At 41.7% G+C, this 137,946-nt stretch overlaps 2 protein-coding genes and 1 non-coding gene across 4 annotated transcripts in view; all 3 read left to right on the forward strand.

Moving 5' to 3' along the window:
- The first annotated feature begins 3,570 nt into the window (after positions 1-3,570).
- LOC118942466 (U5 spliceosomal RNA) lies at positions 3,571-3,686 on the forward strand. Its single transcript, XR_005038403.2, has one exon. It is a non-coding gene; the product is annotated as a U5 spliceosomal RNA (small nuclear RNA).
- A 25,649-nt stretch (positions 3,687-29,335) lies between these two features.
- On the forward strand, positions 29,336-121,178 carry LOC110499434 (syntaxin-binding protein 4). Of its 2 annotated transcripts, XM_036956294.2 has the most exons (21): positions 29,336-29,404; positions 29,768-29,863; positions 30,805-30,874; positions 32,001-32,075; positions 38,596-38,687; positions 44,692-44,851; positions 48,660-48,792; positions 50,736-50,842; positions 51,204-51,507; positions 55,093-55,165; positions 59,993-60,090; positions 60,549-60,645; positions 65,156-65,280; positions 65,783-65,872; positions 66,001-66,066; positions 78,729-78,914; positions 87,781-87,897; positions 88,418-88,467; positions 90,521-90,660; positions 117,226-117,283; positions 118,328-121,178. In XM_036956294.2, the coding sequence occupies exons 1-21, from the start codon at positions 29,338-29,340 to the stop codon at positions 118,473-118,475; spliced, it is 2,352 nt and encodes a 783-aa protein (XP_036812189.2). In that variant the 5' UTR covers positions 29,336-29,337; the 3' UTR covers positions 118,476-121,178. The 2 variants fall into 2 exon arrangements, with proteins under 2 accessions (XP_036812189.2, XP_090069221.1); XM_090213095.1 differs by lacking the exons at positions 29,336-29,404; positions 29,768-29,863 and having other exon boundaries at positions 29,906-30,874.
- Positions 121,179-130,621: 9,443 nt separating this feature from the next.
- LOC110499435 (transcription factor HLF) overlaps positions 130,622-137,946 on the forward strand; it is a 12,763-nt gene continuing 5,438 nt past the window's right edge. Inside the window, exons 1-3 of the mRNA XM_090213096.1 lie at positions 130,622-131,121; positions 132,749-133,096; positions 136,011-136,222. Coding sequence (XP_090069222.1) covers positions 130,983-131,121; positions 132,749-133,096; positions 136,011-136,222 — 699 coding nt within the window. The 5' untranslated portion in view covers positions 130,622-130,982. The remainder of the gene's footprint in view (positions 131,122-132,748; positions 133,097-136,010; positions 136,223-137,946) is intronic.

A 137,946-nucleotide genomic window follows, 5' to 3' on the forward strand; every position in this document is an offset into this window, starting at 1 on the left:
ACATTGACTCAGTACCGTAACACCGTGTATAGAGCCTCCACATTGACTCGGTACCGGTACCCCCTGTATATAGCCTCCACATTGACTCAGTACAGTTACCCCCTGTATATATCCTCCACATAGACTCAGTACCGGTACCCCCTGTATATAGCCTCCACATTGACTCAGTACCGGTACCCCCTGTATATAGCCTCCACATTGACTCTGTACCGGTACCTCCCCTGTATATAGCCTCCACATTGACTCTGTACCAGGACCCCCTGTATATAGCCTCCACATTGACTCTGTACCAGTACCCCCTGTATATAGCCTCCACATTGACTCTGTACCAGGACCCCCTGTATATAGCCTCCACATTGACTCTGTACCAGTACCCCCTGTATATAGCCTCCACATTGACTCTGTACCGGTACCTCCCCTGTATATATCCTCCACATAGACTCAGTACCGGTACCCCCTGTATATAGCCTCCACATTGACTCAGTACCGGTACCCCCTGTATATAGCCTCCACATAGACTCAGTACCGGTACCCCCTGTATATAGCCTCCACATTGACTCTGTACCGGTACCCCCTGTATATAGCCTCCACATTGACTCTGTACCGGTACCCCCTGTATATAGCCTCCACATTGACTCTGTACCGGTACCTCCCCTGTATATATCCTCCACATAGACTCAGTACCGGTACCCCCTGTATATAGCCTCCACATTGACTCAGTACCGGTACCCCCTGTATATAGCCTCCACATAGACTCAGTACCGGTACCCCCTGTATATAGCCTCCACATTGACTCAGTACCGGTACCCCCTGTATATAGCCTCCACATTGACTCTGTACCGGTACCTCCCCTGTATATATCCTCCACATAGACTCAGTACCGGTACCCCCTGTATATAGCCTCCACATTGACTCAGTACCGGTACCCCCTGTATATAGCCTCCACATAGACTCAGTACCGGTACCCCCTGTATATAGCCTCCACATTGACTCAGTACCGGTACCCCCTGTATATAGCCTCCACATTGACTCTGTACCGGTACCTCCCCTGTATATAGCCTCCACATCGACTCTGTACCAGGACCCCCTGTATATAGCCTCCACATTGACTCTGTACCGGTACCCCCTGTATATAGCCTCCACATTGACTCTGTACCAGGACCCCCTGTATATAGCCTCCACATTGACTCTGTACCAGTACCCCCTGTATATAGCCTCCACATTGACTCTGTACCAGTACCCCCTGTATATAGCCTCCACATTGACTCTGTACCGGTACCCCCTGTATATAGCCTCCACATTGACTCTGTACCAGGACCCCCTGTATATACAAAACAACTTTAGTGTATTTAGTAAATATTTGATTAACTCTATTTATTTGACTGCATTGTTGGTTAAGGGTTTGTAAGTAAGCATTTCACGGCAACTTCTACACCCGTTGTATTCGGCACATGTGACAAATAACATTTGATTTGATATGTGTGTGTCTCTATCTGGGTTCAAGCTTCAGTCCAGTCAGATACTGCTCCTATCTCGCATTGCCTGGGGGTGAAAACATGAAATGTGTTAACTTTAATGTTTCTGAACTAGCTAAACCTTGGCTTCATGTTGATATCTGATTGGTTCAGGGATAGATTTGGCCAAACTGACAGCACCACTGCAGCAGTGTAACTAAATAGTGCCGGTTCACTGCACTACAATAAGCTGTCACTATTGTAAAGGCACAGATACAACGGGACTTAATTATAAAGCATTGTTGGTAAAGGAAGCAAGACATTTCGCTAGCTAGCAAGACATCAGCATCGAGCTGAGAGAAAAATACCTTTAAGGCTACTGTATACAATACAGCCAGTTTGATAGAGCATTGTCAACCGCCTTGGATAGATTAGACGACAGGGAGGCTACTAGAACAGGTCTTGGTGAGAATGTCCACTGTCAAGATGGATCCTCAATGTATATTGTCTAATGAAATAAACACATTTTGCCATAAACATTACATAGGCTAAACTTACATTTTGGTGGGAGTTTATAACTAAAGAAATGTACTTTTCCAAACAACTACGGGAAAAGGGCATCTTAAAAGAACAGCCATATTTTTATTTTACCTTTATTTAACTAGGCAAGTAAATTAAGAACAAATTCTTATTTTCAATGACGGCCTAGGAACAGTGGGTTAACTGCCTGTTCAGGGGCAGAACGACAGATTTGTACCTTGTCAGCTGGGAGATTATGAACTTGCAACCTTTCGGTTACTAGTCCAACGCTCTAACCACTAGGCTACCATAATTTATGCATACATTTAAACAGGTAAATTCTTAATGAACAGTACTATCACAATCTTGAAAATTTCGAAAACAAATAATCAAAGGCGCGCAATCACCTATGCGTCATGCCAGCGGTGGTGAGTAACAGGTTTTGCGATAAGAAACCAACGAAATACAAAAGGTAAACGTTTCTAAATAAATGATAGCCTAATAGTAACCAGACTCTGGTGTTTGTTATAACAACATTTCTTAAAAATACATTGTTAACTCGCTTTAGTGATATTATAGGTAGCAATTTGTTTGTTGGGAGAAACCGAGGAAATTTGTTCATGTAGATCGTCATCGCCATACAGCAATCGGTCTTGCCTTGGAATGTTTAGGTAATTTGGGTAGACTTCTCAGTAGGGCTAGTGGACTTCATACTATACTTCGCTGTGTGTTTTTCAGGGCAATAGGCTATCTGTAGTAGAGTAATCCACTAGTCAAACACCTGTTTTTTATTTATTTATTTTTATTACACCTTTATTTAACCAGGTAGGCTAGTTGAGAACAAGTTCTTATTTGGCCAAGATAAAGCGTAGCAATTCGACACAACAACACAGAGTTACACATGGAATAAACAAAACATACAGTCAATAATACAGTAGAACAAAATAAAACATTTATACAGTGAGTGCAAATGAGGTAAGTTAAGGAAATAAATAGGCCGTGTTAAGACACGTTGTTAGACCATTTTACACAAACGTTCATCATGGAGTTATGTTTGGTCTTCTATCTGTATACATTGTTGCAGTGTGATTACACGCAATTGTAAAGCACAACGGTTACATGCTGACACCCCTTCCTGCTTCTCACGGCTGGTTTGTGGAGATGTTGCTTGCAGGGTCTCAACTGCGCATGCTCCATGTAGAAGGGTTGTAATTTCGTCCTGTCAAAATGTACTAATTGAACATCGTTTCCGAGTTTGATAGTAGACTTTTGATTGTAGTTCAACTGTTACGCCAACGTAGTTATCCCTAATTGCTCAAATTACACAGCCGTTGCAAATGAGATTAACAAATGAAGGGGACAAACCAGGAAATGATTTGTGTAATGCCCAGCGTGCATTTCGGTTCGTGAAGAAATAATGAAGTTGCAAAGTATGACACTTACCAAACGTCTCTCTTCGTTTGCATTGGTGGACTGTAATACCTCTGTGTTCTATCGGCAGTATAGAGCTTTGTTTAAAAAAAAATATATATATTAACCATGACCCTGAATAGTAAGGCCGAGAACAGGCTGTGAATGTTTTTAATGAGTCGTCAGTACACTCTGGTTTCTCTTCAGATCGCATAAATCTTTCGCCTTTTACTAAAGATTTCCGTGGAGAGGAACATTATGAGTATCAACTAATTTTTTGATGCCCGTCTTCACGGCTGGGCTTCCTACACGTGTTAATAATAATATAACATTTTGAATGTTGTAGGTCTCATGTTGACCTGTATTTTTATAGTTTTGATCTCTCCTTTATTTAACCAGGTAGGCAAATTGAGAACAAGTTATCATTTACAACTGCGACCTGGCCAAGATAAAGCTGTGCAACACGTGGAATAAACAAACATACGATCAATAATAAAATAGAAAAAGTATATTTACAGTGTGTGCAAGTGAGGTAGTGGTGAAATAATTACAATATAGCAATTAAACACTCGAGTGATAGATGTGCAGAAGATGAATGTGCAAGTAGAGATACTGGTGTGCAATGTTGTTGGATGGGCTATGTACAGGTGCAGTGGTGATCTGTGAGCTGCTCTGACAGCTAGTGCTTAAAGCTAGTGAGGGAGATATTTTTTTATTTTATTTTTATTTAACCTTTATTTATTTAACCAGGTAAGCTAGTTGAGAACAAGTTCTCATTTACAACTGCGACCTGGCCAAGATAAAGCAAAGCAGTGTGAACAGACAACACAGAGTTACACATGGAATAAACAATTAACAAGTCAATAACACAGTAGAAAAAAATAGTCTATATACATTGTGTGAAAAAGGCATGAGGAGGTAGGCGAATAATTACAATTTAGCAGGTTAACACTGGAGTGATGAATGATCAGATGGTCATGTACAGGTAGAGATATTGGTGTGCAAAAGAGCAGAAAATTAAATAAATAAAAACAGTATGGTGATGAGGTAGGTAAAATTGGGTGGGCTATTTACCGATAGACTATGTACAGCTGCAGCGATCGGTTAGCTGCTCAGATAGCAGATGTTTGAAGTTGGTGAGGGAGATGAAAGTCTCCAACTTCAGTGATTTTTGCAATTCGTTCCAGTCACAGGCAGCAGAGAACTGGAACGAAAGGCGGCCAAATTAGGTGTTGGCTTTAGGGATGATCAGTGAGATACACCTGCTGGAGCGCGTGCTACGGGTGGGTGTTGCCATCGTGACCAGTGAACTGAGATAAGGCGGAGCTTTACCTAGCATGGACTTGTAGATGACCTGGAGCCAGTGGGTCTGGCGACAGATATGGAGTGAGGGCCAGCCAACGAGAGCATACAGGTCGCAGTGGTGGGTAGTATATGGGGCTTTGGTGACAAAACGGATGGCGCTGTGATAGACTGCATCCAATTTGCTGAGTAGAGTTTTGGAGGCTATTTTGTAAATGACATCACCGAAGTCAAGGATCGGTAGGATGGTCAGTTTTACGAGGGTATGTTTATTTGGGGAACTTTAAATTGGAGCATCGGAGAAAAATGCAGCGCTCACAGTCAGAGTTCTGGTATCTTCTCAGTTAAAAGCAGGGGCAACTTCATGCAATGTGGTTTGAAAAAGTGTGATGGGTGGTGAATTATATCTAATTGTGATTTACTGTATTTTACAGTATCCAATACTAATATACAGGCAACTGGCAGCTTGTAAAGTTACTGTAAAACAACAGTATAGTGCATTACTGTAATCTTATTCCAGTAATTGTAACCATTGACTGGATTAAATTAAGGGAGATCGGGTGTGTATTTTACTTTAATTGCATGGGATTGGTGCAATCAGGTTGGCTGCTAGCTAATGGGTTTGCAGATTACAGCATATCAATTGAATGCCAGTTTGGAAGCCTTCATTAAGGCCTAGAAGGGCAGGTGCTATAAAAACCAATTGCATACTCCAAGCCTCCTCACGTCATTCTAAAAACCCATTGGAGGAGAAAGTCAGAGGGGAGGGAAAGAGAATGCAATTGAGATTCTCCCAATGACCACAGCGCAAAACAGACCGAAGGACATGGCAAATACTCAGCAAGGTGTACGACTTGTTGCCACTCCAATCTGTCCACTATACACATTTAATTGATGGGGTACTACTACCACATATCAGTTGAATTTGTACAGCACTCTAACTAACGGGTGGCACAAATGTAGCCTCTTACAAGGCACGCCTCAAAATATGTTAATGAGCCATTAACATCATCATTACCATGCCACCACTAGTAGTCAAAATGTTTTTGCCACTCAAAAAATATGGTACGGTACTGTATTCTGTGGAGTGGAATTACACCATTCTATATACAGCAATTATTTCCCTGCCCACAACATTTCCCCACAATGCACCATAATGTACTGTGTGCTGCAGTATAATGCTTCACAGTGTTTTACTGTCGTACAGATTGACCATATCAATCAGTTTTCCTTTACAGTGTAATATTATGTGTAATAACGTGCTAAACGTGTATGGTTTTAACGATAAACATGACCGGTGTGCACTTTTAGAGGACCTGCAGTCCCACATGCTAGGGAGGGATCCTCTAGTGGTGGGTGGGGATTTTAATTGTGTTTTAAGCAGAGCAGACAGGAGAGGGGCAGGAGGGGATTTTAAGGTAGACAGGTCAAGTGTTTTATTGCAAGGGCTGTGCAGGGATTTTAAACTGACTGACTGTTTTAAAACCCTGCATCCAAGAGAGGAGGGCTTCACCTGGACCAGTGGTGATGGCACCAGAGTCTCTCGCATTGATTATCTGTTTACCCGGGACTGTCCCCCAACTGATGCTAGAATAACCCCTGCTTTCTTCTCAGACCACGTAATGCTGACGTGCACCCTTTCACTATCTTCGGGTGTGACTGTGGGAAGAGGGCCCTGGAAACTGAACTGCTCCCTTCTAGAAGATGATAGAGTAGTTAGTCAGTACAGAGAGCAGTTCAGCCAGTGGCAGACGCTACAGGACTTCTTTGACACGCGAGCACAGTGGTGGGAAATGGTGAAGGGAAGGACAAGGACCTTCTTTAGAGAGATAGGAAAGGAAAAAAGCAGAGAAAAAGATAGACGCATGGTGGGACTGCAAAAGCGACTGGAAAGGTATTTTAACCTATGCCAACAGGGCCTTGATTTTAACCAAGAAATTAAAGAAGTAAAGAAGGAAATGGCACTTTTAGCAGAACAGAGAAGCAAGGGGGTTATTTTAAGAAGCAAGGAAAGGGAATTAGAAGAAGGGGAGAAGTGCACTAGGTACTTTTTTAAGAAAATAGTTAGTAAGGGTAGGATTATGACAGGATTGAGAAACAAGGACGGGGTTTTAAAAACAGATACAGAGGGAATAAAGGAAGTGGTCGAGGACTTTTATGGGGAACTGTTTGGGGTAAAAGATGTGTGCGAGGGAACAATGGGGGACCTTTTAACATACATCGACAAGACCTTACCCAATACAGACGACCTGAAAAAAGACCTGACGAGGACAGAAATCGACCAAGGACTGAAACGTTTTAAGAGGGGTAAATCACCGGGGGAGGACGGCCTCCCCTTGGAGTTTTATCTGACCTTTTGGGATGTTTTAGCCGACGAACTTCTGACTGTTTTTACTGACTTCGAACACCTCGACAGACTACCCGACAGTTTTAGAGTGGGGATCGTGACTCTTTTACACAAGAAAAACGACAGGACGGACCTGAAAAACTGGAGACCGATTACCCTTTTAAACTTTTATTGTAAACTTTTTACCAAGGTTTTAACACTCAGAATGTCTTCTGTTTTAGGGGAGGTGATCCACCCGGACCAAACCTGTGCCGTGCCCGGAAGGAAGATCACGGACAGCCTGATACTGATCCGAGATGCCATCTGTTATGCGAGAGACAGAAACATGCGGCTTGTAGTCCTAAATTTAGATTTTGAAAAAGCCTTTGATCGGGTCTCGCACCAGTACCTCTTTAAGGTACTGCAAAAAATGTGTTTCCCGGACAGGTTCTTAGCTTGGGTGGGACTGCTGTACGGGGACATCACCAGCAAAATCCTTGTAAATGGGCATCTGTCAAAAGCAGTGGGAGTACACTGCGGCGTCCGTCAGGGCTGTCCGTTATCTCCCCTTCTGTTCGTGGCCTGTATTGAACCACTGGCACAGGTCTTGAGAAGGGACCAAGGGATCAGTGGGGTGGGTATCCCGGGGAGTGGGGGGATGACCGCCAAGTGCGTCTTTTACATGGACGACGTCAACATTTTATGTACCGACCTTTTATCCGTCGACAGGACTCTGGAAAGGACTGACTGGTACGGACGAGCCTCTGGGGCGAGACTGAACAGAGACAAGACAGAGGCCCAATTCTTCGGACCGTGGGCAGACCCAGACTTGACCAGACTACCTCTGACAGTTAAACTGACGGACATAAGGGTACTGGGGGTAAAGTTTGACCGGGGGGGAGGAGGGAGCGGTAACTGGAGCGGAATCCTGGGGACGGTAAGACAGAGACTGGGTTTTTGGGGACTACGACAGCTGACTTTTGAGGGCAAGGTTTTAATCATTAAAGCTGTGATTTTACCTGTGCTTTTATTAATCAGTTCTGTTTTTATCCCCCCTCGAAGGAGCATTTTAGACCTGGAGCGGATGCTTTTTTACTTTCTGTGGGGAGGCAAGTGGGAGAGGCTGAGGAGGGAGGTGGTCAAGAGGCCCAGGTCCAAGGGGGGGAAAGGCTTGCCTGACCTCTACTTGTTCCTGGGCAGCCGCTATACAGCGTTACATCTGACTCTTGCCACCTCCCCGGTCAACAACAAGACCCAGGCCCTCGCACGGTTCTGGCTGGGATCTTACCTCAGGACTCTGAGGCTGATCCCAGTCGACCTGCGAGCCCCAGTCTCTTTCCTGCTACCCCCGCACTACATCCAGCTCCAGAAGTTTTTAAGACATTTTAAACTGGAAAAAGAAACAGTCACGGTCTTAACAAAACACCGCTCTCTTTTCTCTCTTGTGCAGGATCGGGAACCAGTGTGTCCAGTGCGCGGGCTCGCTATAGGTGAGCCCACAACGGTTTGGCGCAACGTGGCCCATCCTGCTCTCCTGAATCGGCATCGGGACCTGTCCTGGATGGTCGCCCACGAGATCCTCCCGGTCAGGGCCGTTATGCACTCACGGGGCATGGCGAGGACATCCGCGTGCCCCCGACCAGGCTGCGGCCAAGAAGAGTCGGTGAGGCACATGCTCTGGGAGTGCAGAGCCGCCAGGGACCTGTGGAAGGAAGCAGGCCCCCTGATCACCTCGTGTCTGCCAGCAGGGGAGGACCTAACACCTCAGCTCGTGCTGTATGGGGTGGGCCGAAGGCCCTTTCCATCGGAGGCCTTCACCAAGCTCTGGCCCACCCTCACGTGCCTGAAGGAAGCACTGTGGTCCTCCCGTAACCTGCTGGTAGCGAAAAACGTAGAGACCACCCCCCAGGCAGTGGCCATGGTAGCCACGGAAGCCCTGGGGTGGTACGGAAGGAAGGGGGCCTTGACCCCAGGCGAAGGGTCCCCCACAACACCCTAGGTCCCGGCGGCCACGGCCTGACAGCGCTGCGGCGCCTAGGGCGATGCGCCTAGGGGAGGGATCTCCTCTGGGCCCCGAAGGACGGGACGATGATCCATTCAGAAGAGCAGGATGAGGTGAGCTTGATAAAGGACTCACCCCGCTCCTGTACAAGGGACTGAAGACAGCCTTTTAACAAAGTAACTTTTTAACATGTTTTTCATGTCTTAAAAATGTTTTACTTTTGTTAGATCATTAGTACACATTTTAAATGGCTTTTACAGATTTGATGTTTTTACAAGGAAAGTACTTTTATCCATGGTTGTTTTCATTGGTTTTAACAACATGTACTTTTTAACAAATTTAAATGTAACTTTCAAATGCTGTGTTTTATGCTTTGTTGCCGTTTTTATGTGTATCAATGATGTAAAAAATGTATGAGCTGTTTTTAAAGGAAATGTGTCAATAAAACTTTTCCAAAAGAAAAAAATTATGTGTAATACATTGATACAAATCGTGTAAATGTTGTACGCACCTCGTTTGGTTGGTTCACTTCGGACCTTGATGTCTCTCAAACCTATCACTCGGAATTGAAAAAGTTGCCTGTTGCCAATCCCACAGTGCGGTGCGGTTACAGTAGTGTACTGTTAAACCTAAGTTTCTTTAGAATTTCCAGTATAATTTACTGTTTATGCCTAAAAATCACCCAGAGAGTGTTGTCATTTATGGCAATTTACTGTAAATAATTAATAAGGTACTTTACTGTTAGTTTGATTGTATAATCCTGTCAAAACAACAAGATAGTTTTACAGTGCATGTGGCACTGGTAGTAGGCTACATTCTTTAGAAGCAGTAGGAGACAGTGTGTTCTGTGATTAGGCTGAAGTTGGTTATGTAGTTAGCTGTGTGTGTGTGTGTGTGTGTGTGTGTGTGTGTGTGTGTATGTGTGTGTGTGTGTGTGTGTGTGTGTGTGTGTAACCAGTGTGTATTCTACCGGTATGTATAGGTTGTGCATGTGTGTAGCAGTAGTTCACAAGTGAGCAGAGGGAAGTGTGTGGGTCTGGTGAGAGAGATAAGATAATACACTGCGTATCTGTCACCCTGTCTGTATCAGAGCTTAGATCCACCTCTTATTGAGGTTTATTATACATGCAAATAGGCCCTGTTCTACCTTCTCATCAACACGATCAGTTATATGGTTCAGGTGAATTCATCTGAGGAATTTGTTGGGTGTGTTTTTGTACTGTTGTGTCTCTGTTTTTGTGTAGTTTTTAGTCATTAGTATTTGTGAATAATTATGAATGATGAATGACTACCCACCAGGTGGCGACAGTACTTCATTGAGACGTGGGAAGTGTGAAACTGCTGTTGAACTGGGATGTTGTTGAATCACTGGGAGAATCTCCATTGCATTTCCTTGATTCCTCGTATCCTCTCTTCTCGCCTCCTTTTCATAACCCATTTCATAAGAAAGTCAGAGGTCCTTCTCCTCTGACCTTCTCATCCAATGGTTTTTAAGAAGGAGACAAGGAAGTGCATGCGAGGAATCGGGGAGTTGCTCATCAGGTAATTCCCACCTCCTCCCAGACATCCCCAATTCCACCTCTTTTCCTCCATCGATTTAGGCCTGGCTTGCAGTCGGCGTTCCAATTTATCCCCAAAGTGTTCGATGGAGTTGAAGTCAGGGCTCTGTGCAGGCCAGTCAAGTTCTTCCACACCGATCCCGATAAACCATTTCTGTATGGACCTCGCTTTGTCCACGTGCGGCATTGCCATGCTGAAACAGGAAAGAGCTTCCCCAAACTGTTGCCACAAAGTTGGAAGCACAGAATCGTCTAGAATGTCATTGTATGCTGTAGCGTTAAGATTTCCCTTCACTGGATCTATGGGGCCTAGCTCGAACCATGAAAAATAGCCCCAGACCGTTATTTATCCTCCACCAAACTTTACAGTTGGCACTATGCATTGGGGCAGGTAGTGTTTTCCTGGCATCCGCTAAACCCAGATTAGTCCGTCGGACTGCCAGATGGTGAAGCGTAATTCATCACGCACCCTGTGACTTCAGTTGCGCGCAGTCACCAATAGCGGCAAGTGTTACACCACCCCAGCCAACGCTTGGCATTGAGCGTGGTGATTTTAGGCCTGTGTGCGGCTGCTCAAATGGAAACCCATTTCATGAAGCTCCCGACGAACAGTTCTTGTGCTGACATTGCTTCCCAAGGCAATTTGGATCTCGGCAGAAATTTGACGAACTGGTACCTACTGTGTACTAAATTTGGTGCATTTCCCCCTGAGCATACCATTGTTTCCTGTATGAACCATGTGTGCTAGTTAGCTAGCACACAATGTCGCCCTACTGTGTACCGAAGAAAAGACACTGTCTACCGGTCGTCCCTGCCTCTCGCTAGCACAGCAGATGGGAGGTTAGGGCGACATCGTGTGCTAGCTAGCTTAATAGTTAGTGACACTCTGTGCTAACTAGCTTGATAGTTAGCGACACTGTGTGCTAGCGGTGTTGCCCCCACCTCCCGTCTGCTGTGTAACCTACTGAAGCAAACCAAAAAGAGGAGCAAAATGAAAACTAGGGAAAGATAAAGGATTGTTTAAAAAAAATCAAATATGGAGAGCCAACTAAAGGTGTTAACACTCCACATCTCTCAAGCCAAGTGGTGCACTGGGCACGCTGCTCTTAAAAATCTATGCCAGGACATGGACATTGATTCTAGTGTAGTCCATGTGGGTTTCAATGGCATTATGAAGGGCAGCTCTGAACAGTTGAAACTGGATTTCAAAGAGCTGATTGACTCTCTGCTAGACACTAATAAAATAGTCATCATATCTGGCCCTGTGCCCTCTCTGAATCGCGGCATTGAACGCTTTAGCAGGATTCTTTCTCTTCAAAACTGGCTACGTGATTATTGCAGCTCAAATGGGTGTAGCTTTTGTTGACAATTTCAAAACCTTTTGGAAACACGACTCGTTTTATAAAGAGGATGGGACCCACCCAGATCACTTGGGTTTCTGGATCCTTTCACAGTATTATAAGGCTGTGTTGCGACAATGACTTGTCAATGACCCAAGCCCAGCTCAGTTAATCTCTACCATTGTGTCGCTGAGTCATGATAATGCTAGAGCAAATGGTTATTGGTAGACACAATGTAAGTACCCTAATATATGTCCCTCGAACTGCCCTGAATGCCTCTGCTGATCATACAGCTGTTGTAGGCAGAAATCATGTGTCTGAACTAGGGTTGCACATTTTGGGGAATATTCAGAGGTGGAAACTTTCCGATGTAATTAACAGGAATATATGGGAATTAACAGGAATATATGGGAATTAACACGAATATATGGGATTTTAATGGGAATATATGGGAATTAACAGGAATATATGGGAATTAACAGGAATATATGGGAATTAACAGGAATATATGGGAATTAATGGGAATATATGGGAATTAATGGGAATATATGGGAATTAACAGGAATATATGGGAATTAACAGGAATATATGGGAATGAACAGGAATATATGGGAATTAACGGGAATATATGGGAATTAATGGGAATATATGGGAATTAATATGAATGCCATTTAAATGTAGATGTTTTTTTGCATTGGATATACAGTATATCAGAAAAGTGAGTACACCCCTCACATTTTTGTAAATATTTGAGCATATCTTTTCATGTGACAACACTGAAGAAATGACACTTTGATACAATGTAAAGTAGTGAGTGTACAGCTTGTATAACAGTGTACATTTGCTGTCCCCTCAAAATAACTCAACACACAGACATTAATGTGTAAACCACTGGCAACAAAAGTGAGTACACCCCTAAGTGAAAATGTCCAAATTGGGCCAAATTAGCCATTTTCCCTCCTCGGTGTCATGTGACTTGTTCGTGTTACAAGGTCTCAGGGGTGAATGGGGAGCAGGTGTGTTAAATTTGGTGTCATCTCACACTCCCTCATACTGACTGGTCACTGGAAGTTCAACACGGCACCTCATGGCAAAGAACTCTCTGAGGATCTGAAAAAATAAATTGTTGCTCTACATAAAGATGTCCTGGGCTATAAGAAGATTGCCAAGACCCTGAAACTGAGCTGGTGGCCAAGACCATACAGCAGTTTAACTGGACAGGTTCCACTCAGAACAGGCCTCGCCATGGACGACCAAAGAAGTTGAGTGCACGTGCTCAGCGTCATATCCAGAGGTTGTCTTTGGGAAAGAGACGTTTGAGTGCTGCCAGCATTGCTGCAGAGGTTGAAGGGGTGGGGGGTCAGTCTGTCGGTGCTCAGACCATACGCCGTACACTGCATCAAATTGGTCTGCATGGCTGTCGTCCCAGAAGGAAGACTCTTCTAAAGATGATGCACAAGAAAGGCCGCAAACAGTTTGCTGAAGACAAGCAGGCTAAGGACATGGATTACTGGAACCATGTCATGTGGTCTGATGAGACCAAGATAAACTTATTTGGTTCAGATGGTGTCAAGCATGTGTGGCAGCAACCAGGTGAGGAGTACAATGACAAGTGTGTCTTGCCTACAGTCAAGCATGGTGGTGGGAGTGTCATGGTCTGGGGCTGCATGAGTGCTGCCGGCACTGGGGAGCTACAGTTCATTGAGGGAACCATGAGATATACATGGAACCACCTCCTCCATGTATATCTCACTAGGTCAGGATATTAAACCTCCTCCATGTATATCTCATTAGGTCAGGATATTAAACCTCCTCCATGTATATCTCATTAGGTCAGGATATTAAACCTCCTCCATGTACAGTGGGGCAAAAAAGTATTTAGTCAGCCACTAATTGTTTAAGTTCTCTCACTTAAAAAGATGAGAGAGGCCTGTAATTTTCATCATAGGTACACTTCAACTATGACAGACAAAATGAGAAAAGAAATCCAGAAAATCACATTGTAGGAATTTGAATGAATTTATTTGCAAATTATGGTGGAAAATAAGTATTTGGTCAATAACAAAAGTTTATCTCAATACTTTGTTATATACCCTTTGTTGGCAATGACAGAGGTCAAACGTTTTCTGTAAGTCTTCACAAGGTTTTCACACACTGTTGCTGGTATTTTGGCCCATTCCTCCATGCAGATCTCCTCTAGAGCAGTGATGTTTTGGGGCTGTTGCTGGGCAACACGGACTTTCAACTCCCTCCAAAGATTTTCTATGGGGTTGAGATCTGGAGACTGGCTAGGCCACTACAGGACCTTGAAATGCTTCTTACGAAGCCACTCCTTCGTTGCCCGGGCGGTGTGTTTGGGATCATTGTCATGCTGAAAGACCCAGCCACGTTTCATCTTCAATGCCCTTGCTGATGGAAGGAGGTTTTCACTCAAAATCTCACGATACATGGCCCCATTCATTCTTTCCTTTACACGGATCAGTCGTCCTGGTCCCTTTACAGAAAAACAGCCCCAAAGCATGATGTTTCCACCCCCATGCTTCACAGTAGGTATGGTGTTCTTTGGATGTAACTCAGCATTCTTTGTCCTCCAAACACAACGAGTTGAGTTTTTACCAAAAAGTTATATTTTGGTTTCATCTGACCATATGACATTCTCCCAATCTTCTTCTGGATCATCCAAATGCTCTCTAGCAAACTTCAGACGGGCCTGGACATGTACTGGCTTAAGCAGGGGGACACGTCTGGCACTGCAGGATTTGAGTCCCTGGCAGCGTAGTGTGTTACTGATGGTAGGCTTTACTTTGGTCCCAGCTCTCTGCAGGTCATTCACTACGTCCCCCCGTGTGGTTCTGGGATTTTTTCTCACCGTTATTGTGATAATTTTGACCCCACGGGGTGAGATCTTGCGTGGAGCCCCAGATCGAGGGAGATTATCAGTGGTCTTGTATGTCTTCCATTTCCTACTATTTGCTCCCACAGTTGATTTCTTCAAACCAATCTGCTTACCTATTCAGTCTTCCCAGCCTGGTGCAGGTCTACAATTTTGTTTCTGGTGTCCTTTGACAGCTCTTTGGTCTTGGCCATAGTGGAGTTTGGAGTGTGACTGTTTGAGGTTGTGGACAGGTGTCTTTTATACTGATAACAAGTTCAAACAGGTGCCATTAATACAGGTAACGAGTGGAGGACAGAGGAGCCTCTTAAAGAAGAAGTTACAGGTCTGTGAGAGCCAGAAATCTTGCTTGTTTGTAGGTGACCAAATACTTATTTTCCACCATAATTTGCAAATAAATTCATTAAAAATCCTACAATGTGATTTTTCTGGATTCTTTTTCCTCATTTTTTCTGTCATAGTTGAAGTGTACCTATGATGAAAATTACAGGCCTCTCATCTTTTTAAGTTTGAGAACTTGCACAATTGGTGGCTGACTAAATACTTTTTTGACCCACTGTATATCTCACTAGATCAGGATATTAAACCTCCTCCATGTATATCTCACTAGGTCAGGATATTAAACCTCCTCCATGTATATCTCACTAGGTCAGGATATTGATGCCAACATGTATCCACTACTTCTAATATATCCATGACATTTGTGATTTCCTTAAGTGCACAAGGGTGATTTTCCTTTATGGTCCATTGAGGTATTTAAAACGATATTATAAACTTCCACCATAATAATAGAGTCTTGTATTGCTTGTAGGTTTGATACATTTTCTAAGAAGCATGTATCAGCCTTATTTGGACCGTATAGATTGAGTCATATCTGTTTAAGGTCCAATAACACATTTAAAATCATTCATCTACCTTGTGGATCTGTTTGCACATTTGGATTAAAATTATTGTTAATTAATATCATCACCTCTTTTGAGTTTCTTTGCCCATGGGAGAAGTATATTTTGCCTCCCCCAATCCTTTTTTTCCACACAACTTTATCTAAAATTGTTGAATGAGTTTCCTGTAAACAATAGATATTCTATTCCTTGTCTTTTAGCCAGGTAAATACTGATTTGTCTTTTCTTATCTGCAAAGCCATTACAATTGTAGCTTTTACAATCACCATTTACCATAATGTGATACAAGTTTAAATTCTATTTATCATAATATATGTTTGTAACCTTAGCATTAAAAAGTGCCATAGCAATTGAATGTCCATGCAAGATTGCCCATATGCAGGAATGCCCCGAATTGAGGGCTGCAGTTGGACACGACCACCAACAGTATCATGTACGCGCAGAAAAATAGATAATGTTGCAGGAAGCATAGAGAATGGAAATAATGGATAAATGAATGCATTGTGTAAGAATAAATTGATTATTGAATGTTATCGATGGACACAGTTTTATAGAACCAAAACATACACAGCCTGCCTCTGCTCTCAACACCCGAGAACGAATCGTTCGGGTGGCTGCAGCAGTTCGCGAAGGATAGCCTACTAGGCAAATAGCCCTCGCGGCAGTCAAGCAGTTGGATTCCGCAAAGAGTCGTTCACAATCTTGTCCGGTTGCGGCCCACAACTAGACTTCGTTTCAAATATATTAATTAATAATCCTATTTGTACGCCTACTAGCAATCACAATTGCACATTGTTTGAGGCACAGTTTTATACGTTTCAGTCATATTTGACAGCTCCAATATGCCCCTATGGTGAAGAAATGGCTTTGTAGACTCATGATTCTTTTTAGTTCATTGTTCGCCGAGACAACAGTCAGATTAATATAATAGTTCATAACAACGTTTACATGAGTTGCAATAACGATTTCCCTAATAATCTTGTTTATATGGACACATCTGAAATCAGGTTACTGATGGCATACTGATAAATGTATGCTCATTGATTTATTCTCTGCCTTGCAATATACTACTTTCAGTCCCCCTATCTCTTTACTTATTTACACAACTAATTGGATGAAGTGTGTGTTTGTGTGAGAGAGAGTGTGTGCGTGTGTAGTTGGCTAGGCTGCTGACAGATCCGGTTATAGAAGGTAGAAGAGATACTCACTCACTCACTCAGAGGCGTAGATGACACGAGAACAGATTTTTTTTCCCAGACCGTTGCAGTGTAAACGGTGTAGAATATTTGGACATGTACAAAGTGTCTACAGGTGGAGGAATCTGAGAGGTTGAAGTTGTGGGAAAGGAGGTCATGGTGAATGTTATGAAGAAGCTGTGACGTGTTCCAACTGTGTTGGAAAGCATGAAGCTACATATTTGGAGTGCTCTGACCAGGGCGGAAGAGAATGTGGTTGCCAAAGTCAGGGCCGTCCAGAGCATTTCTTATGTAGTGGCTGTCAAAAGGGTAGAGGGAATGAAAGGTACTCTTGAGGACTCTATGGTGTTGGAAGATGGACATTATTGTGGATGTGGCAGAGGGGTTCCTGGGACTAAAAGATTTCTCAAGGAAGGAATTGTAATTATCGCCATAGCCCTCATATATTAAATCTGTATTGCCTTTGCTTGTAGAAATATTCAGAGAAAATGTGTGGGAAGTTGACTGTTGACCTGAGGTGTATTCATTAGTCGGATTCTGTTACAAAACATTTAGCAATGGAAACAATTTACTCCAAACTGAAAGTTTTGCAATGAAAACCAGAGTTTCTATTTGACAAATTCAGGTAGGTCCCTCCCATACAGAATGATAGAGGCCACTAGAGGCCACCAGTTTAGCATGGGCAGCAGTGCCATTGAGGGCTTCCACCATTTTAATGTATTCATTCATTCAACTTCATGTCCAACCAAGTCATCAGGAGGGATCAGCAAATCGTGAAGAAGAAGACTTTAAAATAGAGATGGTGTCAATGGCGCTATCCATGATGATCATAGACGCTATAATGGCACAAATTAAAACAGATGTGTCCTCTATCTATCTCTATGGTCCCACCCTGTTTTGTTAAGTTTACTCCAGGAACCCAACAGAAGCAAACAGAGCAAACCATTTTATTTTGCAAAACATTTTGCAATTAACAAGACATTTTGCAACAGACAAAACATTTTGCAACAGACAAAACATTTTGCAATGGAATCTGACTAATGAATAAACCCCAGACTTAAAATAAACTAGTAAACTATAACAGGGTGGTGCCTCCATGAATTCCGGTAATCACGTGAAGGCTAGTGCCGGCCCTGGGGTTAGGGTAAGGGTTGGGGTTGGGGTTAGGGTTGGGGTTAGGGTTGGGGTTAGGGTTGGGGTTAGGGTTGGGGTTAGGGTTGGGGTTAGGGTAAGGGTTAGGGTAAGGGTTGGGGTTAGGGTTGGGGTAAGGGTTAGGGTTGGGGTTGGGGTAAGGGTTAGGGTAGGGGTTGGGGTTGGGGTTGGGGTAAGGGTAAGGGTTGGGGTAAGGGTTAAGGGTTAGGGTTGGGGTTAGGGTAAGGGTTGGGGTTAGGGTTGGGGTAAGGGTAAGGGTTGGGGTTGGGGTAAGGGTTGGGGTTAGGGTTAGGGTTGGGGTAAGGGTTGGGGTTAGGGTTGGGGTAAGGGTAAGGGTTGGGGTTGGGGTAAGGGTTAAGCACAGGAGGTTGCACCTTTAATTGGGGAAAACGGGGGTATCCAAATAAAGTGCTGCCCATCTTTCTCTTCCTAATAGCTGTAATTGCATGGATGTGTACTTTTACCTATTTGTTTTTCTGTTCTCCCTCTCAGTCCCTCTGTCTCGTCCTGATTGCTGATTGGAAAGAGGTACGTCGTCAGTTTGAGGGTGTGACTGTGGGTATGTTTCTTAGATTGTGTGGTGTGTGTCTCCCTGACTCCAGGCGACAGTGGAAAGAGAGGTGAGGCGCAGGCAGTGCGTGATGGACGTGTATCAGGAGGGATTAGTGGTAAAGATAGGCAGGCGTGTTCTCTCTCTGACGAGGCGGATTTCAATCTCTCTCTCCCAACTGTTTAAACTGCTAGTGTCTCATCTCTCTCCAAACAACTGACTGCTCTCATCTCCCATGGCTCCGTAATATTTGTGTGTGTGTGTCTGTGTGGGGGGGTGTTTTTATCTCCCTGTCTGTGTGTGTTTGAGAAAGCGAATCAGTCTCTCTTTCTGTGCGATGGCACTACTGCCTAAGGAGGCAGAACGATTCGATGGGCTATCTCTGCTATACTGGTATGTCCCTCTTTTAATTTGTTTTCCTTCTATTTGCTTAATCACCCTCTTCACTCTTAATCTAGTTTCTCTTTTTAAGTCATTTTCTTAAATTGAAGGGTGAAAATATGTACAGTAAATTACATTTTGTTGCATCTAAAATTATACTTCCTTTCACCTCTGAGCCTTACAGTAGAAGGAGGTGCGTGCGTGTGTGTGTGTGTGTGTGTGTTTGTGTGTGTGTGTGTGTGTGTGTGTGTTGCTCAGAGACTTGTGCAGGGGAAACAACAAGGAAGCCTTAATGTGTCTGTTTACTTGACTGTTCTTTGCAGTGCTGTAATGTACGAGTTTAGCCGCACTACATATGTAGAGTTGGAGATGGAAGTGTATCCTATAGACGGAGGTTTATAAATGGCCTATAGCAGCTGGAGCCCTGTGACCGCTCCTGGCCAGTCCTGTCACAGCAGGAGGACGAAGGGAAGACAGATTAGCCCGTATTAAGTGATCAGTTACATGTTTGTTCTAACCGTCAATACTCTGCAAGTAACTCACTACATTCTTATAAATAAAGGACGAAATAGGGTTGTTGAAAGCAATGCCATAGGGGAACTATTTTAGTGTCCGAAGAACCATACAAAAATCCTCCAGGACTGGAATTGAATAGCCCTGCTGTAGGGTTTAAAGCTTATTTGCATATTTCCCAGGGTGCGTTTGGAGTGAATTCTAGAGTTACCAGTACCACCCATGACTGTGGTTGTTGCATTCTTTAATTTTCAGTCCTTTTGCCTTTACCAAGTGAGATCCTAAGTGAATATGTTGTAATTAAAATGTAATTAAAAAAAAATACAATGCATATTTCACAATGCCTTCTTTTGAGGGCCTAGTTGTACCCTAATACAGTGGCCTGAAACTCATACACTGGAAAACAAAAAAATCCTGTTGTTCTTATGGTAGCTTATGGCAGTAAATTCTATGAATTACTCACTCAAAAAAAATGTATAGTATGTTACTGTAAATTCAGAATAAACTTTGATTTAACAGTAAATTACTGTTATTTTTACAATTTATGTTAACATACTGTACTTAATTTATATATATATTTTTTTACAGTAACTCACAGGTGCTAATAAATTACCGTAAAAACTATATAATCCTATGCTATGAAAGGTACACATCTGCAGGCTTCAATACATACAACAAGCTTTTAGAATTCTGAAGAACTGTAGATGCCACTCAAGAACCCCACAGTTAACTCAAAAGGTTATTTATCGGGCAAGGAACATTAAGAGCTGAGGAAGAACCATTTAAGAACCTTTTTTTTTTTTTTTGTGTACAATGACTCACTCACTACAATGTCCATTGTAGTGTTTATTGATTGTTAAGGGTTAAACAGTGTGTATGTGACACTGTAGGCTATATAAAACAAATATGGGTGAATGCAATATAGTCATTTTGTAGGCTACAGGAACAACAGCTGTTTAGTGATCTTACTATGAGCCTTCGGAGTCTGTCTTGGCCATTTGTCTCTTGGTTAGTGTAATCTCCTGGGCTAAATTTAGAAATGTGGGCTTTTGTTGTGAACGGGGATGGGGAAGAGTAGAAGACGGAGGAAACGAGGACAATATGGGAGGGGAAATGAGGGAGGAGACACAGAAATGACAGGAGATGGAAGGGAAGAAGGAGAGGAGATAAGGAGGGAAGACAGGAGAGGAAAGGAAAGGAAAGGAGGTGGTAATGATTAAACGAGAGGAGTGAATAGGAAGGGAAAGAAGAGGCAGAGAGAGGAACCTTAGGAAACCAGGTCAGCTCTTCCTAAAGCTGTAGTGTTAACCTCTTGTTGAACCCTTTTACTCTGCTACTTCCAGGGTCATGAGCAGGGCAGAGACGGGCTATAGAAAAGACCTCTTCCCTCTATTCCTTCATGAACGGAAACCAGAGGTGGCATGCCTATTACGGTGTTAGGGACGGAGTCCCACTTGTAATTGGTCAAAATAATAATATGTGATGGGTAAAAAAAATAAAAAAGTGAATATATTTTTATTTAAAGAAAAATATAGATTATATAGAAATTATTGGATTATGTTTTAAATGCTAATGAAAGTGCAGTAAATGTGTACATTTTCCTGTTTGAAAAATATATTGTTCAAAACAATCTGTTCAGTTACTTTGCCCCTCAGTGACTGTCAACAGCAGCTCCGGCCTCCGTGAACATTGCTTGGATTGTTTTACCAGGTATTTTCTATCAGGGCGAACTGCAGCATAAATCATAACAGCACAAAGTAAATGGACCTCCTTGAGGCGCTCAAATGTGCATGTCTACCTTTGATAAATAATTAGCTCTTATTCAGAGGGCTTTGGTTAAATGCGGAAGACACATTTCAATGGAATGCATTCAGTTGTACAACTGACTAGGTATCCCCCTTTCCATGCCAATTTCAACTCTTTCTAAACTAATATCTGATTAACTCAGAAATATGAAGTTATTTCAGAATGAAAGTTACCTGGCTAGAAGATCATGCTTTGTGACAATGTGTTAGCTAGCTATCCCCAGTTAGATCATGCTTTGTGACAATATGTTAGCTAGCTATCCCCAGTTAGATCATGCTTTGTGACAATATGTTAGCTAGCTATCCCCAGTTAGATCATGCTTTCACTTATTGCATCTGCATGCTTGTTGCGTTCTCCCTGGTTTCCACTAGTTACCACAGCCATAGTGTTATACAGATTTTAAGAAGAATAAATTGTAGAAATAGGAGGGGTTTATGACTCTGTAGCTGTGGTAACTAGTGATGACCATTCTCTCTGGTGCACTCGTTTTGTTCATGAGCTGGCTGCTCGTTCTAGCACAATCTAATCTGTTCCAAACAATGGCAGCATGTACAGCAGTAGTCATTCGGTTTTTTGACACGCAAGATGGAAATAGGTATAGTTATGCTGTTGTTCAAATTCACAGATCGCTTTATACATCTTCTCAAATAAACTACCTGAAGTTCGAAAACTTGTCATCATATTTCTGTCATGCTGCTTTGTTGACAACACCAACCACCTGGTGCTCTGGGTATTCAGCCAATCAGTTGCTGCCGCTGACGGAAACTCAGGAAACCAGGTCAGCTCTTCCTAAATCTGGAGTGTTAACCTCTAGCTGAACCCTTTTCCTCTGCTACTTCCAGGGTCATGAGCAGGGCAGAGACGAACATGCCGACACTCCATCAACTTCTGAGTACTTATACATCATTTTCCCATTGACATCAATGAAAGATTTATGCACATGCTTTAGTTAAGCAGGGATCTGTTGTAAAAGCATTCCACAACTCTAAATCGGTCCATAAACTGACAAGGTCTTGGATGATGAAAGCTATAGGATAGCAAATGTGGGTAGGTCTGCTATGACAAGGCATTTATTATCTAGCAGTTTGTAACAGGCAAAAGTGACGCTACATTAGCCGTTACAGGTTAGGTACTGTTTGGCGTAGCACAGAGAATTTTCAACCAACCTTAACTTGGTGATACTTCCTCAATTCTCGACTTGCAAGACAACCGATGTCTTCTAAACGTCCATGTCTAGTTGTCTAATGCTCCGTTATGAAATGAAATACGTTTTTTGCTTAATGAAGTAATCCGACAATGTGTACGACGCCATCTTGTCTATTTCTTCTCTCGTTGATTGAGACATCATCATGACATGCAGCACTTTGAGCATGACACCCACCTGTCTCAATAATGAGGGAAGATTTTAAATAGACAAGATGGCGTCGTACAAATGGTCGGATTACTTCATGGAGCAAAAAATTAATTACATTTAATAATGGCGCGTTTTCTAAATTCAAACAAACCCCCTGAAACTAGACATGAACTTTGAGGAAGTATCACCAAGTTAAGGTTGGTCAAAAATTCTCTGTGCTACGCCAAACAGTACCTATCAGACAACTGGAACTGGAGTAATGGTCTGACCAGGTGATATTTTTTTACAATTTTTTTTTATAGACCAGTTCATGTTTTGAATAGTCAGCACATGTAGCAGATGTCATATGGCCCTTTGGTGTGTATATCGTGGCTTCCCCCTCTCTCTCTCTCACTCTCTTTCTCCCACCAAGTTTTAAGACTTAACAACAAGTCATAAATTCCTGGCAGAGACTCTCTTCCCCCTGGTCAAGAAGAAAGAGAGAGGAAAGAAACCTATGGAACAAAGAGCTTCTCTTTGTTCAACTCTGTCGTGATGTATTGATTAATGTGCTGCTCGTCGATTGATTAACGGTTTATAATTACGTGATTAAATGAATAAGGCAATTATTAACCTGTGGCACCATGGGAAAGTTTTTAGCTTTATTGAGTTTCTATTTCCCAAATTAACTCAAAAGAATATCAGAATATCGATTTTATAACAGTCGCTAATTAGTCCATTCTCAGTCTCATTCTGAACGTCGCATAATCCAGGAATCTGCTCAAACCCGAGTCTCGCCAAATAAATCCCCCCCACACCAATTGAGTTGATTATTTATTTGCAAACAAGCTACAAATGCTAATATAAGATACACAAACACACAGTCTAGGCTATGGATTAGAATTTAGTATGATAAAACAGACCACTAGGGGGCCAATACAATTTGACACGTGTTACACAAAATGGGGAGAAAAATACACATGGGTGCATTTGTCAGCTATGCTTATTTGAACCCTAACCTTGCCCCGAACTGCTGCTCTTATGGGTCAGAATATAATGATGTAATTACGTGTTGAAATTGTCCAATGGGGTGTCTCTGCGTGGACCGGATTCCGACTTCTCTAATGACTGTCCATCTTCAACCTGGTGTCACTCTGTTCTCCTCACGATGTCAGTGTCCTTTCTCTTAGTGGTCTGTTTCCTCGTCCTCGCTCTGAAAAGGGGTCTTCTGAGGAGGGCTAATCAGCCGTGTGGAAGGTTCCAGCGTGGGAAGGAAAACAGTGTAGACCCACAATTCCTTGGAGAGTGGTGACCAGGTGGTCCTGCTTGAATTCACACCCTTTAGATACAGCTACTGGTCCGTAGCATAGGTTGTTAAAAGGTTCCTTTGTCTTCTTCAACCTCGTGTTGCGTTTTGGGTTTGCTGACCACTCAGACCTTGGCTGCAGCTCAGGGTCACTTAGTCTGATATGTTAATTCTTAACTCACAGGTTTTATACCCTCGGGTCAGGAATGGGCATTTTCGCCTTTAGGGCAGTTCTCTGGGCGTACCAAGTTATGAGGATTTTACTCAGATCCAATTTAGACAAATAACTTCACATTTCATCTTTAGAAAAACATTCTCTTTGATCTGGACATTTTCCACACAACGTACAATATGCAAACATTAGGCACATACTAGGAAAACTCTTAAAGTTACAATGTATTTGTTATAACATCGTCCTTTAACTTTTAATATCACAACAAAAATAACATTACTTTTATATTTAACTAGGCAAGTCAGTTAAGGACAAATTCTTAATTACAATGATGGCCTAGGAACAGTGCAACTGCCTTGTTCAGGTGCAGAATGACAGATTTTTACCTTGTCAGCTCAGGGATTCGATCTAGCAACCTTTCGGTTACTGTCCCAACGCTCTAACCACTAAGCTACCTGCCACCCCATTCATTTTCATATTCCATCTTTTGCCATTTCCACCATTGTGGCTGACGAAACCTATTGTCCCAAAGTCCATTTATTGCTTGTTAATGTTCTGAGGCCGGTTCACCATAGTGAGAGAACAAAGGAATTTTGCCCCCATCTCCATACCTCTCGATCTCTTCCCCTCTGGTGGGTGTGAGAGATCTTTCCGTAGGATTGTGGTCCACGGTAACCTAACCAAAGCAGGCCAAACATGACAACTCCTAATCCCCCATATTGGAGGATTAAACAATATTTATATTTTTGAGAATGTGGGAATGGTCCGTGGGTATTTAAGGTACAATCCTGTCGAAGGTGTTTTATTTTGTGACATCAGGAAGGACAGTAGCACAGAATAACGGTAGCTTTGGATGTGTACATTTCTCAGTTATTAGTTTTCTATTTGAATGTTGTGTAAGATATATGGTTGAATATGAAACTATTTGTGAGAAGATGTAATGTCATGTTGTCCTTCTATAGGAGATACTTGTTTAGTTATAAAGTGTTAACTAGTCAATGGTCACACCCTTGTGAGCCCAGACATCACATTAGGCATTATAGAACCACCCCTTCTTCCACAGAGTATAAAACCCACTTCCTTCAAAATGTATATTAAGTCAGAGAATGTCTCACGTTGGAATGGCTACAATTCTATAGGCCGCGGAGACCATACAGCTGTAGTTGTGACTACACGGCTGGAAATTGTTAAACTCTGAGACTATCGATCACTAAAGAATAAGAGCAAACCTTAGATGTATAATTACTAAGCTGCAGCTGGAAATTACGTAAATCTAGTACAAGAATAGCGAGAACTGTGGAAGCATCTATTCTATGCAATGACCATCTGTAGACCTGACGTATCCATTACAACAGACACTATCCAGAGCCGCGGAGAAAGCTACAACCACAAAGGACATTGTGACTTCTGGGAAAGTTAACCAAAGACTCTCTGATGATCTGACTCTCCAGCAGACGGACCGGCGATTCCAACAGAGAAGACAACAACGACATACAGGCATAAATATATACATTGCAATTATTCTCGAATGAGCGGCCGTTCATGTGTAAATTATTAGCATTTCAATTAATATAATTATCAACTGTGTGTAGTGAATCCATTTTGTCTTTCCCACTCTTTCTCAGTCCCCACCCCTTTCCTTTGTCTACCAAGCCTTCATATCGGTATCGTCAGCTAGGAACTTTTTCTTTGCATCATGTAGTAACCCAAATGTCTACTGTTTGTTCATGTAATTCTGTGTGATTATTTAGTTACTTAGTAAATAAATAATTAAGCCAATTTATATATCGCCGATTCATGATTTAGGCTAGGATTCGTACAGATATCCAAGTGTTTGCGACATTCAGTAATGAACTGATGAATTAATAATAATAATTCATTAATGAGCGACTGTTTTGATTAGATATGAAAATATCTGAAGAGTTATATTTGGGAGTTTGACACTATATACAGTGCCTTGCGAAAGTATTCGGCCCCCTTGAACTTTGCGACCTTTCGCCACATTTCAGGCTTCAAACATAAAGATATAAAACTGTATTTTTTTGTGAAGAATCAACAACAAGTGGGACACAATCATGAAGTGGAACGACATTTATTGGATATTTCAAACTTTTTTAACAAATAAAAAACTGAAAAATTGGGCGTGCAAAATTATTCAGCCCCCTTAAGTTAATACTTTGTAGCGCCACCTTTTGCTGCGATTACAGCTGTAAGTCGCTTTGGGTATGTCTATCAGTTTTGCACATTGAGAGACTGAAATTTTTTCCCATTCCTCCTTGCAAAACAGCTCGAGCTCAGTGAGGTTGGATGGAGAGCATTTGTTAACAGCAGTTTTCAGTTCTTTCCACAGATTCTCGATTGGATTCAGGTCTGGACTTTGACTTGGCCATTCTAACACCTGGATATGTTTATTTTTGAACCATTCCATTGTAGATTTTGCTTTATGTTTTGGATCATTGGACAGAGTCTCCCACCTCAGCTGTAGATCTCTGCAGTTCATCCAGAGTGATCATGGGCCTCTTGGCTGCATCTCTGATCAGTCTTCTCCTTGTATGAGCTGAAAGTTTAGAGGGACGGCCAGGTCTTGGTAGATTTGCAGTGGTCTGATACTCCTTCCATTTCAATATTATCGCTTGCACAGTGCTCCTTGGGGTGTTTAAAGCTTGGGAAATCTCTTTGTATCCAAATCCGGCTTTAAACTTCTTCACAACAGTATCTCGGACCTGCCTGGTGTGTTCCTTGTTCTTCATGATGCTCTCTGCGCTTTTAACGGACCTCTGAGACTATCACAGTGCAGGTGCATTTATACGGAGACTTGATTACACACAGGTGGATTGTATTTATCATCATTAGTCATTTAGGTCAACATTGGATCATTCAGAGATCCTCACTGAACTTCTGGAGAGAGTTTGCTGCACTGAAAGTAAAGGGGCTGAATAATTTTGCACGCCCAATTTTTCAGTTTTTGATTTGTTAAAAAAGTTTGAAATATCCAATAAATGTTGTTCCACTTCATGATTGTGTCCCACTTGTTGTTGATTCTTCACAAAACAATACAGTTTTATATCTTTATGTTTGAAGCCTGAAATGTGGCAAAAGGTCGCAAAGTTCAAGGGGGCCGAATACTTTCGCAATGCACTGTAAATTACATTTTTACGTGGTGCCCCAACTTCCTAGTTATTTAAAGTTACATGATTAGTTTAATCGCATAATTCAATTGCACATAGAGCATTGATTCAATAAAATACAGTCTTCACATTTAATGAAAGTCCAGACACAATACAGATATACAAGAGATATTTGATGAACACAACAACCTATAAGTTCGTGGATCTTGATTCTGGTACAGTACCTGTGGTGTAAAAAAAAGTGGTTTCTTTTCATGACCAATGTCATCCAAGTAAAGCACAAATTAGTGAAAGGTCTGGCCGCCAAATATACGGAACAGGTGCTGGGTACATAGCACAAGCTGAAGGGCAATAGGTTAAACGCAGAGGTCAAGCAGCTGTTGGAAAAAGAAAGCCCCAATGAATGCTCATCTGATAGGAAGTCTTCTGAAAGCTTTCAAGTCAAGACAATAGTTGGAACCGCAGTACATGGAGAACGTAAACAGCATGTAGCCACACTGTCTGGACCACAGATGTACTGTTGTATTGACTGTCAAATATAATGCTCCCGTAGTTTATTGTGCCAGAGCATGTATCAGTGTTTGGGTATCAGTGTTTGGGTATAAGTACTGTGTATTTTTATACACAGCACTTGCAAGTTATTGGATGTGCGTACACTACATTTGAAATGAATTGTATTGACTGTAGTCATCCAATGCCCTAGTTTGAACCCAACGCTATGTCCTCTGTTTCTTCCTGTATCTGTCTGTTTGTCCAGAGGATTACCTCCCAGCCCTGTCCTGTCCTCCCAGGTCTGCAGATTGGCAGCAGTGTTTTCCAATACCTAATGCACCTGTTTAGACTGTAATTACTTTTTTTCATAATTGAAAAGATCTAAAAGCTCTTTGCTGCTGTAAACCATTTACTCCCATCGGTGACGCAGCATGCAACACACACACACACGACACACACACACACACACACACACACACACACACACACACACACACACACACACACACACACACACACACACTACACACACACACACACCACACACACTACACACACACACACCCACACACACACCACACACCCACACACACCCACACACACACCACACACACACACCACACAAATACACACACACACACCACACACCACACACACACACACACACACACACACACACAATTAAGGCCAAGAGTTTCTCCTGATCACATGATGTGGCCTGGAAAACCTTTTGACCGTCCTCATACAATGTTCACGTCCAGCATAATGGCATTAATTCTCAACAACAAATCTTCTTTTCAGATTGGGTAAGTCCTTGGTTATTACTGTCATATGAAGCATTTTAATGCTGTGAATGGCTCATAGGGAGATTGGTCTGGACAGCCTGAGCTGATGTGATGCTGCCAGTCAAAGTCCCTGTGAAGAGATGAGACGGTGTGTTTTTGTTTTTCCCCTGATGCTGAAACCCTGTCAGTTTGTGTCTGGCGGCTGCTTCTGACCCCACATATACTCAGAACGCACCGACACAAACTCTCCACACACACCTGCAGCCGCTCTGGAATACCACACTCGCCTCACACACTCGCCTCACACACTCGCCAGACACTTTGGTGGCTCCGTAGACCACACACTCCCTACACACACACTCGCCTCACACACTCGCCTCACACTTGCCAGACACTTTGGTGGCTCCGTAGACCACACACTCGCCTCACACACTTGCCAGACACTTTGGTGGCTCCGTAGACCACACGCCCTACACTCACTCGCGGCGGCTCCTGACACATTTCAACTCGTCTGTAAAGCCAGTCCACAGCTGGTTATGGAACATATTGGTGTGGCTCTGGGAACCTATTCTAACGAAATCCTTTGGACAATGATTCAATTACATCTTGAGACCGGAGATGAAAGCTCATCCGATGAACCATGTGGCTGTGAGAGGTCTCTTTCTATCTTCCTTTATCTCTTCCATTCTCTTCCTCTATCCGTCATGAGCCTTCTTTCCTTTCCATCCACGAGGGTTTAAAATAATATTTATTAGTTAAATGGGTAAACGTTGGGGTGACGTGACCGAGAAGGTATTTGTGTGTTCCAGGACCGTCATGGGGCCTCACGGCATCAACCGGGCCATTGAGAGACTGGAGTTCTGCGACTGCAAGAAAGGACTGGGTCAGTATACATCTTGACCTCTAATGTAATATGCATTATGAATGGATGTAGCTATAGTCTATATATGTTTTAATCAGCTATAACTGGGGCCCAGAGGTTTCCCTGGTCAGATTATGTAGTCAAGGAAAAACTCTTGGCCCTAGTAACGAATGATTATTATAGCAAGTCGAAGGGCGACATTTCCCTCCGCAAAAAGAGCTGTGCAGTGAGCTAACGCACCGCAACATCCTAAATAGTGGCAGCTCCGATACTGCACCTCTCAATTGCTCTAAAATGTGTTTTCTGCTTAATAGATTTCCCCTATAACCTTTATCTACTGGGGTTCATATAAGGTGTTGCTTTTGTCTCTTGTTCCTCATCCAGGGGTGAAGATCATCGGTGGCTACAGAGAGCAGACACGTGAGGAGTTTGGGATCTTCATCAAGCGGGTGTTACCGGGAGGGCTGGCTGCTCAGGATGGTACGTTACTTTCTGATTGTTGTTGTTTTTGGCTAATTTAGTATGTTGATAAATAACCTCTATTACAGATGATGATGGCAAAATGCTCTCTTTTTCTTCTCTTTATTTTCCTCTCTCGCTCTCTTTCCCTCTTTCGCTCTCTTTCCCTCGCTCTCGCTCTCTGTCTCTTTCACTCTCTCTCTCTCGCTGTCTCTTTCTCTCATTCTCTCTCTCGCTGTCACTTTCTCTCATTCTCTCTCTCGCTGTCTCTTTCATTCTCTCATTCTCTCGCTCGCACTCTCTCTTTTATTCTCTCTTGCTCTCTTTCCCTCTCTCTCGCTGTCTCTCTGTCTCTTTAACTCTCTCTCTCTCTCGCTGTCTCTTTCTCTCTCTCTCTCTCTCGCTCTCTCTCGCTTTTTCTCTCTCGCTCGCTTTCTCTTTCTCTCTCTCTCTCTCTCGCCGTCTCTTTCACTCTTTCTCTCTCTCTCTCTCGCTCTCTCTCGCTTTCTCTTTCTCGCTCTCGCTCTCTCTCGCTTTCTCTTTCTCTCTCTCTCGCCGTCTCTTTCACTCTCTCTCTCTCGCTGTCTCTTTCACTCTTTCATTCTCTCTCGTTCTCTCTCTCTCTCTCTCTCTCCGTCTCTTTCACTCTCTCTCACTCTCTCTCGCTTTCTCTTTCCCTCTCTCTCTCTCGCCGTCTCTTTCACTCTCTCTCTCTCGCCGTCTCTTTCACTCTCTCTCTCTCGCCGTCTTTCACTCTCTCTTGCTCGCCGTCTCTTTCACTCTCTCGCTGTCTCTTTCACTCTCTCTCTCTCGCTGTCTCTCTCTCGCCGTCTCTCTCTCTCTCTCTCGCCGTCTTTCACTCTCTCTCTTTCATTCTCTCTCGTTCTCTCTCTCTCTCTTTCACTGTCTCTCGTTCTCTCTCTCGTTATCTCTCTCTGTCTCTGTGTATTTGTGTGTTCCAGGGAGGCTTAGAACGGGCGACCTCATTTTGGAAGTCAATAATATGAGTTTAGGAGGAGTAACCAACGAGAGGTAGGTCATTGGTGCACAGTGGTAGACTAGGACATAATTAGGTCATGTGAGTTTAGTTGTTTGTTAATCATTCGTTAGCCATGTGAATGATGCTATGCAAAGTATGTTACATTGGTGTTTGTGTTTCAACTCAGGAGTAATACTTGAATGCCACACATTGAATTAAAAAACAAACAGTTTTCTACATAGAGGTGACTAGAGGTCGACCTCTAGAGGTGACGATGACTGAAGGTGTTATGCCAGTTCCATCACCATTTTCTGTGTATCTCAAATGGCACCCTATCCCCTATGGGCCCTGGTCAAAAGTAGTGCACCCTATCCCCTATGGGCCCTGGTCTAAAGTAGTGCACCCTATTCGCTATGAGCCCTGGTCATAAGTAGTGCACCCTATCCCCTATGGGCCCTGGTCTAAAGTAGTGCACCCTATCCCCTATGGGCCCTGGTCTAAAGTAGTGCACCCTATTCGCTATGGGCCCTGGTCTAAAGTAGTGCACCCTATTCGCTATGGGCCCTGGTCATAAGTAGTGCACCCTATTCCCTATGGGCCCTGGTCTAAAGTAGTGCACCCTATTCGCTATGGGCCCTGGTCTAAAGTAGTGCACCCTATTCGCTATGGGCCCTGGTCATAAGTAGTGCACCCTATCCCCTATGGGCCCTGGTCTAAAGTAGTGCACCCTATTCCTTATGGGCCCTGGTCATAAGTACTGCACCCTATTCCCTATGGGCCCTGTTCATAAGTAGTGCACCCTATTCCTTATGGGCCCTGGTCTAAAGTAGTGCACCCTATCCCCTATGGGCCCTGGTCTAAAGTAGTGCACCCTATTCGCTATGGGCCCTGGTCTAAAGTAGTGCACCCTATCCCCTATGGGCCCTGGTCTAAAGTAGTGCACCCTATTCCCTATGGGCCCTGGTCATAAGTAGTGCACCCTATTCCCTATGGGCCCTGGTCTAAAGTAGTGCACCCTATTCCCTATGGGCCCTGGACATAAGTAGTGCACCCTATTCCCTATGGGCCCTGGTCAAAAGTAGTGCACTATAAAGGGAATAGGGTGCCATTTGTGACATATAATTTCCTGAACCCGGGTGTAGTGTTAAAACTGCTCTCCTCTCTCCTGTGGTCCTATAGGGCGGTGGATATCCTCCGGTCAGCGTCAGCCTCCAATCACATGTCTCTGATGGTTGCCAGGGACGATGAAAGCAGGTAGCCAAGCCTGACTTTATTTAAAAGGAAATTCCACCACTTTTCAGAGACTCTCATCTCCAGCACAATACCAGAGTCTACATATGTGATAACAAACAGCGCTTTATAGAAAATAGAAAAAAAATGTAAAGTAAAACAAATTCTGCCCGATGACGATACTTTAAAAACAGTGATTTTCAAACACTGATGTTTGCGGTGTTGTGGGGAGAGAGAAGATACATTTTCTCTGGCTAGAAACTCATTGCCGGTTTTGAAAATCACTGTTTTTCTTTTTACCTTTTAATCCTAACCTGTCAGGTCACATTTTTTAGGACCTTTCTTCTTCTCTTTTTAACCACAGATCATAGAAAATCATTTTGTAGGACCTTTCTTCTTCTCTTCTTAACCACAGATCATAGAAAATCATTTTTTAGGACCTTTCTTCTCTTTTTAACCACAGATCATAGAAAATCATTTTGTAGGACCTTTCTTCTTCTCTTTTTAACCACAGATCATAGAAAATCATTTTGTAGGACCTTTCTTCTTCTCTTTTTAACCACAGATCATAGAAAATCATTTTGTAGGACCTTTCTTCTTCTCTTTTTAACCACAGATCATAGAAAATCATTTTTTAGGACCTTTCTTCTTCTCTTTTTAACCACAGATCATATAAAATAATTTTGTAGGACCTTTCTTCTTCTCTTTTTAACCACAGATCATAGAAAATCATTTTGTAGGACCTTTCTTCTTCTCTTTTTAACCACAGATCATAGAAAATCATTTTGTAGGACCTTTCTTCTTCTCTTTTTAACCACAGATCATAGAAAATCATTTTTTAGGACCTTTCTTCTTCTCTTTTTAACCACAGATCATAGAAAATCATTTTGTAGGACCTTTCTTCTTCTCTTTTTAACCACAGATCATATAAAATAATTTTGTATGACCTTTCTTCTTCTCTTTTTAACCACAGATCATAGAAAATCATTTTGTAGGACCTTTCTTCTTCTCTTTTTAACCACAGATCATAGAAAATCATTTTGTAGGACCTTTCTTCTTCTCTTTTTAACCACAGATCATAGAAAATCCTTTTTTAGGACCTTTCTTCTTCTCTTTTTAACCACAGATCATAGAAAATCATTTTGTAGGACCTTTCTTCTTCTCTTTTTAACCACAGATCATAGAAAATCATTTTGTAGGACCTTTCTTCTTCTCTTTTTAACCACAGATCATAGAAAATCATTTTGTAGGACCTTTCTTCTTCTCTTTTTAACCACAGATCATAGAAAATCATTTTGTAGGACCTTTCTTCTTCTCTTTTTAACCACAGATCATAGAAAATCATTTTGTAGGACCTTTCTTCTTCTCTTTTTAACCACAGATCATAGAAAATCATTTTGTAGGACCTTTCTTCTTCTCTTTTTAACCACAGATCATAGAAAATCATTTTTTAGGACCTTTCTTCTTCTCTTTTTAACCACAGATCATAGAAAATCATTTTGTAGGACCTTTCTTCTTCTCTTTTTAACCACAGATCATATAAAATAATTTTGTATGACCTTTCTTCTTCTCTTTTTAACCACAGATCATAGAAAATCATTTTGTAGGACCTTTCTTCTTCTCTTTTTAACCACAGATCATAGAAAATCATTTTGTAGGACCTTTCTTCTTCTCTTTTTAACCACAGATCATAGAAAATCCTTTTTTAGGACCTTTCTTCTTCTCTTTTTAACCACAGATCATAGAAAATCATTTTGTAGGACCTTTCTTCTTCTCTTTTTAACCACAGATCATAGAAAATCATTTTGTAGGACCTTTCTTCTTCTCTTTTTAACCACAGATCATAGAAAATCATTTTGTAGGACCTTTCTTCTTCTCTTTTTAACCACAGATCATAGAAAATCATTTTGTAGGACCTTTCTTCTTCTCTTTTTAACCACAGATCATAGAAAATCATTTTGTAGGACCTTTCTTCTTCTCTTTTTAACCACAGATCATAGAAAATCATTTTTTAGGACCTTTCTTCTTCTCTTTTTAACCACAGATCATAGAAAATCATTTTGTAGGACCTTTCTTCTTCTCTTTTTAACCACAGATCATATAAAATAATTTTGTATGACCTTTCTTCTTCTCTTTTTAACCACAGATCATAGAAAATCATTTTGTAGGACCTTTCTTCTTCTCTTTTTAACCACAGATCATAGAAAATCATTTTGTAGGACCTTTCTTCTTCTCTTTTTAACCACAGATCATAGAAAATCCTTTTTTAGGACCTTTCTTCTTCTCTTTTTAACCACAGATCATAGAAAATCATTTTGTAGGACCTTTCTTCTTCTCTTTTTAACCACAGATCATAGAAAATCATTTTGTAGGACCTTTCTTCTTCTCTTTTTAACCACAGATCATAGAAAATCATTTTGTAGGACCTTTCTTCTTCTCTTTTTAACCACAGATCATAGAAAATCATTTTGTAGGACCTTTCTTCTTCTCTTTTTAACCACAGATCATAGAAAATCATTTTGTAGGACCTTTCTTCTTCTCTTTTTAACCACAGATCATAGAAAATCCTTTTTTAGGACCTTTCTTCTTCTCTTTTTAACCACAGATCATAGAAAATCATTTTTTAGGACCTTTCTTCTTCTCTTCTTAACCACAGATCATAGAAAATAGGCTGTTTTCACATAATATAGACCCTGTTATGGTGCTGCAGATAATGACTAGGAAGTTGAAAAGTGGAGGAATTGCCCTTTTACGTGTATTTTATGTATTTCATCAGAAGTTTTGCCATTCTCGGTGTTGTTTGATTTGGTATATGATTATTATATATTATATACTGTATAGTACCAGTCAAATGTTTGCACACACCCACTCATTCCAGGGTTTTTCTTTATTTTTTATTATTTTCTACATTGTAGAATAATAGTGAAGACCTCTTCAAAGTAGCCACCCTTTGCCTTGATGACAGCTCTGCACACTCTTGGCGTTCTCCCACATTTTTGACAGGAACTGTACATATTGTATTTATTTATTTCCAAAACGATACTTGGGAGTCAAATATTGCAATATGAAACGGTATCGATTTATTCCCCCGTCACTATTAGACAAAGGCTACGAACGTTTGTGTGCAGCCTACGTGTGGTAGTGTGCACTACGTCAGAGCACTACGTTGTTGTCACTGAACAAGGGTACATACTGTTAGGAGCTGAGGGGTTAAAGAATCCTTGATTTGCTTTTGATAAATACAACTGATTACTACAGTAAGAACATGAAGGACTTTGGGTTGTGTTCACTCAGAAATGGAAGCGGTGTCCGAAATGGACCCCATTCTAATAATGTAATACAATAATAATGTATTATATATCATGTATATCAGGAGCCCTGGTCGAAAGTAGTGCACTATATAGGGAATAGGGTCCTGGTCGAAAGTAGTGCACTATATAGGGAATAGGGTCCTGGTCTAAAGTAGTGCACTATATAGGGAATAGGGTGCCAGAAACAGAGAGCCTTGGGGAAGCTTTAGGGAAGATAGGTTGAGTGTTGTGTAACAGTGTTTGAGGCCTGGCTGGTTCAAATGTGCAGATTTCAGAAAACTGCTTATTAGAGGACAGAGAAAGAACACTGTTTCCTTCTGACCTCAGTCAGCACAGGAAGCCGTCTGTCATGGTAGAAACATGAAGTAACACAACCCCAGTTAACCCCTGTGTGTGGATGGCGTAAAAAAACATTTTGGATTACGTTCAACACATTTTCCAGCGAACTTCAAAGTATTCACTGAGTGTACAAAATACTAGGAACATCTGCTCTCTCTGACAGCCTGACCAGGTGAATCCAAATGAAAGCTATGATCCATTATTGATGTTACCTGTTAAATGAACTTTAATTAGTGTAAATGAAGGAGAGGAGACAAGTTAAAGAAGGATTTTTAAGCCTTGAGACAATTGAGACATGAATTGTGTATGTGTGCCATTCAGATGGTGAATGGGAAAGATAACATGTTTAAATGCCTTTGAACGGGGTATAGTAGTAGGTGCCAGGAGCACCGGTTTGAGTGTGACCTGGCACAAGATGGGGAGAAGACCGTGTCCTTGATAAAACGCTGCTCACTTTCTTCACATAACAATCAACTCAACAAGTCCTACAGGCCCTAGTTTTATCACACCTGGATTACTGCCCAGTCAAATGGTCAAGTGCCACAAAGAAGGACAAATTACAGTGGCCCTGAACAGGGAAACACAGCTGGCCCTTAAATGTACACAGAGAGCTAACATCAATGACATTCATGTCAATCTCTCCTGGCTCAAAAAAGAGAGGAGATTGACTGCATCACTACTGGTCTTTGTGAGAGTTATTGACATGTTGACAGCACCAAGCTGTCTGTTCAAACAACGAGCACACAGATCAGACACCCATACATACCCCACAATACATGCCACCAGGGGTCTCTTCACAGTCCCCAAGTCCAGAGCAGACACTGGGAAACACACAGTACTGCATAGAGCCATGACTACATGGAACTCTCTTCCACATCAAGTAACTCAAGTGAACAGTAAAATCTGTAAAAAGAAAAAGTAGGATAAATCACCTCACGGCATAACATGGACTATGAAGAGACACACTACACACACACACACACACACACACACACACACACACACACACACACACACACACACACACACACACACACACACAGTAATATTGTAGTATTGTACATTTTATATTGTAAATGTTATTTATATTGTACATATTAGAGTAATAATGTCTAATGTGATGTATTGATGTGTTATGTTATTGTGTTAATTATGTTAATCCTAATGGGGATCCTAATAAATACTAAATCAAGACTTGATCTGAAAGCAGCGCTGCTCTGAACTAGAGAGAGACGTTTCAGCTTGAAGCCTTCTTCGGTGTGTAGGTACACATCTTTTTAATTCAAACCACATTCTCAGGGAACACAAGTGAGCAACCGATGAGCAACAGCTACTTCTAATCAGGGTATACACTCATCTGCCAATCAGGGAGGGCTTCATTTGAAAACTGGGTACATTTAAACACTTCCCAAATATCCTCTGGGACTCTAGTCCTCCCAACTGCTGAGGAAAGGCGTCTGTCCTGTGTCCTCTCTCTCCTGTCACGTCTCACCCCCGTCTTGTACACCGGGCCTGACGTAAAGTGACCTGGCACTCTGCTGGCCCCTGTGCTTTTCACTGTTTGTCAGCCACGTCACACACTACTGGCTCAACGGATGGACAGCCAGACGGACAGCCAGACGGATACAGGCTGACATATTAAGAAGACTGTCTGTCCGTCCATCTGTCTTTCATCAGCTGTTTGTTCTGGTTGTGTTTCAGAGTATTTTGTGCCCAATAGAAATTAATGGTAAATAAAATGTAGTGTGTAATTCATGTGGATGCTACCATGATTACGGATAATCCTGAATGAATCGTGGATAATGATTAGTGAGAAAGTTATAAATGCACAAATATCAGGTCCTCAAGACATGCTAACCTCTCACCATTACAATAACTGGGGAAGTTAGCATTTTATATCATACCCCCAAGACATGCTAACCTCTCACCAATACAATAACTGGGGAAGTTAGCATTTTATATCATACCACCAAGACATGCTAACCTCTCACCAATACAATAATAGAGGAGGTTAGCATTTTTGGGGAATATGATATTTGTGCGTCTAACTTTCTCACTCATCATTATTCACAATTTTTTTAGGGTTATCCGTAGACATGGTAGCATCCAGCATCCTAATGTAGAAATATATTTAGAAATATATTCTATTCTTATTCCCAATAAAAATGACTCAAAAATGACACATTACATTATTTACCATTCATTTCTATTGGGCACAAAATCATCTGAAACGCAACCAAAACAAACAGCAAAGGCATTTAACCAATTTGTAGAGTCACAAGCTTGATGTGTTATGAATATGGGACCAAATACCTAACTTTTTACTACTTTAATATGCAAGGGAATTTGTCCCAATACTTTTGCTCCTCTACAGTGCTGTCAATTCTAAACCCTTCACCCGACATGCATGAAAATACCCTCAAATTAAAGCTGTCAGTCTGCACGTTAACCTCATCGTCATTATATTATTTCAAATCCAAAATGCTGGAGTAGAGAACTAAAATCACAAAAAAACATAATTGTCCCAATACTTTTGGAGCCCACTGTACAGTATAACCCTAACCCTATAAATGTCAGACTGATTCCCAGACCAGACAGTTGGGGCCAAGAGGTCAATCCTTTTTTCTAAGACATACTTAGGACTTTTTACCTGAACACATAACACAGTAGACTCTTTACCTCGAGATTAAACCGGATTAGCACCCTGATCTAGCTCAAATAATCCTAATCTCAACTACTAACAAAGAAGACACTTTTAATGGGTCTGCTCCTGTCAGATGTCACTTGGAATCAATGTCTGTGTGTGACCATGGGAGGGAGACAGAGCTCTACTGTACTGTTTCTCTGAGGAAGTTGACTCTGTCTGTCTGTCTGTCTGTCTGTCTGTCCTCTAGGCGGGAGTTCATTGAGTTGATGAATAAGTATGGCTCCCACAGCAGTTTTAAAGGAAGCTCAGGGAGGGTCTCCCCTACACAGCTCTCTACAGGTGAGTTTCTGTACCTAGGACCTTTTGAGTCCCAAATGGCATCCTATTCCCTATTTAGTGCACTACGTTTGACATGGGCCCTATATAGGGAATAGGGTACAATTTGTAACTCACCCACTTGACGTAGGACCTGGTTATCCCCCCTTCCCCTCCTCAACTGCATGTAGCTAACACTATAGTCTATTAACCATTGTCTTCCTAATTTCCCTTTCACACCCTTCCTAATTCTCATCCATATTCGCTAGCACACCCCTCCTAATTCTCCTCCATATTCCCTATTACACCCTTCCTAATTCTCATCCAAATTCCTTTTCACACCCCTCCTAATTCTCATCCATATTCCTTTTCACACCCTTCCTAATTCTCATCCATATTCCTTTTCACACCCCTCCTAATTCTCATCCATATTCCCTTTCACACCCCTCCTAATTCGCATCCATATTCCCTTTCACACCTCTTCTAATTCACATCCATATTCCCTTTCACACCTCTTCTAATTCACATCCATATTCCCTTTCACACCTCTTCTAATTCACATCCATATTCCCTTTCACACCTCTTCTAATTCACATCCATATTCCCTTTCTCACATTCAAATTCAAGCTGCTTTATTGGCATGAAAAACATTGCGTCAATATTGCCAATATACATTGTAATAAAATAATGTATATAATAATAAGAATAATAATAAAAATTGCTAGTAAATAATGATAGAGGAAGGAACTCTCGACCCGCTCCACTACAGCCCCGTCGATGGGGCGTTCGGCCCTCCTTTCCCTGTAGCCCACGATCAGCTCGATTGTCTTGCTCACATTGTTGTCCTGGCACCACACTGCCAGGTCTATGACCTCCTCCTTATAGGCTGTCTCATAGTTGTCGGTGATCAAGCCTACCACTGTTGTCGTCAGCAAACTTAATGATGGCGTTGGAGTCGTGCTTGGCCACGCAGTCGTGGGTGAACAGGGAGTACAGGAGGGAACTATGCATGCACCACCGAGGGGCCCCTGTGTTGAGGATTAGCCTGGCAGATGTTACCTACCCTTACCAGCTGGGGGCGGCCCATCAGGAAGTCCAGGATCCAGTTGCAGAGGGAGGTGTTTACTCCCAGAGTCCTTATCTTAGTGATGAGCTTTGTGGGCACTGTTGAACGCTGAGCTGTAGTCAATGAACAGTATTCTCACATAGGTGTTCCTTTTGTCCAGGTGGGAAAGGGCAGTGTGGAGTGCAATTGAGATTGCGTCATCTGTGGATCTGTTGGGGCAATATGCGAATCGGAGTGGGTCTAGGGATTCCGGGATGATGGTGTTAATGTGAGCCATGACCAGCCTTTCAATGCACTTCATGGCTACCGACGTGAGTTCCACGGGGCTGTAGTGTTTTAGGCAGGTTGCCTTCGCTTTCTTGGGCACAGTGACTATGGTGGTCTGCTTGAAACATGTAGGTATTACAGACTCAATAAGGGAGAGTTTGAAAATGTCAGTGAAGACACTAGTTCTGAGTACACATCCTGGTAATCCGTCTGGCCCCGCGGCCTTATGAGTGTTGACCCGTTTAAAAGTCTTGTTTTCCTGTTTAAAATACATCATGCACCAGCTGTCATTGACAAATAGATACATACCCCCACCCCTTGTCTCACCAGACGTAGCTGCTCTGTCCTGCCGATGCACGGAAAACCCAGCCAACTGTGTATTACACGTGTCGTCGTTCAGCCACGACTCGGTGAAACATAAGATATTCAAGTTTTTTTTATGTCCCGTTGGTAGGATAGTCTCTAACGGAGAGCAAAAAAAACAAATATTTTTAAATAGCACAGCCCGTAAACCGCCAGCCATCCCCTCCGGTGTCAATAACACTAATACTACAACGATCCCTACTACTACCATTACCACTTGAAGCATTTCTACCTGTAATATCTCTACCTACTAAAACTATAATGAAGTTATAACTGTCATCCTCAACATTACATGAGCACTGCAACTACCATAATCATTACTTATACTACCACCATCACCACCATCATTAAACTACAACTGTTACCATCACCCATATTATTGGAATAATATTCAATGATATTAATAGTAATAACAATAATACTAATAATAAGTAAGTTACTGCTTATTATCATTCATTGTCAGGCTATGGCAGGCAAATAAATATTTTATCTACAAAAGGAGCCATTGCTCTTTCACCCATAAGTCTTTTTTTGTTTTTCCTCTGGGTTTAATAACATAAAACTTGGAATAAATGTAGTTATTTCTGCAAACAATTCATCTGTTGTTGAGTAATATTTCTCACAGTAAAGGAGAAAGTGTGATCTCTATCTCTACCTCCCTTGTTGTGAAGTGACCACCTACACGCTCCTCTTTGGGTAGCCATGTCTTTATGTCTGCTGGTTTCTATTGCCAATCGGTGGTCACTCAGCCTGTACTTGGTAAGGATATGTCTCCGCTTCGTATCTCTGACAGAGTAGAGATGATCAGCCAATTCATATTCTCTGTTTAGGGCCAGATAGCAATTTAGTCGGCTTTTGGATTTTGTTTAGTTTTTTCCAATGTTGTAAATAGGAGTCCTTTGATTGGGTCACAATTTTATTTATTTGAATGATTTCTTTTGAAGCAGTGCTGGTGTCTGCTTGGTTGGTTAGGTCCAACACCAGCTGACTGAGAGGCCTCGTTTCTGGACTCAGCTCTTGGGTTTGAAGTGCTTTTAAAATGGAGAATTCATTTCAAGTATAGCCACAATTAGGGTTGCACATTCAGTGGTGGAAACTTTCCGTGGGAATTAATGGGAATATATGGGAATTAATGGGAATATATGGGAATTAATGGGAATATATGCAAATGAATATTAATACCATTTGAATGTAGATGTTTTTTGCATTGGATGTATTTACCATATCATATGAGACAGAAACATAAACCTTGTACCTTATCATAAGTTATAATTAACATATAACATAATTGCAAATTATTAAATCCTTCCAATAGAAATAAAAAGCAATTTAGTTACAAATTTAACTTTAATTCAATGAGTTGACTCTTCACATGGGATGATTTCACTGAACAACAAAAGGGAATATTGAATGATCCCCCAATGATCCATCACATCTCCCAAAAATGTTTTCAACATGCATCTGTAAAATGATAGTCAGGAAACTAAAGCTTTGGTTGTCTTCCTCTCAGGCTTCCATGTCTTCTCCCTGGACCTCCTCAATGTCCACCTCTTGAACGTCAGACTCTGAGGCCTCATCTTCACTGTCATGTTCCAACCTTGTTGAAGATGGCTCGTTGTCAGACTCAAAAAGCCTCAAATTTGCCTGGATCGCCACCCATTTTTCAACCCTTGTATTGGTCAGCCTGTTGCGTGCTTTGGTGTGTGTGTTCCCAAACAAGGACCAGTTGCGCTCTGAGGCGGCCGATGTTGGAGGGATTTGGAGGATGATGGAAGCAACAGGGGAAATAGCCTCAGATGCACGAAGTCCCTTCCACCAGGTGGCTGATGAGATATGTTGGCACAACTGCCATATTGCGTCTCCATCCCAAAGCCCATGCTTGGAAGTGTACTTCGCCAGACTGCCAATAACCTTAACCTCATCCAGGCCAAGGTGGCGAGACACAGTAGTGATTACACCATAGGCCTTGTTGATCTCTGCACCAGACACAGACAGGATGCTCTTGCCAGCATACTTGGGGTCCTACATGTATGCGTGTATGGGCTTCAGGTAGAAGTCTTCACGCTTATTGATGTATTTCAGCACTGCAGTTTCTTCTGCTTGGAGCGACAGTGAAGTGGGCAGGGCAGTATGGATTTCTTCTCTTACATATTCAAGCAGAGTCTGAACATCAGACAGGATGGCATTGTCTCCCTCAATCCGTGCAATGGCTACTGCTATATGTTTCAGGAGTTTCAGGCTGCTTACCACTCTCTTCCAGAATACATCATCCAGGAGGATCCTCTTGATGGGGCTGTCCATATCGGCAGACTGTGATATGGCCATTTCTTGGAGAGGCTCCTTCCCCTCCAGGAGACTGTCAAACATGAAGACAATACCACCCCAACTGGTGTTGCTGGGCAGCTTCAATGTGGTGCTCTTATTCTTCTCACTTTGCTTGGTGAGGTAGATTGCTGCTATTGCTTGATGACCCTTCCCGTACCTAACCATTTCCTTGGCTCTCTTGTGGAGTGTATCCATTGTTTTCAGTGCCATGATGTCCTTGAGGAGCAGATTCAATGCATGAGCAGCACAGCCAATGGGTGTGATGTGAGGGTAGGACTCCTCCACTTTAGACCAAGCAGCCTTCATGTTCGCAGCATTGTCTGTCACCAGTATAAATACCTTCTGTGGTCCAAGGTCATTGACTGCCTTCAGCTCATCTGCAATGTAGAGACCAGTGTGTATGTTGTCCCTTGTGGCTGTGCTCTTGTAGAATATTGGTTGAGGGGTGGAGATGATGTAGTGAATTATTCCTTGCCCACGAAGGTTCGACCACCCATCAGAGATGATTGCAATACAATCTGCTTTCTCTATGATTTGCTTGAACTTCACTTGAACTATGCATCCAGCAAATGAATAGATAAAGCATGTGTGGTTGGAGGGGTGTATGCTGGGTGAAGAATATTCAGAAATCTTTTCCAATACACATTGCCTGTGAGCATCAGAGGTGAACCAGTTGCATACACAGCTCGAGCAAGACATTCATCAGCATTTCTCTGACTACGTTCCTCCATTGAGTCAAAAATACTTCTGATCCCAGGAGGACCATGAGCTGTTGCTATTGATGAGGTGTCTGATTCATCATTTTCACCTTGAATAGAATTAGAGGGACTTATGTCAGAGGTTGCTTGTTGTGAGCGCCGAGGGAACTTTATGCACTTGGCCTGATGATTCTGCATCTTTGTTGCATTCTTCACATATGATTTGACACAGTATTTGCAAATGTAAACAGATTTTCCTTCTACATTTGCTGCAGTGAAATATCTCCTGTAAAGATTAGAAAGAAATGAGTAAAAAAAAAAAACGAAATACAATTCCATGTACAGATAAATTGTTAAGCAATGAGATTAAACAACTCCTTTGTAAGACTCATGTCTTAAAATGAAACATGTATGGAAACAGGTGAATTAACACACCTCAATTAGCAAGCTAAAGCAAGCTAAAACCCACACGGTAGCAAAAACTAACGAGCAGAAATTGTTAACAAGTTAGAAATGATTTAAACACACTTTGCTGTAGGCTACTATTTACTAGCTAACAAAAAATAATGTATGTCATATAAAATATATTCACCCCACCAGGTATTGTCGTTCTGCCCCTGAACAAGGCAGTTAACCCACTGTTCCTAGGCCATCATTGAAAATAATAATTTGTTCTTAACTGACTTTCCTAGTTAAATAAAGGTTAAATAAAATAAATATAAATAAATAAAAAATAAATGTAAAATATATTTTTTTAATCAAAACTTACCAGAAAGCTTGTAGTCCTTGGCTCAGACAGTGTAGTAGTGTGGGCTCAATAGCATCTCATTTAGTGTGCAAGATCTTCAGAGTGCACTGCACATGCACTGTGGTTGCAGTTACATTGAATTGGGGATAGTTTAACCAAAATATGCCACAAGACCTAGAATTGCCTTATGTGTATCCCACAAAAATCGATGTAAAATTCCCCAAATTCCCGGGCTTACCTGCCCATGTAACATTTCTGTAAATTTAGCGGAAAGTTACCAACCCTTTGCAACCCTAGACACAATTTTAATTATATATTTTTGTATATTTCATTACCGCTGGGAATCCCTAATTCTGACCTGCATGCATTAGTTGGTGTATTTCTTTGGTCTTGTAAAATTTTACAACATAATTCTGCATGTAGGGCTTCAATTGGATGTCCAGTTTGAAGAGGGGCCCCCAAACCTCACTTCCTATTGGTGGGATTACGCTGTCAATTATTTTGGTCCAAATTCTAATTGGGGTGTTGATTTTAGAATAATAATTATCTCTTTCTCTCCAGGAGGCAAGACAGACACAGCCTCCTCCTCTTCCTCCTCCAGATCTACCAGTCCCACCAGCCAGCTCTTCAGTCCTAAAGAGGGGGTCACAGGACCTCCCTATACCACTGGGCCCCCCTATACGTCAAACCCCAACACAGCCCCTACACAGCCCGTCTTCAAGTAAGTGACATTCTGAAATTGACAGTTGAGGGATTGCCTGTGTGTGTGTGTGTGTGTGTGTGTGTGTGTGTGTGTGTGTGTGTGTGTGTGTGTGTACAGTGGGGCAAAAACGTATTTAGTCAGCCACCAATTGTGCAAGTTCTCCCACTTAAAAAGATGAGAGGCCTGTAATTTTCATCATAGGCACACTTCAACTATGACAGACAAAATGAGAAAAAAAATCCAGAAAATCACATTGTAGGATTTTTTTATGAATTTATTTGCAAATTATGGTGGAAAATAAGTATTTGGTCACCTACAAACAAGCAAGATTTCTGGCTCTCACAGACCTGTAACTTCTTCTTTAAGAGGCTCCTCTGTCCTCCACTCGTTACCTGTATTAATGGCACCTGTTTGAACTTGAACAATGTAAACTTCCGACTTCACCTGTACATGTAGGTATTGTTAAAGTTACTATGTATATATGATAAACAGAAAGTAGCAGCAGAGGGGTTGGTGGGTGGGGGGTGGCAGGACTCAATGCAAATAGTCTGGGTAGCCATTTGATTACCTGTTCAGGAGTCTTATGGCTTGGGGGTAAAATCTGTTTAGAAGCCTTTTGGTCCTAGACTTGGCGCTCCAGTACCGCTAGCCATGCGGTTGCAGAGAGAACAGTCTATGACTTGGGTGGCTGGAGTCTTTGACAACTTTTAGGGCCTTCCTCTGACACCGCCTGGTATAGAGATCCTGGATGGCAAGCAGCTTAGCCCCAGTGATGTACTGGGCCGTAGGCAATACCCCACAATCAAATAAAGAAACTGTATGTAGACACACAATACAACTACATTATGTCATTATGATGCCATTACCTGTCATTATGTCATTATGATGCCATTACCTGTCATTATGATGTCATTACCTGTCATTAAGATCACAATGGCTTATAGAAAACAGATATAAATACTTTTCTTCATTTCAGCAGTTATCATAAACCATTATTAAAAAATAGTTCACCATATAGCCAACTCCTGCACATTTGTTTTGACACACCTACTCATTCTAGGCTTTTTCTATATTTTTATTTTCTTCATTGTAGAATAATAATGAAGACATCAGAACTACTACTAAATAACACATGGAATTATAGTAAATGTAGTAGTAATAGTAAATGTAGTAGTAAATATCTAGTAAATATATTTTTAGATTCTTCAAAGTAGCCAGCCTTTGCCTTAATGACAGCTTTGCACACTCTTGGAATTCTCTCAACCAGCTTCATGAGGTATCCCCCTGGAATTCATTTCAATTAACAGGTGTGCCTTGTTAAAAGTTAATTTGTGGAATTTCTTTCCTTAACGTGTTTGAAGCCAATCAGTTGTGTTGTGACAAAGTAGGAGTCGTATACAGAAGATAGCCCTATTTGGTAGAAGACCAAGTCCATATTATGGCAAGAACAGCTCAAATAAGCAAAGAGAAACGACAGTCCATCATTACTTTAAGACATGAAGGTCAGTCAATACAGAACATTTCAAGAACTTTGAAAGTTGCTTCAAGCGTAGTCGCAAAAAACATCAAGAGTTATGATAAAACTGGCTCATGAGGACCGCCACAGGAAAGGAATACCCAGAGTTACCTCTGCTGCAGAGGATAAGTTCATTAGAGTTAACTGCACCTCCGATTGCAGCCCAAAATAATGCTCCACGGAGTTCAAGTAACAGACACATCTCAACATCAACTGTTCAGAGTGAATCAGGCCTTCATGGTCGAATTGCTGCAAAAAAAACACTACTAAAGGACACCAATAATAAGAAGAGACTTGCTTGGGCCAAGAAACACAAGTAATGGACATTATACCGGTGGAAATCTGTCCTTTGGTCTGACAAGTCCAAATTTTAGATTTTTGGTTCCAACCGCCGTGTACAGTAGATGAATGGATGATCTCCGCATGTGTGGTTCCCACCGTGAAGCATGGAGGAGGAGGTTTGATGATGTGGGGGTGCTTTGCTGGTGACACTGTCCGTGATTTATTTAGAATTCAAGGCACACGTAACCAGCATTCTGCAGCGATACGCCATCCCATTTGGTTTGTGCTTAGTCGGAATATAATTTGTTTTTCAACAGGACAATGACCCAACACACCTCCAGGCTGTGTAATGTCTATTTAACCAAGAAGGAGAGTGATGGATTGCTGCATCAGATGACCTGGCCTCCACAATCACCCAACCTCAACCCAATTGAGATGGTTTGGGATGAGTTGGACCACAGAGTGAAGGAAAAGCAGCCAACAAGTGCTCAGCATATGTGGGAACTCCTTCAAGACTGTTGGAAAAGCATTCTAGGTGAAGCTGTTTGAGAGAATGCCAGGAGTGTGGAGAGCTGTCAACAAGGCAAAGGGTGGCCACTTTGTATTAACCACATATTACACAGTGACCCCAGGTTTGGTAAAGCGTTTGAATCCCCACGACGTGGATAAGACAGTTTTCCTATGAGACCCTCAAATTTACAGGATTGTTTAGTAAGGTCAGATTTGCCTAAGAAAAAAACATTGTTTTTCATGACTATCATTCCTGAAGGCAATATCCCTGCTATGATCAGAGGGAACTCTCTTGTCCATCCCCATTCAGGTGAGATGATAAAGGTTCCAGGTGGAATAACATGTAACACAAGATGTGTTGTATATCCTTATGTGTTCCTGTTTTGTGGGTCAGACCAAACGTGAACTTAAGACGAGGATATGTGAGCATAAGAGCTCCGTTGGCAACCGCAAGGAAAAATCACCTGTTGCCGGGCATTTCAAAAGCCATAGTCATGAACTAAGTGCCTTACGTTGTATAGGCATTGAATTGGTGAAGGCGCCACGTAGCGGAGGAGATGGGGGGGTAAATGACTTCTCCAAAGACAGACATATAGGATAGACGGTTGGGAACTCTTTCCACAGCAGGCCTTAATGAGGAATGTTCTTTTTCTTGTTGTTTGTAGTGTTATCAATAGGCCAAACACTTTGGTAATGACATCACAATGTAATTGTTTTGATTGTCTATGTATCTTTATTAGATGGTCATGTTTCCCCCACAGCCCTCTCTGCTGGGATCTCTTGATTGGGCCAATACTGATTGGGTATTTTTGAATTATGCCCACCTGTGAGGTTGTTGTGACATTGATTGTCATTGCCTTGAATGCTGAAGAAGGGCTAAATTTAAGTTGATTTACTGGAGTGCTGTCCTATTTCTGTTATTTTATTTAGTCATGACCACAGTCGGTGTGTTAGTCTGAACTATTGTCTCTCATCTCTGCCACCTCCCGACAGTGTCTTTCTGATTATTTCTCTCTCTCTCTCTCTCTCTCTCTCTCTCTCTGTCTCTGTCTCTGTCTCTGTCTCTGTCTCAATTTCAATTTCAATTTAAGGGCTTTATTGACATGGGAAACATATGTGAACATTGCCAAAGCAAGTGAAGTAGATAATAAACAAAAGTGAAATTAACAATAAAAATTAACAGTAAACATTACACTTGCATTAAAAACATTTCAAATGTCATATTATGTGCAATTAATTAAAGTACAAAAGGGAAAATAAATAAACATAAATATGGGTTGTATTTACATTGATGTTTGTTCTTCACTGGTTGACCTTTTCTTGTGGCAACAGTTCACAATTCTTGCTGCTGTGATGGCACACTGGTATTTCACCCAGTAGATATGGGAGTTTATCACAATTGGGTTTGTTTAATCTGAGGGAAATAGGTCTCTAACATGCTCACACATTTGTCAGGAGGTTAGGAAGTGCAGCTCAGTTTCCACCTCATTGTGTCTCTCTCTCTCTCTCTCTCCCTAGTGACAGCATCATTCAGTTGATATGCATCTCAAAAGGAACAGGCCTGGGCCTCATCATCAAGGGCGGAGCTAACCGAGCCGAGGGACCAATGGTGTTGATTCAGGAAATAGTGCCCGGAGGAGACTGCCAGAGGGTGACTTGTCACTATGTTTACCTTCTGATACTGGGGGAATCAGGGGTTACACAGGGGTTTTGTGTGAATACATAATAAAGTGTGAGATGTTAGTTAAGGCATAAAATAACTACAACTATGTTTTTTATGTTTTTGAAACAAGTAATTTTTTTCATTTCACTTCACCAATTTGGACTGTTTTGTGTTTGTCCATTACATGAAATCCAAATAAAAATCCATTAAAATTACAGGTTGTAATGCAACAAAATTGGAAAAACGCCAAGGGGGATGAATACTTTTGCAAGGCACTGCATTCTCTACCTGTATTTAACTAATACAATAACTATATCCTAATGCCCTAAATATATTCTCTGTATTTAACCTTTCTGATCTCCCCATCCCGGATCCGGGATCGTGAATACAGACTCAAGCTCATTACCATAACGCAACGTTAACTATTCATGAAAATCGCAAATGAAATGAAATAAATATGCTAGCTCTCAAGCTTAGCCTTTTGTTAACAACACTGTCATCTCAGATTTTCAAAATATGCTTCTCAACCATTGCAAAACAAGCATTTGTGTAACAGTATTGATGGCTAACGTAGCATTTAGCATTAGCATTCAGCTGGCAACATTTACACAAAAAAACAGAAAAGCATTCAAATAAAATCATTTACCTTTGAAGAACTTCAGATGTTTTCAATGAGGAGACTCTCAGATAGCAAATGTTCAGTTTTTCCTGAAAGATTATTTGTTTAGGACAAATCGCTCCGTTTTCTGCGTCACGTTTAGCTATGAAAAAACCCCTGTATCCAGGATTGTGTAAATCTATCAGCAAGCTCATTAGCATAACACAACGTTAACTATTTATGAAAATCGCAAATGAAATGAAATAAATATGCCATCTCTCAAGCTTAGCCTTTTGTAAACAACACTGTCATCTCAGATTTTCAAAATATGCTTCTCAACCATAGGAAAACAATCATTTGTGTAAAAGTAGCTAGCTAGCGTTAGCATTTCGCGTTAGCATTTAGCGTTAGCATTAGCGTTAGCATCCAGCACGCAACATTAACAAAAACATAAAAGCCTTCAAATAAAATCATTTACCTTTGAAGAACTTCTGATGTTTTCAATGAGGATACTCTCAGTTAGATAGCAGATGCTCAGTTTTTCCAAAAAGATTCCTTGTGTATTAGAAATAGCTCCGTTTTATACATCACATTTGGCTACCAAAAAAAATCCGAAAATTCAGTCCTCAAAACGCGAACTTTTTTCCAAATTAACTCCATAATATCGACTGAAAACATGGCAAACGTTGTTTAGAATCAATCATCAAGGTGTTTTTCACATATCTCTTCATTGATACATCGTTCTTGGACACATGCTTTCTCCCCTGAATCAAATGGTAAAGTAGAAGCAGCTGGCAATTGCGCACCGAATTCGACGCAGGACACCAGGCGGACACTTGGAAAATGTAGTCTCTTATGGTCAATCTTCCAATGATATGCCTACAAATACGTCACAATGCTGCTAAGACCTTGGGCGAACGACAGAAAGTGTAGGCTCATTCGTTGCGCAATCACAGCCATATAAGGAGAGAATGGAAAACAGAGCTTCAGAAATTCTGCTAATTCCTGGGTGATGCATCATCTTGGTTTCGCCTGTAGAATGAGTTCTGGGGCACTTACAGACAAACTCTTTGCAGATTCTGAAACTTCAGAGTGTTTTCTTTCCAAAACTGTCAAGAATATGCATAGTCGAGCATCTTTTCGTGACAAAATATCGCGCTTAAAACGGGAACGTTTTTTATCCAAAAATGAAATAGCGCCCCTAGAGCTCTAACAGGTTAATGCCCTAAAGATATTCTCTACCTGTATTTAACTGATATTGACCATATTGTTATCATATTACAATGAAACCATGACCCTTGACCCTTGATGTAGTTTGTGTTTCATATGACAGGACGGTAGACTACAGCCAGGAGACCAGCTGGTATCGATTAATAAGGAGTCGTTAATCGGAGTGACTTATGAGGAGGCTAGAAGTATCCTGACACGCACCAAACTCAGGTGGGGGCGCACCTTCATGACTTCACTTGAATATGTATTGACAGGATAAACCTCCTGAGGTCCACCATCTTGTTTTCAAGGTTCCTGTATAAACAGACAGTAGTAGAAGAGTAAACACATCCATCTTTACTGTAATGTGTCCAGAACAATCTCTGAGGGTATCGTGTCAACTATAACGTATAGTGCATTCAAATGGCAGCCTATTCAATAGTGCACGACCTTTGACTTGATCCCTATGGGCCCATGTCAAAAAATAGTACACTATATAGGGAATTGGGTGCCATTTGGGATGCAATCTATTACCTACATTCAAAGTAGTCCAATCCATTCTCAATTCTCCCTTCTGTCTGTCCTTCTCCAGACCAGACCCTACGGTGGAGATAGCGTTTATGAGACACAGGACTTCCACCAGTTCTGCTTCCTCCAGTAGTGGCCCCCAGGGTCCTTTCACCCCACAGGGCGCAGCCAGTGGAGCCTCCTCAGTGCCCCCCACCAGGAGAGGGACCCTGGCTGTACTGGGGGCCCTGCCTCCCCCTCGGTCACTGCTCCAGCACAGGAGAACCACGCTCCCTGCAGCCCTCCCTGGAGCTCCCCTGGTGGTGCCCAAGATCACCTCCACCCTCAACCCCGCCAGCGAGACCCTGCCTTCTGTCAACCTCAGCCAGGTTTGGGACTTTAACGCAGGGACAAATACACACGCACACATACACACCCCCACAGGGTTTTCTGTGAATATGGTTATTCCTCCTTATGGTATTAATAGTTGGTGTGGTTGTAGGATGTGGTGTTGTGTGTAATGTTCCCTCTAAGCTGCACGCATACGCCACAGTGAGAATTAGGAGATTGAACTTCACTCAACTTTATAGAGCAGTGGTCACCAACCGGTCGATCACGATTAACTTGTCGATCTCCAAGGCTTTCCTAGTCGATCGCCAAACATTTCAGTAAAAAAAAACAATGATAAAGCCTTGTGTTCCTATTGTTATTTGTCTCGGGCTGTTGGCAGTAGGTGCACCCGATTCAGCTGCCGTGCGCGGGATAGACCAACTGTTGCCATTTTGAACTTCTTTTTCATTTGTTTGAAGGTACAAATTTTGTTGTACAAAAAAAGTGCACTATAGGCCTACCGCTGGCCAATCGGATGACTCAGATCACTGTCTGCAGTAACGTAGCAGGCATAAAAGGTAGCTACAGAGTTGATACGGTGAGATTTCAAAACGTTTAAAACTATGACTAGAGAGAGACGGTCAACAAATACAGCAAAGAGCTGGAGTGAGTTCATGTTTAAGTTCTTACTCAGCCCTGTCAACACTTTGTATTCAACACTTTTAGCACCCATAAAATGCAAGTTCTTCCTATTTCCACTCAGAGCCACAAGCACTGCAGCAGTAATGAATGAGTAGGAAAGTGTCTCTATAGGCTCGCGTTATTATTAGCAGCTTGGGTCTTTTTTAATATCCAGGAATATTGAACTTTCTCTGTTCATAGGAGTAACAACATGAATTTGTGCCTGAGGCAGAAATCATGCGGTACGACTCGAGATTCGCCATCAGCTGGAAGTCCCTTTTTGGTCAGCGGAGGAAAGGGAGAGCGGAGGGATGTTGAGAAGTTGACCCTCAGTCTGCTGCTCTCTCCCTACTGAGACTGGCCATCACATGCAGGCACCATCAGCCCAGTAAAATAAATAAAAAGTTAATTATTTAAATGTATGCTCACTCAGCTGTGCCTCACAATACAACAACGGTTCTATTACCAGTGTGATCATATAGCCTACCTCAAATGTAGAAATACTATTGTAAAAATATGGCCCAAACAACAATGCATTGGCAGGGCAATTCAAGCAAAACCAATATGCGGTGATAATGTGTTGGGCCTATAGCTACAGCACAGACCTCATTGCTACAGTAATGTTTTAAATTGGTTATGTTGTAAACTCAGCATAAAAAGAAACATCCTTTTTTCAGGACGCTGTCTTTCAAAAATAATTAATAAAAATCAAAATATCTTCACAGATCTTCATTGTAAAGGGTTTAAACACTGTTTCCAATGCTTCTTCAATGAACCATAAACAATTAATGAACATGCACCTGTGGAACAGTCATTAAGACACTGACAGCTTACAGACCGTAGGCAATTAAGGTCGCAGTTCTGAAAACTTAGGGCACTAAAGAGGCCTTTCTACTGACTCTGAAAAACACCAAACGAAAGATGCCCAGGGTCCCTGCTCATCTGTGTGAATGTGCCTTAGACATGCTGCAAGGATGCATCAGGACTGCAGCTGTGGCCAGGGCAATAAATTGCAATGTCCGTACTGTGAGACGCCTAAGACAGCACTACAGGGAGACAGGACGGACAGCTGATCGCCCTCGCAGTGGCAGACCACGTGTAACAACACCTGCACATGATCGGTACATCCAAATATCACACCTGCGGGACAGGTACAGGATGGCAACAACAACTGCCCGAGTTAAACCAGGAATGCACAATCCCTCCATCAGTGCTCAGACTGTCCGCAATAGGCTGAGAGAGGCTGGACTGAGGGCTAGTAAGCCTGTTGTCAAGCAGGTCCTCACCAGACATCACTGGAAACAACGTTGCCTACGGGCACAAACCCACCGTCGCTGGACCAGACAGGACTGGCAAAAAGTGCTCTTCACTGACAAGTCGCGGTTTTGTCTCACCAGGGGTGATGGTCGGATTCGCGTTTATCAACGAAGGAATGAGTGTTACACCGAGGCCTGTACTCTGGAGTGGGATCGATTTGGAGGTGGAGGATCCGTCATGGTCTGGGGCGGTGTGTCACAGCATCATCAGACTGAGCTTGTTGACATTGCAGGCAATCTCAACGCTGTGCGTTACAGGGAAGACATTCTCCTCCCTCATGTGGTACCCTTCCTGTAGGCTCATCCTGACATGACCCTCCAGCATGACAATGCCACCAGCCCTACTGCTCCTCCTGTGTGTGATTTCTTGCAAGACAGGAATGTCAGTGTTCTGCCATGGCCAGGAAAAAGCCCGGATCTCAATCCCATTGAGCACGTCTGGGACCTGTTGGATCAGAGGGTGAGGGCTAGGGCCATTCCCCCCAGAAATGTCCGGGAACTTGTAGGTGCCTTGGTGGAAGAGTGGGGTAACATCTCAAAGCAAGAACTGGCAAATCTGGTGCAGTCCATGAGGAGGAGATGCACTGCAGTACTTAATGCAGCTGGTGGCCACACCAGATACTGACAGTTACTTTTGATTTTTACCCCCCCCCCCCCCCTTTGTTCAGGGACACATTATTCAATTTCTGTTAGTCACATGTCTGTGGAACTTGTACAGTTTATGTGTCAGTTGTTGAAACTTGTTATGTTCATACAAATATTTACACATGTTAAGTTCGCTGAAAATAAACGCAGTGAGAGGACGTTTATTTTTTTGCTGAGTTTCAAGTCAGGTTGACTCTAAGTGATCTTGACTCAGAAAAGGTTGGTGACTACTGTTCTAGAGTTTTCCCTGTTAACAGTATCAATGTTTCCCTTTACTGTGGCAATTGTGATCGAATCAACGCAATATTAGCCACTTTCAATGCAACATACCGAAACAAAACTAACTATGCAAGAGATTTTGTTGTAGGCAGAAAGCATCGGAGTAGGATTCTATTGCATTGGCACGCATTACTCAGCCCGTACTCTACACAGACCGTTGTGGCATAAACAATCAGAGCTGCAGTAGGCCTATTGTAAATACAAATTGACCATTGCCAAACATGGATCTGTGTCATTTACTTTGAACTGGACTGTGTTTACAGTATGAGCGATCGTGAGTAGATGCACTTGTTTTGAGATCAAAGCGAGAGCTGCATGTAGGCATGTGCACATTTTGTTCATATTCTTTGCTAGTTAGTGAGTTATTAAGTAACCTATAGGCAGACTGTAGCATAATTTGTCTGATTCTCTGTAGTAATGGTATGGGAATAATAATGCATTTTATTTTGTAAAGTGTTTTTTTTTGTATCAAACAAGTCAACAACAATTTCAGTCACCTCGTTGTCTGAAGGACAAGTGGATAAACAGGTTAATGTCCTGCAACTTAAAGCGAGTACAGTCTCAGTGTTCACAGTAAACGGCTTGATGGGAATTACACCGAATTTTCAAAACATTCAAGTTTGCACTCATCAGACCTGAAATTTGCCCAGAGCCTAAAACAATTATAGGGAACATTAGTTGTATGTTGTGGTGGTAATGTGGTGGTGTGGTTGTGTCCTGCAGGTGCGAATGAGGACAGAACAGACGTGTGTCTCCTCCCCTCCTCAGAGTCCCAGCACCGCAGACGCCAAGCCTGGTGAGAAACCTGTCTATTTCTCTATATCTCTGTATCTCTGTCTCGGTTTTTCCTCTCTTTCCCCCTCTCATTTTTTTCTCTCTCTCAGCCTCTCTCTCTCTCTCTCAGCCTCTCTCTCATTCTTCTTCCCCACTCTGTCTCACCTTCACCTTGGCCTCTGGGCTAATATAACTACACTGACATTTCTGAAAACAGCCGGACCAGAAAGTGCTTTAGTGAGTTGTTGTTGATGTACATTTCTGAACATCGTGTCCAATCACTTTAGGACATGTTCCAGTCCTGCCCTCGGATACACCTACAATTAGAATGCATCACAAATGTCACCCCAATTCCTATGTAGTGCACTTCTTTTGATCAGGGCCAATTGGCCTCTGGTTTAAAGTAGTGTACTATATACATGGAATACGGTGCCATTTTGGGACGCATACCTGTAGGTGGAATCTACGTGGAAACAGATCACAGCAGGTCGTAAAGAAGAGATACTAGTTAAACGAGCTTGTGCCTTTTTAGCCCTTATTTCTCTCCAGAGGACAGAGCCATGTCATAAACTCAGTCTGTGAGTACAGGCAAACTGTACCTACATGTACATACTACCTCAACTAACCGGTGCCCCTGCACATTGACTCTGTACCGGTACCCCCCCCCCCCCCCTGTATATAACCTGCACATTGACTCTGTACCGGTACCCCCCTGTATATATTGTTCTTTTTTTACTGCTGATCTTTAATTACTTGTTATTTTTATCTCTTATTCTTATCCGTATTTAAAAAAAAATGCATTGTTGGTTAGGGGCTTGTAAGTAAGCATTTCACTGTAAGGTCTGTTGTATTCCTGGACCGAGTTTGGGAAACCCTGGTCTAGTAGGCCGTAAGGGCCCTGGTCTATAGTAGGCCGTAAGGGCCCTGGTCTATAGTAGGCCGTAAGGGCCCTGGTCAAAAGTAATGCACTATATAGGGAGTATGGAGCCATTTGGGAACCTGAGCTCAGATTAGTATAGAGGAGGCTGTAGTGATGTGGCATGCAGCTTGGAAGGAGGAAATTAGGCAGGTGGGAGATGCTTGGATCTGATGTGATCAAAAACAAGACATTCTGTCCGCCTCCGTCCCAATAACATGTTGTCATCTTCCGGATGGAATCCCTTGTCAGAAAAATGTTCTTCAGAGCGCTTTGGAATGATGATGAATGGTGTTGTCTGGAGGCTGGATGTTCTGTGTTGCTCAACATGCTAATGATCAGTTGACACAGAGGTGTGAATAATTAGCACATAGGCTTCCTTCAAAAGTTGCCCAACATGTTCATGTTCAGGTGGTGCAGCAGTATAATCAGATATGACTTCTGTGCACACGTTTACTACATTTACCTGTTTACTACATTTACCTGTTTACTACATTTACCTGTTTACTACATTTACCTGTTTACTGCATTTACCTGTTTACTACATTTACCTGTTTACTACATTTACCTGTTTACTACATTTACCTGTTTACTGCATTTACCTGTTTACTACATTTACCTGTTTACTACATTTACCTGTTTACTACATTTACCTGTTTACTACATTTACCTGTTTACTACATTTACCTGTTTACTACATTTACCTGTTTACTGCATTTACCTGTTTACTACATTTACCTGTTTACTACATTTACCTGTTTACTACATTTACCTGTTTACTACATTTACCTGTTTACTACATTTACCTGTTTACTACATTTACCTGTTTACTACATTTACCTGTTTACTGCATTTACCTGTTTACTACATTTACCTGTTTACTACATTTACCTGTTTTACCTGTTTACTACATTTACCTGTTTACTACATTTACCTGTTTACTACATTTACCTGTTTACTACGTTTACCTGTTTACTACATTTACCTGTTTACTACATTTACCTGTTTACTGCATTTACCTGTTTACTACATTTACCTGTTTACTACATTTACCTGTTTACTACATTTACCTGTTTACTACATTTACCTGTTTACTACATTTACCTGTTTACTACATTTACCTGTTTACTACATTTACCTGTTTACTACATTTACCTGTTTACTGCATTTACCTGTTTACTACATTTACCTGTTTACTGCATTTACCTGTTTACTACATTTACCTGTTTACTACATTTACCTGTTTACTACATTTACCTGTTTACTACATTTACCTGTTTACTGCATTTACCTGTTTACTACATTTACCTGTTTACTACATTTACCTGTTTACTACATTTACCTGTTTACTACATTTACCTGTTTAGTACATTTACCTGTTTACTGCATTTACCTGTTTACTACATTTACCTGTTTACTACATTTACCTGTTTACTACATTTACCTGTTTACTACATTTACCTGTTTACTACATTTACCTGTTTACTACATTTACCTGTTTACTGCATTTACCTGTTTACTACATTTACCTGTTTACTACATTTACCTGTTTACTACACTTACCTGTTTACTACATTTACCTGTTTACTACATTTACCTGTTTACTACATTTACCTGTTTACTACATTTACCTGTTTACTACATTTACCTGTTTTACCTGTTTACTACATTTACCTGTTTACTACATTTACCTGTTTACTACATTTACCTGTTTACTACATTTACCTGTTTACTACATTTACCTGTTTACTACATTTACCTGTTTACTACATTTACCTGTTTACTACATTTACCTGTTTACTACATTTACCTGTTTACTACATTTACCTGTTTACTACATTTACCTGTTTACTACATTTACCTGTTTTACCTGTTTACTACATTTACCTGTTTACTACATTTACCTGTTTACTGCATTTACCTGTTTACTACATTTACCTGTTTACTGCATTTACCTGTTTACTACATTTACCTGTTTACTACATTTACCTGTTTACTACATTTACCTGTTTACTACATTTACCTGTTTACTACATTTACCTGTTTTACCTGTTTACTACATTTACCTGTTTACTACATTTACCTGTTTACTACATTTACCTGTTTACTACATTTACCTGTTTACTACATTTACCTGTTTACTACATTTACCTGTTTTACCTGTTTACTGCATTTACCTGTTTACTACATTTACCTGTTTACTACATTTACCTGTTTACTACATTTACCTGTTTACTACATTTACCCGTTTACTGCATTTACCTGTTTACTACATTTACCTGTTTACTACATTTACCTGTTTACTACATTTACCTGTTTACTGCATTTACCTGTTTACTACATTTACCTGTTTACTACATTTACCTGTTTACTACATTTACCTGTTTACTACATTTACCTGTTTACTACATTTACCTGTTTACTACATTTACCTGTTTACTACATTTACCTGTTTACTGCATTTACCTGTTTACTACATTTACCTGTTTACTACATTTACCTGTTTACTACATTTACCTGTTTACTACATTTACCTGTTTACTGCATTTACCTGTTTACTGCATTTACCTGTTTACTACATTTACTTCTACACGTTTACTGCGTTTGTGAGCAAAACCTAAAACTGTTTTGCATATGTTAACTATCCTGCCTTAGCTACACTAAGTACCTGAACTACTAATTCGCCACTTTCAAAATTTCTATTTGTAATAACAATAATAGGCCATTTAGCAAACGCTTTCATCCAGAGTTACAGTCATGCTTGCATCCATTTTACATACGGGTGGTTCCAGGAATTTAACCCACTATACTTGTACTGCAAGCACCATGCTCTACCTACAGAGCTACCGAGGACTGCCTCTGTCTGTCAGAGGACTGTATCTGTCTGTCAGAGGACTGTATCTGTCTGTCAGAGGACTGTATCTGTCTGTCAGAGGACTGTATCTGTCTGTCAGAGGACTGCATCTGTCTGTCAGAGGACTGCCTCTGTCTGTCAGAGGACTGTATCTGTATCTGTCTGTCAGAGGACTGCCTCTGTCTACCCTCTTGTCGTGAACTTGTTGGATTTTTGAACAGATGGATTTTTTTGTGTGTGGAAGGCTGCAGTGAAGCCAAGCCGTCCATCACAATCATTTCCCTCCACCGTTCCTTCCTGTTTTTTTTTCATCTCTAATTATCTCTCTCTCCAGAACCTGTCTGTTTACAGCTCACCTGTTCTCACTCTGACCAGTCCTGTCTTAAATGACAAAGGGCTGTATTTAGATGTGCTTGTGTAACAGACTTGTGCATAAAGTGGGATTGTTCCCATAAAGTGGGAATGTTCCCATAAAGTGGGAATGTTCCCATAAAGTGGGATTGTTCCCATAAAGTGGGTTTGTTCCCATAAAGTGGGAATGTTCCCATAAAGTGGGATTGTTCCCATAAAGTGGGAATGTTCCCATAAAGTGGGAATGTTCCCATAAAGTGGGATTGTTCCCATAAAGTGGGATTGTTCCCAAATAATATGTGTAACATACCTTCAATTCTGATTTGTCTCAGAATTTGACAAATCTCTCTTTCTTTCTTGCTCTGCAAATCTCTCTCTCTCTCTGCCTCTGCCTCTCTCTCTGCCTCTCCCTCTCTCTTTGCCTCTCCCTCTCTCTTTGCCTCTCTCTCTCTTTGCCTCTCTCTTTGCCTCTGCCTCTCTCTTTGCCTCTGCCTCTCTGCATCTGCCTCTCTCTTTGCCTCTCCCTCTCGCTCCCTCTGCCTCTGCCCCCTCTCTCTCTTGCTCACTCTCTCTTTCTCTCTCTCCTCCTCCATTTTATAAGCTTTCCTTTTTCCACATGTATATGCAATAAATGTAATACATTTGTCATAAACAACAACAACAACGTTATGCGTTATTATACCCAGTTACTGGTTCACTTGGTTACCTGTCCGTCTCCCTCTACCCAGAATCCCCCACTGTATGGCAGCCAGTCAGCAGTCTCGTACCACAAAGGAAGTGCTCCCTCAGCTCCATCTGTCGCCTCAAACTGGAGAGGCTGGAGCAGGTCAGTGTGGGCGTGTGGATGTGGAAGAATGTGTGTTTATCAGTGTTTAATGTATTTGTCTAAGAATTAGTGTATGTGTATGGGAATGTTTATAATTGTGTGTGTATGTACTGTACGGATGTGGTTTGACATTAGGGTCATTGCAGTGTATTGATTGTGTTGACGTTGCCTCATCCCTGCAGAGACACTGCTCAATAAGCTATTACTGCTGCTGGCCTGTCATGTGCTCTGGCCTGATTACACTGCACCGTACAGCCAACGTGTGTGTTCAGTGTGTTCACTGTGCGCTGTCCGAGCTGCTCCAATCATTCTCCCACGACATCATGGCAATATTGATAGGCAGTATTCACATCCAGCATGCTTAGTCACGCTAGGTGTGTATGTGGTTTACTAGTCTGTGTGTGTGGTCATATTTAAGGGTATGGTGTGTGTGTGTGTAACTCTGTGTGTGTTGCCAGGCTCTGGATGCATTGGGACTGAATCCTACAGAGGCACAGAGACAGACGTTGAGGGCCAGACTACAAACAGACCCTGCTGGGACAGTGGCCTACGCAGGTAAGACTACACTTCCCCATAACCTTACCTGACCCTGACGCTAACTCTAACCCTGCTCTGACAGTGGCCTACGCAGGTAAGACTACACTTCCCCATAACCTTACCCTAACTCTAACCCTGCTCTGACAGTGGCCTACGCTGGTAAGACTACACTTCCCCATAACCTTACCTGACCCTTTTGACTTTGCAGCCCGCCCATCTAGTGGAAACCGCTTAGTTCTGCCTCCAGGGCAAGACAATGTACGTTTAACCCTGATGGCTGATACTTATCCCAAACACATTCACAGGACATCCTTGAAATGTCTTTACAAATATTTTATTAATTTATCTGATTTAAAGGCCTTAACATTCAGTTTTCAAAGGTATTTTAGAATACGACAGACATGGCTACAATGTTTCTGCTATGTTGTGCCTCTGTCACCATGGCAAAAAAAAAAGAAGACAATTTGATAGACAACAAAACTATCTAGAGATGGGACGAGAAACGGAAATGACCGAAACCAAAATTGCCCTCTTACCAAAACAATTTTACTTATGTTGGTGATTAGGCTTCACAGATTTTTTAGTTCTAAAACCATTATTTGGTCAACAGTAATGTGCATTAGGCTGCTTCCTGCAATGAAAGTATCTGCTCTGTCCCTGTTTCAGTGCTGGCTCTCATTCCCTCTCTCCCCTTTGCACACGGAGTGAAGGGAGTGATTCATTCTCATGAGCACAAGCATAGTGACAGTTGAGCATCATTTTGAGATACATTCTGATAAGCACAAGCATAGTGACAGTTGAGCATCATCTTGAGATACATCTTGATAAGCACAAGCATAGTGACGGTTGAGCATCATTTTGAGATACATTCTGATAAGCACAAGCATAGTGACAGTTGAGCATCATTTTGAGATACATTCTGATAAGCACAAGCATAGTGACAGTTGAGCATCATTTTGAGATACATTCTGATAAGCACAAGCATAGTGACAGTTGAGCATCATTTTGAGATACATTCTGATAAGCACAAGCATAGTGACAGTTGAGCATCATTTTGAGATACATTCTGATAAGCACAAGCATAGTGACAGTTGAGCATCATCTTGAGATACATCTTGATAAGCACAAGCATAGTGACGGTTGAGCATCATTTTGAGATACATTCTGATAAGCACAAGCATAGTGACAGTTGAGCATCATTTTGAGATACATTCTGATAAGCACAAGCATAGTGACAGTTGAGCATCATTTTGAGATACATTCTGATAAGCACAAGCATAGTGACAGTTGAGCATCATTTTGAGATACATTCTGATAAGCACAAGCATAGTGACAGTTGAGCATCATTTTGAGATACATTCTGATAAGCACAAGCATAGTGACAGTTGAGCATCATTTTGAGATACATTCTGATAAGCACAAGCATAGTGACAGTTGAGCATCATTTTGAGATACATTCTGATAAGCACAAGCATAGTGACAGTTGAGCATCATTTTGAGATACATTCTGATAAGCACAAGCATAGTGACAGTTGAGCATCATTTTGAGATACATTCTGATAAGCACAAGCATAGTGACAGTTGAGCATCATTTTGAGATACATTCTGATAAGCACAAGCATAGTGACAGTTGAGCATCATTTTGAGATACATTCTGATAAGCACAAGCATAGTGACAGTTGAGCATCATTTTGAGATACATTCTGATAAGCACAAGCATAGTGACAGTTGAGCATCATTTTGAGATACATTCTGATAAGCACAAGCATAGTGACAGTTGAGCATCATTTTGAGATACATTCTGATAAGCACAAGCATAGTGACAGTTGAGCATCATTTTGAGATACATTCTGATAAGCACAAGCATAGTGACAGTTGAGCATCATCTTGAAATGTAATTCCGGGAAAGAGAGTTTTTAAAACAACTACTGTTGCTGTTGTTAAAAAAAGAGGAGAGTTTCATATTTATGTGAGTATGACAATTATTTCTCAACTATCAATATAGAGGATGTAACACCACTTTAAAAATGGAGGATATAATTGAGATAATACGCTAACAGAACGGAGCCGAGAGCACCATTTGCGGTGAATAGCCTATATCAAGAGCCTATATATTTGTAGGACATTACATTTACTGTTAGATCAATCGCATTTCTATCTAGCGACAATATCATATTTAGAGTGAGTAATCTAGCTAGTGTGTTTTGAGTTCTAACTTTCACAGGTGGTAGGCCTAAATTATGTAGCAAATAGCCTAGGCCTAGGCCAATATGCACAAAAACATGTAGGCAAATTAATCTCTAATGGGCCAAAATTATATCTGATCATTCTGGACCCTATTTTGACATGTTGCACATCAACATATCTATCATGCATTCCCTGAACATGTTAGATGATAGCTAACTTCTTTCAGTGGTCGGTGCCCTTTAAGATGAGGGAGAATGATTTATTTTACGTATGGCTCGTGAGCCATTACATTCATATGACATTCACCCAGCTCAAGTTTTCCCTGCACCCATCATGAGGTCTCTACAACCTAGCCTATGAATGAACGCTAACATAGAATAGAGTAAAAAAAATATATATATACTGTATTAACATCCAATGAGATCAAAGCATTGACTTTAGTGATCTCGTTCTCTCTAACCAATCTTTCTTTCCGTCTACTTTCTAAAAACTCTATTCTATTCACTGCACAACACGGTGTACAGTCAGAAAGCAGTTTAGCAGTTACACTTACACTTTTTTGTTTGTGTTTTCTCCCCAATTTCGTGGTATCCAATTGTTTAGTAGCTACTATCTTGTCTCATCGCTACAACTCCCGTACGGGCTCGGGAGAGACGAAGGTTGAAAGTCATGCGTCCTCCGATACACAACCCAACCAAGCTGCACTGCTTCTTAACACAGCGCGCATCCAACCCGGAAGCCAGCCGCACCAATGTGTCAGAGGAAACACCGTTCACCTGGCAACCTTGGTTAGCACACACTGCTCCACCACAGGAGTCGCTGGTACGCAATGATACAAGGATTTCCCTACCGGCCAACCCCTCCCTAACCTGGACGACACTAGGCCAATTGTGCTTCGCCCCACGGAACTCCCGGTCGCGGCCGGTTACGACAGAGCCTGGGCGCGAACCCAGAGTCTCTGGTGGCACAGCTGGCGCTGCAGTACAGCTGCGCCACCCGGGAGGCCCTTTAGCTGTATTTTTCGTAGCTGTCTACATACCACCACAGACCGATGCTGGCACTAAACTGCACTCAATGAGCTGTATACCGCCAAAAGCAAACAGGAAAACATTCATCCTTGTGGCCCGGGGACATTAATGCAGGGAAACTTAGAAATGAAAGAGAACTGATTTATCAGCATGTTAAATGTGCAACCAGAGGGAAAAAATTCTAGACCACCTTTACTCCACACACATAGACGCGTACAAAGCTCTCCCTCGCCCTCCATTTGACAAATCTGACCATAATTCCATCCCCCTGATTCCTGCTTACAAGCAAAAATTAAAGCAGGAAGCACCAGTGACTCGGTCGATTGAAAAAGTGGTCAGATAAAGCAGATGCTAAACTACAGAGCTGTTTTGCTGGTACATACTGGAACATGTTCCGGGATTCTTCCGATGGCATTGAGGAGTACACCACATCAGTCACTGGCTTCATCAATAAGTGCATCGAGGACGTCGTCCCCACAGTGACTGCACGTACATACACCAACCAGAAGCCATGGATTACAGGCAACGTTCGCACTGAGCTAAAGTGTAGATGTTCTAAAACTTTTGACCGTAGTGTAGATGGGTAAAAAAAGCAGGCATTGAATATCCCTTTGAGCATGGTGAAGTTATTAATGACATTTCGGATGGTGTATGAATACACCCAGTCACTACACAGATACAGGTGTCCTTCCTAACTCAATTGCTGCAGAGGAAGGACACCGCTCAGGGATTTCACCTTCTTCAATTTAAGAATGATGGAGGCCACTGTGTTCTTGGGGTCATTCAATGCTACAGAAATGTTTTGGTACCTTTCCCCAGATCTGTGCCTCAACACAATCCTGTTTCGGAGCTCTACGGACAATTCCTTCGACCTCGTGGCTTGGATTTTGCTCTGACGTGTACTGTCAACTGTGGGAACTTATATAGACGGATGTGGGCCTTTCCAAATCATGTCCCATCAATTGAATTTACAACAGGTGGACTCCAATCAAGTTGTAGAAACATCTCAAGGATAATCAATGGAAACAGGATGCACCTGAGCTCAATTTCAAGTCTCATAACAAATAGTCTGAATACTTAAAAAAAAAAAAAAAAAAATTGAAATAAATTTGCAAAAATTCCTAAAAACCTGTTTTCGCTTTGTCATTATGGGTTATTGTGTGTAGATTTAATGAGGAAAACATTTATTTAGTCCATTTTAGAATAAGGCTGTAATGTAACAATGTGGAAAAAGTCTGGGGTCTGAATACTTTCCGAATGCACTGTATTTATAGATTGTGATTATAAAACACACGTTGCCTCTCTGTGTACAGACTTTGAGACGCTGACGCGGGAGCTGTTCAAGCTACAGTTTGAGGAGTCAGAGGTGGGAGGTCAGAGGTTAAAGTTTGTGTCAGAAGACCTCTCCAGCCTCCTAGAGTCACCCACCAATACACGGGTAGGATATATTAAATCTGCACACTCCAGCCTCAATGGGTTTCCTGTGTAAATACATAAAATCTAATGTACTGTAGATGTTTACGTGCACGTCAGACTGTGAAATTTGATATAGGTATGATGATTTTGAAAATGATTTGCAGATCTATGTCTTACTTTGGATCTTAGTAGGATCTTACTTTGACCCAAATTGCTACAGCAGGAAGGGGTTGATACATTTTACGTAAGGGAGTCAGAAATTTCAAAGTGGAAATTCCGAACTTCAGAAGCCTTTTTAAACCTCAAATACACTACTACATGCATCTACATGCAAACTTAATCTGTGTCTGGGAAACAGCCCCAAAGAGTGTTTGTCTGTTGTAGCGTTAATGTTTGCTGTAGTAAACTTGACATGCAGTGGTTATGAATGTTGCCCTGTTGATGCTCTGCTTGAAGGTGTAATATGTGTAGTATAGTAGTGTGTTTTTGTATGCATTAAAGCTGACCGTCTGTCTATCTATCAGTCTTCACTGTCTGACTCTGATGACCTAGAAGAGATGGAGAGACTGAGGAAAGACCACATCGAGGCTCTGAGAGAAATCAAGAAACTACAGGTACATATTGCCGGAGTTCGAGATATCAAACATTAGTAGGTCAGAAAACAGAAACGTGAATACATGAGCATATACAGTATATAGACAATTTATGTTATTTTTTGTTGCCGTGTCTCTACATTCTTCAGGAGCAGTTGGCAGAGTCCGAGAGACTTCAACTGCAGATGCAGGGAGAGCTGAACAATGTCAAACAGGTGTGTTAGTACGGTTTATCTGGGGGGGTTGCATAGATGTTTCCCCATTCACCAGAGGGAGTTCTGCACAAGCACACTTAAAGTGCATACTGTACAAGTGAAAAACGTTTTGACACACCTACTCATTCCAGGGTTTTTCTTTATTTGTATTATTTTCTACATTGTAGAATAATAGTGAAGACATCAAAACTATGAAATAACACATATGGAATCAAGTAGTAACCAAAAAAGTGTTACACAAATCAAAATATATTTGAGAATCTTCGAAGTAGCCAGTTGTCTTGATGACAACTTTGCACACTCTTGGCATTTTCTCAACCAGAGAATCATGAGGTAGTCACCTGGAATGCATTTAAATGACACTTTGGAACAGATTTAAAAAAAAAAAAAAAGTTAATCACTTGGAGCTTGATTTGCTGGTGTTTTTTTTTTTAAATTTTAGGTCCAGCAATAATAATTTAAAAAAATGAAGAATCTTGATGGTTATAAAGATACAGAGAACGAGCCACAGTCCAACTCAAGCTTTATTAACGACCAGTCGGGAAGTGGTAGCATACAAGCACTATATCTTCAAAATGTATCCTTAGTTCCCAGCTTATATTGAGCAAGCAAGGGTCTTTTCCTGGTCTTAGCCTATGGAATTCATACAGTACTACAATAACAGGATTGTCTTGTGAATGGCTGTGTCTTGTCTACTACTTAGTAAAAAGCCATACTGTGTACTAATCGTACCACATACTATCTAGAACATATTGTTCAGTAAAACTGCATTCAATAAGCAACAAATATAAACGTACTAGCTCAACCATACTAACAATGAGTCGTGTAATGCGCAATTGTGTTGATCCCAGCATTTGTTCATTTTTGGTAAAGCGAGTCTCCCTATCTGATTATAAGCTGTTGTCAAACACACACGGGTTTGGAAAGAAGATTCCCCTTCTCTATAGTGTGCAGCGAATTCTACTCGATGAAAAGCCAAAGTGACTACGCATGTAAAGCTTTAACTACAATTTGGAAATTTCACATTTACCACATTCTATTTTCACATACCACAAAAAAAGCCCATGAGTATCCAATACTACATACACCAAACCACATGAGTATCCAATACTGAAACAAACAGACCACTCATTATAAACTCCTTGAACCACATCACTAAGTGGTTAATCAACCTTAGTGCTACTAGAGCAGTCACGGTCCCTTTGACGTATGCCATCATCCCCAAGCATCCTCTGAGTACACTTCCCAAATGACACACTATTCCGGGTTATAGTGCACTTCTTTGACCAGGGCTCTGTTCAAAAGTAGTGCACTTCTTTGACCAGGGCTCTGTTCAAAAGTAGTGCACTTCTTTGACCAGGGCTCTGTTCAAAAGTAGTGCACTTCTTTGACCAGGGCTCTGTTCAAAAGTAGTGCACTACTGTATGTAGGGAATAGGGTATCATTTCGGAAGCGTACTCTGAGCTTGTTGAGAGCACTGGGTTTAGCACATCCTGTAGTAGCAGCACTTACAGTACCGTGTGTAGGCGGGAGAAACAGACAGAACAGTGGAACAAACTCACTGTATGAAGTGCGAGACTCCAGGGAACACAGAAGAGGGTGGACCCTAAGTAAAATAAAGAAATACACCCTCTCTGTACTGTGAGTCATAGACACAGCACACTTGGCCTCACCTCCACTCCTCTACGGGTCGGTCTCCCACACACTCTGGATGCGTCCCAAATGGTACCTTATTCCCTATGATGGACAACTGGACCAGAGTAGTGCACTATATAGGGAATAGGGTGCCATTTGAGATGCATATTCTGATACAAGTGTTGCGTAAAGAGCACAGATCAATATCCACATTTATCCACAGGCAATATTAATATGTCCATCAGGAACCGGGATGGTAACATCTTTCTTTCTTTCTTTCTTTCTTTCTTTCTTTCTTTCTTTCTTTCTTTCTTTCTTTCTTTCATATACTTCCTTCTTTACTGCATGTTTGTCACGACCATGACTGCATGCAATGCCTTCATAAAGTATTCACACTACTTGACTTTTCCAAAATGTTGTTCTGTTACAAGGTGGGATTAAAATGGATTTAATTGTCATTTTTTGTGTGAAAAATCTACAGAAAATGCTCTAAGTGGAAAAAATAAAGTCAAAGTGGAATAAATCAATAAATAATGAATACACTAATATATATTGATTAGATAAGTATTCAACCCCCTGAGTCAATACTCAGGATGTTCCAGGATAAGGATATGGACAGTCAAATCAAATCAAATCAAATTTTATTTGTCACATACACATGGTTAGCAGATGTTAATGCGAGTGTAGCGAAATGCTTGTGCTTCTAGTTACGACAATGCAGTAATAACCAACAAGTAATCTAGCTAACAATTCCAAAACTACTACCTTATAGACACAAGTGTAAGGGGATAAAGAATATGTACATAAAGATATATGAATGAGTGATGGTACAGAGCGACATAGGCAAGATACAGTAGATGGTATTGAGTGCAGTATATACATATGAGATGAGTATGTAAATAAAGTGGCACAGTTAAAGTGGCTAGTGATACATGTATTACATAAAGATGCAGTAGAGAGGCAGGACAGGATGTTCCGGTGCTCACCTCTCTCTTCCACCAGGTATGACCACATCCTGAAGTCAATACATGTTAGAATCACCTTTGGCAGTGATTACAATTGTGACATTTTCTGGGTAAATCTCTAAGAGCTTTGCACACCTGGATTTTTACAATATTTGCACATGATTATTTTTTAAATTCTTCAAGCTCTGTCAAGATGCTTGTTGATCATTGCTAGACAGCCATTTTCAAGTATTGGCTTTAGATTTTCAAGCAGATTTAAGTCAAAACTGTAACTCGGCCACTAAGGAAGATTCAATGTCGTCTAGGTAAGCAACTCCTGCTGAAAGGTGGAAAGCAGACTAAACCAGGTTTTCCTCTAGGATTTTGCTTGTGATTAGCTCTATTCCAATTATTTTTATTTTTTAAAAACTCCCTAGTCCTTGCCAATGACAAGCATACCCATAACAGAATGCAACCACCACCATGCTTGAAAATATGAAGAGTGGTTCTCTGTGATGTGTTGGATTTGCCCCAAACATAACACTTTGTATTCAGGACATAAAGTCAATGTTTTTGCTGTTTTAGTGCCTTATAGCAAATAGGATGCATGTTTTGGAATATTTTTATTATGTACAGGCTTTCTTTTTATTCTCATTTAGGTTAGTATTGTGGAGTAACTACAATGTTGTTGATCAATCCTCCATTTTCTCCGATCTTAGCCATTAAACTCTGTAACTGTTTTAAAGTCACCATTTGCCTCATGGTGAAATCCCTGAACGGTTTCCTTCCTCTCTGGCAACTCAGTTAGTTATGACGCCTGTATCTTCGTAGTGACTGGGTGTATTGATACACCATCCAAAGTGTAATTATTAACGTCACCATGCTCAAAGGGAATATTCAATGCCTGCTTTTTTTCCCCCATCTACCAATAGGTCCCCTTCTTCGCGAGGCATTTAAAACCTCCCTGGTCTTTGTGGTTGAAATTCATGTTAAACACTATTAGTCCATGCAACTTATGTGACTTGTTTAGCAGACTTTTACTCCTAAACGTATTTAGGCTTACCATAACAAAGGGGTTTACTTGTTGACTCAAAACATTTCAGCATTTCATTTTTTTATTAATTTGTTAAAAATTCTAAAAACATCTTTCCACTTTGACATTATGTGGTGTGAAGGCCAGTGACACAACATCTCAATTTAATACATATTAAATTCAGGCTGTAAAACAACAACATGTGGAAAAAGTCAAGGGGTGTGAATACTTTCCTGAAAGCACTTTATGTAGCCAGTCCCTGGCTTTCAGGTTAAAGCTCTACTGTAACAAACACACAAGCACATACAAATGCAGGCGCCACATGCACACACACACACACACACACACACACACACACACACACACACACACACACACACACACACACACACACACACACACACAGAGACAATGCACGTACACACACACACATGCACACACACACACACAAACAGGTTTAGCTGTGTGCGAGTAACTGTAAACTCTAGCTTCGTCTGTGTATTCAGCAGTGTAACTATTTAACCTTCTACGTACACTACACTGGGTTGGTATGGTCATGTATAGTCAAAATAAATTGTCACATGCTTTGCAAACAACAGGTGTAGACTAACAGTGAAAAACTTACTTCCAACAATGCAGAGAGAGAAAAAAGATACATAATTGAAAAAGCATAACATGAGGAATAAATACACCAAGCGTAACAATAACTTGGCTGTATACATGAGGTCCCAGTACCGAGTCAACGTGCTGGGGCACGAGGCATTTAAAAAAAAAAAAAATATATATATATATATATATATATATATACAGTACCAGTCAAAAGTTTGGACACACCTAGTCATTCAAGGGTTTTTCTTAATTTGTACTATTTTCTACATTTCGAATAATAGTGAAGACATCAAAACTATGTAATAACACGTAGGGAATCATGTAGTAACCAAAAAAGTGTTAAACAAATTAAAATATATTTTATATTTGAGATTCTTCAAAGTAGCCACCCTTTGCCTTGATGGCAGCTTTGCACACTCTTGGCATTCTCTCAACTAGCTTCATGAGGAGTGCTTTTCCGATAGTCTTGAAGGAGTTCCCACATATGCTGAGCACTTGTTGGCTGCTTTCCCTTCACTCTGCAGTTCAACTCATCCCAAATCATCTCAATTGGGTTGAGGCCAGGTCATCTGATGCAGCACTCCATCACTCTCCTAATAAACAGTAACAGCAACATATGTGATGAATCGAAAGAGTCAATGCAGGGGCGGCAGGTAGCCTAGTGGTTAGAGCGCTGGACTTGAAACCGAAAGGTTCGCAAGATCAAATCCCCGAGCTGGCAAGGTAAAAATCTGTTGTTCTGCCCAGTTAACCCACTGTTCTTAGGCTGTCATTGAAAATAAGAATTTGTTCTTAATGTTCTTAACTGATTTGCCAGATACTCTGGATTGGTTAACTATTTAAATAACTAATTAGCAGTCTTGTTGGTTCCATATTTGGTTCATCGGTACCTCTTGCCATGCGGTAGCAGAGAAACAGTTTATGACTTAGGTGGCTACTTTCTCTCACACCGCCTTGGAGCTCGGCCCCAGTGAGTGATGTACTGGGCCGTACGCATTACCCTTTTTAGCGCATTGCGGTTAGATGCCAAGCAGTTGCCATACCAGGTAGTGATGCAGCCAGTCAAGATGCTCTCAATGCTGTAGAACTTTTTGAGGATCTTAGGGCCTGTGGGGCCTGTGACAAATCTTTTCAGTCTCCTGAGGGGGAAGATGTTGTCGTGCCTTCTTCACGACTGTGTTGGTGTGTGCTGTGCGGACCATGATAATTCCTTAGTGATGTTGACACAGAGGAACTTGAAGCTCTCGACATGCCCTGTCGATGTGGATGCGGGCGTGCTCAGCCCTTCGTTTCCTGTAGTCCGCAATCAGCTCATTTGTCTTGCTGACGTTGAGGGAGAGGTTGTTGACTTGGCACCACAATGCCAGTTCTCTGACCTCCTCCCTTTAGGCTGTCTCATCATTGTCGGTGATCAGGCCTACCACTGTCGTGTCGTCTGCAAACTTAATGATGGTGTTGGAGTCGTGTGCGGCAACGCAGTCGTGGGTGAACAGGGGCCCTCGTGTTGAGGGTCACCGTGGCGGATGTGTTGTTGCCTACTCTCACCACCTGTGTCCAGTCCTTCATACTGGACACAGAGACATAAATACGTTTATCTGACTCTGGGGAAGTAGATAACGGGCCTCATTGGTTTTCTGATTATTTTGCATCAGTCATGTTCTCTTTCTAGATCATATTTATCTGCATCCCAAATGGCACCCTATTCCCTTTATATTGCACTACTTTTCACCAGGGCCCATCCAAATGGCACCCTATTCAAAAAAGTAGTGAACTTCATAGGGTCAAAAGTAGTGCACTATATAGGGAATAGGGTGCCATTTGGGATGCTACATTGAAGAGCTCTCTATAGTGATCCCCTGCAGACTCCACAGCTACAGGCTCAGCAGCAGTGGTGTAAAGTACTTAACTAAACATTGTTTAAAGTACTAATTAAGTCATTTTGGGGGTCTATCTGTACTATTTATCATTTTGACAACTTGTAATTTAAAGAAAACAATGTACTTTTTACCCCATACATTTTCCCTGACACCCCAAAAGTGCTCCTTACACTTTGAATGCTTAGCAAGACCGGAAAATGGTCCAATTCACGCACTTAAGAGAACATCCCTGGTCATACCAACTGCCTCTGATCTGGCTGACTCACTAAACACACATGCTTGATTTGTAAATGTTGTCCCCATGATATCTGTAAGAAAATGGTGCTGTCTGGGTTGCTTAATACAATGAATTTGAAACTATTTATAGTTTTAGTTTTGATACTTAAGTATAACTAAATATTTTTAGACTTTTTACTCAAATAGTATTTTCCTGGGTGACTTTCACTTTTACTTGAGCCCTTTTCTGTTATTAGGTATCTTTACTTTTCTCCAGTATGAGATTTGGGTACTTTTTCCACCACTGCTCAGCAGCTTCACATAACTAAACTCCTGCTGTCACCCCAGCCTGGCCTCAAAGAGTCGAAGTAACATGGTCAATTTAAATCTGTGACACTCAAACAGGAGGGAGGTTGGTCGGGGAGGATGGGTGGGCGTATAACAACCCAAAGGTTGCGTGTTCGAATCGCATCACAGATCTTTTTAGCTAGTTAGTAGCAACTTTGCAACTACTTGCTACATTTTAGCTGCTCTGCAGCTACTTAGCATGTCAGCTAACCCTTCGCCTAATCTTAACCCTAACCCCTAACCCTAAGTTTTCCCAGCTAGCACATTTGGTTCCTTGGAAGTTGTGGGAACATATGTTTTTGGTTTGCCATTGGTTCTGGGAACAAAGACATACGTTTCCTGACTGGTAAGACTGTTTTAAACGTTCTGAGAATGGAAGTAACATTTTCGCCTGTTCTGGGAACTTAACATTTTTAGGTTTCATGGAGCGTCTGAGAACGTTTTACTATGGATCCCTGAACGTTTTCTTTATGCTAAACTTCTGAAATTCCCACTTAAGAAACATATGGTTCTCGGAACATTATGTGCTAGCTGGGTGTCCTGCACCATTCCCAGAACGTTGTGGGAAGGTTGTATGCAAAATAACCGTAGGACAACAACACACTCACCAAGGTCCAAACCAAAAATATGTGCTAGCTGGGTAACCCTTCCACTAACCTTAACCCCTAATCCTATCATACTAAAGGGAGGGAGAAAGATTTAAGTTTACTATGTTAAGTCTACCCCTGAGTCCAGGTTGGTCACCCCAGACAGTACACAGAAAACATTACACAAGCGGATAAATAAAATCAATTATTTACAAGAAAAATGTATGAAATATGCATACAGAGTGGAAGTATTGAATTGAGCCAGGGGAGAGTCCTGCTGTTTCTCTTTGTGAAGGGTTATATTGCCAACTGGTATGACTTGATTAGGGTTATTTTGTAGAGCTGAGGGGGGAAGGGGAGATGAAGATGGAGAGATGAAGAAATGGGAAACATTACAATTTGTCATTAGTGTCCAAGGTCACCAAGATTAGTATTTGCCATGGACATTGGGGCACAGACACTCATACATGGACTCATACACATACTTCTCTTGCTTTCTCCTCCCCTGTCTCTACCTCTCTACGTCTCTACCTCTCTCTCAATTCAATTCAAGGGGCTTTATTGGCATGGGAAACATATGTTAACATTGCCAAAGCAAGTGAAGTAGATAATATACAAAAGTGAAATAAACAATAAAAATGAACAGTAAACATTACACTCACAGAAGTACCTAAAGAATAAACCCATTACAAAGTCATAGTAAAAAAAAAGAAGGTCAACCAGTTTTGACAATTAGCGGGTAACGGCCTAATTCTGCTCTGCATGCATTATTTGGTGTTTTACGTTGTACACAGAGGACATTTTTTCAGAGTTCTACATGCAGAGTCTCAATTTGGTGTTTGTCCCATTTTTTTAATTATTGGTTGGTGAGTGGACACCAGACCTCACAACTATAAAGGGCAATGGGTTCTATTAATGATTCAAGTATTTTTAGCCAGATCCTAATTGGTATGTCAAATTTGATGTTCCTTTTGATGGCATAGAATGCCCTTCTTGCCTTGTCTCTCAGATCGTTCACAACTTTGTGGAAGTTACCTGTGGCGCTAATGTTTAGGCCAATGTATGTATAGCTCGTCTGTGGGGTTGCTTGGGGTTGCTCGTCTGTGGGGTTCTATAATGAAGAGGCCTGGTCTGACCCACTCGGGGGGGGGGGGGGAGGGGTGTATCTTTCTCAAGGGAGAGCTTCTCCTGCTGGGCTAATTCTTTGAGTAGGTGAAAGTCCAGCTGAAACTGTTTGGGGTTCACTTGTACCATTACTGTTCCAGACTTATAGAGATGTATATTGGCTGACTCAGAGTCCTCGTTGTCTAGTATCCTGAGTTTCCACCCCTCGTCAACACCCCCTCTCTTAACAGAGGGGTAGTGTGCTAATATAGCACTGTGCCCTGCCAGGGGATGGTTTGTGTAGAAGAGGAGGTTGCTGATGTTCCCATTTTTATAATAGTCAGCAAAAAGTGTCTCTTGACTTTCCATAAGGAGCTTCATTTTGTGATCTTTTCTTGCCTTATCATTCTTTACATACCCAGGGTACTGTATTTTAATTACCTATGAACAGCAGGAGGCAGCTTCTAAGGCCTCTCCATTTGGTTGGAGTAGACTGTGCAACTCTCCTGCCATTGTTGGGCTAAAGGGCTTTGACAGCTCTCACTTGACACGTTAGTGCTAATTGAAGTTGTATCAAGCTTAGCAGCCTTCATTTAGCATTCAGTCATTATAAAGTAATGTAATGCGTTTTTCTTCTTGGCTTTTGGAAATAAAATATAGCTTCAGACTAAACATTACTAAACTTACGTAGTTCCAGGTTGGATGGTGTTTTCAGGTTTCTGTTGTTTTCCAGAGCATTTGCTGTATAGCGCTGGAATAAAAATATTTTGTAGTTGTAAGCCTTCCAGGGGATTCTGTAATTCCATCCAAAATCAGGTTGTAGGTTTTGAGTTTTGATTTGAAGTGAAGGTTATGTTGTAGAGGGTAGCATCCTGTATATGTTACTGACAAAAGTTGATCCAACTCTAAATCTCTCTCTCTCTCTCTCTCTCTCTCTCTCTCTCTCTCTCTCTCTCTCTCTCTCTAATAACTTTCCTCTGAAACTCCTCAGTCTATTCTTGTTCTGAGAAATGAAGGCTATTCCATGCGAGAAATTGCCAAGAAACTGAAGATGTCGTACAGTGCTGTGTCCTTCTCCCTTCACAAAACAGCGTAAACTGGCTGTAACCAGAATAGAAAGAGGAGTGGGAGGCCCCGGTGCACAACTGAGCAAGAGGACAAATACATTAGAGTGTCTAGTTTGAGAAACAGACGCCTCACAAGTCCTCAACTGGCAGCTTCATGAAATAGTACCCACAAAACACCAGTCTCAACGTCAACAGTGAAGAGGCGACTCTGGGATGCTGGCCTTCTACAGTTATTTGTTTCTGGCCATTTTGAGCCTGTAATTGAACCCACAAATGCGGATGCTCCAGATACTCAACTAGTCTAAAGAACGCCAGTTTTATTGCTTCTTTAATCAGGACAACAGTTTTCATCTCTGCTAACATAATTGCAAAAGGGTTTTCTTATGATCAATTAGCCTTTTAAAATTATAAACGTGGATTAGCTAACACAACGTGCCATTGGAACACAGGAGTGATAGTTGCTGATAATGGGCCTCTGTACGCCGATGTAGATATAACACAAAAACATCTGCCGTTTCCAGCTACAATAGTCATTTACAACATTAACAATGTCTACACTGTATTTCTGTTTAATTTGATGTTATTTTAATGGACCTAAAATGTGTTTTTCTTCCAAAAACAAGATCTTTTCTATTTGACCCCAAATTTTTGAATGGTAGTTTACATATTTATACTGATACGTTATGGAGGGCTTTCTCTACTTTTCATGTCTTTCCCGTGTGCTGTGATCTATCCCAGCTTAAGTCTTATCTCTCTCTCTCTCTCTCTCTCTCTCTCTCTCCTCTTCTCGGAACGTCGGTTCTCAGAATTGATAGAATTCCCAGTATTCTAACCGGAAACAACAGGAACAGTTAGTCTGGAGTGTGCGTGTGTGTGCGTGTGTGTGCGTGTGTGTGTGTGAGAGAGAGAGAGAGAGAGAGATACACCAGGGGAGATATTTATTTTTATCCATCAGCAGAGATCAGAAATTACCCCAGAAAATGTGTTGTCAAAATTGTTGTTTATGTCCATGTGAGTTATGACTAGACTGCTACATCCTTGACCTGTTTCTACTGACTTACTGATGGATAATGGAACACCAGGTAGGGGGTAGCACAGGGGTTCTGTAAAATAGGTTTCAAACTCACTGACCAATGCATGTTATGCCACTAGAAACACGAAACAGGATGTTTTTTTAGGTCTTCAGAGGCCGGAAGTAATCGTCACCAAATGTTTTTTTGTTAAAAGTATGAGCTGCACCTTAATAACAGATGACAGCTTGTGTAGATGGTAACAGAAGTAAAAATGGGCCACAGCCTTCAATGTCACTTATCTACCATATTATCATGGTATCAGGTACGGCCAGGAGTTTTCCAGGCCAGGTTACGTGGTCAGAAAAACTAGTGCGTTGTCTCTACTCCAGTGCGTTGTCTCTACTCTAGTCCGTTGTCTCTACTCCAGTGCGTTGTCTCTACTCTAGTGCGTTGTCTCTACTCTAGTGTGTTATCTCTACTCTAGTGTGTTGTCTCTACTCTAGTGCGTTGTCTCTACTCTAGTGCGTTGTCTCTACTCCAGTGCGTTGTCTCTACTCCAGTGCGTTGTCTCTACTCTAGTGCGTTGTCTCTACTCTAGTGCGTTGTCTCTACTCTAGTTCGTTGTCTCTACTCCAGTGCGTTGTCTCTACTCTAGTTCGCTGTCTCTACTGTAGCTAGTGAGTTGTCTCTACTCTAGTCTGTTGTCTCTACTGTAGCTAGTGAGTTGTCTCTACTCTAGTACGTTGTCTCTACTCCAGTGCGTTGTCTCTACTCTAGTCCGTGGTCTCTACTCCAGTGCATTGTCTCTACTCTAGTGCGTTGTCTCTACTCTAGTTCATTGTCTCTACTCTAGTGTGTTGTCTCTACTCTAGTGTGTTGTCTCTACTCTAGTGCATCGTCTCTACTCCAGTGCGTTGTCTCTACTCTAGTTCGTTGTCTCTACTGTAGCTAGTGAGTTGTCTCTACTCTAGTCCGTTGTCTCTGTTGTAGCTAGTGAATTGTCTCTACTCTAGTGCGTTGTCTCTACTCTAGTGCGTTGTCTCTACTCTAGTGCGTTGTCTCTACTCCAGTGCGTTGTCTCTACTCTAGTCCGTTGTCTCTACTGTAGCTAGTGAGTTGTCTCTACTCTAGTCCGTTGTCTCTACTGTAGCTAGTGAGTTGTCTCTACTCTAGTTCGTTGTCTCTACTCCAGTGTGTTGTCTCTACTCTACTCTAGCGCGTTGTCTCTATTCTAGCTCGTTCTCTACTCTAGCGAGTTGTCTCTAGCTTGTGAGAATGACCTCAGAACACTTATCCTCCATCAATGAATGACCAGACAGCTAAAATCCTCGGGAAGAAGTGAATAATTGTTTTGAAGCAAAGTACCATTCAAACCGAGAAAATAATGTAGCATCCTGCTTTTTCATTGTTGTTCATTCTTTCTTTCGTTCATTCATTCCTTCCTTCCTTCCTTCCTTCCTCCTTTCGTTCGTTAATTCAAGCAGTAAAATGTTCCCTCACAATTTCAACATGCACTGAACCTTTGCCTATTGAATTTAATTTATTTTGGGACACAGACATATACAACAAAATGTACAATGTGGACCCAGAGGATATCACTTGAAAGTATTAATTAAGACGTTTGTTTCTAAAGGTGTTCTCGATGGTAAAAACAATGACACATATAATGACTCAAATAGAAGACAAAATTACGAACAACCATAAATACATACATTTATATTGACGTCCTAAAAAATGTGTCACTATTCACAGCACTTCTCCCTAACCTTAAAAATCAACCATATTCATTTCACATTAAAACAATCAATTCATTGCACATCACACCGATCCTTTAAATAAATACACCTGGCCAGCAGTAGGGCACTGGAGTGGTTTCTCTTTCTTAGACAACCTTGTCTAAAATGAAAAACTTTGCCTGCTTTTTAAAGCTATTTTTATTTGCTTGATCTCCAAGGGAAGGCTATTCCATAGACAAATGCCTGTATGGAAAACGTGCTCCTCGCAGTACTGTTTACTCTTGGGATTTTACTAGACATAACACCAGCTCTGGTATTGGTTATAAGACCATATCAATGTGGTTTTTCATGTAACCTGGGCCACGATCATTTAAGATGTCAAACATATGATTTAAGTTTAAGTTGGTCCACTCTGGACTCAAGGCAACAAGTCCACCTCCCGGAACTCCTGTACCCCTGTTCCTGTTTAACTGTCCTCTCCTGTCGATGGTAGGAGGTCAAGTCTGGAGTTGAGGAGAGCCGTGCACTGCGGAGCAGGATCCACCTGTCTGAGGCAGCCCAGAAGCAGGCCAGGGGGATGGAGATGGATTATGAGGAGGTGATCCATCTCCTGGAGGCTGAGATAGCTGAGCTCCAGACCCAGAGGACAGAGCAGCCCGGCCAGTCCAGCCTGGTGCAGGTAACACAGACTGAGTCTCAAATCATACCCTTTAATCTCTAGATACAGCAGTGCACTACTGTAGACCAGAGCCAATACCCTACACAGTGCTATTATTGTTCATGTAGTGCACTACTGTAGACCAGAGCCAATACCCTACACAGTGCTATTATTGTTCATGTAGTCCACTACTGTAGACCAGAGCCAATACCCTAGACAGTGCTATTATTGTTCATGTAGTCCACTACTGTAGACCAGAGCCAATACCCTAGACAGTGCTATTATTGTTCATGTAGTGCACTACTGTAGACCAGAGCCAATACCCTACACAGTGCTATTATTGTTCATGTAGTCCACTACTGTAGACCAGAGCCAATACCCTACACAGTGCTATTATTGTTCATGTAGTGCACTACTGTAGACCAGAGCCAATACCCTAGACAGTGCTATTATTGTTCATGTAGTGCACTACTGTAGACCTGAGCCAATACCCTACACAGTGCTATTATTGTTCATGTAGTGCACTACTGTAGACCAGAGCCAATACCCTACACAGTGCTATTATTGTTCATTTAGTGCACTACTGTAGACCAGAGCCAATACCCTAGACAGTGCTATTATTGTTCATGTAGTCCACTACTGTAGACCAGAGCCAATACCCTAGACAGTGCTATTATTGTTCATGTAGTGCACTACTGTAGACCAGAGCCAATACCCTACACAGTGCTATTATTGTTCATGTAGTCCACTACTGTAGACCAGAGCCAATACCCTAGACAGTGCTATTATTGTTCATGTAGTGCACTACTGTAGACCTGAGCCAATACCCTACACAGTGCTATTATTGTTCATGTAGTGCACTACTGTAGACCAGAGCCAATACCCTACACAGTGCTATTATTGTTCATTTAGTGCACTACTGTAGACCAGAGCCAATACCCTAGACAGTGCTATTATTGTTCATGTAGTCCACTACTGTAGACCAGAGCCAATACCCTAGACAGTGCTATTATTGTTCATGTAGTGCACTACTGTAGACCAGAGCCAATACCCTACACAGTGCTATTATTGTTCATGTAGTGCACTACTGTAGACCAGAGCCAATACCCTACACAGTGCTATTATTGTTCATTTAGTGCACTACTGTAGACCTGAGCCAATACCCTACACAGTGCTATTATTGTTCATGTAGTGCACTACTGTAGACCAGAGCCAATACCCTACACAGTGCTATTATTGTTCATGTAGTGCACTACTGTAGACCAGAGCCAATACCCTACACAGTGCTATTATTGTTCATTTAGTGCACTACTGTAGACCTGAGCCAATATCCTACACAGTGCTATTATTGTTCATTTAGTGCACTACTGTAGACCTGAGCCAATATCCTACACAGTGCTATGACCTCCTGGCGAAGATGTTTTTTTGTTGCTCTCTTCTGGTACTGTCTTTCCTTCTCTCTCTCCTTTTCATGTCATTCTCCTTTTCCTTTTTTTAGTGTGTTGCAGGACCTATAAACCCAGTCTGAGGTAACAGACTTCACTGTCCGTCCGTTTGTGTGTGGGGCCTATTAAACCTGTGCCCAGTCTGAGCTAACAGACTACATTCCCCTGTTGGAATGAATAACAGTCTACTCCTCGACCGCATGTATTATTAACATGTATCACATGCACGCTTAAATGTCTTACTGACGTCGGGAGCATGTATTAATAACATGTATCACATGCACGCTTAAATGTCTTACTGACGTCGGCGGCCACGGAGAACGAGAGCCCACAGTCCTTGGGAGCGCAATATGTCGGTGGCTCTGGGTTATCCTCAAAGTGGGCAAAGAAGGTGTTTAGTTTGTCCAGAAGCAAGATGTCCGCAACGACTCAACCACACGTATTATTAACTTGGTTTAAGGCAGGGATGAGGAACAAGCGGCCCGCGGCTCCCCTTTTGTAGGCCCGCAGATCCATTTCCAAAAACTGCTGTTGAGAGTTAGAATAGTAGAACACACAAGGTGCAACTAGCTCCAAAACTGCAACATTTCCTCAATGCCCCATGGCAAAATGTGTAGAATTGCAGGAAATGAACTCTAAAACTGGTAGGTAAAGTCCGTTCCAGGTTACTCTTCTCCCCAGTGCTGCTAGGTAAAGTCCGCTCCAGGTTTCTCCCTCTCCCCTCTGCTGCTAGGTAAAGTCCGTTCCAGGTTCCTCCCCTCCCCTCTGCTGCTAGGTAAAGTCCGCTCCAGGTTCCTCCCTCTCCCCTCTGCTGCTAGGTAAAGTCCGTTCCAGGTTCCTCCCTCTCCCCAGTGCTGCTAGGTAAAGTCCGCTCCAGGTTCTTCCCTCTCCCCTCTGCTGCGAGGTAAAGTCCGCTCCAGGTTCCTCCCTCTCCCCAGTGCTGCTAGGTAAAGTCCGCACCAGGTTCCTCCATCTCCCCAGTGCTGCTAGGTAAAGTCCGCTCCAGGTTCTTCCCTCTCCCCAGTGCTGCTAGGTAAAGTCCGCTCCAGGTTCCTCCCTCTCCCCTCTGCTGCTAGGTAAAGTCCGCTCCAGGTTCCTCCCCTCCCCAGTGCTGCTAGGTAAAGTCCGCTCCAGGAGAACACACTCTTGTGGGGCCCTTGTGTTGTGGATCAGCGCAGTGGAGGTGTTGTTTCCTACCTTCAGCACCTGGGGGCGGCCCATCAGGAAGTCCAGGACCCAGTTGCACAGGGTGGGGTTCAGACCCAGGGTCCTGAGCTTAATGATGAGCTTGGAGGGTACTATGGTGTATTCCTCTTGTCCAGATGGGATAGGGCAGTGTGAGGTGCAATGGCGATTGCATCATCTGTGGATCTATCGGGGCGGTATGCAAATTGAGGTGCATCTATGGTGTCAGGTAAGGTGGAGGTGATATGATCCTTAACAAGCCTCTCAAAGCACTTCATGATGACAGAAGTGAGTGCTACGGGTCGATAGTCATTTAGTTCAGTTACCTTTGCTTTCTTGGGTACAGGAAGAAGGGTGGGGATCTTGAAGCAAGTGGGTGCCTTCAGACTAAGATAGGGGGAGATTGAATATGTCCGTAAACACTCCAGCCAGATGGTCTGTGCATGCTTTGAAGACGCGGCTAGGGATACCGTCTAGACCTGCAGTCTTGTGAGGGTTAACACACTTAAATGTCTTACTCACGTCGGCCACGGAGAACGAGAGCCCACAGTCCTTGGGAGCGGACCATGACGGTGGGAATGTGTTATCCTCAAAGCGGGCAAGGAAGATGTTTAGCTTGTCCAGAAGCAAGACATTAGTGTCTGCGATGAGGCTGGTTTTCCCTTTGTAATCCGGGATTGTCTGTAGACCCTGCCACATACAGTTGAAGTCGGAAGTTTCCATACTCTTAGGTTGGAATCATTAAAACTCTTTTTTCAACCACTCCACAAATTTCTTGTTAACAAACTATAGTTTTGGCAAGTCGGTTAGGACAACTACTTTGCGCATGACACAAGTAATTCTTCCAACAATTGTTTACAGACAGATTATTTCACATATAATTCACTGTTTCACAATTCCACTGGGTCAGAAGTTTACATACACTAAGTTGACTGTGCCTATAAACGGCTTGGAAAATTCCAGAAAAGTATGTCATGACTTCAGAAGCTTCTGATAGGCTAATTGACATCATTTGAGTCAATTTGAGGTGTACCTGTGGATGTATTTCAAGGCCTACCTTCAAACTCAGTGCCTCTTTGCTTGACATCATGGGAAAATCAAAAGAAATCAACCAACACCTCAGAATTTTTTTTGTAGACTTCCACAAGTCTGGTTCATCCTTGGGAGCAATTTTCAAACGCCTGAAGGTACCACATTCATCTGTACAAACAATAGTACGCAAGTATAAACACCATGGGACCACACAGCTGTCATACCGCTCAGGAAGTAGACACGTTCTGTCTCCTAGATATGAACGTACTTTGGTGTGAAAAGTGCAAATCAATCCCAGAACAACAGCAAAGGACCTTGTGAAGATGCTGGAGGAAACAGGTACAAACGTATCTATATCCACAATAAAACGAGTCCTATATCGACATAACCTGAAAGGCTTCTCAGCAAGGAAGAAGCCACTGCTCCAAAACAGCCATAAAAAAGCCATACTACAGTTTGCTACTGCACATGGTGACCAAGATCGTACTTTTTGGAGAAATGTCCTCTGGTCTGATGAAACAAAAATGAGCGGCCTTTCAGTTTGGCCATAATGACCATCGTTATGTTTGGAGGAAAAAGGGAGATGCTTGCAAGCCGAAGAACACCATCCCAACCATGAAGCATGGGGGTGGCAGAATCATGTTGTGGGGGTGCTTTGCTGCAGGAGGGACTGGTGCACTCCACAAAATAGATGGCATCATGAGGATATATTGAAGTAACATCAAGACATCCATCAGGAAGTTAAAGCTTGGTTGCAAATGGGTCTTCCAAATGGACAATGACCCCAAGCATACTTCCAAAGTTGTGGTAAAATGGCTTAAGGACAACAAAGTCAAGGTATTAGAGTGGCCATCTCAAAGCCCTGACCTCAATCCTATAGAAAATTTGTGGGCAGAACTGAAAAAAGCGTGTGCGAGCAAGGAGGCCTACAAACTCACTCAGTTACACCAGCTCTGTCAGGAGGAATGGGCCAAAATTCACCCAACTTATGGTGGGAAGCTTGTGGAAGGCTACCCGAAACATTTGACCCAAGTTAACCAATTTAAAGGCAATGCTACGAAATACTAATTGAATGTATGTACATTTCTGACCCACTGGGAATGTGATGAAAGAAATAAAAGCTGAATCAAATCATTCTCTCAACTATTATTCTGAGATTTCACATTCTTAAAATAAAGTAATCCTAACTGACCTAAAACAGGGAATTATGAAAAACTGAGTTTAAATGTATTTGGCTAAGGTGTATGTAAACTTCCTACTTCAACTGTTCGTGCCTGAGCCATTGAATTGTTTGTATTCTACCAAATTCCCAGTCACCTTGCCGTGAAATGAAGTGGTTTACGCTTTCAGTTTTGCGCGAATGCTGCCATCTGAACACGGTTTTTGGTTTGGGTTTTAATAGTCACAGTGGGAACAACATTCCCTCTGCACTTCCTTGATGAACTCAGTCACCGTGTCCGTGTATACGTTAACGTTAATGTTATTCTCCCTTGCCTATAGCATGGATTCTGATTGGTCAGACCAGCGTTGAATAGATCTTAGCACGGGCACTTCCTGTTTGAGTTTCTGCCTATAGCAAGGGAGAAGCAGAATGGAGTCGTGATCTGATTTGCCGAAGGGAGGGCCTTGTAGCCATCCCGGAAGGGAGAGTAACAATGGTCGAGATTTTTTGTAGCATGAGTACTACAACCAATGTGTTGATAAAACTTCGGTAGCGTTTTCCTCAAATTTGCTTTGTTATGATCCTGAGCTACAATAAATACGGCCTCGGGATATGTGGTTTCCAGTTTGCACAAAGTCCAATGTAGTTCCTTGAGGGCCGTCGTGGTATCGACTTGAAGGGGAATATACACGGCTGTGACTATAACTGAAGATAATTATTTTGGGAGGTAATTTGGTCGACATTTGTTTGTGAGATATTCTAGGTCGCCTGATCAAAAGGACTTCTGTTCCTGTACGTTATCACAATCACACCATGAGTTGTTAATCATGAAACATGCACCCTCGCCTTTCTTCTTCCTGGAGAGTTCTTTATTCCTGTCTGTGTGATGTACTGAGAACCCAGTTGGCTGTATGGACGGGGAGAGTATATCCGGAGAGAGCCATGATTCCGTGAAACAGAGAATGTTACAGTCCCTGATGTCTCTCTGGAAGGAAACCCTCGCCCTGAGCTCTTGTACTTTATTGTCCAAGGACTGAACATTAGCGAGTAAAATACTCGGAAGCTGTGGATGGTGTGTACGCCTCCTGAGTCGGACTTGAAGTCAATTCTGAATACCTCTTTTCCGCCAGTGGCGTCTTGAAGCGGCCTCTGGGATAAGTTCAATAATCTGGGGGGTACGAACAAAAGATCCAATTCGGGAAAGTTGTTTTTCTGTTCGTAGTGCTGGTGAATTACTGTAGCTGATATCTGATATCTACAGTGCCTTGCGAAAGTATTCGGCCCCCTTGAACTTTGCAACCTTTTGCCACATTTCAGGTTTCAAACATAAAGATATAAAACTGTATTTTTTTGTGAAGAATAAAGAAGAAGAAGAAAGTGGGACACAATCATGAAGTGGAACGACATTTATTGGATATTTCAAACTTTTTTAACAAATCAATAACTGAAAAATTGGGCGTGCAAAATTATTCAGCCCCCTTAAGTTAATACTTTGTAGCGCCACCTTTTGCTGCGATTACAGCTGTAAGTCGCTTGGGGTATGTCTCTATCAGTTTTGCACATCGAGAGACTGAAATTTTTTCCCATTCCTCCTTGCAAAACAGCTCGAGCTCAGTGAGGTTGGATGGAGAGCATTTGTGAACAGCAGTTTTCAGTTCTTTCCACAGATTCTCGATTGGATTCAGGTCTGGACTTTGACTAGGCCATTCTAACACCTGGATATGTTTATTTTTGAACCATTCCATTGTAGATTTTGCTTTATGTTTTGGATCATTGTCTTGTTGGAAGACAAATCTCCGTCCCAGTCTCAGGTCTTTTGCAGACTCCATCAGGTTTTCTTCCAGAATGGTCCTGTATTTGGCTCCATCCATCTTCCCATCAATTTTAACCATCTTCCCTGTCCCTGCTGAAGAAAAGCAGGCCCAAACCATGATGCTGCCACCACCATGTTTGACAGTGGGGATGGTGTGTTCAGCTGTGTTGCTTTTACGCCAAACATAACGTTTTGCATTGTTGCCAAAAAGTTCAATTTTGGTTTCATCTGACCAGAGCACCTTCTTCCACATGTTTGGTGTGTCTCCCAGGTGGCTTGTGGCAAACTTTAAACAACACTTTTTATGGATATCTTTAAGAAATGGCTTTCTTCTTGCGACTCTTCCATAAAGGCCAGATTTGTGCAATATACGACTGATTGTTGTCCTATGGACAGAGTTTCCCACCTCAGCTGTAGATCTCTGCAGTTCATCCAGAGTGATCATGGGCCTCTTGGCTGCATCTCTGATCAGTCTTCTCCTTGTATGAGCTGAAAGTTTAGAGGGACGGCCAGGTCTTGGTAGATTTGCAGTGGTCTGATACTCCTTCCATTTCAATATTATCGCTTGCACAGTGCTCCTTGGGATGTTTAAAGCTTGGGAAATCTTTTTGTATCCAAATCCGGCTTTAAACTTCTTCACAACAGTATCTCGGACCTGCCTGGTGTGTTCCTTGTTCTTCATGATGCTCTCTGCACTTTTAACGGACCTCTGAGACTATCACAGTGCAGGTGCATTTATACGGAGACTTGATTACACACAGGTGGATTGTATTTATCATCATTAGTCATTTAGGTCAACATTGGATCATTCAGAGATCCTCACTGAACTTCTGGAGAGAGTTTGCTGCACTGAAAGTAAAGGGGCTGAATAATTTTGCACGCCCAATTTTTCAGTTTTTGATTTGTTAAAAAAGTTTGAAATATCCAATAAATGTCGTTCCACTTCATGATTGTGTGCCACTTGTTGTTGATTCTTCACAAAAAAATACAGTTTTATATCTTTATGTTTGAAACCTGAAATGTGGCAAAAGGTCGCAAAGTTCAAGGGGGCCGAATACTTTCGCAAGGCACTGTATAAGTTTTTTTCCGGCTGTATGTAATAACAAAAAAAGTTCTGGCCTTATAATGTAAAAATGTACATACAAAAAAACGAAATTCTGCAAAGTTGCTAAGAAACTGGAAGCTAAGCTGTCATGTCTGTCGGCGCCATCTTCCAGGTCCCTCCCTCGCCCCTGTGCTGTGCTAAGCAAAGCTCCTGGTTTTCCCCTTTACCTGCTAGGATTCCCTGCTTCCCTGTGTGAGTAAAATAAGTTCAAACTTCTCCCTCATTCTTAACATCATCTCCTCTCCTTGCTTTTCCTTTCTCTCCTGTCACTCCCCACCCTTCCTTACTGTGTGAGTCCCCTCCAGATCTCCAATCCTCATGTACGTGAAACCACTCCAGGTTTTCTCTCTGTCCTGTTCAGTAAAAGTGGGTCAGCATTTGACTTGTATTATTCAGGACCAGAGCTGCTCCTGCTGCATCATTAATGTATTGATGTTGAAGCTCAGTGACGTTCATTTAATGTTGTCAGGTTATTTGTACTGATCTGGCTAGCGACCAGTACCTGGACCATGATTACATCACCAGTCACTCTTTTGGCACTCAGAGTACATACAGTACGTCAATGGAAAAGTGTTTATAAACAAACAAAGTAGTATCACACTTTAAGCAGTCACTGAAAAGTCAATAGATTAGTTTGCAATAGTTTATAAAAAATAATAAACAATCATCAATGAATGACACTTTATTGAAAATGTCACTATTGAAAATTAGGGCTGTAAAAAAACATGTTTTATTGTGTTCATAGCAGGATTTGCTGTGGTTCATCAAGATTAATCGCAAATTCAGAATTTGCTCAAATTGAGCTGTAATTTAAGATTCTTTATACAAAAAGCATTACAAGAATATTGACAACTTGATTTTGTCCAAAGTAACAGTTAGAAAAATCAGGTAAATTGATAAAGCACGCTTTCATTAACCTCAATGTCAACTTGTTTTCAGTGTATTTTCTACACTTCCAGACAATGCGATTAGTCACGATAAAATAAAATAATTGTGCACTAAAATACAAAAAATTAACTGAGTAGCTATGACAGCCCTACTGAAAATACAGCCAATCTTTCAACTTGAAAACTCATCCAGATGTAGGCAATTCAGTAAATTCCAAGCTGACGACCTGATCTCTGTGTTGTTGTCCTTTCTGATAGGATGAGACAGAGGAACTGAAGAAGAGAGTGGCCGTTCTGGAGTGTCAACTAAGGAAGAACGAGGAGGCCAAAAAGGGTTTTGAGGTGTCCATGGGTAAACTGCTCAACTTCGTGGAGGTACAGTGCCTAGTGAAAGTTTACACACCCCTTGCAGTCTTCACATTTTGCGGCCTTAAAATGACATCTAAGGATGCTCTATTTTTATTTGAAAAAGAAAATGTGTCTGTGTCTTTGAGTATTTTTTAAATACATACCAATAATTTCCAACTGTATTTGAAAATAAATATCAAAATAAAAAACATCAAGTACTTACTTTGAAATGCATGTGAATGTCATTGAAATATCTTAAATAGTATTTATTCCCAGATCTGATAAATAGGCTTGTGGTGTTCAGAAATGTGGTCTCATCGCATGTGTCCCAAATGGCACCCTATTCTCTTTATAGTGCCCTAATTTTGACAAGAGCCATGTATGGGCCCTATGTATGGGCCCTATGCATGGGCCCTATGCTTGGGCCCTATGCTTGGGCCCTATGTATGGGCCCTGGTCAAAAGTAGCACACCATATAGGAAATAGAGTATTGGAGACAGCTGCCAACTCACAAATAATACTAATCTTGTCATTCCTTCCCGGTCAGAATGTCCAAGACTTCCTCATTGAAAATCAAGGACCTGTGAAGAGCTTCAGGTAAGAATGTCTATGGTGCTCAGTAGGAATAGAGTGAACATTAATAAAAATGTCTGCCTCCGTCCTTTCCCTTTCAAAAGCCGGCTGTCTTTCTGAGCATCTCATTCATTCATTGTATACAGGAAACCGTTAATGGGTTATGGTGACATTAGATTGCAGCGAGTGATGCACAAAAAGATGACATTTAACTTGTTGCTAGTAGCAACAGTTGGCAGACAGCAGATCTCTGACCAAGTCTATTTACTCCTAATTGTAAAGACAAGCATAAAAGCTTTTTTTAAAATTTTTTTTAATAACAGACCATTTTTCCTGAACCTTTTCAGTTAATGAGACAGCATGTTATTCTATATAATCCCATCAGTTTTACTAAACTGTGTGTCTATAAAGACCCAGTATGTAAGACCTCCTGTAACTTCTCTTCGCGTGTGTGTGCGGGAGTGAGTGTGTGTGTGTCTAGCAGTCTCTAACAAATTCCAATCTCTAAGATCTCCTGCAGCTTTCCTTTGTGTTTATGCGTGTCTTCATCTATCCGTGTGTGTGTGTCTGTGTGCCTACTCCTGTGTGTGTCTTCATCTATCTGTGTATGTGTGTCTGTGTGCCTGCTCCTGTGTGTGTCTTCATCTATCCGTGTGTGTGTGTGTCTGTGTGCCTACTCCTGTGTGTGTCTTCATCTATCTGTGTATGTGTGTCTGTGTGCCTACTCCTGTGTGTGTCTGTGTGCTTACTCCTGTGTGTGTCTTCATCTATCTGTGTATGTGTGCGTTTGACCCAGGCACCTCTGCAGGACCCATATCGGTGGGTAGGTGTGTAATGAGGGACCCTGTAGACAGCAGAACCCATTTAGTAGAGTTCTCCTCTCGTCTGCTACTTATCCAACAGGATGGAGTAGAGCTCTGAATCAAGCATCAGACTCAGCTGAATGATAATTAACAGTTGTGAAGGGTCCCACATGGTTTCTGAGTCATTCCACGAAATGAGTTCCTTTTTGGTCCCTTTTGATATTTCAAGTAGAAATTGTGCACCAATAAAAGCCTGTTATATTAAATGAAGTGATCTTTACTATAGACTAGATGGAGAATTCAATCAGATGTTTTATATGAATAAAGGCTGAAGTACCAAAATGTCCCTCTGTCAAAGCTGTCACTTCTAGGAAGATTTTAACCCACTCAATCCCAACATTACTCCAAGTTGAACCATCATTGTAAAGCCTTAGTTATTTTAGTTACATTGACAGTCATTTCTGAAGATTGTTATTTATTTAATGTGATCAGTAATTCATTTACATCTGCCCTTCATGGTAAGGTCCACTCTGTTACGTTGTCTGAACTCTCATTTTAATATGGTGAAACTATTCCCTTTTAAAATGATCTAAAGATGCATTGAGTCTAACGACTCCGGGATGGTGGCCTTCTAGGCAGAGTTGCAAAGAAAAAGCCATCTCTCAGACTTGTCAATAAAAAGAAAAGATTAAGATGGGGAAAATAACACAGACACTGGACAGAGGAACTCTGCCTAGAAGGCCAGCATCCCGGAGTCGCCTCTTCACTGTTGACGTTGAGACTGGTGTTTTGCCGATACTATTTAATGAAGCTGCCAGTTGAGGTCTTGTGGGGCGTCTATGCATAATCTGAGTTTTGGAGTGTGCCCCTGGCAATCCGAAAGAAAATGGTGCCGTCTGGTTTGCTTAATATATGGAATTTGAAATCATTTAGACTTTTACTTTTGATACTTAAGTACATTTCAGCAATTACATGTAATTTGATACTTAAGTATATTTAGAACCAAATACTTTTATACTTTTACTTAAGTAGTATTTTACTTGGTGACTTTAACTTTTACGAGAGTAACTTTCTATTAAGGTATCTATACTTTTACTCAAGTATCACATTTGGGTACTTTTTCCACCACTGTGCCTAAGTTTGCTAATCTTGCCAATGAAAAAAAATCTAAATATTGCCCCCTTGCTAGATTGACAAATACAGCCATGCTTAAAACAGTGTAAAAATACTGTCAGCTTGAAAGTTTAACTCTATACCTGTGTGTGTCTCTGCAGCTCCGGTGACGTGAAGGCTGGAGCCTCCTCTCAGCCCCTGGGAGCCCGGGCGGGGAAGAAGTCCCAGTGGACGGCCGCCACACTAACCGCGGAGGCTAAAGAACTCACACGGACTGTTAGCGCCATTCTGGAGGTGGAGTGTAAGTGATCTATCATCTCGACTCACTGCATGCCTGCATGTCGTCTCTATCCCTGGTCTAGCATGCAATTCCAATCAGCTCAACAGACACCGAATCACCTCCATAGTTCTGAAACCAACCAAAAACCAACTGGATAACAGACACCAAACCAACCAAATTATGTCCATAGCTACTAAGCTAACCAAAATCAACCAGCTCAACAGACCTCAAACAATCTAGTTACTAAGCCAACCAAAACCAACCGGATAACAGACACCAAGCCATCTTTGTAGTTACTATACACGTCTCAATGGCCATCTTTTAGTTGAGTGGCCTGTAAGAAAATGATGGACATCCTTGTACCTAAGGATCAGACAACAGAATGAGACCGTAAAGCAGCTAAGCTACTTTGAGAAGTTCAGTCTCTGTGTCCAGTGGAGTTGAATGAACCAGAGACTAATTGTTCCGTAGTTACTCGTGTTTTCTCTGTAGTCATCGTCTAGTGGACGGACAGAATGATCTTTCATTCAACATGAAATGTAGTGTTGATGATGTTCGCAATGTTCGACTTCCTATAGATTTGTGTTTTGAATCAAATAATTGTTTTCAGAATTGTACCAGTGTATCTAGAAATGTACAATAAGACCGTAGTCAATACAAAAAACATCCTCATACATGCACCTGATCAAGTCAGTCGCTAACCATACTGTAGCCCTGAATGTAGTGGGATGGGAGAAAGCCAAGTACATCAAAAGGGGGAAAACCTTCCACATCGGGACATAATAACTCCACGGGGAACGAAAACAGAAGCGAAGAAGATGATTGAGAGGAAGAGGGGTTAGATACTGATGTCGTCATTACTAACAAGATTCTTCAGGAATTACAATATACAGCATCTGGACCAGGAGCCATATGGGAGCAAACTGTTTCCGATTGTTCAATTCAGTTCTAATTGGTGTCAGGTTGTGAGCAGGGTGAGAAGTTTTTATTTATTTATTAATTTGTTTTATTTATTTCACCTTTATTTAACCAGGTAGGCTAGTTGAGAACAAGTTCTCATTTACAACTGCGACCTGGCCAAGATAAAGCATAGCAGTGTGAACAGACAACACAGAGTTACACATGGAGTAAACAATTAACAAGTCAATAACACAGTAGAAAAAAAGAGTCTATAAACATTGTGTGCAAAAGGCATGAGGAGGTAGGCGAATAATTACAATTTTGCAGATTAACACTGGAGTGATAAATGATCAGATGGTCATGTACAGGTAGAGATATTGGTGTGCAAAAGAGCAGAAAAGTAAATAAATAAAAACAGTATGGGGATGAGGTAGGTAAAATTGGGTGGGCTATTTACCGATAGACTATGTACAGCTGCAGCGATCGGTTAGCTGCTCAGATAGCAGATGTTTGAAGTTGGTGAGGGAGATTAAAGTCTCCAACTTCAGCCATTTTTTTCAATTCGTCCCAGTCACAGGCAGCAGAGAACTGGAACGAAAGGCGGCCAAATGAGGTGTTGGCTTTAGGGATGATCAGTGAGATACACCTGCTGAAGCGCGTGCTACGGGTGGGTGTTGCCATCGTGACCAGTGAACTGAGATAAGGTGGAGCTTTACCTAGCATGGACTTGTAGATGACCTGGAGCCAGTGGGTCTGGCGAAGAATATGTATCGAGGGCCAGCCGACTAGAGCATACAGGTCGCAGTGGTGGGTGGTATAAGGTGCTTTAGTAACAAAACGGATGCCACTGTGATAAACTGCATCCAGTTTGCTGAGTAGAGTATTGGAAGCTATTTTGTAGATGACATCGCCGATGTCGAGGATCGGTAGGAAAGTCAGTTTTACTAGGGTAAGTTTGGCGGCGTGAGTGAAGGAGGCTTTGTTGCAGAATAGAATGCCGACTCTAGATTTGATTTTAGATTGGAGATGTTTGATATGAGTCTGGAGGAGAGTTTACAGTCTAGCCAGACACCTAGGTACTTATAGATGTCCACATATTCTAGGTCAGAACCATCCAGGGTGGTGATGCTGGTCAGGCGTGCGGGTGCGGGCAGCGAATGGTTGAAAAGCATGTATTTGGTTTTACTAGCGTTTAAGAGCAGTTGGAGGCCACGTAAGAAGTGTTGTATGGCATTGAAGCTCGTTTGGAGGTAGAGCCATATATTAAGAGACTACGGTTTCAGAATGGACGCCATGTTAGCACCTTCATTCTTGAAATGTTGGCGATGTAACAATACGAGAGTGCCTCCGATAGTTCCCTCTGAAATTACCGACTAAAACAAGCAAAACAGAGCAGCGAATTTAAGACATTTTTACTGATTACCATTCGGAACAATGTGTATCCAAGTCGGTATTGTGGTGTCAACAAATTGCACATCAGCTTTCACTGGACATCTTCATAGTTTTCAAAACCTTTCACAAATAAACAGCACAATGCGTAACCATAAATTATCACTTAGCAACGGCTATGGAGGAGAAAGTGGCGCTTTCGGAATGTTCAGACAGAAACCACATTGGCCCAACTCTCTGTATCGATGCCTCTGGTGAGAAGTACTGACCTCCGAGGTCACGGTCTCCTCTCTAGTTTAACCTTGTCTGATCCAACAAAACTTTCTCCTGACCCCTGACCCCTCTTGACCTTTCCCAGTCAGAGGTGAAGCAGCCAATCAACCAGGTGATCTAAATCTCACCCATAGAGATAGATAGAGGATTCTAGTGCCCAAAATTCTGTTTTAGCATGGGCAGTGCCATTGTGAGGACATAACCATTTTGAAGTAGTCAACTGGTTGGGACTTCCTATGGGTTTAGGAAGGATCACATAATTCCATCCAGTTCATCAGGAGGGATCAGCCAATGAATTATACCCGTGAGAAAACAATTTACTGCAGGTGGCAGTAAATTGTCAATCTTGGCTTTATACCTGTTCAAACAACAAACTCCAGGTGGCAGTATGCACCCTTTCAGTTTGTTTACCAACTCATATAAGTAGTAGCAGAAGAAGAAGAAATGGAGATTGGCCTCAATGGTGCTTCCCATGCTCTCATAGACGCCATAATGAGACAGATACAATGTTTCATCCTCTAACTATCTCTATGCTCTCACCTGAGGCGGACGCGTCATTGTGACTCTGGGGTGTGTCAACTCAGCCCTATGGGCCCTGGTCAAAAGTAGTGCACTAAATATGGAATAGGGTGCCATTTTGGGATGTAGGCTTTCTCTCTTTCTGTTTTCATTTTTGGTAATCATAGATGAATGTCAGATACAAAAAATTAAAATGTACTGTCCTTGATAATATGAGTCAGTGTTGGAGAACTAGAAAATGTATGGCAGGATTAGAGAACTAGAAAAGGTATGGTAGGATTAGAGGAGAACTAGAAAAGGTCCTGTAGGATTAGAGAACTATAAAAGGTATGGTAGGATTAGAGAACCATAAAAGGTATGGTAGGATTAGAGGAGAACTAGAAAAGGTCCTGTAGGATTAGAGAACTAGAAAAGGTATGGTAGGATTAGAGAACTATAAAAGGTATGGTAGGATTAGAGAACTAGAAAAGGTATGGTAGGATTAGAGGAGAACTAGAAAAGGTCCTGTAGGATTAGAGAACTAGAAAAGGTATGGTAGGATTAGAGAACTAGAAAATATATGGTAGGATTAGAGGAGAACTAGAAAAGGTATGGTAGGATTAGAGGAGAACTAGAAAAGGTCCTGTAGGATTAGAGAACTAGAAAAGGTATGGTAGGATTAAAGGCTGCCAGACTGTTACTTTACACTTCTGAGGCTGGTAATAATATCAAGTGATTCTGTGAAACAAAAGAAGGTCCTGTGAGAAGAACGGTGGTTTTTCGATGACTTCTAAGAGAACATTGGATCATTTGTCAAATATATTGTGATCGTTGGTGTGTTATGTAAACTTGTGTGTTAAGGAGGGATTAGATAAGTAGGTCAATCCAATAACAGACGACCCAAAGTATCAGTTAGAAAAATGTGTTAAAGTGTCACTCCACAATGATATAGTATAGTTGACAATACAAAATACCAATTGTAATAACCACACTGTGGACCACTCAGTTGAAGACACTGAAAGCGGCCATTGTCAAACATGGTACAGTATTTTAATTTGCTCATCTGTAATACACAATACTATCTATACATTATTGGTATCATTATTATACATTAGGTCGTCTGTACACACATGTATACATAAACAAAAACCAAAGTACGGTAGATAACAGGACATTTAGGCACATATAAAGAAACGACTCCATTTCTTATTTCCATCCAGTTTCCAGTTGACGAAAAGGATGAGCCCTGATGTGGTTGTGTTCCCCGTAGGACAGCAAGGCTCAAGATTTTCAATAGATCTAGCATTACAAAAACAACAGATGTTTATCTAAGGGAGTGTTTGTTTATGTACATGTGTGTGTGTGTGTGTGTGTGTGTGTGTGTGTGTTTGTGTACGTACGTGTGTGTGTACGTACGTGTGTGTGTGTTTGTGTACGTGTGTGTGTGTTTGTGTACGTGCGTGCGTGCGTGTGTGTGTTTGTGTGCACGTGTGTGTGTTTGTGTGCACGTGTGTGTGTGTTTGTGTACGTGTGTGTGCGTGTTTGTGTGTGTGTGTGTGCGTGTTTGTGTGTGCATGTTTGTGTACGTGTGTGTTTGTGTACGTGTGTGTGTGTGTTTGTGTACGTGTGTGTGTGTGTGTTTTGTGTATGTGTGCGCGTGTGTTTGTACTTTAGACATTCTCCTCTCCCCAGATCCCATCTTAGTCATTTTCACTGGGTTCAGTGTTGCTTGGTTGTGTACTGCTGAGGAAAACCATCTTACCTTACATTTCAACCAGGTGATCTTTCTGAGTGGACAAACACACACACATTTTGGGTCACTAATATTGGATTGACCTACTTACCTACCACTTCTCAACACACACACACACACACACACACACACACACACACACACACACACACACACACACACACACACACACACACACACAACCTAATCACACTCTTTTGTTTGCGCAAAGGTTGTAATTGAATGGACTTGACTTGGAATTTAAAGAGTCCTCATTCTGTCTATTCAGTTCTAGGAACCTTTCTTAGACTTGCGTCATACTTACATCAAACTTACATAATATAATAATAATAATATATACCATTTAGCAGACAGCTTTATCCAATGCGACTTAGTCATGTTTGTATACATTTTGTACGTGTGAGTGTCCTCAGGAGTCGAACCCACAATCCTGGCGTTGCAAGCTCTTCAATCTATGCTGCTCAAACTCAACTCCTGACCTCCAAACCAGTTCCACTGCATTTTTTTCATTAGAAAGAAACAATCAGGGACTGATTTAGACCTGGACACCAGGTGGGTGCAATTAATTATCAGGTAGAACAGAAAACCAGGAGGCTCCGGATCTCGTAGGGTCAGAGTTGAGTACCCCTGCTCTATACCCGCTAAAGAATACAGGACCACCACATCATACACTTTATACAAAGTCCTTGTTTATGTACAGTATTGTTTATACTGTATATCGTATCCTCAGCAATAAATGTTTTCTACAGAACACTTGCTGTCTGCTATAAAGGGGTGGTTGGGGTTTAGGGTAATAGCACCAAAGTTAACCTGAGGTGTCATAAAACCTATGTAAACTGTTAATAATTGATGTATATTTACAGACAAATGTTTAGTTAGCTCTTGGAATTCTATATAACAGTACACAACTGTAAAGTGCAATACATTATGGGGGCTCAATGGCATTCTGCTATTAGCTACATAGGTTGGCAAGTAGCCTAGTGCTTAAGAGCGTTGGGCCAGTAACCGAAAGGGCGCTGGTTTGAATCCCTGAGCCGATTAGGTGGAAAATCTGTCTGCCTGTAAGTCGCTCTGGATAAGTGCGTCTGCTATATGACAAACATGTAAATGTTGCTATTCCAAACACAGTGTGCAGGTGGACAGACACATCTAACCTCCTCTTTGTAACTAATCAGTAGGATTGCAAAATTCCTGGAACTTTAATAAAAAATTCCTAGTTTTCCCAAAATCCTGGTTGGAGGATTCCCGGAATCTGGAAAAAAAGCATGAAATCCAGAATACTCCAACCAGGCATCCTGGAAAACCAGGGAAGTTTCTGAAATTTAACAACCCTACTAATCAAACACTTAGTCAATCACATTGATTTAGCATTGTTACATGTTACATTTTATATTTATAATACTGTTATTCAACCATTTCCTTTGCTTTAAAAACTGTCAAAATAAAATAAAAATCTGATCCCGTTAAGTGAATTTGCCTTATTCTGATCATGACTGATTATATCAAATCACAAGAAACAACCCTTTCTGATCATTCCACAGGCGAAAGCATTCAAAATATTTAACAATTTCATTTAACATTTGAATTTTTGAAGATTACAATATATTTTATAGAATACGTTTGGTATTAAAACATGTTTAACTGCAGAAATGATTTTAATGATGGTTGTAAATGTAAAGTGCCTTCAGAAAATATTCATAGCCCTTGACTTATTTCACATTTTGTTGTGTTACAGCCTGAATTCTTAATGGATTAAATATGTTTTTCTCACCCATCTACACACAATACCCCCTAATGACAAAGTGAAATAATGTTTTTAGACTTTTTTGCAAATTTATTGAAAATGAAATACATATCTTGTTTACATAAGTATTTACAACCCGGAGTCGATACATGTTGCAATCACCTTTGGCAGTGATGACAGCTGTGAGTCTTTCTGGGTAAGTCTAAGAGCGTTGCCCCACCTGTTTTGAGCCCCACCTGTTTTGAGCCACCCCTGTTTTTTGCATATTTTGGCATTAATTACGTGTCACATACTCATTTGCAAACAATGTAAACAAAATAATCATTGAGTTAATAAAGCCTCATACAAACATGGTCTCTTTTTTTGCTTTCTTGAGTAAGGCAGCTCCAAAATGCAGGTGTTGCAGTCTAGCTCGGTGCTTTCTGTGGTGGTGGGGCAGCCAGTGGAAAATATGGAGCGTAGGGGTTGGTAATGTTCTCTAGTTGCACTGTGATTGGTTCAGTGTTCTGTCACTCATGGGGACAACCACATCACTGCAAAATCTACAGGGAGAGTTAGAAAATTCAAGTACCCTGGGTGCTGCCATAGAGTTACATTAGAAGTGCCACAGATAAAATGACGTCAAATCACATATCTACCGTAGCTTTGATTGGACTGATGATGTCAACATCATACTTTCAAAATCTAGCTGGCAAGCTAGCAGTCATCGTGAATCAAGACGACAATCTACTGCCAAATCCTTTTCAATCCTTGTCATATGAAGAGAAACTATGACGAAACATATAAAGAAAACGCATCTGTGCTCATCGACCATTGGACATTAACAAGATAGCGCCGACAGAGATGGCAGCTTCGCTTCAAGTCCTTAGGAAACCAGAAAACCGTAAGTGTTATTACATACAGCCGGGAAAAGCTATTGGATATCAGAGACCTCGACCTTCGAGCCCGATGTCTGGTGCGCTATCGACTGTGCCGCAAAAGCATGCTCGTGCGGCAGAGTCGATTTCCGCGCTTATAAACCCAGGGTCGTTACACTACTCCCTCCTTTCAAAGAGCGCGTCCTCGCGCTAGCTAGCGACTCTACGTCTTACAGGAACGCGCTCACCGGCCAAGCACACGCACTGTTGTGGATGCAAGGTCCGATCCCTTCTGACACCAATGTAATGAAACAGCAGGGAGCAGGTCTCGAACCCTCGACCTTCGAGCCTGAGGTCCGATCCCTTCTGACACCAATGTAATGAAACAGCAGGGAGCAGGTCTCGAACCCTCAACCTTCGAGCCTGAGGTCCGATCCCTTCTGACACCAATGTAATGAAACAGCAGGGAGCAGGTCTCGAACCCTCGACCTTCGAGCCTGAGGTCCGATCCCTTCTGACACCAATGTAATGAAACAGCAGGGAGCAGGTCTCGAACCCTCGACCTTCGAGCCTGAGGTCCGATCCCTTCTGACACCAATGTAATGAAACAGCAGGGAGCAGGTCTCGAACCCTCGACCTTCGAGCCTGAGGTCCGATCCCTTCTGACACCAATGTAATGAAACAGCAGGGAGCAGGTCTCGAACCCTCGACCTTCGAGCCTGAGGTCCGATCACTTCTGACACCAATGTAATGACCTGACTAGATCATAAAGGAACAATTTGGGAAAGCATAACTTCGCCATGCTCAAAGGCATATTCAATGTCTGCTTATTTATTGTTACCCATCTACCAATTGGTGCCCTCCTTTGCAAGGCATTGGAAAACTCTCCTAGGTGTATGTGGTTGAATCACTGCTCGACTGAGGGACCTTACAGATAATTGTATGTGTGGGGTACAGAGGTGAGTCATTGAAAAGTCATGTTAAACACTGTTATTGCACACAGAGTGAGTCCATGTAACTTATTATGTGACTTGTTTAGCAACTGTTTAATCCTGAACTTATTAAGGCGTTGCCAAAACAAATACTTCTTAAACGCAAGACATTTCATCATTCCATTTTTAATGAATTTGTTAAAATGTTAAATTCTGGAGCATTGTTTGTAGGCCAGTGAGAAACAATCTACATTTAATCCATTTTAAAGTCAGGCTGTAACACAACAACATTTGGAAAGAGTAAAGGTTTACATTCTGAAGGCCCTGTAGAGACTGTATATTTGCCTTGTATACCTTTGGTTAAAGGTTAGGCTATGCAGTATGTTGAAAAAAACATATTGTGAAGTAGTACATAATAAACTTCAGTAAGTCCTTCCTCTAAATGGGTTCACTATTAGTCTACACATGTTGTTTACGAAGCACGTGACAAATACAATTTGATTTGATTTTACTATCTGTTATTAATGATATCATGTGATATATTTCAGGGTTAGGGTTCAATTTGATTTGATTTTACTATCTGTTATTAATGATATCATGTGATATATTTCAGGGTTAGGGTTGAATTTGGCTTTGCAGACACTCCTTTGGACTGTCCTGTCGCATCCCAGACAATACGTGTTGGTTCTTTCTGATCCTATGCTGGTTGGTTAGTAGTGTAGTAGTCAATCACCTATCTCCCTGTCTGTCACATTTGATGTTGAATTAGCTTTGTTGACTAGTTCATGTATAGGTGTATTGGATATCACCAGCCAATGAAGAAAGTCCACTGTGCGCTGCAGTGTTACTCCATCTCCTGCGGTGGTTAGTAGTCATGATGAATGTTTGCATGCCAGCCACAACCACTCCCTGTCTCCCTGTAGTCAAACATACTTACATACTGTATATGTGTGTGTGTGTGTGTGTGTTTGGGTCACCCCCATCAGTGTATTTACACACCAAATCCTAACCCCAGTCTGCATTCAGCAGAAAAGGCAGGAGGCAGACAGAGTATGTCATTCTCTCTGACTGTGTCCCAAATTGCTCTCTATTCCCTACTTTGTGCACTACTTTTGATCAGGGCTCATAGGGCTCCGGTAAAGAGTTGTGGACTAATAAGGGAATAGGGTGCCATTTTGGATATAGCCAGAGAGAATGAAACATCATTCAAATCCATAGATACTCATTCACTAATCCTGTCTGTCACCCAGGAAATATGAATACAAATACTGTACACAGTACAGTTCAAGCATTAAGGTCAGACAATTCCTGCTTTGTGTTGGTATTACTGGTATTACCACCCTGCTGCTAGCCCATCCCCAGTCTGTGTGTCCCAAATCACACCTTATTCACTATATATTGCCCTACATTTGACCAGACTAGTAGTAGTGAGTGCACTATATAGGCCATAGGGTGTCATTCTGTCTCTATGCTGTGAGTGAAAGCTGTGGTTGAGTTGGCACATGGCAGCTTTACGTCTTTTGTGTCACAGAGCTGCATCCTAACACAGACATCTTTACAATTAAGCACTTGAAGGTTAACTTTACACACTCCCATGTTAGATCCTGCTGCACCCGTTTAATACAGTCCATGGCACCTCTGTTATAGTCAGAATTAAATACTCTTAGAACTACTAAACACAAGGCTTTATGTTTTAGGCCCTCTGTCTCTCCTCTACTCCCCCCTCTGTTAGCTAAAATATTGTAATGACCTTTTTCAACCTTTTTTCTTGGCAACACAACAAGAAAGTAGAGAAAGACTGTGTGTGTGTTGTGTGGACAAGCAGCATGAGCGAGAGAGCCAAGCTTCAGCCCGACATCACACACTCACACACCAACTGACACTCACAAGTGCCTGATTGGCCCACTCTATTAGCCAAACAATGATCTTGTTTTTCTCCATATTATCTCAATCTCCAATGAGCTACCCAGGAAAGGGTGAAGAATAGCCCCCATTAATATGTAGCCATAGAAATAATTAATGAAATCAATGACTTGCGAACATCGGATAACATTCATATACAGCCCATCGCTGAAACTCACTTAGATAATTCCTTTGATATTACAGCAGTAGCAATACAAGTATATACTATCTACAGAAAATACAGGAATGCCTATGGGGGAGGTGTCTGTATATGTTCAGAGACGTGTATTCCTTTAAAGATGAGAGAGGATCTCTTGTCAAATGTTGTTGAAGTGTTGTGGTTGCAAATTCACCTGTCTCATCAAAGCCTCTTCTTCTGGGGGACTGCTATAGGCCCCAAGTGCTAACAGTCAGTATATGTTTAATATGTGTGCAATGCTTGATAATGTGTGTGATATTAAAAGAGGTCTATTTTCTGGGTGACCTGACTGGTTAGCAACTATCTGTCCTCTCAAGAGGAAGCTTCTAACTCTGACTAATGCCTGTAACATGACCCAGGTTATCACTCAACCAACTAGAGTGGACACCAATAGTGTTGTATCTGTGACATCGACTTGTATTTATCATATCTCCACTAATGCTGCAGAGCTTTGCTCCAAAGCAATATCAGTTCCCATTGGCTGTAATGACCATAACATTGTGGCAATATTGTTTAAGATGACGCCGACAGATAGGGCAACTCAGCTTCTAGCTCCTAAGCATCTTTGCAGTATTTTGTATTTTTTTGTGTTATTTCTTACATTATTAGCCCAGGAATGTTTTTGCATTATTACATACAGCCGGAAATAACTTTTGGATATCAGAGTGGTGGTAACTCACCAGCATTGCGACCAGGAATATGACTTTCCCAATTTGGATCCTTTGTTCGTACCACCCAGGGCAATTGAACTGTTTCCAGAGGCGGATCCAAAACAACGCCGGCGGAGAAGAGGTACTCGGAGTGGACTTCTAGTCCGACTCAGGAGGCTTTCACACCACCCACCGCTTCAGAGTATATTACTCGATAATGTTCAGTCTCTGGATAATAAAGTAGACGAGCTCAGGGCGAAAATCTCCTTTCAGAGAGATGTCAGGGATTGTAACATACTATGTTTCACATAAACATGTCTCTCTTGGGATATACTGTCTTCGTCCATACAGCCAGCTGGGTTCTCAGTACATTGCGCAGACAGGAATAAAGAACTCTCCGGAAAGACGGAGGTGTATGTTTTATGATTAACTACTCATAGTCTGATTGTGATAACATACAGAAACACAAGTCCTTTTGTTCTACCGACCTAGAATACCTCACAATCGAAATCCAACCGTATTACCTCCCAAGATAATTATCTTCAGTTAAAGTCATGTATATTCCCTCACGGCGGCCCTCAAAGAACTACACTGGACTTTGTGCAAACTGGAAACCACATTTCCTGAGGCCGCATTTATTGTAGCTGAGGATTATAACAAAGCAAATTTGAGGAAAACGCTACCGAAGTTCTACCAACACATTGACTGTAGCACTCGCTCTAAGAGAACATTAGACCACTGCTACTCAGCTTTTCGATAAATGCCTACAAGGCCCTCCCCCACCTTTCCTTCGGCAAATCTGATCACGGGTCCATTTTGCTCCTCCCTTCCTATAAGCAGAAACTCAAGTACCCGTACAAAGGACTATTCAATGCTGGTCTGACCAATCGGAATCCATGCTTCAAGATTGTTTTGATCACACGGATTGTGATATGTTCTGGGTAGCCTCTGAGAGAAACATTGACGAATACACTGATACGGTGACTGAGTTAATCAGGAAGTGTATAGAGACAAAATGGAGTCGCAATTCAATGGCTCTGACACGAGACGTATGTGGCAGGGTCTACAGACAATCACGGACTACAAAGGGAAAACCAGCACATCGTGGACACCGACATCTTGCTTCCGGACAAGCTAAACACCTTCTTCGCCCACTTTGAGAATAACACAGTGCCACCAACACGGGTCGCTACCAAGGACTCTGGGCTCTCTTTCTCTGTGGCCAAAGTGAGTAAGACATTTAAACGTGTTAACCCTCGCAAGGCTGCCGGCCCAGACGGCATCCCTAGCCGCGTCCTCAGAGCATACGCGGACCAGCTGGCAGGAGTGTTTACAGACATATTCAATCTCTCCCTATCCCAGTCTGCTGTCCCCACATGCTTCAAGATGGCCACCATTGTCCCTGTTCCCAAGAAAGCTGATCCTCAACATATTGGCCCCACAAGGGTGCGTGCTCAGCCCCCTCCTGTACTCCCTGTTCACCCATGACTGTATGGCCTCGCACACCTCCAACTCAATCATCCAGTTTGCAGACGACACAACAGTAGTCAGCCAGGACCTATATACTAGGCAGTCACCCAAGTCATAGACTGTTTTCTCTGCTACTGCATGGCAAGTGGTATTGGAGCACCAAGTCTTGGACCAAAAGGCTCCTTAACAGCTTCTTCCCCCAAACCATAACACTGCTGAACCCCCTTTGTGTTTCCACTGCTACTGTGTATTATCTATGCATAGTCACTTAGCCTCTCACTCAACGTCAAGAAAACAAAGGAGCTGATTGTGAAATTCAGGAAACCGCAGAGGGAGCACTCCCCTATCCATATCGATGGGACCGCAGTGGAGAAGGTGGAAAGCTTCAAGTTCCTCGGCATACACATCACTGATGATCTGAAGTGGTCCACCCACACAAATAATGGGGTGAAGAAGGCACTACAGCGCCACTTCAACCTCAGGAGGCAGAAGACATTTGGCTTGGCACCTAAAACCCTCACAAACCTTTACAGATGCACGATAGAGTGCATCCTATCAGGCTTTATCACCGCCTGGTATGGCAACTGCACCGCCCACAACTGCAGGGCTCTCCAGAGGGTGGGTTGGTCTGCCCAATGCATCACCGGGGGCAAACTACGTGCCCTCCAGGACACCTACAGCACCTGATGTCACAGGAAGGCCAAAAAAATTATCAAGGACAACAACCACCCGAGGTGAGGTCAGTACAGGTGCATCAAGGCCATCATATTGTTAAATAGCCATCACTAGGTGGCTTCCAACCGGTTACGTAATCCTGCACCTTTAGAGGCTGCTGCCCTATATCGAGTACATAGACTTGAAATCACTGGCCAGTTTAATAGTGGAACACTAGTCACTTTAATAATGTTAACATATTTTTGCTTTACTCATCTATGTATATACTGTATTCTATTCTACTGTATTTCAGTCTACAGTATGCCACTCTGACATTGCTCGTCCTAATATTTTTATATATTTCTTAATTCCGTTCTTTTACTTTTAGACTTGTGTGTATTATTGTGAATTGTTAGATATTACTGCACTGTTGGAGCTAGAAACACAAGCATTTTGCTACACCCACAATAACATCTGCTAAACATGTGTATGTGACCAATACAATTTGATTTAATAAGCCAAAGTACCAAAGTTTGGGCCTAAAGTATTTCATAAGAGATCATACAAAATGTTTCCTCATGACTCTTGTTGAAGATGTAAAAAAGACATGTTGGTCTGATGTGTATGAGGAAGTGAATCCAGATGCAGCATTAGACGTATTTGTACAATTATTAATACCAATTGGTGCCAAGCAGACACCTGTTAATAAAGTCACTTTGAGGATTGTTAGAGCCCCATGGATTGATGATGAATTAAAAAAATTGTAAGGTAAAAAAAAATTGTGCAAAATACAGCTGATTGGTTGACATACTGTAAATTGAGAAGAGTGAGACGGAAATATTATGTTTATGTATCGTGCTACTTTCTAATAACTAATTCGAAAGGTTCATGCAGGTGACTGACTGATCGTGTATGGAGGAATCCTCACTATCACTGTTCCTCACCTTGGCAGTACGCCCAGAATGTTGTTATGGGAACAACCGAGGTGTCTGTTTCAAGTCTCAACTTGGAGAGAGAGAGAGAGAGAGGGCCTCGTGAGGTATTGGTCAGTCACATGTGCGAGCCACCGGTAGTGATGAATGAATTATGATAAATCAATTTCCACCACAGAAGTTTTGTTACTAAACTTAACTAAAAGAAGAAGAAATTAAACTGAATTAAAGAAGGAAGATCTTCCTACTATTAAGTTGCATCCCCTCTTGCCTTCAGAACAGCAACATTTTGTTGGGGTGTGGACTCTACAAGGTGTCAAAAGCGTTCCATAGGGATGCTGGCCCATGTTGACTCCAATGCTTCCCACAGTTGTATAAAGTTGTCTGGATGTCCTTTTGGTGGTGGACTACTCGAGCGTTGTGCCAGTAACCGAAAGGTTGCTGGATCAAATCCCCGAGCTGACAAGGTAAAAAAATCTGTCTTTCTGCCCCTGAGCAAGGCAGTTAACCCACTGTTCCCTGGGTGCCGATGACGTGGATGTCGATTTAAGGCAGCCCCCCCCCCCCCCCCCCCCACACCTCTCTGATTCGAAGGGGTTGGGTTTAATGCAGAATAAACATTTCAGTTGAGTGCATTCATTTGTACTGACTAAGTATCCCCCTTTCCCATTCTTGGTAAACGCAGGAAACTGTTGAGTGTGAAAAACATGGCAATGCAATTCTTGACAAATTCAAAACAGTGCACCTGGCACCTACAACCATACCCAAATTCAAAGGCACTTCAATATTTTGTCTTGCCCATTCACCCTCTGAATAGCACACATACACAATCCATGTCTCAATTGTTTAAAGGCTTAAAAATCCTTCTTTAATCTGTCTCCTGCCCTTCATCTACACTGATTGAAGTGGATTTAACAGGTGACAATAAGGGATCATAGCATTCACCTGGATTCACCTGGTCGGTCTGGAAAAAGTTAACTTAGTGTATATTACCAAACCAAGATAAATGACATAAAACACAATGGAAAAATATTTTTGATTACCTTAAATTATATCATGGGCAGGAAACCCAAATCATCTACATCGTTCATTGACGTTGATGGCTCGTTCATAGCAAAACCTTTTGACATTGCCAATCATTTCAATGTCTATTTCACTAGTAAAGTTGAAAATCTCAGGAGTGAAATGATAACATTAAACAGTGAACCATCCTATTTTTGCATAAAATATCAATACTGAACAACAATATAAATGCAACAATTTCAAAGTCACAGTTCATATAAACAAATCAGTCAATTGAAATAAATAAATTAGGTCCTAATCTATGGATTTCACATGACTGGGAATACAGATATGCATCTGTTGGTCACAGATACCTTACAAAAAAAGGTAGGGGTGTGTATCAGAAAACCAGTCAGTGTCTGGTGTGACGACCATTTGCCTCATGCAGGGCGACACATCTTCTTCACATAGAGTTGATCAGGCCGTTGATTGCGGCCTGTGGAATGTTGTTCCACTCCTCTTCAATTGCTGTGTGAAGTTGCTGGATATTTGCGGGAACTGGAACGCGCTGTCGTACACGTCAATCCAGAGCATCCCAAACATGCTCAATGGGTGACATGCCATAACCCCACTCCTACCAGGGGGCACTCGGTTCACAATGATGACATCATCAAACCGCTCGCCCACACGGCGCCATACATGTTGTCTGCGGTTGTGAGGCCAGTTGGACAAAACTGCCAAATTCTCGAAAACGGCGTTGGAGGCAGCTTATGGTAGAGAACGTTACATTATCTGTCAACTGCTCTGATGGACATTCCTGCGAGACATCTGAGACATCTGTGGCATTGTGTTGTAATAAAACGGAACATTTTAGAGTGGCCTGTTATTGTCTCCAGGGTGCACCTGTGTAATGATCATACTGTTTAATCAGCTTGTTGATATGCCACAACGGTCAGGGGGATGGATTATCTTGGCAAAGGAGAAATGCTCAAAAACATATGCAAACAAATTTGTGCACAAAATTTGAGAGAAATAAGCTTTTTATGCATATGGAACATTTCTGGATCTTTTATTTCAGCTCATGAAACATGGGATAAACACTTTACATGTTGTGTTGATATTTTTGTTCAGTGTAATAATGAAAGAGAAACTACTGTTTTGAATTTGGCCAAGTCGGCGTGGGAGAGGTGGAAAAACGATTGTTATTTATCAATAAAGATAAGCCACCAGGTATAGACAACCTTGATGGGAAACTACTGAGAATAGTAGCAGATTGTATTGCCACCCCTATCTCTATCCAAAGACTAAAGGAGTATATGTGTCCACAGGAGTGGAAGGAAGCTAAAGTTATTCGACTGCCTAAAAATAGTAAAGCACTCTTTGCTGGCTCTAACACCCGTCCAATCAGTTTGCTACATGTTCTTAGTAAACTGATTGAGAGAATTGTGTTTGACCAAATACAATGCTATTTTTAGGATAACAAGGAAGATAACCATTGAGTTTCAGCACGCATACAGAGAAGGGCACTCAACTTGTACTGCACTAAGTAAGATGACAGATGATTGGTTAAAATAAATGGATAATAAGATGATAGTTGGAGCTGTATTGTTAAATTTCAATCCAGCCTTTTATGTGATTATAAATTGTTATTGAAAAAACTCATCAGCTGCCATTACATGGTGAGATTGTTATTTATCTAATAGAACCCGGAGAGTGTTTTTCAATGGAAGCTTCTCTCACATCAGATATGTACAGTGTGGTGTTCCTCAGAGCAGTTGCCTTGGGCCATTACTCTTCTCTATATTTTACAAATTGTTTTCCACTGGTCTTACACAAAGCTAGAACAACTATGTATGCAGATGATTCCACACTCTACATGTCAGCACCCAAAGCCAGTGAGCTCACTGAAATTCTAAATAAGAAGTTACAGTCAGTATTAGAATGGGTGATTAGTAATATACACTGTTGTATTTGGTTCCAAACATTCTCTAAGATCTAAACCTCGACTGGAGTTGTGCTTAAAGGGTGTGACCATTGAGTAAGTTAAACTCCTAGGTATGCCACTGGATGGTCAATTATCATGGCAAGTCATATTTTACCTTTATTTAACTAGGCAAGTCAGTTAAGAACAAATTCTTATTTTCAATGACGGCCTAGGAACAGTGGGTTAACTGCCTGTTCAGGGGCAGAACGACAGATTTGTACCTTGTCAGCTCGGGGATTCAAACTTGCAACCTTTCGGTTACTAGTCCAATGCTCTAACCACTAGGCTACCCTACCGCCCCATATTGACAAAATTGTGGTAAAGATGGGGACTGTACTAGTTGTTAGGTCTCTGGTCTTGTCCCATCTTGATTACTGTCCGTTAATATGGTCAAGTGCAGCATGCAAAACCGAGCAGCACGCCTTGCCCTTAACTGCACACACAGAACTTGCATGCCAGTCGTTCCTGGTTGACGGTTGATGAGAAATAAACTGCTTTCCTTCTAGTTTTTATGAGAAATATTACTGTGATGAACATTTGATTGTCTACATAATCAAATAACGTACAGCTCAGACACCCAGACATGCCACCAGGGGTCTCTTCACAGTCCCCAAGTCCAAAACGAATTCACAGCAACACACCATATTATACAGAGCCATGATCGAATTGAACTCCCATCTCCAATTACTCAGGCATACAGCAAAAATCCCTTCAGAAGTTGATAAAATAACATCCCATGGCACAATAGAGACTGTGAAATGACACAGACACACTATCACACTCTAACACACACACAATCTACACACACATTCTTTAGTTGCATTGTTTGTACATCGTTGTATTTTAAATGTATGTGACTGTCCTTGTCTATCAATCTATCAGTATTTGGTTACTTGATGTATTTTGTGTTTTTTGTGAGCCCAGGAAGAATATCTGCTGCTTTGGCAAATAAACCAAATACCAAAACCCTCTCTTTTCTGTCTTTTGTTCCAAAATGTGAGTGTTTTTTTTAAATACATTGGATAAAAATACAGACAGTGCTTCAAAATGGCATACCATATACTGTACTTGGATGAATAATGGAAGTAATGCTGGTTTAAAAGTTGATCAATGTATAATCCCATTTAGGATAATTTTTTACACTTGTGCTACATTGATCCTTAGGAAACATACACTTAAAAAACTAATTATTTCACCAAATTGCAAAAAAATGGATTCTCTGAACGTTATTTCACCAAGTTCCACCATTTAGGCAAACCATTAACAATATCACATATCCTATTATTGTATAATAAAGATGACCTTATTATTTTAAATTATGAAGCTTATCGTAGTACCCCAGAAAGTGACCTGGTGTGTCCATAGCATTCTATATCTAGTCTCTGTTGTGAAGCGTACATGAGGTGATGAAGTTAAACTTGTATGCAATTCACAACTAAATGTTTGCCATCAGATATCTTTTAATGATTTTCTGCCAGAAGTCAAAGAGCTTTGGATGAGTTATCTGTACAGCCGCCATGTTTTCCCTGTGCTTCCTACTAGGGTTTTTTTTCCCCTCTGTTCTTCTCCCCTCTGCTCCCTGTACACATGCTGCTCTTCCTTCAGAAAAGCGTGCACCAACAATTTGTTCATTTACACAATTTCTCTTGGTCACTTTCATTTGTAAATGTCCACACTCACCAAAAATGACATTCGGTAACTACTAGCTATGCTTGCATAACTTTGAGCTGGATCTGCCTGTCTTTGCAACTAGTTTACGTAGATGGAACTAGATTTTCACACTTTTGAAGAAAATGGATCATCTTGAAACCTGTAACAGTGTCTGCGGTCTCTTGACACAGGGGCCACCCCCAAGGGGTTAGGGGTATAGAGTTGGACTAGTAGAATGTATATTCCCATTCCAAACAACATTCCATATGTGGGTACACCGGTGGCCATGTTGGATGTACCACTTGGAATGTTCGATCAATTGATGCTTCTGTCATCCTCACTCAGAATTCAGTGCTGTGTTCTGTGTTCTACACCTGCAATGATGTCTGGATTGTGAGAAATCCAGTGGATCTATTAGTTCTGATTCTATGGTTACAGTCGACCTTTCACGAAAATATCATCCTGTCCCGCTTACTGTGAACAAAAAGTGTTATTTTACAGTAAGTATCGCAATCGCTGTACATGGCACAATAAACACAATGCACATATTTGGCACCAACGATAGTTCACACCCTCGGAAACAGAAAAACATGATATCGGTCAGAAAATCTCTTTGTGTCCCTCAATGTACAATGTGTATATTAGTGATCCATTTCACAGACTGGGTTTCACTCTGTTAATTCAATGTTGACAGACGGGGCCCGGGGATAAGCAGTTTGGTCTCAGGTTTTAGTGAACACATCAGTCACAGAAAATAAAGTATCCAATGATCTTGAACTGATCTGAATTGATTTGAACTGATTGAACTTGGCTTGACATGCCAAATAATCAGTTTGGAACATTACACAGTGTATATTTCAGAAATACTTCCAAGGCTTTCTGGTTCTGTATCTGGTTCTAACGTGAGTCCCTCGTGAATAGAGACTGAGTCCTAGCCCTGGCCTCGGAGAGAGAAGTGAGAAGGGGTCTTACCATGTGAACCACAGAGGGCTCAATGCCAGCTTTGTTCCTCAATTTGTCCTTTTCCCCACATCCTGGGGCAGTGGACTGAATTCAACCGAGTGTTTCTGATAAATAAAAAGCATTAAATAAAGCGTTTTAAGCTGCTTACAACAATCCCCGCAAGGACATCATATAGAGGGAGATTCAGATATAAAATAAAGGGGAGAGGGAGAGATAGGTGGACAGGGAAATGAGGGAGGGGAAATGATCAATGGAGCATCATTGTGCTAGGGTCAGACCAATGAGTTAATTGTGGTGTGTGTAGATAGAATCAAAGTGTCTGTAAATTCATAATTCATTGAATGCTTAATTCAATATTACAGCTAATAACCCTTCTGGCTCCCCTTACCAATCCCCAGTCCCTCTGCCCCCTGCTCCAACTTCACTCCTTCCCCTCCTCGGTTTACCAATCCCCTGTCCCTCTGCCCCCTGCTCCAACTTCACTCCTTCCCCTCCTCCCCTTACCAATCCCCAGTCCCTCTGCCCCCTGCTCCAACTTCACTCCTTCCCCTCCTCAGTTTACCAATCCCCAGTCCCTCTGCCCCCTGCTCCAACTTCACTCCTTCCCCTCCTCAGTTTACCAATCCCCAGTCCCTCTGCCCCCTGCTCCAACTTCACTCCTTCCCCTCCTCAGTTTACCAATCCCCAATCAGCTAGGCCTAATTGCCATCCCTTTCTCTCTGCTTCAGCCCTACATAGTTCCTCTCCTCCACCACCCTGGTGTCACTGTGGTCTCACGTGGCTCACCGTGCTCTGGCTAACCCTGGCTAACCCTCCACAGGTGGCATGGCCCAGCATGGGCCTGACTAATGTGCTGCTCCAGAAGAATATGAACAGCTGTCACACATAATAAGCTAGAATACACACACACTTGGCATCACCGGACGAGAATGATGAAAACGTCAGCATCCCCTGCCCTCCTCGGTCACGCTATTTATTTATTTAACCTTTATTTAACTAGGAATGTCAGTTAAGAACAAATTCTTATTTCTGATGACGGCCTGGGATTAAAAAATATATATAAACTCAGCATAAAAAGAAACGTCCCTTTTTTCAGGACCCTGTCTTTCAAAGATAATTTGTAAAAATCCAAATAACTTCACAGATCCTAATTGTAAAGATTTAAACACTGTTTCCCATGCTTCAATGAACCATAAACAATTAATGAACATGCACCTGTGGAACGGTCATTAAGACACTAACAGCTTACAGACGGTAGGCAATTAAGGTCACAGTTATGAAAACTAAGGACACTAAAGAGGCCTTTCTACTGACTCTAAAAAACAACAAAAGAAAGATGCCCAGGGTCCCTGCTCATCTGTGTGAACGTGCCTTAGGCATGCTGCAAGGAGGCATTAGGACTGCAGATGTGACCAGGGCAATAAATTGCAATGTCCGTACTGTGAGACGCCTAAGATAGCGCTACAGGGAGACAGGACGGACAGCTGATTGTTCACACAGTGGCAGACCATGTGTAACAAACCTACACAGGATCGGTACATCCGAACATCACACCTGCGGGACAGGTACAGGATGGCAACAATAACTGCCCGAGTTACACCAGGAATGCACAATCCCTCCATCAGTGCTCAGACTGTCCGCAATAGGCTGAGAGAGGCTGGACTGAGGGCTTGTAGGCCTGTTGTAAGGCAGGTCCTCACCAGACATCTCCGGAAACAACATCGCCTATGGGCACAAACCCACCGTTGCTGGACCAGACAGGACTGGCAAAAAGTGCTTCACTGACAAGTCGCGGTTTTGTCTCACCAGGGGTGATTATCGTCGAAGGAATGAGCATTACACAGAGGCCTGTACTCTGGAGCGGGATCAATTTGGAGGTGGATTTTTATTTTTATTTTTTTTATTTTACCTTTATTTAACCAGGCAAGTCAGTTAAGAACAAATTCTTATTTTCAATGACGGCCTGGGAACAGTGGGTTAACTGCCTGTTCAGGGGCAGAACGACGGATGGTCCGTCATGGTCTGGGGCGATGTGTCACAGCATCATCGTACTGAGCTTGTTGTCATTGCAGGCATTCTCAACGCTGTGCATTACAGGGAAGACATCCTCCTCCCTCATGTGGTACCCTTCCCACAGGCTCATCCTGACATGACCCTCCAGCATGACAATGCCACCAGCCATACTGCTCGTTCTGTGCATGATTTCCTGAAAGTCAGGAATGTCAGTGTTCTGCTATGGCCAGCGAAGATCCCGGCTCTCAATCCCATTGACCACGTCTGCGACCTGCTGGATTGGAGGCTGAGGGCTAAGGTCATTCCCCGCAGAAATGTCTGGGAACTTGCAGGTGCCTTGGTGGAAGAGTGGGGTAACATCTCACAGCAAGAACTAGCCAATCTAATCTGATGCAGTCCATGAGGAGGAGATGCAGTCCATGAGGAGGAGATGCACTGCAGTACTTAATGCAGCTGGTGGCCACACCAGATACTGACTGTTACTTTTGATTTTGATCCCCCCTTTGTTCAGGGACACATTATTCCATTTCTGTTAGTCACATGTCTGTGGAACTTGTTCAGTTTATGTCTCAGTTGTTGTATCTTGTTATGTTCATACAAATATTTACACATGTTAAGTTTGCTGAAAATAAATGCATTTGACAGTGAGAGGACGTTTCTTTTTTTGCTGAGTTTATATATTGGACAAAACACATAACAACAAGAGAGACACCACAACACTACATAAAGAGAGACCTAAGACAACAACATATCATGGCAGAAACACATGACAACACAACATGGTAGCAACATAATATAACAACAACATGGTAGCAACACAACATGGCAGCAGCACAAAACATGGGACAAACATTATTGGGCACAGACAACAACACAAAGGACAAAAGTTTGACTGTCCTCGTGTGGACTAAAATCCTATTTTCCCTAACCCTAAACCTAACCCCTAAACCTAACCCCTAAGCCTAAAATAGCATTTTTCTTTGTGGGGACCGCCAAAATGTCCCTACTTGTCAGAATTTTCCTTGTTTTACTAGTCCTGGAGAACTTATGGTCCCCACAAGGAAAAACCAAAAATACACACACATATTTGTGACTTTTTTTCCAAAAGCTGGGCATATTACGGACGTCACTACTTCAGAGGAGAGGCATTTGAACGTATATATATACAGTACCAGTCAAAAGTTCAGACACACCTACTCATTCAAGGGTTTTTCTTTCCTTTTTATTATTTTCTACATTGTAGAATAATAGTGAAGACATCAAAACTATGAAATAACACATATGTAATTATGTAGTAACCAAAAAATTGTAACCAAAAAAACCAAGAGTATGCCTGTCATCAAGGCAAAGGGTGGCTACTTTGAAAAATCTCAAATATAAAATATGTTTTGATTTGTTTAACTCTTTTTTTTGGTTACTACATGATTCCATATGTGTTATTACATAGTTTTGATGTCTTCACTATTATTCTTCAATGTAGAAATAGTACAAATAAAGAAAAACCCTGTAATGAGTAGGTGTGTCAAAAATGTTGACTCGTACTGTATGTTTACATTGGATAAACAAAAGTGAAATAAACAGTAAAAAGTGAACAGTAAATATAACACTCACACAAGTTCCAGAAGAAAAATACATTTCAAATGTCATATGTCTATATACAGTGTTGTAACGATGTGCAAATAGTTAAAGGGGAAAAAAAGGAAAAAATAAATCAACCTAAATATGAGTTGTATTTACAGCGAAGCTTGTTCTTCACTAGTTGCCCTTTTTTTGTGGCAACAGGTCACAAATCTTGCTGATGTGATTGCCCACTGTGGTATTTCACTCAATATCTATATGGGAGTTCATCAAAATTGGATTTGTTTTTCTTTGTGGGTCTGTGTAATCTGAGGGGAAATATGTGTCTCTTATATGGTCACACATTTGGCAGGAGGTTAGGAAGTGCAGCTCAGTTTCCACCTCATTATGTGGGCAGTGTGCACATATCCTGTCTTCTCTTGAGAGCCAGGTCTGCCTATGGCAACCTTTCTCAATAGCAGGGTATGCTCATTGAGTCTGTACACAGTCAAAGCTTCCTTAATTTTGGGTTACTCACAGTGGCCAGGTATTCTGCCACAGTGACAGTCTCTGTTTAGGGTCAGTCACAGTGGTCAGGTATTCTGCCACGGTGACAGTCTGTTAAGGGCCAAACAGCATTCTAGTTTGCTCTGTTTTTTTGTTAATTATTTTCAATGTGTCAAGTAATTATCTTTTTGTTTTCTCATGATTTGGTTGGGTCTAATTGTGTTGCTGTCCTGGGGCTCTGTGGGGTCTGTTTGTGTATGTGAACATTTCCCCAGGACCAGCTTGCTTAGGGGACTCTTCTTCATCTTTCTGTAGGTGATGGCTTTGTTATGGAAGGTTTGGGAATCACTTCCTTTTAGAGGGTTCTAGAATATGACAGCACTTTCCTGGATTTTTATAGTTAGCGAGTATCGGCCTAATTCTGCTCTGCATACATTATTTGGCGTTTTACATTGTACGCATACTGTAGGATATTTTTGCAGAATTCTGCATGCAGAGTCTCAATTTGGTGTTTGTCCCATTTTGTGAATTATTGGTTGGTAAGCGGACCAACACAGTATTTTTTTCCAGATCGTAATTGGTATGTCAAATTTTATGTTCCTTTTGATTGCATAGAAGGCCTTTTTTGCCTTGTCTCTCAGATCCTTCACAACTTTGTGGAAGTTACCTGTGGCGCTGATGTTTAGGCCGAGGTATGTATAGTTTTTTGCGTGCCGTAGGGCAACGGTGTCTAGATGGAATTTGTATTTGTGGTCCTGGCAACTGGACCTTTTTTGGAACACCATTATTTTAGTCTAACTGAAATTTACCGATCATGGCCCAGGTCTGACAGAATCTGTGCAAAAGATCTAGGTGCTGCTGTAGGCCCTCCTTGGTTGGGGACAGAAGCACCAGATCATCAGCAAACAGTAGACGTGTGAGATTCTTGTAGGGTGAGGCTGGGTGCTGCAGACTGTTCTAGTGCCCGCGCCAATTCATTGATACAGTTGATGTCGGAAGTTTACATACACCGTAGCCAAATATATTTAAACTCAGTTTTTCACAATTCCTGACATTTAATCCCAGTAAAAATGACTTGTCTTAGGTCAGTTAGGATCACCACTTTATTTTAAGAATGTGAAATGTCAGATTATTAGTAGCGAGAATGATTTATTTCAGCTTTTATTTTTTTCATCACATTCCCAGTGGGTCAGAAGTTTACATACACTCAATTAGTATTTGCTAGCATTGCCTTTAAATTGTTTAACTTGGGTCAAACGTTTCGGGTAGCCTTCCACAAGCTTCCCACAATAAGTTGGGTGTATTTTGGCCCATTCCTCCAGACAGAGCTGGTGTAACTGAGTCAGACAACTCCAATACCTTGACTTTGTTGTCCTTAAGCCATTTTGCCACAACTTTGGAAGTATGCTTGGGGTCATTGTCCATGTGGAAGACCCATTTGCAACCAAGCTTTAACTTCCTGACTGATGTCTTGAGATGTTGCTTTAATAGTTATTGAGGTCAAATTTGTCTCCACTTTTGTGGATTAGGGTTATCAGTCCTTGGTTCCAAATATTGGGGAAGATGCCAGAGCTGAAGATGATATTAAAGAGTTTAAGTACAGCCAATTGGAGTTTTTGTTCTGTATATTTGATCATTTCATATAGTATACCATCAACACCACATGCCTTGTTGGGTTGGAGGATTTGTATTTCATCCTGTAGTTCATTCAATGTAATTGGAGAATCCAATGGGTTCTTTAAGTCTTTAATTGCTGATTTTTAGATTTGTAATTGATCATGTATATGTTTTTGCTGTTTGTTATTTGTTTTAGAGCTAAAAAGGTTTATCCACACATCTCAGTTTTGTATAGACAACACTTCGTGTTGTTGTTTGTTCAGTGTGTTCCAATTTTCCCAGAAGTGGTTTGATTCTATGGGTTCTTCAGTTATATTGAGCTGATTCTGACGTGCTGTTCCTTCTTTTTCCGTAGTGTATTTCTGTATTGTTTTAGTGATTCACCTTAGTGAAGGCGTAGGCTCAGGTTTTCTGGATCTCAATGTTTTTGGTTGGACAGGTTTCTCAATTTCGTTCCGGTTTCGGTTTTTGCATTCTTCTTCAAACTATTTGTCATTGTTGTTCATTTTCATAGGTTGTCTGCTTTAACTATGTTGATTTGATAGCATAAACCTACCAAAAAACATCTTGGCAACAACAAATTCAATCCCTTTTAGACACCTTCCTGGACAAAACATTTTACTTTAATAGTGAAGGTGTAACTATGGCTGTAGAAAGCCTAAACAGGATATTTGACTTTTCAGCTTTGCACTACTTTCCTTCCATCTATAGCATTTCATAATATTGTGCAGTTCCTTTGCCTTTGATCCCTCATGATTGAGTATTGCTCGGTTCAGGTAGACTGTGATTTCGCTGTGATCTGTTAGGTGTGTTTGTGGGCTGACTGTGAATGCTCTGAGAGACTCTGGGTTGAGGTCAGTGATGAAGTAATCTACAGTACTACTGCCAAACAATGAGCTGTAGCTGTAACTACCATAGGAGTCCCCTCGAAGCCTACCATTGACTATGTACAGATCCAGCGTACGACAGAGCTGCAGGAGTTGTGACCCATTTTTGTTGGTTGTTTTGTCATAGATGTGTCATATTTGGGAGGAAATGCTGTCACCTCCAGGTAGGTATTTGTACCCCTGTGTGCTGAGAGTGTCAGGTTATTTCTCTCTCTCTCTCTGTCGCTCTCTGTCTCTTTCTCTCTTTTTCTAGATCTTCCATATGGATGGGAAGAGGCCTACACTGCAGAAGGAGTCAAATACTTCATCAAGTAAGTCAATGGCAGCCTTTGACTGTTTCTGTCTTTGTAGTCGGAAGTACTGGTTCTGTAAGTGTGGGGCTCAGTGGTGGACTGGCAGATGATGTGGGCTTGTTTATAAGGTCATAAGCCTGGAGCGGTTATGTTTGGAGGAAAAAGGGGGAGGCTTGCAAGCCGAGAACACCGTCCCAACCGTGAAGCATGGGGGTGGCAGCATCATGTTGTGGGTGTTCTTTGCTGCAAGAGGATCTGGTGCACTTCACAAAATAGATGGCGTCATGAGGGAGGAAAATTCTGTGGATATTTTAAAGCAACATCTCAAGACATCAGTCAGGAAGTTAAAGCTTGGTTGCAAATGAGTCTTCCAAATGGACAATGACCCCAAGCATACTTCCAACGTTGTGGCAAAATGGCTTAAGGGCAACAAAGTCAAGGTATTGGAGTTGCCTGACTCAGTTACACCAACAAGCCCACATCATCTGCCAGTCCGCCACTGAGCCCCACGCTTACAGAACCGACCTCTCAATGTTGTGCCAAGTTTCCACAAAGTCCCACATCCCTTTTTCTATTCCATTAATTAAAACTTCCAGTACTTCCGACTATACGGACAAAAACAGTCAAAGGCTGCCGTTGAGCGGCGACTCCTGTAAACCACAGAATAGACTCAACCCAACATATCTGCTTTGATCGCAGTCTTACACGCAGTCTTAGCCATGCTGGCTGTCGAGTAAATTAAAGATGTGCAGGGAGTCCCAGGGTGTGTCTTATTGTTGTTGATGACTGAATGAAATATGTGCAGGGAGTCCCAGGGTGTGTCTTATTGTTGTTGATGACTAAATGAAATATGTGCAGGGAATCCCTGAGTGTGTTGTTTTGTGCTTGATGACTAAATGAAAGGCTAGTAAGTAATGAGGTGACCACATGTTCTGGTAATTTAGGGTTAGAAGCACATAAACGTTAAGGAAGTTGATCCATTCAATTGAAGGGGGATCAGGGGTTCAGGGGTGAGGACCTGAGAGTGATGTGTTGCTCTGTCTTTTTTTTGTCTCGTACCAGTCATGTGACGCAGACGACATCGTGGACCCATCCGGTGACCTGCAGCCTGGCTCTGGGGTTGGGGCTGTCCGAGAGAGAGGGGGAGGTATCAGCCGATGGACAGGAAGACAACACAGCCACCCCCAGCCCCGACCACACCAAGACTTAGACCTGGACAGTTCCAAAGGATATAACATTGCAGAATCTTCAGATAAACGTGTATTGAATAGACTAGATATTGTATGTCTTGGAGTTGGATAATAGAGAGGCCTCGCAGGCAGCTCTGTATATAACATTTCTATCTGAACGTTCTGTCGCGTTGCTCTTCCCCAAGAGAAGAAAAAACACCAGGCATTGGTGAAACAACACCAGTCTTCCTGTACAAATAGAGATTCAGTAGAACCCTAGAGGTGGATACAGAGACAACTACCTGAAACCCTTTAGGAGCCCCAACAAAATACTGTCTTTAAAATCATATAAGTAGCTACACATAATGTTTCATTAAATGGCAGTGTACGTTAGCTGTTCTGGTGAATATGCAGTTTAAACTTTATATCTATATTTTTTTACATTAAAACCTATCCGTAATTGGGCTGAGCAGTGTAAAGACAGTTAATTAATTGTGTTAAAATGAATTGCACAAGGCTAGCTTCCCGGTTCGATGGAGTTGATTCATGACTCTTATTATATCGCTGTGGGTTTCTAAAGAGTTACTGGAGTTGCCTCTCCTCCTTCTCTATTCTATGTGTGTGCTGCTATTTATTTCTATTACCTCTATGAGGAACAGTGACCAAGCCCTCTCTCTCTCTTCATCTCTCTATCAACTTCCACATAAGTCTTTACAAACAATTTCACAACCCTCCGTATTTTTCAACCTTAGAAGCCAGCTTCACAATGTCTAATTTTCTTTTCCGAAGCAAAACAGGTTGGAGGAAACTCCAGTTTTTCTGTTTGCTCCCTGAGCTGCACCTTGGAATGCCATTCCGAGAGGTCCACATTCCGAAATCGGAATTGTCTTCTGAGTCAAAATATACCAGAATCTACTGCTGAAAGCTCGGCCTAACATGCTATATTTTTACTTTTCACTTCCTTCACCAGAACTGTTATGGCGGAGAGGCAAAGGATTGAGAAGAAGAGTTGGCTTGCATCTTGTCCATTGGTCAGATAAGAGTTGGACAGATTATTGCCAGGTGTCTTTAGGTTGTAATAATGTAACACGTTATGTTTTTAAAAGAGTTATGGAATGAAAGCATGCAATAGCAAGGGTAGTTATCGAACATCATCCTATTTGCTGTTAGTTAACCTGCTCTTTAGCCTGCAGTATTTGATTTACTCACTAGTTGAGCCCAGTGTTGCTATTTTTATCCAACATACATTGATGACATGTCTGTTCTGTGTCCTGTAGCGCTGCTCCCTCCATTAAGAGATCAAGCAAACAGTATTTCAAATGTATAAAAGGCTGCGTTTACACAGGCAGTCCAATTCTGATCTTTTGCGTCTTTTGACTAATCAGATCAGATCTTTTGCGGATAATTGGGCGAAAGATCATCATTGTGCTGCCTGTGTAAATGCAGCCTAATACAACATGTCAAGTGTGTTGTGTTCATGTCTAACCAACCATTACCAGTGTTTTGCATAATATTACATGTTATACTAAGTATGTATGAAGTCCTCACAAGGATACTAAAACAAGGGAAATTGGGCAGTTTTGGGTTAGGTTAAGAGTTAGGGCTAAAGCTAGGGGTTAGCGTATATAGGATTTTGAATGGGAATCAATTGTTTGGTCCCCAAAGAGATAGTAAAACAAACATGTGTGTGTTGTGTGTGTGTGTTCATAGCCAATATCGACCGTGCCCCAGGCTGGGAGTATTGATTTTCCCTCTCTAGCATGTGTGGTTAAATATATCCCCTTCCTCTGGAAACACCAATCACATGACACACACACACACACACCCACACACACACACTCTCTCTTTCTCGTTCTCTCTCTCGTTCAAAGTTCTGTGTTCCATAGAGCCGTGATGACGAGCAGTATCAGCGATGTTGATACCGTCTCTCCACAGCTCCATAGTTCCATAGTGACAGTGTTCCATACACTCTTAAGAGAAAAGGGTTCCAAAAGGGTTCTTTGGCTGTCCTCGTAGAGAACCCTTTTTGGTTCCAGGTAGAAGCCTCTGTGGAAAGGGTTCTACATGGAACCTAAAAGGGTTCTACTTGGAACCAAAAATGGTTCTTCAAAGGGTTCTCCTATGGGGACAGCCAAATAACCCTTTATTTTCTAGATAGCACTTTTTTGTGTAGTGTAGTGGCAGTGTTCCATAGCGACAGTGTTCCAGCTACTGACTGACTGGCTGGCTGGCTGGCTGGCTGACTAGCTGACTGGCTGACTGGGCACGTTTGAGTGTTAAGCCGAAAGTAGCCGTCTGTAGATGGAAGCCAGCGAGTAAAGTCGGGAGAGGTACATATGCACTGACAGCAAGTCGGCCAACTTCTGCTGTTTCTAGGAAGCGCAACAATGTCAGACATGACGTTCACCTTTGCTATTGCCAATGAAGTGGATGCTATCGAAATTCCACTTCTCCTACACAAAGATGAACACGATCAACATGGTCCAAGGAATGAATATCCTGACGATAAGGACATTAGATACCAGCCCAATCTCTTTATAACATTCACAAGACTTGTTTTGTATTTGTGTGATGGTTCATTAAAATAGAAATGTTTTATTGTCACATACACCGTAGGCTACTAGAATGAGAACATAGAGGTGTTTTTGCAGTATATTGGATATGCTTTGCTGCCATTGTTATTATTATTTGTGTTTGTGCAACATGGAATTGTAAGAGATGTGATTAAATGAAGTCCACAAAGATTCTTACTGTCTGCAGTGTATTTATCTCATTCTCAACCTGTATGTTGCTTTTGTCAGTAAGCATGATGAACATATATATATTTTTTAAACTTTTATTTAACTAGGCAAGTCAGTTAAGAACAAATTCTTATTTTCAATGACAGCCTAGGAACAGTGGGTTAACTACCTTGTCAGCTCAGGGATTCAATCTTGCAACCTTTCGGTTAACTAGGCCAACACTCTAACCACTAGGCTACTCTGCCGCCCCAGGAACAGAATTTGATTCAATCACATGACGAAAAAGATTAGACTATACATGTAAATCAGTTCACATAAGTTAATGGGTAAACAATATGCCAAGCTGTCAAATGCACTTGGTATTGACCCCCGACATGTCTGGGGTTCTTGCTCATGAAGGGACACAGAACAAGTCCCTAAAATTGCCAGTGTAGAAAAACCCAGGTCTAGTCAACAATTTGTATTACATTTTATTCACACTTCATAGACAATAAGCACATTTGAATTTGTTTGTGACAACAATATTACAGACAAGACTAATTGTAGGCTATAACATGGGACACAACATTACAGTAACATCTAAATAAATACATTAGCTATATTGTCTAAAATTAGATATTTCATTTATTTATGTTAAACATTTGGATCACATGTAAGGTGGTGACAAATGTTGATCAAGTCTTGACAAAAGTGATCTGCTCGAACACACCCACTGACTGGGTGACTGACTGACTGACTGGGTGACTGACTGACTGGGTGGGTGACTGACTGGGTGACTGACTGGGTGACTGACTGACTGACTGGGTGACGGACTGACTGGGTGACTGACTGGGTGACTGACTGAATGACTGGCTGGCTGACTGGGTGACAGACTGACTGACTGACTGGGTGACTGACTGACTGACTGACTGGGTGACTGACTGGGTGACTGACTGACTGACTGACTGACTGGGTGACAGACTGACTGACTGACTGACTGACTGGGTGACGGATTGACTGACTGGGTGACTGACTGACTGGGTGGGTGACTGACTGGGTGACGGACTGACTGACTGGGTGACTGACTGACTGGGTGGGTGACTGACTGGGTGACGGACTGACTGACTGGGTGACTGACTGACTGGGTGGGTGACTGACTGAATGACTGGCTGGCTGACTGGGTGACAGACTGACTGACTGACTGGGTGACTGACTGGGTGACTGACTGACTGACTGACTGACTGGGTGACGGACTGACTGACTGGGTGACTGACTGACTGACTGACTGGGTGACGGACTGGGTGACTGGGTGACTGACTGACTGGGTGACTGGGTCACTGGGTGACTGACTGACTGACTGACTGGGTGACTGACTGACTGACTGGGTGACTGACTGACTGACTGACTGACTGGGTGACTGACTGGCTAACTGGCTGACTGGCTGGCTGACGGACTGGCTGATGGACTGGCTCATTTGATTTGATTTGATAGGATCACCATTAGCCCGATGCCAATGGCGACAGCTAGTCTTACTGGGGTCCAACACCTAATGAAAAATACATTACAGACAAAAAATACTTTACAATTTACGTACAGTACATTTAAAAACATGAACATTTAGTGTGTCTATCAGTTACACATACATGTCAGTACAGACAAACAAGTAGGTCACATGGGGAGAGGCGTTGTGCCGTGAGTTGTTGCTTTATTCGTTTTTTGAAACCAGGTTTGCTGTTCACTTGTGCTATATAAGATGGAAAAAATATGTTTCTGTACGCTTGAGTAATTGACTCTGTATAATACTGTACATTTCCTTGAATTTGTTCTGGCCCTAGGGACTGTGAAAAGACCCCTGGTGGCATGTCTGGTGGGGTAAGTGTGTGTGTCAGTGCTGTGTCTAAGTTGACTATGCAAACAATTTGGAATTTCCAATACATAACTGTTTCTTATAAAAACAAGAAGAGTTTTTCCTCAACTCTCAGCATGCATAGTATTAATATTAGCACTCTGATTACAATGAAGAACCCTTCTTAAGGGTTTTAGTGACTTCATTAGCTGTGGTTGCTGATGTGTATATGGTTGAATCATTAGCATACATGGACACACATGCTTTGTTTAATGCCAGTGGGATGTCATTGGTAAAAACAGAAAAGAGTAGAGGGCCTAGAAAGCTGCCCTGCGGTACACCACACCTTACATGTTTGACATTAAAGAAGCTTCCAATAAAGAAAACCCTCTGAGTTATATTAGATAGATCTGAATCCATGATATGGCAGAGGTTGAAGAGCCATAACACATACGTTTTTTCAACAACAGGTTATGGTCAATAATATCCAATGCTGCACTGAAGTCTAACAGTACAGCTCCCACAATCTTCTTATTATCAATTTCTTTCAACCAATCATCAGTCATTTGTGTCAGTGCGGTACATGTTGAGTGCTCTTATCTATAATCATGCTGAAAGTCTGTTAATTTGTTTACAGAGACATTGTCACGCCCTGACCTTAGAGAGACGTTTTATTAAAATAAAAAGGAAACACTCACCACGCTGCACTTTGGTCCACTTCTTACGACGGCCGTGACAGAAATAGCATTGTATTTGTAATTGTATACACAATTTTTTCAAACAGTTTGCTAAGAGCTGACAGCAAGCGGATAGGTCTGCAGTAAAGGCCTCTTTACCACTCTTGGGTAGCGGAATGACTCTGGCTTCCCTCCAGGCCTGAGGATAAATATTTTTTTCTCGCCTCAGATTAAAGATATGACAAATAAGAGTGGCTATATAGTCAGCTACCATACTAAGTAACTTTCCATCTAAGTTATCAATGCCAGGAGGTTTGTCATTATTGATCGATAACAATCATTTTCCCACCTCTTCCACACTAACTTTACAAAATTCAAACTTACAATGCTTTTCTTTCATTATTCGTTTTTATTCATGAATATGATGGCTCACTGTTCGCTGTTGGCATTTCCTGCCTAAGTTTGCCCACTTTGCCAATGAAGTAATCTTTAAAATAATTAGACAACAACTGGTTTTGTGATGAATAAGCCATCTGATTCGATGAAAGATGGAATTTGTCTTTCTGCCCATAATTTCATTTAAAATACTCCAAAATTGTTTCCATCATTCTTTATATCATTGATCATGTTTTCATAATACAGTTTCTTCTTCTTTTTGTTGAGTTTAGTCGCATCATATCTCCATTTGCACTAAGTCAGCCAGCCAGACTTATTAGCCACTCCTTTTGCCCCATCTCTTTCAACCATACAGTTTTTCAATTCCTCATTTACCCATGGAGCCTTAACAGTTCTAACAGTCCGTTTCTTAACAGGTGCATGTTTATCAATAATTGGAAGAAGCAATTTTATAAATCAAGTGCAGTGTCTGGATGCTCCTTATAAATCACATCAGACCAACAAATATTTTTGACATCGTTCACATGAGAGTCACAGCAAAATGTATGGTCTCTTATACACTATTTTAGGCCCAGCATTTGGAACTTTGGCTTTCCTGGATATAGCCACTATATTGTGATCACTGCATCCAATGGGTACATATACAGCTTTAGAACAAAGTTCTACAGTATTAGTTAACAGGAGATCAATACATGTGGATGATCTTGTTCCTGTAATGTTTGTAAACACACTGGTAGGTTGATTAATAACCTGAACCAGGTTACAGGCACTGGTTACAGTGAGAAGCTTTCTCTTGAGCGGACAGCTTGAATAAAACCAGTCAATATTCAGGTCCCTAAGAAAGTAGTCCTCTCAGTTTACATCACATTCACTATCAAACATTTCACACGTAGTATTTACATACTGACTGTTAGCACTCGGTGGCCTAAAGCAACACCCCAAAAGAAAAGGATTTAGGTGTGTCAGGTGAACCTGCAACCAAAACACTTCAATAACACTTGACATAAGATCTTCTCTAAGCATTACAGTGATATGGCTCTGAATATATACAGCAACACCTCCCCCTTAAGTATGTCTGTCTCTTCTATAGATGTTATATCCTTGTATTGCTACTGCTTATATCATCAAAATAATTATCTAAGTGAGTCTCAGAAATGGTTAATATATGAATGTTCTCTGATGTTAGCAAGTTATTGATTTCATGAACCTTATTTCGAAGGCTACATATATTAATATGGGCTAATTTCAGCCCTTTCCTGAGTAGCTTATCAGAGATAAACATAATATCGAAAAGAGCAAACAAAGCAAGAGACAAAAAGATAAACCCTCAGCAGTCCATTAATCAATTGGTGTGTGTGTGTGTGTGTGTGTGTGTGTGTGTGTGTGTGTGTGTGTGTGTGTGTGTGTGTGTGTGTGTGTGTGTGTGTGAGTGTGTGTGTGTGTGCTGCAGGGTTGAAGCTTCAACCCATAGGCTTGGCTCTCTCATCCCTTCCAGGCTTTTGGGAGGGAGGGTGGGCAAAGAGCCTGTCATAGCGGATGCAAGCAATGTCCCCACACACTATGGCAGCTTTCATGGCTGGGATAAGTTCATTCCTCTTCTGGTGCACAGCTTCAGAATAGTCCTTGTTGAGAAAGATGTACGTTCCTCTCAAGTTCTCGGCTCTTTCCAGAACAGCTACCTTGTCCTTGAACCTCAGGAACCTACTATTGGCCAGGGCCTGTTACCTGTCCCGGTGTGGGCACGCTCCACCTTAATCTTCCTGTGGTCCATCTTCAGTTTCTCCGAGATCATTTCCCTCACTTTGTCCTCAGACTTCATTCAGGTCTCTTGTGGATTCTGCAAATCCATCTACAACAATGTTGTTCTGCCTTGATTGTCCCTCGAGATAATGTGATTTCTCTGTCATTGTTATCAGGGATTCACAAACAGAACTGATGTCCTGTCTCAATGACTTACAGATTTCTGTCATCTTGCCGTTCTCCTGTTTAAACTCATCATTCGGACCCTGGGAGAACTGCAAACTGTTCTTCATGTTCTGGGCCTCTCTGGTCAGGTCGTCTATTCTTTTATTAACTGACTCCACCAATATTTGAACACTTGAAGCTATTTTCTTGTTCTTGTAACATCTGCTTGGGACAATCCGCTTCCCAGCCACAATGGCTAACCTCATCATGGGCTGTGTTCAAGCCCTCAAGAAAACCCTGCTAGCTTGATAGGCAGCTAGTTAGCTAGCAGCTAGGCTAGCTGGTATGCCAAACAGCTACTCAGAACCGGCCTTGGTAGGCAGCATCACTGGACAGATAGTAGCAGTCCCAGCAACTGATGCCAACCGGTGTTGCGGAATCGAAACTCAAAAGAGTTTCAATAGACTTTCAAAACAACAAACTTTCCAAAACACCAAAACGAGCTCTCCCTCGTTCCGCGTTCAACAGGAAGTGACTGACTGGCTCACTCCTCGAATTGGTAAATTAGAATTACTAAAAACGAGAGTCAGTGTTACGTTCCAGATTGCACCCTATTCCCTTTATAGTGCACTACTTTTGACCAGGGCCCAAGTAGTGCACTATAGTAGTTCCTATATATGTCAAGCCCTGGCCATAGAGAGGCTTTTATTCTATATTTTGGTCAGGTCAGGGTGTGACTAGGGTGGGAATTCTAGTTTCTTTATTTCTATGTTTGCTATTTCTTTGTTTTTGGCCGAGTGTGGTTCTCAATCAGAGGCAGCCGTCTATAATTGTCTCTGATTGGGAATCATACTTAGGCAGCCTTTTTCCCCATCTGTGTTTTGTGGGTAGTTGTTTTCTGTATAGTTGATTTGCCTTACAGAACTGTTCGTTTTTCTCTTTGTTATTTTGTTCGAGTGTTTTGAGTAATAAATTATCATGAACACTTACCCCGCTGCGCTTTGGTCCGATCCTCATTCTGACGAGAGACGTTACAATATAGGGAATTGGGTGCAATTGGGGATGCATTCAGAGCCAGACAGCTGCTGTTTCCAGACAGCTACTTTCACAACATTCTAATTTTCTTGACATAGTCTCTGTTAAGGAAAGATTAACCACGCAAAGTAGTGAAAGAAGGTAAAGATCAAACAATTTCATCAGAGGCAGAAAAGGTCAAGGTACAGTAGTTTTAATACAACTGAATCTTGGCAACCCTAACTTGTGTGAGCAGTGGCCTTCAGCCAGGTGTGTGTGTGTGTGTGTGTGTGTGTGTGTGTGTGTGTGTGTGTGTGTGTGTGTGTGTGTGTGTGTGTGTGTGTGTGTGTGTGTGTGTGTGTGTGTGTGTTGGGCAAAGTAGGCTCAAGATCTTACAGTACATAACACACTGGCTAATTTAGGTCACTGCTGGTCATGCTAATCGCATTTTCAATCTGTTATTGGTACAAACACACACGCACACACGATATTGGATTGGAGTGTGTGTAAGGAAGATATACTATAATTACCTTCAGGTTAAAGAGGATATTCGTAATAGTTCTAATTCCATTGTTCTGAGTTGCAATATCTCATGTTTGATTCAAACAAAGTCATGTGAATACTGCAAACAGATCCCTTTCTGTCTGAGATGATTTCTAGCCTGCCTAAAGCTAAAATCTGACAACTTTACTTTTGTGTGCCAGCGCTCAGGAGAATATTGTACATGCAGTGACTAACCCACTCACTTTTTCAAGTGTTCAGGGCTGTGCATAGATCTTTGTAAGGGGAAGGTGCTCAAAATGACCCCCCAACCCCCCGCAAAAGAATCGACCTAAATCCCTAATACATCCAACTGCATACAACTGCATCTGTAGCCAAAATGTTATTTTTTTTTAGCATAGGTCTATATATTTTATGCAACATCACTCATCACACACTGTAAGCAAGCAAGTGTCACTGACTCCTTCAGAGACATTTAATTGACATCATGCACAAACATCGTTAGCACTGTTGGATCCTATGTGCACATGTCTGGAAGTGTTTTAGCCCAGGGGAGCAGGTGTGGCTAAGCAATGTCCTACTTTTCTCTTGCAAAGGTTGTCACAACATATGCTTTAGCAACCTCTGTTGTCAAGGATGTCAACAGAGTTTAGAGTTTAGGAGAGGAAAATAGAGATTTGTTTAACGTATTTGTGTGAGCTAACATTGTCTCTAATGTCACTTTTTCCAGACATAGGCAGACAAAGGACTATAGCTTCCACAAGGGTAGCTACTTTGAAGAATCTCAAATTAAAAATATATTTTTTGATTTGTGTAACACTTTTTTGGTTACTACATGATTCCATGTGTGTTTTTTCATAGTTTTGATGTCTTCACTATTATGCTACAATGTAGAAAATAGTAGAACTAAAGAAAAACCCTTGAATGGGTAGGTGTGTCCAAACTTTTGACTGCTAGTGGATATGAGAGTGGCAAGAGCTTACTACTTTATATTCTCATATAAACAAAAAATAAAGGGATAGTCAATGAGGGGCGCTATGCGTTCTATGGAAAATAAAGAATGAAGTGGAAGGTGTGTTCCACAACACGCTGCCGGAGTGGAACTGACTAAGTTGATTATCCCTTTTATTCTATAGCTATAATTTGCCACTAGAAATATGTGTTCATTTGCCAGTAGAAAGGTGTTCAACATCCACTCAAGTGGCTAGCAAGGTTACTAGATAGCTACAGTACTAGTAGTAACCATGGTAGCCATGGTAACCAAACAAACAGACTTCCTAGTTTATGAAAATCAAATTCAACAGTACCCATAATATGTTAAATTCGACTGCTTTCAAAACCATCTCAAACAAAACATGTAAAAATTAACTACAGCCATTGAATTCAACCTGCATATATACTGTGCATTACAGGGAAATAATGCACACTCTTGAATGCCCATCAAGCCAATCAGAAAGGAGTATTCAACAAGGCCATGGTATAAACAAGATTATAAACTTGATGGTTGAAGTCCTGAATGCTGATTGGCTGACAGCCATGGTATATCAGACCGTATACCACGGGTATGACAAAACATGTATTTGAACTGCTCTAATTACATTGGTAACCAGTTTTTAATAGCAATAAGGCGCCTTGGGGGTTTGTGGTAAATGGCCAATATACCACGGCTAAGAGCTGTATCCAGGCACTCCGCTTTGTGTCGTGCTTAATAACACCCTTTAACAATAATATATTGGCCATATACCACACCCCCTCTGGCCTTATTTCGTAAATAAAATACTACATTGAGTTTCTATAGCGATAGGCCGTCATTGTAAATAAGAATTTGTTCTTAACTGACTTGCCTAGTTAAATAAAGGTTACATTTTTTTTAAATAAAAAAATAATAATAATACATTAATTGATAGAGGCCTTTCAGGACAATCAAGGGCAAAAGTAGGCTACATAAAATCAAGTGCAGGTTGAATCAAATTATAGAGCAATTAATAATACGATTAACCAATTAATATTTCAATTTCAGGGACAGGAAGGGATCAGAATCAATCAAAGACCATTGGCTTTCTGAAAGAGGTGTTTTTGTCTTGTTTTTATGAGTGACTGTCTGCATTTTGGCAGCAGAAGGCAGGACTCGGGTGGATGAAGATCCTGCAGTTGTTCACTTTGTAGGCCTAAACGGCTTGTTTCATTTGTACAAAGAGTACAGGAGCGTTTTCTTCCCAGTAGGCTGCTGTGTGTTAGATTGAGTTGTTTTCACCCCGCTGAAAGCACATGAGGTTCAATGTGAGAACCGCCTAGGCCCTAGGAGGTGGTGAGCAGCGAGCGCAGGATATCTCGCTCCGCTATTGGACAAAAGTAGGTCAACCGCGCCCACTAACGTGACCCGTCATTCCATCCACCCTTTTCTAGGCTAAGGGTGAAGGGGTTTGGTCCGTGCGCTCAATGCACGACAGACGAAAAAGCACTCTATCAAAAAATCACTCTCACAAAAAAAAGTGTTCTCATAGCTCCTCGCTTGGAACATGACTACAGCGATTTCCATTTACCTCATTGTGCAATTAGTCCATCTATGTATGTATATGTCGGGAAAAAACGGTTGCCCAACTTTGGTGTAATTTGTCACGTGTTTCACATATGAGGACGCGCTTCTCATGTTGAGAACAGTGGGTTCAAAACAGACGCACCTTGTACCTATTTTGAACAACGGCCAATGTAGGCGTACATAATGTAATTATAGTGCACACACAAACTCAGATATTATGCTATTCGGAATATTACTCTCTGCGCACATGCATGTGATAAATAGCCCTACTTTGCCGGTTTCTCTGAACTCTCCTTGACAGGATTTAAATTCGAGAAATGATAGTCTGTAGGGCCTAGTACTAGGTCTATTCTAATCTAGTAGGTAACCTCCATACGAATTAGTCTGGAAACGCAAGGGCTATATAGAAACAGTGTTGTTGATAGGCTATATTCCTCCTTCCGTCAATAAAATATCCTAATAGCTAGGGGACTAAAGGTGTCTTGACTTGTCAGTGTCTCACTCACACACACACACACACACACACACACACACACACACACACACACACACACACACACACACACACACACACACACACACACACACACACATACACACAGACACACACAAACACACACACGAGAGAGAGAGAGAGAGCAATAGAGAGAGAGATAAAATGGGCGGTATCTCAGGGTTTTTGACGTCACATATCTCGGTTTTCACATGGTATGAATGGGTGAACGGGACTAGGCTATCTCTGCCTTCTACTGTAGACTACAGAGCTATTGGAATAGCAGGTGTCACTGGAACCAGCTTTTCCCACTGGGTTTTATATCGGCAGTTGTTGAGGTCAAAATCGACCTGTGATTTCGATTTTTTTTTTTTTGATACAGTTGAACGTTTTGGATTTTGTATTAGCCCACCAGGAGCAAGTTAAGTGATTTTTTTGACAGCTGAAGGGAGGCGAGATGGATAAAATAGTGTCCAGACATCTCCCGGGGAATCCAAGGTTTCTACCTATGTCGAATCACTGGGTATTGAAGTCTCTACTGGAGAACCCCATGAAACTACCCCTCCTCCCCCAACAACATGAACATCAACATGAAGGTAAAAATAGCCTATATTTGTTTTACGCTCTTCTATTCTATTCCTTTCTATTCTAGAATATATAATTACTTATCTCAAACTTTAAAATGTTTTTAATTTTATAGAGACAATTTGTTTATTTACATTATTTATTTATATATTGAATAGTTTATTGGAAAATCTACTAGTATCTATGGACTCGCTTTGCTCCAGATAGATAGCGTTAATAATGCATTTTGAACTATTCTCTAAAGGCCTATAGCCAACATTAATTTTAGAAATCTTCGATCAAATTGATAATGATTTGCTTCAGCGTCCTCACCTATCGAAATACAGGCATATGGATATAGTTCATATAAGGTTACTATATACGTGTGTGCCTGTCTGTCTGTATGTGCCCAAACCGGCTCCACTAGTAGGCCTACAGTAGCTATGTTTTCTGATATTAGTCACCTGACAACACTTGACAAATTCATTAGCTAGCAATTAACTACCACACTTCTCCTTATTATTCCTACATTAATGTATTGAATTATATAGCTAGCCCAGTGATCAGTGATGTATGTTGATGTAATGGATTGATTGATTGAAAGTATGATCATTTGAGAGGTAGTGATGTAGCAATAGATATTGTTATTGAAGTAACGTTATCAAAGCAGGTTTCACTTCCGAATTTCAGCTTTTTTTGCTCCTCATAACCAGTTATCCAAACCAGTTAACCCTGAAGATGAGCTGCTGCAAACCATAGAGGATACTTTAGTCTCCCAAATAACAGATGCAATAAATAGATGCTGCACTTTCAATACTATCATAGCACTTTCAATACTAGCATAGCACTTTAAATACTAGCATAGCACTTTAAATACTAGCATAGCACTTTCAATACTAGCATAGCACTTTCAATACTAGCATAGCACTTTCAATAATAGCATAGCACTTTCAATAATAGCATAGCACTTTCAATACTAGCATAGCACTTTAAATACTAGCATAGCACTTTCAATAATAGCATAGCACTTTCAATACTAGCATAGCACTTTCAATACTAGCATAGCACTTTCAATAATAGCATAGCACTTTCAATACTAGCATAGCACTTTAAATACTAGCATAGCACTTTCAATAATAGCATAGCACTTTCAATACTAGCATATCACTTTCAATACTAGCATAGCACTTTAAATACTAGCATAGCACTTTCAATACTAGCATAGCACTTTCAATACCAGCATAGCACTTTCAATACTAGCATAGCACTTTCAATACTAGCATAGCACTTTCAATACTAGCATAGCACTTTCAATACTAGCATAGCACTTTCAATACTAGCATAGCACTTTCAATACCAGCATAGCACTTTCAATACTAGCATAGCACTTTCAATACTAGCATAGCACTTTAAATACTAGCATAGCACTTTCAATACTAGCATAGCACTTTCAATACTAGCATAGCACTTTCAATAATAGCATAGCACTTTCAATACTAGCATACAAGCCATACGACTGTGCAGCACTTTATTTGACTGTTTCTGTAATCTAATTTCTGTACCTCTAAGTAAAACGCTACAATTGTATGTATAGATGAGCGTTGTTTTTTTGGTGTCTTGGTACTTACTGTGACCCCCCCCCCCCCATGTTCTCTTTAGGATTTGAGAAGGAGCAAGAGAAGGAGAAGAAGTTGGATGAGGAGAGGAGTGCCCCCCAGTCAGCCTTCCTGGGGCCCACGCTGTGGAACAAGACACTCCCCTACGATGGAGACAACTTCCAGCTGGAGTACATGGATCTGGACGAGTTCCTGTCGGAAAACGGCCTCCCCTCTGAACTCGCCGCCTCCACCCACCCCAACCAGTACCAATCACAGTCCCAGCACCAGACGTCAATCATGTCACAAGCCTTGCCCTCGGTGATCGACCTTAGCAACCATGCCAGCGCATCAACGTCGGTACACACAAGCATGGGCGCACAGAACTGTCTCCCTAGCCTCGCCAGAGCAGGTGTGTAAAACACACACACACACGCACACACACACAAACACACACACACACACACACACACACACACACACACACACACACACACACACACACACACACACATACATCAACACACACAAGGAAAAAAGGATAACACCCACATCCTCTGTTTGTCTGTACAGAGAACATCTGACAGACAATTCTAGCTCATATAATACAATATCAACCACAGCTCAGGAAGAATAAAGTAGGACTACTTTATTAGGTTTCTTAGAAGAGGCCTCAAACCCAGAATGGAAAAGGTGTGAAATTCAGATGTTGTGATGACGTGACCCATGAGTGTGTGTGTGCGTGTTTCCTCTGTCTATGCCCCTAATCGAAAGGTTATGGGTTCGAATCCTCGAGCCGACAAGGTGAAACATCTGCCGATGTGCCCTTGAGCAAGGCACTTACCCCTAATTGCTCCAGGCTCGCCATTGAAAATGGCAGACCCTGGTCGCGACCCCACTAGCTCAACTAATTAGCGTACTGTTCTGTTCTTTAGTCACTCATTTTAAGCACTTCTGTTTTGATAGGCAGGTCTTAGACACTTCTGAAAAGCATAGATTTCCTTGTCTTGATTTAAGTGAAATCTTCCCCCTGGAGGTCAAATCGCTCACTTTACATCCCTTCAGCTGTTGACTAGCAGGTTCTGAGAGGCAGCTGTTGATTAGCATGTTCTGAAGGGCAGGTTCTGAGGGGCAGCTGTTGATTAGCAGGTTCCGAGGGCCAGCTGTTGATTAGCAGGTTCTGAGGGGCAGGTGTTGATTAGCAGGTTCTGAGGGGTAGCTGTTGACTAGCAGGTTCTGAGGGGCAGGTGTTCATTAGCAGGTTCTGAGGGGCAGCTGTTGACTAGCAGGTTCTGAGGGGCAGGTTCTGAGGGGCAGGTTCTGAGGCGCAGGTGTTGATTAGCAGCTTCTGAGAGGCAGCTGTTGACCAGCAGGTTCTGAGAGGCAGCTGTTGATTAGCAGGTTCTGAGGGCCAGCTGTTGATTAGCAGGTTCTGAGGGCCAGCTGTTGACTAGCAGGTTCTGAGGGGCAGGTGTTGATTAGCAGCTTCTGAGAGGCAGCTGTTGATTAGCAGGTTCTGAGGGCCAGCTGTTGATTAGCAGGTTCTGAGAGGCAGCTGTTGACTAGCAGGTTCTGAGAGGCAGCTGTTGATTAGCAGGTTCTGAGGGCCAGCTGTTGATTAGCAGGTTCTGAGGGCCAGCTGTTGACTAGCAGGTTCTGAGGGGCAGGTGTTGATTAGCAGCTTCCGAGAGGCAGCTGTTGATTATCCGGTGCTATACACACACAGTTCTAATAAAGCACGCATTGCCTTCTCGTGATTTATGAAATCTTCACACTGGGGCTGGAAGTCATATATTTCTTGGAAGTCATATATTTCCCAGTACATCTGAGCTGAACTACGTATAGATCTATCTACATTGCATTCGGAGAGTATTCAGACCCCTTCACTTTTCCACATTTTGTTACCTTACAGCCTTATTCTTATTCTGTAACATACAGCCTTATATGTTTTTTTCTTATCAATCTACACACAATACCTCACAACGACAAAGTAAAAACAGGTTTTTACAATAATAATAAAAAAAATGTTTATTTACATATTTATTTGAACCTTTGCCTATGAGACTCAGGTACATCCTGTTTTCATTGATCCTCCTTTATTGAGCTGTTTCTACAACTGGTTGGAGTCCACCTGAGGTAAATTCAATTGATTGGACTCAAGGCTGTAATCGCTGCCAAAGGTGTCTCAACGAAGTACTGAGTAAAGGGTCTGAATACTTAAGTAAATGTGATATTTCCATTTGATTTATTATTATTAATGTGCAATAATGTCTTAAAACCTGTTTTTGGTTTGTCATTATGGGGTATTGTGTGTAGATTGATGAGGGGAAAAACTATTCAATCCATTTTAGAATAAGGCTGTAACCTAACAAGTTTTGTGAATGCAATGTATATGTCTCAGGCAGCATCAGTGTAATTCATCTCGTCCACCAGCTGTCTCTCTCTCTCGCTCTCTCTCTGGTAGCAATTGAGCCTGGGGACGAGGTTAGTTAGGTAAGTATTTAAGCCTTTGACAAATAAGCCCGGTCCGAGCCAGAACAGCCCATAGGGACAGGGACCTGTCTCCTGTTTCTGTAGTGTAAGGCAGCTTGATGAACAAGTAAACCGCCTGTACAGGTCACTAAGTTAGAGTGTGAAGGCTACAAGGTTCTCTATACAACTATTCTACCTCGGCTCATGTTAGGGAAGGGCCTAGTCGTCACATCAGGTTCAGATTGAGGTTGAGATGTAATTTGAACACTGAAAAGGAGCAGGGGCCTCTGGCACTATCGCTTTCGCCCATCTCACACCAGCTGGCCTCCAGCCTCAGGCCCACTCAATGCAAATCTATACTTACATGCATAATGCTTGTGTGAGGACAGTGGTCAGAGACAGATGAATACAGACTTATATAAATCCTGTCCACATAACCATTTTCGAACCAGTTTTTTTCTGTCCAGTAGTTAGTTCTGGATGGGAAATGGAGGGGGAAGACGAGGGGTGAGTATGTAGGTACTCACGGGGTACTAGATGTTTCACAGACGTGTTAGCTTTGTGTCTTGTGCCCCCCAGTGGCTGCAGTTTGTCACTACTACTGGAAACATTGCGATAACAATGTGACTATTCATGGCGCAAGGAATAAAAACGCACTACTTTCACCTTGTCACGTTGATTTAGCTCAAGTTTAACTTTTATCTTGAATGTCTTCAGAATAGTGCACTAAACCACCAACCCTCAACCCCGAAAAAATATGTAGTGGTAATAATTCTCTAATTCTATCAAATACATTTCTATAACCTACTTCCATGTATCTAACATCCTTCTGTCCTCCTGCTCTCCCTCACCAGCCCTGCCGTCCAGAAATACTCCCAGCCCCATCGACCCAGAGTCCATCCAGGTGCCGGTGAGCTATGTGCCTGACCCTGCTGACTTGGTTTTGTCCAGCGTACCGGGACAGGAGATGTTCGACCCCCGCAAACGCAAGTTCGCCCCCGAGGAGCTCAAACCACAGCCCATGTTCAAGAAGGCCCGCAAGGTGTTATTGCCAGATGACTTGAAGGTATGTGTGTGTGTCTCTCTGTGTCTCTAATCTATCAGACTATCTGTGTTATCCCTGATTATGAAACAGGTAGATCCATATTATGTTATTGATGAATAGATGAATAAATGATAATCACAGTGAGTGAATGGCATGTAGTTAGTGTAGTAGACTATAGTGTGTAGTAGACTATAGTGTGTAGTTAGTGTAGTAGACTATAGTGTGTAGTAGACTATAGTGTGTAGTAGACTATAGTGTGTAGTTAGTGTAATAGACTATAGTGTGTAGTAGACTATAGTGTGTAGTAGACTATAGTGTGTAGTTAGTGTAATAGACTATAGTGTGTAGTAGATTATAGTGTGTAGTAGACTATAGTGTGTAGTAGTAGACTATAGTGTGTAGTAGACTATAGTGTGTAGTAGTAGACTATAGTGTGTAGTAGTAGACTATAGTGTGTAGTATACTATAGTGTGTAGTAGACTATAGTGTGTAGTATACTATAGTGTGTAGTTAGTGTAGTGGACCATAGTGTGTAGTAGACTATAGTGTGTAGTAGTAGACTATAGTGTGTAGTAGACTATAGTGTGTAGTATACTATAGTGTGTAGTTAGTGTAGTGGACCATAGTGTGTAGTAGACTATAGTGTGTAGTAGTAGACTATAGTGTGTAGAAGACTATAGTGTGTAGTAGACTATAGTGTGTAGTTAGTGTAGTAGACTATAGTGTGTAGTAGACTATAGTGTGTAGTTAGTGTAGTAGACTATAGTGTGTAGTAGACTATAGTGTGTAGTAGACTATAGTGTGTAATAGACTATAGTGTGTAGTTAGTGTAGTAGACTATAGTGTGTAGTAGACTATAGTGTGTAGTAGACTATAGTGTGTAGTAGACTATATTGTGTAGTTAGTGTAGTAGACTATAGTGTGTAGTAGACTATAGTGTGTAGTAGACTATAGTGTGTAGTAGACTATAGTGTGTAGTATACTATAGTGTGTAGTATACTATAGTGTGTAGTAGACTATAGTGTGTAGTAGACTATAGTGTGTAGTAGACTATAGTGTGTAGTAGACTATAGTGTGTAGTATACTATAGTGTGTAGTATACTATAGTGTGTAGTAGACTATAGTGTGTAGTAGACTATAGTGTGTAGTAGACTATAGTGTGTAGTTAGTGTAGTAGACTATAGTGTGTAGTATACTATAGTGTGTAGTTAGTGTAGTATACTATAGTGTGTAGTATACTATAGTGTGTAGTAGACTATAGTGTGTAGTAGACTATAGTGTGTAGTATACTATAGTGTGTAGTATACTATAGTGTGTAGTAGACTATAGTGTGTAGTATACTATAGTGTGTAGTATACTATAGTGTGTAGTAGACTATAGTGTGTAGTAGACTATAGTGTGTAGTATACTATAGTGTGTAGTAGACTATAGTGTGTAGTATACTATAGTGTGTAGTTAGTGTAGTAGACTATAGTGTGTAGTAGACTATAGTGTGTAGTAGACTATAGTGTGTAGTAGACTATAGTGTGTAGTATACTATAGTGTGTAGTAGACTATAGTGTGTAATAGACTATAGTGTGTAGTTAGTGTAGTAGACTATAGTGTGTAGTAGACTATAGTGTGTAGTAGACTATAGTGTGTAGTATACTATAGTGTGTAGTATACTATAGTGTGTAGTAGACTATAGTGTGTAGTAGACTATAGTGTGTAGTAGACTATAGTGTGTAGTAGACTATAGTGTGTAG

The sequence above is a fragment of the Oncorhynchus mykiss genome, chromosome 20 (genome assembly GCF_057628025.1).
Source record: "Oncorhynchus mykiss isolate SJ-2025 chromosome 20, ASM5762802v1, whole genome shotgun sequence".
NCBI lineage: Eukaryota > Metazoa > Chordata > Actinopteri > Salmoniformes > Salmonidae > Oncorhynchus > Oncorhynchus mykiss.

Bases quoted from the DNA above. Each gene is read 5' to 3' on its own strand.
- LOC110499434 (XM_090213095.1), top strand. From the start codon at position 29,946: ATGCTCTCTTTTTCTTCTCTTTATTTTCCTCTCTCGCTCTCTTTCCCT. The intron at 38,688-44,691 runs GTGAGTTTCTGT...CTTTCTCTCCAG, and splicing joins CCCTACACAGCTCTCTACAG to GAGGCAAGACAGACACAGCC. The intron at 55,166-59,992 runs GTGAGAAACCTG...CCCTCTACCCAG, and splicing joins CACCGCAGACGCCAAGCCTG to AATCCCCCACTGTATGGCAG.